A 137,649-nucleotide genomic window follows, 5' to 3' on the forward strand; every position below is an offset into this window, starting at 1 on the left:
TTCTGGCGCTTCTGCACAGGCTGTTGAAGGGGCGGGTCCCCCTCCCCGCACCCCCACCTTTCCAGGAGCTTCCGCTCAAGCACACGGGGCAGGCTGGGGCCTGGGAGGCTGGCATCTATGGGCTTGTGGTGTTTCCCTGCAGCCGGGAAAGACGCTCTCCCTCCCGCCCCCAGGCTGGACACCTCGGGGACGCCGCCCATGAGGGACGAAGGTGTAGCAGGAGAAGCCGAAAGACGACGAGGGGTCGGCTGTGCCAGAGGTCAGGGTCAGTGGTCGTCCCCGTCCCCGGGAGTCCCTCACCTGCCGACCCCTGGGGAGAAGCTCACTGGCTTCCCCGTTTTCTAGGCCGGCCCCAGGGGCCGCAGAGACCCGAGTCTGACACTCACAGACCCTGCACCCCCGTCACGAGGCCGCCTCTGTGCTCAGCCCGCGGACGAGGAAAACGGACACACGGAGGGCAGCGTGCTGGCCACACCCCCAGGTGGACCCAGGTCTCCCCGACTCCAGGCCTCGAGGCGGCCCCGTGGCTTATGGGGTCTTCTGCGCAAGCTCCTCCTGCTGCTGCTGTTCCTCGCTCTGGTGGCAGCAGGACCCGAGCTGGGGGATCCCGGCCCCCAGTGCCCCCAGCCTTTGGGAGACGCCACCAGAGCCCACGCGGTTTTGGTCAGAGGGCCCCAGTGGAGGGTTGTCCGCCGAGTCAGGAAACGCCCGGTGAACAAACGAATGAGGGGATGAACAGATGTGGGCCCACTGGCCCCTGGACATAAGAGTCCCAGCCACGGGGGCCACTGTCTCCTTTATTGAGAGGCTCGGGGGCTTTGTTCTTGCTGATTACGTCACGGGAGCGGGGGCAGGGGCAGGGGCGGGGCGGGGGGGGGCGCTTGAGCCGTCGGCGGGGTTTTGCATCACTGCTGACCGGTCACACCGGACACTGTTCTCTGAGACCGGCTTCGGGAGCTCCAGTGTGACGTGGCCAGGAGCTGACTCCACGGGGCTGGACGGCACGGGGAGGGGGGCCCGGCTGCGCGGCTGCGTCTCTACCTGCACGAAGTGCGCACACGGGAAGGCGGGGTCCTTGAGAGTCGGACAGACTTGGGGCTGCGCACGGACCCCGCCCCCGCTGAGACTCGGAGGCTGCGGGGTGGTGGGGGGGTCCCCACCTGCGTTGACTCCGCCCCCACCCCGGGGAACCGTCCCTTCTGTCCATCCTGGGCTGGGCCCGCCGAGACGGTCGCGTGAGTCCCGGCCGCGAGGGAGGAACGGCCCCACCCATTTGGCAGGCGGCTGAGCCCAGGCGCAAGGACCCGTGCCCGAGGCGCGGAGCGCCAGCGAGGGTCCAGGCCCTCGTCCCGACGCCCACCGCCAGGGCCCAGCCACCCTGCTCACCCGCCCAGAGCAGACGCTGTGTGCCAGGTCTGGGCTGGCCTTGGCCCCTGCGTGGGTGGCCCCTGGGTCACGGAGCTGGCTGTGGGCTGGCCTCCTCCCCCTGCCCCCCTGGAGCTGTCCCTGGTGAACGGAGAAGGACCCCGTGGGGTTTAAGCAGGACACGGTTCGTAGCGGGGCGCCCATCGACATCCTCCCATCCACCTTGTCATTTTTGTGGGTGGGACATCGAGCCCTGGTCACCCAGGACAGGGACCAGGCCTCCTGAGTCCCGAGTCAGGGCTGTTCCCAGCTGTCGGCCGGCCCGACGGTCTCCCTTCAGGCCAAATATGCTCTTGAGCCCAGGGAGAACCTGGGCTTTTAAAAAGCCTGTACCTCTCTTTCCAGGCCCTTCTGCCACTGTCTCCTTTGGCTCGGGGGACCTTCTAGGGCCAAGGCCGGGACCAGGCCACCCTGCCTGGAGACCGGCTCTTCCAGACCAAGGAGGCGCCTGCCCCTCTGGGTCCCCGGAGCCGGGGCTGCTGCCGGCTGGCTGTGACGGATGACGCTGGCCGGCCGGCTGGCTGTACTCACGACTCCCCGTCCTCACCTGTGGCCGAGTCCCCAGAACTGGCGTCTCTCTGGGACCCGGCCAGCTGCCCTCCACTCCAGGGAGCCGACCCCGAAGCAGCTCAGAGCTGGGCAGCGGGAGCTCACCCGCACAGCGGACAAGAGCCCGCGGGGACGTCCCTGGCCTGGCCTGGGGCGGGGGGTGTGGAGACAAGACTCCGCCGACCTGGCCTTGCCTCCGCCAAGCCAAGAGGACTTCCAGGGCAGCCCCCCAGCGGCTGGCATCCCTGTGGAGCCCGCTGCTTTGGCGAGGAGGCGGGAGAGGAGGGGGAGGCCCGGTCCGGCCGATGCCAGGCACCCCGACCCCCGGGTGGTCTGTGGGGACACAGGGAAGCTTCCCGGGAGTCGCCCTTGGAGGGGGCCGTCTGGCTGCCTGCTGTACCAGAGGAGGGTAGGGGTCCTCTCCTCGCTCCCCCGGGGCGCCAGGACCTCGGCCGGCCTCTTCCAACCCCCCCACCCCCCGCCAGAGGCACTGCCGCCCCCCACGCCCGCCTGGCCCGACCCTGCCTTTCATTTCTGTCCACCCTCAACACACAGCCGTCTGGGAACAAAGAAGTCTGCCTTTCACCCAGCACTAATTTGTCCTCATTAAAGGCCCTTTCTGGATCCGGGAGAGGAGCAATCTCTCCGTGGCGTTCAAAGCGGAGACGAGGGAGGGGTGGGGCGGGCTGGGGGAGAAGCTGAAACAAGTGGGGCCCCGGGCCTCGCCGGACCCCTCCGCCGCCCCGGGGGTGGGGGTGGGGGGGGCTGCCGAGCGGCGGGGCCCCACCCGCCTAGTACAGTGTTTCCCGGGTGACGTTGCTGGAGAACGTGTGGTTGCTGGACACACTGTTGGTCCTCCTGGAGAAGGCTGGCCTCTTCCTCCTGCGCCCCCACAGGGGACAGAGGCAGGCCAGGGTGGACAGGAAGGCCTGGCGGAAGTTGGCGGAGACCAGGTTGTACAGGATGGGGTTGATGGCGGAGCTGATGTAGAAGAGGGCGTTGGTCAGCATGTAGAAATAGTGGTAAAAGTCGTAGAGGAACCTGGAAGGGAGGGGCGAGGGCCGGGCGCTCAGACCCCGCGGCCCCCACGCGGGGGTGGGGCCTGGCAGCCCCCCGGCCGCAGGAGCGCCGGCTCGGGCGGTGGCTTGGGACAAACGTTTAGGAAACGCCTGGTAAATTTTTGACCCGGGGACATTCCGTGGTAAGTTCCAGGACTCCGGCTTGTCGTGAGAAGCCGGACGTCGTGGCCACACCCCCGCCTCGTGGCCACACCCCCGCCGAGCTGGGCTGGGGCCGCCCCCCTGCGCCTCCAGCGCTCCCCGCGACACACCTGCCCTTCCGCTGGCGGGGTCCCAGCACAGCTGGGCTGCGGGGCTCGGCCGCGCCCCGGCCTCAACCCAACAGCCAGGGCGGGAACCCCTTCCCGGGAACCCCTTCCCGGCCTCCTGGGCGGCAGTGTACCTCGCCCTCAGGGGAGGGCGTTCTGGAAGCTTCTACACGGCCTCCCGGACTCCGCCACCAGATCTTCCTTCTGCTGGTTTTGCCCTGTGTCCCGTGGGTGTGGCTCCCCCTGAGTCCCCGGGGTGCTCCTGGCAGCTCCACCAGCCCCCTCCCACATCCAGCAGGGCCGGCCCTTCCTTGTCTCTGTCTAAATCTCTCAACTTGTCTCGTGCCCGCTCGCTCAGGGTCTGCTTTCCTTCTCTGCTGCTACCTGCTCCTGGGCACCTGTCCCTCTGTGAACTTCGTCCTTCCCCCGGCCCGGTCACAGCCACACCAAGGACGTGTGGGGACGTGACCGGCACCCTTGCCCTGAGCTGCTCTGCTCAGCGCCCCCCCCATGCCCACCTGCTGTGGGAGCTTCTCCCAGCCCGAGCCCCACCCCCTCCTGGTACTCACGGGGTCCACTGCGTGTCTGAAATGTAGCAGAACATGAGACGCCGGACGTGGTAGGGCAGCCAGCAGACCACGAAGGCGATGACCACTGCCCCTGCGACACAGAGAGACGTGGGTCTCCGTGGGGTGAAGGGCCGTGTCCTGTTATGTGTGCAGGAGACCTAACACTTGTAAAAGTGCAGACTCAGGGCAAGCTCTCTCAGCATCCTGACGACATTGTGTTTCGCAGAAACAGGAAGACCCATCTTAAGATTCACGTGGAGTCTCGAGGGACCCCAGAAACGGTCTTGGGGAAGAACAAAGATGGGGGGCTTTCGCGTCCTGATTTCAAAACCTACCATGAACCCACAGTAATGAAAACAGTGTGACACTGGCTTAAAGACAGACATAGAGACCATGGGATAGAAAGAGAGCCAGAAACAAGCCTCACGGATATGGTCAAATGACTCCCTATGAGGCTGCCAGGACAGGACCATTGAGGGGATGGTCTCTTCAACAAACGGTGTCAGGGAAACGGGCAGCCACATGCAGAAGACCCCTACCTCACGCCCTATACACGATTAGCTCAAAGTGGATCAAAGACCTGAAGGTAGTGAGAACTATGAGTCCCAAATTCTTAGGAGAAGCGGAGGGCGCAAACCTGGCGATGTTTAATTTGGCAGGGATTTCTTGGATATGGGATCAAAGGACACAGTCAACAGGATGAAAAGGAACACACAGAATGGGAGAAGGTATTTACCTAGCATATCTGCTCAGGGATTAATACCCAGCATACTCAGAGAACTAAACTTCAACAGCAAAAATCAAACCACCCGATTAAACATTTAAAAATGGGCAAAGGGGGGGCGCCTGGGTGGCGCAGTCGGTTAAGCGTCCGACATCAGCCAGGTCACGATCTCGCGGTCCGTGAGTTTGAGCCCCGCGTCGGGCTCTGGGCTGATGGCTCGGAGCCTGGAGCCTGTTTCCGATTCTGTGTCTCCCTCTCTCTCTGCCCCTCCCCCGTTCATGCTCTGTCTCTCTCTGTCCCAAAAATAAATAAAAAACGTTGAAAAAAAAATTAAAAAAAAAAAAATGGGCAAAGGGCTTGAGTAGACATGTCTCCAAAGAAGACACATAGATGGTTAATCGGCACATGAAAAACTGCTCAATATCACTCATCATGAGGGAAACGCAGTCCCAAACTATAGTAAGATCCCAGCATGCCCAAGATGGCTACGAGTAAAGAAAAAAGCCCTCAGAAAATAGTGATTTTTGGTGAGGATGTGGAGCAATTAGAACCCGTCTGCGCTGTTGGCAGGAACGTAAAATGGCATGCCTACTTTGGGAAACAGCATGGCAATTCTTCAAGACATTAAAAACAGAAGTACCCCAGGACCCAGCAATTCTACTCCTGAGGGTGTTCCCCAAAGAACCGAAATCAGGGCCCCGAGCAGACGTTTGTACACCAGCAGCACCACTTACAATGGCCACAAGGTGGGGCAACCCGAGGGTCCACCAACAGATGATGGAATATTACTCAGCCTTAAGAAGAGGGAAGTCCACCTGGTGCCACAGCCTGAGCCTTAAGGACGTTGTGCTCAGGGCAGTAAGTCAGACACCAAAATACAACGATTCCACTCCCATGGGGCCCCGACAGTAGTCAAATTCAGAGACAGAGAGGAGGTGGCAGTTGTCAGGGGCTGGGGGGGGTGGGTGGGGGCAGAGTCTCGGTTTGTAAGATGAACACATTCTGGAGATGGATGGTGGTGACGGCCACACAGCGTCATGAATGTACGAAATATCACCGAACGGACACTTAGAAATGGTCGAGACGGTAAATCGTATGCTATGTGTGTTTTACTGTAATTAAAAAGGGAGCGACAGAAAAGCCAACCTCTAGGGAAAACCTGGGGCTGGCTGGCCCGGTGCAGAGAGGAGTGCGGTCCCCGAGACAGCACATCCCCATCCTGGGACTTGGGTGCAACTTCAGGAGGTGCTCAGTTTGGGGCCCCGGAGACCCGGGCCTGGCGGAGGCCCCCCGAGGGGAGGGCTGTCCTGCTGGCAGCAGTAGGAAAAGGGTTGGTGGCATGGGGCTATTCCGGGAAGCCTGACCCTGACAGGACGGAAGCAAATGCTGGGACCCTGACCACTGGACACAGCGTGCTGCTCACTGGACACGAGGTGACTGTGAGCTGAGTAACTCTCATCGATAATATTGTGATGATCAATGCTGAAAGGGCAATACTTTGGAAATACTAAACCTAATCAATTAGTAACATTAATTTCATCTATGTCTTTTTGCTTTTTAAATATGTTGCCACATCTCAGTGGTCACTAGGCCGTTTAATATTTAACCGTCATATATTATGACACTCTGGACCTCTTTCTTCTAAGAACCAGGGGCCGCTGAGGGACAGGTGGCCTGGGGCAGAGGCCCAGAGGCCTATCTGCTGGGGTGAGGGTGACAGCAATTGGGAAGGCTGCTGGGCTGGGGGGAGGCACAGGTAGGTGGTCAGGGTAGGGGGTTGGGTCGGGTGGGGCTGCCTTCAGCAGAGCAGGGCGGGGGAGGCGGGTGTTTGAAGAAAGAACTCTCCGCAAGGAGGCCACCTCTGGGCACAGGAGACACCTCATGGCGTCCCACACACGGAGCCCCACACCCACATGAGCATAAGCTCCACCCAGGGCTCTCCTGTGACGGGGGCTGGCTTGGGACCTTTGTAGGGATTGGTCTTCAGGATTCCTTATTAGAATGTGGGTCACTGTGCAGGGGGGCTGCTCTTCAGGCCTCTTTGCCCGGCACCTGACGGCACGTGATAACCCCACCTCTGCTGCTCGATGACTGTGTGAGCGAGCTGCCTGACCCGGAGACGTGCTCAGGGACTGAGTGAATTGAATTGGTGAGTGGATGAGTGATCAGACAGATGGGTGGACAGATGGAGGGATGGATGTGTGGATGGCTGGAGGGACGGGTGGGTGGGTGGGTGGATGGGTGGACAGATGGGTGGACGGCCGGGTGGACGGGTGGGTGGGTGGGTGGGTGGATGGATGGGTGGGTGGGTGGATGGATGGATGGATGTGTAGATGGATGGAGGGATGGATGGGTGGGTGGGTGGAGGGATGGATGGGTGTGTGGGTGGATGGATGGATGAATGTGTGGATGGCTGGAGGGATGGATGGGTGGATGGATAGGTGGGTGGGAGGATGGATGGGTGGGGGGATGGATGGGTGGATGGATGTGTGGATGGATGGATGGATGGATGGATGGATGGACGGATGGACAGATGGACGGATGTGTGGATGGATGGAGGGATGAATGGGTGGGTGGGTGAACGGATGGATGGATGAACGTGTGGATGGCTGGAGGGATGGGTGGGTGGGAGGATGGATGGATGGATGGATGGAAGGATGGATGGATGGGTGGGTGGATGGATGGACGGATGAACGTGTGGATGACTGGAGGGATGGATGGGTGGGTAGATGGGTGGGTGGGGGGATGGATGGGTGGGGGGATGGATAGATGGATGGATGGATGGATGGATGGAGGGATGGATGCATGGGTGGGTGAATGGATGGATGGATGAACGTGTGGATGGCTGGAGGGATGGGTGGGTGGGGGGATGGATGGATGGATGGATGGATGGATGGATGGATGTGTGGATGGGTGGATGGACGGATGTGTGGATGGATGGAGGGATGGATGGGTGGGGGGATGGATGGATGGATGGATGGATGGATGGATGGATGGATGGACGGATGTGTGGATGGATGGAGGGATGGATGGGTGGGGGGATGGATGGATGGATGGATGGATGGATGCATGGATGTGTGGATGGATGGAGGGATGGATGGGTGGGTGGGTGGACAGATGGACGGATGAACGTGTGGATGGCTGGAAGGATGGATGGGTGGATGGATGGGTGAGTGGGGGGATGGATGGGTGGGGGGATGGATGGATTGATGGATGGAAGAATGGATGGATGGATGGATGGATGGATGTGTGGATGGATGGAGGAATGGATGGGTGGACGGATGGGTAGACGGATGGAGGGATGGATGGATGTGTGGATGGATGTGTGGATGGCTGGAGGGATGGGTGGACGGACAGATGAATAGGTAGAGGAGTGAAGTTAAGAGCACCAACCCCTGGCTGGGGCTGACCCTTGAGTCTCAGCTCGGACTGCTCCGTTTCCCGGGTCTTAAACTTTGCCCTGTTTTGCAGTGTGAGGCTCACAGCTCTGCCAGCCCCTTGCCGCCACCCGGCCCACCCCCCAGAGGGCCCGGCAGTTACGTACGTAAGACCCGAACGCCGTGCCGCAGGGCCTGGACCCTGCCAGGCTCGATGGACATGTTGAATGAGCTGTGTTGGTCCCCAACTGTGCACACCTGGCCCTGCTCAGATGCCTGGCTGACCATGATGGTCAGCTTGTTGGCGATGATGGTGTTCAGGACGGAGATGACCACCATGGGGAACACGAAGGACATGAACGTGTTAACCTGCAGGGACAGAGCAGGATAGCCATCAGGCTGGTGTGCAGGGGACGCTGCCCTGGTGCCTGTCCCTCCGGCTGGGGGTCTGAGGCCCGGAGTATGGAAGGTGCTCGGTCTTTTGCGTCAGACTTGTAGACATACCCCCCACTTCCTGCCCGTTTCCCACCCACTCCTGGCTCAGAGAGCGGTCACGGAGTCTTTGCCATCTCAGGGAGCCACTCTGCATGGGGTTCAGCCTGTAGACAGTGTGGTGTGCCCCGGCCGCGGTGAAGGGCTGGGGCTGTTTCCAGCTCTGGACACGACATGTCATGGGTACATCCCTGAGCATGGCGCTGCCCCTCCAGGAAGGCTGAGCCCAGCCTGTCACCCTGGATGCAGACAGCTCACATCTGGACAGAAATGGAACGCCCTTCCCCTGCCCCACCCCACACCTCCTGCCCCCACCTCTCCACGCATGAAAAGTGCTTCTTACTGGCCCCTCTAACTTCCGTGTCCTTTGCACCTGGGGAAACTGAGCCACAGACAGGGGCTGGACCTGTACAAGCCCGAGTCTGGCCTTGCCGGGACAGGCTGAGACACATTCGCAGCCACCTCGCAGGGGTGGCCCTGGTGGGCAGCAGGGAACGGGTCTCCCATGGAGCTGGACCTAACGCGGCCACCGCCTCCCAGGGCAGCAGCATAGCAGCCTCGAGCGGTATAAATCCACGTGTGGCTTTTTATTCTTCCCGAGCGCTCCTGTTGTCTGACGCCCCTTGCTCCCCCACGTGGCCTCGCCCTCAAGATGCCACAGCGGGTCTGTCCGTGGTCGGCTGCTCCGAATGTTCGTTTTGAACTTCACGTTCAGAAAAGCTTTTGGTTGTGCCTGGCTCTGCCGGGCAGCTGCAATCCCTCTGGGGAGTTCCAGGGCGTCTGCGCCCAGGGTTCCCTGGGCCCCGGGCTGCACCCCTGCTACCTCCTAACTCGGTTTGCCCGCAGCCCTTGAGAGCAGAGCTAAGGGTCCTCCACGATACGCAGACATGGTGTCTGCACCTCTGTCCTGCTCATGCAAGCAGGGGACAGGGGGACCAGTGGCCACCAAGAAATGCCAGAGGTTCCCAGATGGGGACGTTGGCAGGTTTGCTCCGCGGCCCTCTTGGCGGTCAGGCGTCTGTCCAGAGCGGGGCAGGCTCACTCGCCTGCTCTCTCGAGGGCGCTGGCTGAGGCCTCCAGAGGCCCTGCCCACCCACACAGTGTTCCAGAACCCACCTGGGAGATGGAGAGGGCCTCCAGGAGGCGGTGGCCGGAGACCTCAGTGCCATCTGAACAAAGCTCTGCTAGACTAGGGTGAACGGGCCCTCGGGAGGGCCTCTCCCACGCGCTGGCCCCAGTGCCCATCACTCACTGCCGGCCCGGGGCTCCTGACAGCCCCTCCACCAGGCACCCTTCTCCCCCACGTCCTCAGAGCTCGGGAGGCCCGAGATGGGGCCCCATCCCAACTCCCTTGGTGAGGACGCTGCTGGCGTGCGGCGGGGCGGCTCCGGGAAGGCTTCTGAGGCTCCTGCTGGGCTGCGGGCTGGGCAGGGGTGCAGGGGGACACTGCGTCTGGGCCCAGGAGACAAACTAACTCCCTGTGAGTCATCGCAGCCCGGTATTATTTAAACAGAACAAACGTATCCAACACAGATTTTAAATGTCAAAACATTTAAGATACCATACCTCGCTGAGCACAGGCAGTAGGGACCGCTGCCTCGGAGGGCCAGGTGGGGGCCACGGGCAGGGGCCAGGGCCCTGCCTGGTGGGTTAGGAGGTCTGGTGTGAGGCCCGGTGTGGTTCCCCTTGATCCTGAGGTCTGCAGCGAGGAGAGGGGGCCTCACCCTGCAGGCCCGCCCCGGTCAGAGGCTTGGGCCAGGCCTGACTTCCAGGGGCCGGAATGCCTCTCCTCGGCATCCCCCACCCCTGCAGCCTGGAGGTGGGCATAGATCTGGATTGCGGAGGCACTGGGGGGCACGCCTGGCTCTGGGGGCTTGCCTTCCCTTGTCAAAGCTCACAGCACGGACAGGGGCCCGAGGCGGCCTACCCGCTGACAACGAGTGAACAGAAGCACCTCTCACAAGCCTGGTGCAGAGTCTCCGGGAACACTGTAAATGTCATCCCAGGAAGGCAAGGAGGCCAGGCGAGGGAAGCCAGGGCCTCCCCAGACGGGTAGGTGCAGGTGTGGACGCCATGCCTGGTCTAGGCATTTGTCCCAACAAGACACAAGACTTGGGAACAGAGGCTGATGCTAAAATGCAAATCGAAACACGTCATCTAAGAATGGCCAGGAAAGCTCTAGAAAGGAAGAGCGATGGGTCAGTACCGGGCAGGGAGGCGGCAGCCTACCACCCACTTAGCAAATACTGACCCACGAGAGAGACTTGGTGCGAACACTCTGGCACAGGGGGAAGGGTGGACGCGGAGACAGTGCAGTGGAGACGGGCCAGAAATGGCACCCAGTGAGGCAAAGCGTGGTGCTGGGTAAAGAGGGCAGCATGTCAGGGAGAGGGGGCAGGAGGGTGGCCGCCTGCAAAGCCAGGAGACTGGACCCTCAGGGCCTGCTGTCTCCGCCCCCTTCCCCGGGCCCCTCCCCCTGCCTCCCTGCAACTGCCCACCCTCCAGGTCCGTCCAGTCGGCGCATCCCTAAAGCTCTAGGTGGGCCCTCCCTGGACAAATGCAGGCCGTTTCTGCAGCCCTGCACCGTTTACACGTATCTGGTGAGAGCCGACCCCAGGCCTCTTGTTCAGGAGGGACCTGGGGCAGGGGTGGGGGAAGATGCGGGGGGGCGCCGCCCGGCCTCGCTGGAGCTCCTACAGCCGCCGTCTGCAGCCGCTGCTCCCAGCCTCTCAGTTTTTCTTCAGCAAAATAAATATTTCCTTATTCTCCTTAGGACAATCTGAATTGGTTCCCGAAACTTGTACCCTAACTCACGGAGATCCCACACCAAAAAGACAAATCCAGATGGAGCAAAGATTAAAACCTAGAAAGGAGAGCCACAAAACAGTACGAAACTGAGGGAATTTCAAAAATAAAGTTCAGGCACTGCTATTAAAAAAAAAAAAAAAGAATGATGGAAAAAATCAATTCTCTCAGCCGTCGGAGAAATTCCTGTCCCGCCTCGCCTCCAGACATTCCCGTAACCCCAGCCCCGGCCATCCTGCCTCAGTCTCCCCGTGGACTGTGGCGGCTTCGAGCTGGACCCAAGAGGCCGGCAGGAAGTAGACTGCCCAGCGGGAGCCTCCAGAGGCCCAGGTCCTGGCTTTGTCAGCCCAGCACCTCCCTCCCAGAGCCTGTCCTCCGTCCCTGACGCGGTGGTTCAGCGCCCTCCCCCGTGGCCCTGACTGACCGCTGGGCGAGGTCTGGCCACAGCGGCCAGCCTGCTTCGGGGAGGTCAGGTCTTCTGAGCTCCAGGCCACAACTTGAGCTGCCTCCCCGCCTCCCTCCGTCCCCTGCCTCCGGGTTCCACAGCCCTGGCCGGAGCTGGAAACCCCTGAGGCGGGCAGGGCCTCCAGGAAGCAAGGGTTGGGGGTGGGGAGGGGAAAAGGGAGGGAGTGGGGGGTTTGACCTTGGCCTCAGACACCCCTGGTGGTGTGCTGGCTGGCTGGCTACGGCTTTGGGCGGTTCCGGAATGGCCTCTCAGCCTTAGCTTTCTCACTTCTGAAAGGGGGACAGTAAGAGTGCTCAGCTCAGGGCTGAGAGCACGGTCCATACTCAGTGGCGCCCAGGATGTTACTGGGGGACCCGCTTGGGGATGGAGCCAGGATGCTCTGAGGCGCTGTCACTGCCAGTCCTGTCCGAGGACTCGGGGCTGGTGTCTGCCCCCCAGCACTTGTAATCTCATGAGGGGGGTGGAGCGGAACGTTAAGCAATAAAAAGGAGGTGTGCATCTAGGGACAGAGGTCTCCCTGGGAGGCAGGGCCGGCCCCCAGTCCCGGGGGGTGCACACGGCAGGCCTGCCAGCCTCTGAGGGGCACCACCGTGGATGCGGGCAGCCCGGCCCGCCTCCAGGCCCTCGGTCAGCCAGGGGGTTCTCCACTGAGACCCCTCTCCTTCCCCTTTCAAAGGGCCTCGTCTCACTCCTCCCTTCTTTTGTTCTGCACTGGGGCCCAAGCCTCTCTACTTAATCCCATGTGTTTAGAGAGAGAGATGGCCCCCGGGCTCACACTGCTTCCAGGCTCAACTAGCAGCCTGCGGTGAGCGGAAAGGCACAAAGCAGGGTCAGGTCGTTCGCAAAACCCAGAGGTTCGGCTTCTCGCCCAAACTCTCCACTGTAGAGACAGCTGGGGCCTCCTCGGTGCCTGGAAAGAGGACCCCCTCCCCAGCAGATGAGCAGCCCCCGCCCGGCCCAGGCTCACAGGGGTGCCGCCTGCCAACTTCCAGGTCAGACTCCAGTGGAAAGGAACGTCCCTCAGACCCAGCAAGTGTGGCCCACGACTCTCCACTGGGACAGCCACGGCTGCTGAGGGCGGGGACGGCCAGGTGGGTCCTCCAGAGCCCTGGTGTGCCACCGTCCCTCAGCGCAGCCTCGCTCGAAAAGCAAAAATCCAGGAACAACACCATCTGGGCTGGTTGATAAGTTACGACACGTCCGCACCACGGGCGCCCTGTTGACATCGGGAATGAGGCGGACCGGGTGCTCCAGGGTGACAGGTGAAAAAAGGGACAGCTCCATGCTGGCGTCCCCAGGAGGGAAACCCAGCAGAGGCCGACAGGGGCGGGGAGGGCCTGGGGAGCTGGGAGGCTCCTGTCATGTCCTCCTGGATCGAGGGCACAGGGATGGAACGAGGGCACACTTGGTCTGCTTCTCCTGCGTGTGTGTCCCTTGCCCCCTTGGTTACATGAAAATCACACGTGTCACCCTGCCTCCCCAGGACTGGGAAGCGCGAGGGGCCTAAGGGACTAGATCTCAGCGGCTATGTCCCCATTCCGGGGGGGGGGCAAAGGTAAGAAGAGGGGCTTTCAAGGTGACACAGCCCAGGGTTTCCCATCCCTCGTCTGACAAGCACCCCGGCGCTCTAGATGCTGCTGGGACCTGGAGTTCAAATATCTGCCACCCAGCAGGGACACGCAGACACGGACCAGTGTCTAGAAAACAACACAGGGCACCATGGAGCTGCACACCGCTCTGTGGGTCAGTGCTGGCCACAGGCCTGGGCTTTGGTGGGACAGGTGGAGGACCAGGGCAGAGGACACGGCACGTGACCTGGAGGGGCCATGCGAGTCATGGTTAGTGTTTGAAAGGCCAGCACGGGGAGGAGGGCCCCAGGCACTGGGTGCCGCCTGGGGCTTAGCTCACCTGCTTCTGGCTGCAGGTGTCGGCCTATCAGACACAGCCCATCCCGCCACGACGGCCCTAATACGCAGACTCTGGCTCAACGTAGAAAGGACATTTTGAGGGCCTCTAACTTCCCCTTTCTTGATACATAGACTTTAGCTAAGCATGAACGGGATGCTTTCCATGAGCCAGAGAGCATGCTCAGAGCCCTGCCTGCACTTCACTGAATACACATGTCAAATTAACAGGCAGAAGCTGTCAGTATTCACACCTAATCGAAGAAGCAACCCAGACCCAGCTGTGAGCCCGGACCCAGTCTGACTCACAGCTGGAGTGCCCACCTCCCATGTCACGGGACGTCTTATAGGCAGGGAGCAGATGAAAGGAAGATGAAGCATCCATTTGTATGGGCAAGAGCCACACCAGGGTGAGGGACCTCATCCTCACACGGGAAGCTTCTCTGGGCATGTGGCTTGCCCTCAACTGCCCAGAGAGGATGCTGTTTTTGGGTGAGTGCAAATTAAAGAAATTTTTTTTAAATTTTATTTTGGAGACAGAGAGTGAGCAGGGGAGGGGCAGAGAGAGAGGGAGACACAGAATCCGAAGCAGGCGCCAGGCTCTGAGCTGTCAGCACAGAGCCCCACGCGGGGCTCAAACTCACAAACTGTGAGACCGTGACCTGAGCTGAAGTCAGACGCTTAAGTGACTGAGCCCCCCAGGTGCCCCGAGTGCAAAATTTTGAGAACAACTTCTAGTTCAAAGACCGTGACTCCTTGGTGATCTCCCAGAGCTGAACCTCTGCATTTCTCTCCTTTGATCTCCCTTCGGCTCCACTCTGGTCCCCATGCTCCTCTCTGGCTTGAAACTTCTGGAAGAGGCTGGGCAAGTCACTGGGGACTCGGTGAGAGACGATGCTCCAGCCCAGGAGGCTGGGGGTTCAGCACCATGGACAGTGCCGCCAAAGCCGATGGTGCCACTGGGGGCCTGGGGTGGGGAAGACCTGCGGTGGGGGTCAAGGAGTGGGGGGGGGGCAAGGGTGAGGGGCTGGTGTGGGGGAGGTGGGCTGGAGTCGGGGAGACCTGAGGTGGGGACCCCAAGCCAGCTAGGAGCAGGGGCCATCAGGAACACTCCACTGGTCTCTAGACCTTTCCTATCTTGATGAGAAGGGGGCGAGCACCCGTAACCTGTGTAGGAGGCACTTCCCCACGGCCCCGCCCGCTGCTCCTGCTGCCGGCAGCCCTGCACTGGGGAGGGAGTCTCCCTCCTGTAGTGCGGGAGCCACAGAGGCCACAGTCTGAGAGTGAACTTGAGAAACAGGAGCCCCTCTGGAGCCACATCCTGTCTGTTCCTGGCGGTGCTGCAGGGCTGGCACCAGCTGGGCTGCTGGGAGACCCTCAATCGGATTAGGAAAATCGCCTTCCCAGGACGCCTGCCCCTTCCTGAGGACCGGGGAGGCATCCTCCAGAAGGAGCAGGATGGCCGCTCCCCTGGGTCGCAGGCTGGAGGCGCACCGGGGGCCCGGCCTTGGCTGAGAGTTGGGGGACTCACGAGCCCCCGCGGCAGCTGGGGTGGCGAGCTGCCTCGTGGTTATGCCGGCACCTCTCAAAACCACACGGAAGCCATCCGTACGGTGCGGCAAGCTGTCGGGGGGCGTGGGCCGAGGGCCTCTTTGCTGTGTTGTCAAATATCTGTTGGCTAACAAGCCCGTGAGAATGTTCAAATCAGTGGGACATCTGTTAAGTGGCAACAAACGGGCTTTAAAAATCCTTGACAAGGACCCACGGCAGAGCAGCGAGCGGGTGCGTGGCAGTCTGACTCTGGGGCATGGCCCCCACTTTTGTGCCCAGCGGAAGGAGGGCAGGAACCTTAGTGGTCACCTAACGCACAGAAACCACGGCCCATGTGGCGTATGCCCGGCTCTTGTCCCTGCCCGCCCCTCACGCTGTGATGGCGACCCTTTTCTTGCGGTGACAAAGTCCTTCTTGCAGGATGCCTCCCGGTACGTAAGAACCGGCTCCTGCCAACCCCACCACGCAGGTTCGAGCCGATCTGACCAGGTTTGCTAAGCCCTTTGTGTGCATTTTCCTAACGTGCGGGGAATTAATTCGACTCTGAGGGATTACGACCAACTCACGCAGCACAGAGCATTCTGGAGGTTTTGCGTGAGCCTTTGACAGAGTTCGAGGTGTCGGGGCTCTGCTCCGTGCCAGGAAAACCTGGGGACCCGGTCTTGATCAAGACCCCAGGGTGAGGGGGGGGCACACACGGATGTGGGGGTGGGTTTCCAGGGAGTTTAGCAGATCCCTCGGCTGTGCCTGGGGGAGGGGTTCGGAGAGGCGGGGAGCTCACACACGGAGGGGCCGAGAGCGAGAGCAGGAGCACTGACTGCCGGTCGGCAACAGGGTCAGGAGAGCGGTGCAGGACCAGGGCTCGGCCTGGGGGCTGTTCCCACCTCGGTGCCGTCGCCCGCCCTGTTCCCCGTGTTCCCGGCATCACAGGCAGATGGACGTGTGGCCCCACAATTGTGTTTCCTTGCCATGTAATTGTGTGCGCAGTTTAGCAAATATCCTGTTCCTTCCCAATTTCGAATTACTGTCCCCTTGGCCGCTGTGCTCCGGAGGACATCTGCTCTGTACTCATCATCTCCGCTCCTCCCAATAGAATTAGTGCCCTTTCCCTGCTTTAGGTGAATCTGATTATGGTGGACCCAGAGCCGAGTGGCCGGTGTGAAGGAGGAGGGCCGGGGGCGGCCACTCACACCCCAAGCCCAACTCGGCCCGAACGTGGCTCTGGTTTCTTCCCACGCTGACCAGCTCCTGGGCCCGGACGGGAGTCTGTGCCCTGGCTTAAGTCCCAGCGGTGACACCACACGCTCCCTCGGCCAGGCTTCCTCTGGGGCTCCTGTCCCCGGACGGCTGTGACCTCAGAAACGGTGGTGGGGTCCTCTGCCCCTGCTCCCGCCCAGCCCCACCCAGCGAGGGCCCTGGCTGTAGCTCTCAGCAAAGCGGGAAGGCCAGCCGGCGTGCCGCCCAGTTACCCCAAAGCGGGCCCCCGATGCCGGGAGCAGCCGAGAACTTCTTCCTTCCACCCCGAGGACACGGCGCGTGACGAGTGGGGCCCCACTCTGCTTTTCTCCTCTCCAGCCGCAGACTCTGCCACAGCAGATAGCCCTGGCCAGTGGATTCGAGACTCGCGGTTCTCCGTGCATGAGTGCGCGAGAGAGGGTCGCGGTGGGGGCGAAGGGCCGAGCTTCCTGTTTCTAGATACTGGAGCGCAGAGCAAGGCGGGCCCGGATTGGGGTCTCGCCAGACGACTTGAGTGCGTCCGTTCCCAGGCTGGGCCTGTCTCCCGCCTATAAAGAGGGAGGTGGGCCGGTCCATCTTGAAGACCCCGGTCCTCGGGAATGAGGGCGGCCCGGGCCGGGCACTGCTCGAGGACCATGCAACATACCCCTGGCCTCCGGCTCCTGTTCTCGGGCAGATGGCAGCTTGCTGGAGGGACTCCACTGCCCGCGGCCGTGGACTCCTGGCGCTGTTGGTGTTCCGAGCCCACGAGGGCAGAGGGCTGACTGGCTGTAGGGAAGCCTCGCTGTCCGGAGGGCCACGACTTCCCCAGTGTTCCACTCGTGGACCATCAGCTTTTCTTTTCTCTTGCGGGAGCTCAGTGGCAGCTGGGGCAGCTTAAGGGGACTGGGCTGTGTGACTCAGGCCTCCCCATGATTCGGGCTGTCACCTGGACACGGGCCCCGGGCGGCGGCTTCTTCCCAGCTTGGGAACCGCAGGCTTGAGCAGGGACATGTCCTGCCCTGGCGTCCCCTGTTGGAATATTCTGGCGCCTCCTGGCTGCGCCCTCCCTTCTGTCTACCCACGCCCTCCTGGGTTCACCAGCCCGTCGTCCTCTGTCCTCTGAATGCACCGGCACCTGGGCTCACCATCTGACCTTCAGAAGCATTTATTGAGCATCTGATGTACGCGGGGTCTCTGCACAGACTGAGGTGAGTGCGGAGGACAGGTAAACACACACGACTCACGGTGGGCACGAGACACAGGCTGGTGGGGGGACAAGATGGGTAGGGCCTGGGAGCTGGGGGGGCCCAGGCCCGGAGAGATGCCACGGTGGCCTGAGTTAGGGCGGTGCTCACGGGGATGGACACAGTGGGCCACCGAGGGAGGACCCAGCAGTGTCAGGCAGGAGGAGTCAGAGAGAAGCCAAGGGGGGGCTCATGAGACTCGGCCTCTCTGGTGGACCCGGGGGCTGCACCTCAGAGGCGTGTCTCCTGCTTTAACACCCCCCCCCCACGCGGACATCTTGGCTGCTAATGTCCCCCCCACACACACACACCGGTTAGAGGGTCCCCCTCGCTTTTTCCTCCAACAACCTGAGTCTCCTTCTCGTGCAAATGTCTCAGCAGAGATGCTTTCCCGTCATCATCAGCCCGTCTAGGAAGACACCTTTCCTGGGGAGCCGGGGCATCCCCCCCCCCCCGCCCACGGCGACCCCCTGAGGCGCATGCCAGGCGTTCATGACACGCGACTGGCTCCGCTTCAGTAGGATCAGAGGAAGCCGCAGTGTGGGGCTCTCGGGCTGCCCTCCCGGCCGGGCCCGGGCAGGCGGGGAGATGTGGGCAGAGGCAGGCAGAGGGCGAGAACCGTCCGTCTGCCCCTGGGAGCACGCGGGACGCCCCGACAGGCTGGGGCCACCGCGGGCCGGCGGGCCCGGTGCTGCCGACCCAGGTGAAGAGTGCAGCCTCGGGGGGTCCGGCTCCTTCAGGGCCGTCATCCGCTGCCCTGTCCACGCCGGCCCCTCCACGCCCAGCTGGGTTTTCCCCCCGACGGCTTTGCAACGGCCACTCAGAGGCGCTCGGAGGCCTCGCTCTCCTGGCGTGGACGCTTCCCGCTCCCGGTGGGCAAAGCGGCACCGGAAGGCGCCGACCTGGCCACCGTGCGGCAGTCAGCGCGTGAGGTCTCCGCTTCCCGCGGTCGGCCTGCTGTCATTCCAGTGAGCTCGGCCGCCACGAGACAAAGTCCCACCAACACAGAGGCTGCGAGGCGAAACCCGCAGCCCAGCTGGGGGCGGAGTGGACACAGAGCCTTCCTACAACCGGGTAAACAACTTCGAGGCCGCCCTCTGGGCTGGGAGACGTCCGACCGATGGGCTGCTGTCCCTCGAGCCCCACGCCTGGTTCTAGCTCTCTGCACCTGCTCTGTCTCCCGACCGGCTGCCCCACACCCCCCTCAGTGGCCCGCACCTTCGCGATCCCCAGGACCTCCCGGAGGCCTGAGAGCCCGCCTTCCTAATCGTCGCGGGCAGCCTTGGCACTGAGGTGTCACCTTGGGGCCGAGCCCTCCCCTAGACACCCTAGGCCAAGAGGCAACCGTCACGGGTCCCTCCGCTAACAGGACCGCGCCACGGACTCTCAGCTCCCTGCCCGTGGAGGAGGGTCCTCAAAGACTGCTGATGGCTTCCCGCGCCCCTGGACGCGCTCGCCTTTCGCCATGTGGCTGGCCGTTGCTCCCACAAAGACGTGGGGCCTGCGGCCCAGCCCTTGCCTGTCCTGGCTCTGACCTGTGACACGCAGCGCAGTCCTGCCTTCCAAGCCGGGCCTCGTGTTTTCTGCTCTCAGAACGTGGCTGCCACAACGCGAGTGAGAATACCCCGACTTGCCTCCTGGACAGCAAGGCCTAGGCAAGAGCCAGCGCCAACCTGCAGACGGCGAATGAGGCCGTCTCAGACTCATCCAGGCCTGTGGGGCCACCAGATGACGGAAGCCACATAAGTGGCCCCAGCTGAGACCAGCTGAGCCAGCCCAAGTCCCACCCAAAGAATCACAAGCAATGTTACTGTTTGAGACAACAAGTTTTGGACTGTTTTGTTATGCAACAGAGGCCAGCTGACAGGGGAGAGAGAGAGAGAGGGAGGGAGGGAGAGAGAGTCAGAGAGAGAGAGGGAGGGAGAGAGAGAGTCAGAGAGAGGGAGGGAGAGAGAGAGTCAGAGAGAGGAAGAGAGAGGACCTTAAGCAGGCTCCACGCTCAGTGTAGAGGCTGATGTGGGGCTCGATCTCACAACCATGAGATCATGACTCGAGCCAAAATCAAGAGTTGGACACTTCGCCGACAGAGCCTGCCAGGCGCCCCAGGGTTTTTAAATTTCTCTGCCCCTCCCCCCCCCCCACCCCCCACCCCACGACACTTTCCCTTTGGAGAGAAACACCCCTCGCGTAAGTAACATGCAACCCACCCCGGGCGCTGACAGGAAGTCCAAGAAGGCAGGGGGGTCGTGGTGCAGCTGACGGGGCTGTCCCACCCCAGAAACTGGGGGCTGGTCTTATAAAGACAGCTGAGGTGGCACCTGCTGTGTGCAGAGTCGGGGTCAGGGGTGTGAGGAGGGCGGAGGACAGTTTTCCTTCATTCGTGTTTCCTACAAAGAGAGGCTCATCAGTGTCACCTACGGGTCCCACTTCTTGGAAAAGGAATTGCAGGAGGAGAGCCGGCTCCTGGCTGGTGGGTGAAACTCAAGTGTGCAAACGGGTGTGGGCCCTGGGCAGCTGAGCCCGGGGTGGGACGGGTGGGCCTGGGTCCTTCGAGGGCTCTGCGGTGTGAAGATGTCGACGTGGGATCCTCCCTCGATCCCCACTATCAGCAAACGCCGGTTCGTGCCTCGTGCGGCTTACGGTCATGTGCATTTGTGTGCCTGTCTGTGCACGGGTATAGGAGCGTTTCTGTGTGTGTGCACGTGCTGTGAATGTGTGCACGTGCATGTGTGCTCATGTGTTTCCGGGTGTGTGTGCATGTGTGCACGTGTGTTTCTGGGCGTGAGTGTGGGTGCACTTGGCTTCCCCGTGTGCCCCTCTTTTGCTATCGGCTGGCACAGAACCCGGGAAGTCACTTTGACAAGGAAATGCCTCGTGACGGTGAGGGGCTCGGGAACCTCAGCCTCCCGCCTTCGTCCCGTTGCCCCCAGATTCTGAGCAGACCCCCCGCCCCCTGAACCGGAGGGGACACGTTTCAGGACAGGGTGTCCGCTCAGCTAACACGTGGGCCCTCATGTTCACGCTTCTGCAGACGGCGACTGCAGCTCTGGGCAGTGCGCGGCCCTGGCAACTGGGCTCAGCGGCGAGGACGGTGCCGGAACACGGGCTCTGACTCTGGCGGGCAGACCAGACCCCCAGGAAACAGGGTTCGGTTGGAACCCCAGTTCTCGGGCGACCCCTTGGCCACTTGCCCTCCTGGGGGGGCTGCCCTCCTCCCCTCACGGCCTCACAGGGACGGAGGGAACCAGCAAACCCCACAGTCAGGCTCCGCCCCCTTCCTCCCACACCTCTGATGCCAGCCCCGGGCGCGCACGCCTCACGCTGCCCAGAGGACGGAGATTCCGCCACAGACTGAAGGGCGTGTCCCCCCAAATTCATATGCAGGATTCTGGCTCCCAAGGGTTAGGAGGTGAGGCCTTTGGGGTGATGAGGTCGCGAGGGCGCCCTGATAACAGAGACCCCAGAGAGCTCCCGCCCCCCTTCCTCCGTTTGAAGACACCGCAGCCGTCGTGACCCGGGACTCGGGCTCTCGTCGGATGCGGGATCTGCCGGTGCCCTCGGCTTGGACCTGCGGCCCCCACAGTTGAGAGGCACACGTGGCCGCTGTTTGGAAGCCCCCAGTCCCCGTCGGAGCGGCCAGAGCGGACGAGACAGCTCTCCTCGGTTGTGAATCTTCCAGAAGCAATGGGGCAGGTCTCTGGGCCCGAGGCCTGGGCCACACCTGGGCCCGGGGGCCACTGGCCTCAGTGCAGGGTGGGGCCACCCCCTGGGGGCCACCCCTCCACCCGCGAAAGGAATTTCATCTCCTTCCTAGTAAGGTGCTCGTCACAGACACAGACTCGGCTCGCTTGTTACACGTGGAGTGTTTCTAGTAGGATCTGGGTCTTTGTCGGGGAGGGGGGCTCTGGCTGGACCACCAGCAGCCTCTGCGGAAAGCAAACGAGGCATTCCGTCTGTCCCCTGCGAGGGTGCCCACCTCCCCCGCCGCCACGCTTACGGCGATTTGCGTGACTGAAGGGGGCTGGCCGGGGCGCAGGGCTGTCCGGAGCTCCGGGAGGGGACAGGCCGACCTCTCTGGCACAGACGGAGGCCAGGTGTCCCTGAGCACCAGGTAAGCATGCGGCGGGCTGGAGGGACAGCTTACCTTCCGTTTGGCCGGCGCCTGGCCGTTTGTGATGGGACACGTGTTTGTGCTGTCCCCACCAGTCGGCTGCGTGGGGACACAGCCTGGCGCTCCAGCCACCGAAGCACTTCCAGGGTGAATGGCAGGCAGAAGGGCACTGTCTCAGTGCCCTCGGGCTCCTGTGACCACGGCCACGGCCCGAGTGGCCGACAGACGGCAGAAATCTGTTTCTCGCAGCCCTGGAGGCGGGGGTCCGGGACTGAGGGCGCTGGTGTGGAAAGGGGGCGAGGGGGATCTCTGGCCTCTTCATACAGGGGCGCTGACCCCGTCCTGGGGGCCCCACCTTCTGACACCATCCCCCAGGGGTCAGAGTTTCAACATATGCATTTGGGAGTGAGGGACAAAAACATTCAGTCCACGACAGCTGGCAAAGGGAGGGCCGAGCTAACCCGAAGTGGGGGTGCCCTGACCTGGGGCAGCGTGGACGGGCTCTGGAAAGGCACACGGGACAAGCTGGCTGTGCACAGACAGGCGGCCCCACCGGAGAACACCAGCCCCTGGGACTTAAAGATTCCCAGCAGCTACAGTACGAGCCGCAACGGGTGAAAGTAACTTCAGTAAAATAACTTACAACTCAGCACGTCCAAAATACTATCGTTTCAGCACGTAGCCGGCATAAAAATATCCAGAAAATATCGACTTCTTCCCTGCACACCAGCTGTCGGGATCGCGGGTGTGCGTTTCACCCTCGGGAGGCTCCTCGTGACCCACACCAGCCAGCGTGCTGGACGGGGCAGCTCTGGGTCCTTACGAGAAGCCCTGACGGCGGCGTCCACCCCCACCCCACGAGGTGGCACCAGCCACTGCCCTCCCCTGGCCCCGTCTCCGGTCAGAGGAGGAGGAGATAAGAGTGCAGCCCCCCCAACGACCCCCAGATCACCCCCAAACAGGACGAGTCAGAATCCGCACGAGGTCACTTAAAACGACGCGTGAAAAAGTTGCGCTGAGAATGGAAGCCGTCCCGTAAGAACAAAGGGGCAGGAAACCCACTTGTAAGACGTGGAAGGCACGTCAGGGGTCTCTGGACGGCCCATGTTTGCAGCCAGGCCTTCTGGAATCCGCGCCCGACTTCTCTGTGTCCCCCACGAATTACCAGCTGCACCAGATGCTGAGGGCGCCAGAGGTCTCACGGGCGGGGGGCCCCCAGGGTGCGTGTGAGCCAGGGAAGGCACCCTCCTTTCTTACTCCAAGTAGTTGAGCCCCGAGGGCAGGATGCTGGGGTGGGGACGGGGAGCACCAGGGGTCAGCGGCACAGACCTGACCTGGGACAGACCTGTTCCGGGGCCATCCTGGCTGTGTGTCTGACCAGATGGCTTCCCCATCTGCAGCCTGAGTCTCCTGATCCGTAAATGGGGACAGTCCTAGGAGCCCCCAGCCCAGAAGGTGGCCCAGAGTCAGCTCTTATTAAAAAATGCTTATTGGGGCGCCTGGGTGGCGCAGTTGGTTGAGCGTCCGACTTCAGCCAGGTCACGATCTCGCGGTCCGTGAGTTCGAGCCCCGCGTCGGGCTCTGGGCTGATGGCTCGGAGCCTGGAGCCTGTTTCCGATTCTGTGTCTCCCTCTCTCTCTGCCCCTCCCCCGCTCATGCTCTGTCTCTCTCTGTCCCAAAAATAAATAAAACGTTGAAAAAAAAATTAAAAAAAAAAATGCTTATTTATTTTTGAGGGAGAGCAAGCGCGAGTGGGGGAGGGGCAGAGAGAGGGGGCCAGAGGATCCCAAGCAGGCTCCGAGCTGTCAGCACAGAGCCCGACGCGGGGCTCGAACCCACAAACCGCGAGGTGATGACCTGAGCCGAAGTCGGACGCTCCACCGACTGAGCCACCCGGGGACCCCCGGAGTTATCTCTTAAAACTGTAATTAGTGGTGTGAACCATCACGTACGGGGCTGTCTGTCCCAGGGCTTCGCTGAGATAACACGCGAATGACACATTTCTCACTAACACCTGCTCACCCAGCTCAGAACTTCCCCACGTCGAGAGTGGCCGTCCCAGGGCAGTGTCCCCCCTCCCCGAAGCTGCCCACCCATGTCCTCGGGGAGGTGGCCCTGAGCTTCCCAACCTGGGACGCCAGAACGGACTGGGGACGGGGTCCACACCCCGGGAGGCCGCTGTCCCCGCAGACGGGGGTGGGGGTACGAGCGTCAGCCAACGCCTCCCTCGGAAACCAGCTGCTCCCCTCCCCCACCCAGCGCCAACGACGACGTCCCCCCAGAGCCGTGACTCTGAAGGAGCCTCCGGCCGCCTAAGGCCGAGGCCACTTCCCCGTTATGCCTGGTGATCGAGATTCATTTTCTCTGACACATCTTCTCCCCGGAAGATATTCACACGCTGTTTATGACATTTAAATTGCTTGGAATTTGCAAGTCCCGTGCTGGCGTGAATATTCATGGCTGTGTGTTACCCAAGCTCGTTCTCTTTTCCGTGGCTCCCAGGACGCAGCTGCCTGGGGGGCCACGCCTCTGCAGTGAAGTGACAAGTCCTACTGACGCCTGTGGTGGCCTCTCGCCAGAGAACGTTCCGGAACCTGAAAGCCACCAGAGGTCCCTTTCACCAAGCCGTCGGGGCTGTGGGCCACACACCCCCCCCCCCCGTGACCCCACCAGGCCAGACACAGAGCCAAGCAAGGGCAGGAGGGCTGGAGGGAGTGCAGGAGCTGGGTGCTCAGGCCTCCTGTTTGACCTACTTTTCTTAAACCAGAGGGGGCTGTGAGGGGCTCTGGTACAGACGCTGACCTTGGCCGTGGCCGGGCCCCCCAGGACATGCCGGCCGCCCCCCTCCCGTCCTCCACCAAACACGGAGCTGACAGCATCGGGGATGCGCCCCCAGTGGCCACGGGCACTGACAAAGGGCCACGGTGATGTCTCTGAGCCTGGACGGCCGGAGGGAGCCAGGGGTCCACGCCTTTGAGAAACACCTGACCTGCGGAGGCTGCATGACCCGGCCGCCACGTGGCTGACCGGCACGACGACGGCCCGGCCCGCTTGCAACTAAAACAGGCGTGTGTAGCCTCCGTGCAACACGGTTGGCAGGTCCTCCGAAACAAAAACAAGAAAGAATTGCTATACGGCCCAGTAATTCCACTCTGGGTCCATCCCCCAAAGAGCTGAAAACAGGGTCAGAGAGACCCTTGCACACCCACGTTCACAACAGCGACAGGTGGAAGCCGCCCAAGCGCCCACGCACGGGTGAACGCAACGTGGTCCACGCACACAGCAGAATGATTCAGCCTTACGAGGAAGGGGATTCTGACACCCGCCACCACGTGGGTGAACCCTGAGGACGTCTCGCTGAGCGAAATAAGCCAGTCACGAAAAGACAGAACTCGGGTGCGATTTATAGGAGGTCCCTGGAGGAGCCAAACTCACAGACACAGAGAGTGAGGGGCTCCCCAGGCGCTGGGGGGAGGCCGAGGGGGACAGTGTCAGTTTTGCAAAGCGGAAAGGGTCCTGGTGGTGACGGCCGCACAGGCGGGTGGGTGTGCTTGGTACTGGGGACCCGTACTCTTAGAAACGGCCAAGGTGGCGGGTTTTACGGGAACTTAACCACACACGTCGGAAGGAAACGCCAAAATGTGCAAAGAACTCAGCAAGAAAACAAACCCCTCAGAAAACGGACCTGCACAGACGACAGAAACGTCATCAGAGAAGATCCACAGACAACAAGAGGAGCCTGTGACAGGGGCCCGGCGTCAGGTGCGGAGGGGTTCCCAGGGGAGGCAAGGAGACGATCCGCACGGCCGAGTAGAAAGGGACCCGGCTGCGGGACGGCAGGTGCACACGCGGTTGGAGGCTGGCAGGAACGCAGCAGGTTTGGTGGCTCTGGGAGGCGGCGTGGTGGTTTCTTACAAAACGAACCAGACTCCTACCGTACGACCCAGCAACACCCCTCTATTCACCCAAAGGAGCCGAAAGCTTCCGTCCCCACAAAAACCCACACACGGATGTTTACGGCAGCTCTGTCCGTAATCGCCAAGACTCGAAGCCACCAAGATGCCCTGGTGGGTGGGGACCACCCAGACAGCAGCAGATCATTCAGGGCTAAAAAGAAATGAGCTCCCAGGCCCTGGAGGCACACGGAGGAAGCTTAACCGCGAATCCCTGAGTGACAGAAGCCACTCAGAAGGCTCCACACCGTGTGTGACTCCAACTCTACGACATTCTGCGAAAGGCACAACCGTGGACCCGGGGACAAAGTGAGTTGACTTCCGGGTGGAACTCCATCACACCCTTCAGATGTTTGGAAACAGTTACTGGGTCCCCTAGTTCCCACTGCTGTCCTAGGTGCCCCCACCCATGTGGTCACCTTCCTCGGGACACATCCAATTTCATTTAAAACGGGCACAACATCAGAGCATCAAAAGCTAAGCCAGGAGCTGCCAGGTGCCTCTGTGCGAACAGGTGAGCCCGCCCAGGCCCGACCAGACACCGGAGCCATTCCCCTGCAGTGGGCATGGGCGCCTCTCCCCAGCCCCGCCGTCTGGGCTCCGTCTCTCCGATGGTGCCCAACAGCCCGGCCCATCACGTCCGCCTGACTGGGGAGGGGTGCGGTCCGTCCCCCGCCCCAGGCCCCCGGCCCCGGGGCGCGGGATCAGATGTGTCTGGGCCGATGGCTCCAGAGGCCCCTGAAGGGACCAAAGGCGTCTGGCAGAGCCGAGGCAGAGCCCCCACCTGTCTCCCCCACAGCCCCTGGCCAGCTTCCTGAGCACAGGAGGGTCACTCTCCTCTCTCCCCCTTCACCATATCCGGGGCCCCGCCAACCGCATCCGGCCCGCCGCTGCCCTCTGCCCGCAAGACCCCCCCACCCCCGATCCGAGGATAGGGCCCTCCCGCAAAAACGCACATTGCTGGGGGAGAATCTGCCCCCCCAGGTCCTAGGGGGGGACAGCGCTGTGATGTGGGGATGGGACAGTGCCCTCACACCTGCACCAGCATCACCGAGAGCCCAGGGTGGGGCCTGACGTTGGGGCCAGTTCAGGGGGGGGTCTCAGCATTCGTCACCAAGCTCCACGGCCTGCCAGGGCCGTGTTCCCAAACCAGCTAAGACCTAAACCTCAAACCTTCTCTGCCCAACGAGCTCCAGCGTGGGCACCCCCTCCCTGGCCCTTGGCGGGGGCACCCTGCCCTGTTTGCCCGAGATACCGGCTTTAGCGCTGAAGCCTCACGTGCAGGAAGCCCTCAGTCCCGGGCACAGGGGACAGGGCCCCTGGGGCTCAGCTCCTGCCACCCCTTCCCCACCCATGGCCAGCTGGGCCGAGCTCAGATCCCACAGAGGGGTCGGGGATGTCCCCTGCATCGAGTCAGCTGCCCAGCCGGCCGTGGCATCGAGGCCCGGAGCCCCTGCAGGCGGGGTGAGAACTGCCCCCGGCCACTGCCGCCCACCACCCCACCCCCACCCCAGCCACTCCCCCCCACGCCCCACCCTGGCCACTGCCACCCCACCCCCACCCCAGCCACTGCCCCTGGCCTGGAGATGCGGAAGGCGAGAGCTCAACTGCCTGGCCGAGGCCGAGGGCTGATGCCTGTCTGAGCTTCTCAGGCTCAGGCCAGGGCCGGGGCCGAGGGTCCTGGGCCTTGCACAGCAGCCCGACGGAACACAGGTGCCACTCTTGCCCTCGGACCCACGGGACCAGGGCAGGGAGGCTGTACGTTTGAGGCCCACAGGCAGGGACTGAGGCTGTCCAGGCCCACCCGAGGGGTGCTCTCCCTCCCTCAGATGTCACCACAGCCCTCCCCCTGCCCCCGGGCCACACGGCCACCTGGCTGCTGGTCACCCTGAGCTCTGCCCCGGCTGCTGGCAGGCGTTACAGACCCTCTGAGCGCTGAGTGCTGCTACCCGAGGCTGGGCTTGGGCAGGGCCTGACCTCTGGGCTGGGCCTGGGCGGGGACCCGGACAGAGGTGTCCATGGGGACACGGAGGCCTCCCCATGCTGAGGGCTCAGGCCCGGCCTGCTGCAGGCACCGCCCTGTCTGACCTGAGCCACTCCTGGCCATGAGGGTCTGGCGTGAGAGTGGAACAGCCTCTGGTCCAGGCCCCCCTGGGATCGGGCTGAGGGTCCCTCCCCGCCCCACCCTGCGATCCTGAGAGCCCCTGGCCACAGCCCCCCTGCCCCAGAGCAGGAGGAGTGGGCCTCCTTCAGCTCTCCCTTCGTGTCACCTCCTTCCAAGGGGCTGGGAACCACAGAGCCTTCCCCGATGGGTCAGCCTGGGGCTCCAGGGAGTGCTGTCCCCACCCCAGCCCGGTCCCCTGCCCCCTGCAACGCCCCCTCCTGGGGCTGCACGGACAGCCGACTTGGGCTGAGGAAGGGGCATTGAGTGTACATTTGGACACGGTCGCGTCTCAGCGTTGAGCCCCAAGAGCTGTCCCCGTGTGGACGGGCCGAGGGCCGGACATCTGTCCCTTGGCTCTTGCAACTGGCTTACCTGACTGCTGTTGGGAGGGGTGGGGTGGGGTCGGTGGATGGCCCTGGGGGCCCCTCCGCCTCAGCACCACCCGGAGACCTTTTCCTGCCCCGAGGCGCCTCCGTCCTGACCCCAGGGCAGGCGACCGCTGTGTTAGCGCCCTGCAGAGGCAGTTCGGGGCCGGGTGAGCACATGGCCGGTCTGTGACCGCCGGAGGGGACTCCTTGCCATCCGCTCGGCAGAGAAAGCACGGCTCAGAGCCAGCTCGTCCTGCACGGACATTCTTTCTTCCCCTTTCTCTGAGCAAGACTCACACACAGAGACCCACGTGCACTCCACCGAGCGCCCGGCCGGCCCCGTGTGGCAGGGGGTCTGAGGGCTGGCGGGCAGCTAAAGCCACAAACGGCTTCAATTTTTACTGAAATAGAAACAGCTTTGCAGAGAGGATGCTGAGAAATGAGCTCTCTGCCATTTTTTAGAAACCTGACAGTCAGAATCCGCAAGAGCGGACTGTTGAAAACGCCAGCTTCACTCACTCCCGGGTGGGGCGTCCGGCCGTCCATCCCCGAGATGAGCTCTGGTCGCCTGCTGGCCCCACGCCCCTCAGGGCTGCGTCACTGAGGAAGCAGAACACGGGGATGCTGAGGGGGAGGGGTGGAGGGCTTCGTGGAGGTGGCAACCCCGGGCCCAGCTGAGCAGGTGGGGGGACGTGGCATCTATGGGGGGGGGGGGGACACGAGGAGCCCAAACCTGCCTTCTGCTGCATCCAACACTGGGTGTGGGGAGCACACGGGGCACGGCAATCCACCCACGTTCCCAGACGTGGAAGCCGCTCGACCCTCCTCCAGGAAGCCCTCCCCGTGCTCTAGCCCACCCTGCCCATCAGTCAACGTTGCTCTCCCTTGTCCTCGTAGGGAGCCCTGGGAGGGGGGCAAAGAGCCACACGGGTCCCGTTGGGCCCTTACGTGCTGCGGCTTTGGGAAATCCCAGGGCTGTGCTGGGCCCGGAACGTTCACTGCAGAGTGAGCACCACAGGGGGGCGGGCGCTGGCTCGGCCCTGAACTGGTCACAGAATCAGGGGCCCAGGACACAGAAAAGGCTGCTCTGTCCCCTGGCCCATTTGCTGGCCTTGCCCAGGACCCAGACCCGGCTGGTCTGGGACAACATCTCTCCTCGGACCCAGGCCCCTTTCGAATTGACTCGGGCAGCTTCTTGGACACCCGCGCCTGCCCGGCCCCACCCCCCCCCAGTTGGCCCTCCGGAGGCTCCTGTAGACGGAGGCCCCGCCCCTGCTGCCTGGGCCTGGGCCCTTCGCTGTAGAGGCTTTCGGGGTCCTCTACTTCCAGCCTGAGCCCCTCCCTCCAGCCACCCTGGACACACGTCCTTGTGGGAACCCAGGTCCCTGCTGCCTGTGACAGTCACTCCACGGCCGGCCCAGGGCTCCGAGCCACCGCCCGCTGGCCACGCACGGCGACGCTCATCGGTGTCCTTCCGCCGAGCACCGGTGGCCTCACAGAGCACCGAAGTTGGCTCCGGACCTGCCGGTGGGGAGAAGGCACGGGGAGCTGGGGGGGGGGGCTTCCCCCCCACAAGTCTGAGGGGCCGTGGGGGCCACCGCGGCCTTTGTGCACGGGTCCCCAGCGGGGAGGATGGGACTGGGCCCGGTTCCCCAACCGGACCGGAAGGTCTCTCTGGACCAGTGAACACAGGGAAGGCCTCTCGTTCCCGCCACGCGCTCCTTACGAGCACCAGAGCCCCGCCCTCCAGCCGGTTTCCCGACTGGACTCAGGACCCAGGGGACCGACTGGACTCAGGACCCAGGGGACCGACCCACACGCGGCATCTGGTTTGCAGGCCACCTGCGTGCGGATGGCCGTGCCGGCTTGAGCATCGGACAGTGTCTGTAGCTTTGCTCAGCCGTAGGGGACAAGCTGGAGTTCTGGCCGGGCTGTAGGTGGCCCTATTATCCGTAGAGATAGCACCACTGGCCCCCAACTCAGCCAAATAACGAAGAAAGCCTTCGACGCCTGTGAACACGCCTGGGCTCTACCGGCCTGCCCCGCATGGGACGGCTGGATTCTCCGGGGACCGGCGTGCAGGGGGCAGGGGGCGTCAGCTCTACCTTCTGGGGGGGACACGGGATGCAGAGGGAGGGGCGGCCGGGGGTCTGTCGCCTCCCACCCCCCAGGCCAGGCGCCTCTGCGGTTCTCTTCATAAAGAGCCCGTCCTTCTGGGCTCCCCTCTCCAACAGCGGCTGTTTCTCCAGGGCAGGAGGAATGAAAACACGTTTAATTTATTGCCGATGGAAGCGAAAATCCTCGCAAGTGGGGGCCCAAGCTGCGGGGGGGGGGGGGCTGGAGAGCCATCCGGCTCGAGTCCTGGCCTGTGCTGGGGCTCCAGCTGTGCTGCCCCCAGCTCACAAGGTCAGGGCAAGTGTGGATCCAAAGCTCCACCTACCTTGTGAATTAGTTACAAAGGTCAGGGAAGGATTCCACTGAACGTCAGCAGGAGGCCCCCCACAAAGGGCTGAAACTGGTTCTAAACGCTGTAAACGCCAACCAAAGCATCCGGCCTGGGGTCTGGGAGGAGGTGGCCAGTGGCCACATGCTGACGACCCGGCTGAGTCTTGGTGAAATGTGGCTCCTGTGTGGTCAAGCCCTGGGGGCCGGGACAGAGCAGAAGATCCCTGGGCCCCTGTGGGAACCACTGAGGCCCCGTGCCCCGGGCTGAAGGGAGCCAGGGGCCCTGACCACACCCTGGCCTCACTGCCTGGCCCCCCACGTTTCCAGCTTGCCTTTGGGCCAGAGCAACCCCCTGACCACACTCCCAGCATCCACACCTGCCCTCCGGCCCACCCGGCACGTCAGAGCCGCCCCGGTGCCGGTCCCAGAATTAAGCCCAGACCTGCTCCGCACGCACGTCCCTGTGGCCTTCACGGTGGCTGCGTGGAGGCACCTTCACGGACCCTGACCCAAACTCAGTGACCTGCACCTGTGCTAAATGTCATGGGCTTGGGGCCGGAAGGCTGGGCCCCAGAACCACAGACATAACACCCCCTCGCCGTGGCCAGCCCGACCGTCAGAGGTGCCTGTCCCCTGTGTGGCCGTGAAAGCCATCTGAGCTCGTGGCCCGGCACAGAGTCAGACAGGGACCAGTCAGCGCCCTGGGGCTGGCACGTGGGAGAGCTTCCTGCGACGGGACGACAGGACAAGGTGTGGGCAGGCAGGGCAACTGGCCGGGGCTGGCGCAGGATTCTGAGGCTTGTGCCGGGGAAGCCCGTTCCACCGCGGCCCGGAGGGTCAGGGGAACGGGCAGCGACAGCCCAGCAGGTGCACGTGGGGACAGCGCCCGAGACGCGGCAGGGGCAGACAGGCCACACGTGCCCCAGCGCACCTGCCTCCTCCCGGGTCTCCCGTGGGCCCTGCCTGGTGGGGGGGCAGAGCCAGTAGAAGGGAGAGAGGCACTCGGGGCAGGCGCGACGGAGAAGGTGGGGGTTCTGGGGTGAGGGGCACACGGATGCCACATCACGTGCCACTGCCTTGGCGGGAAGACGGATTTGTGGCGCCAGCCCCCCAGGGTCACTACCAGCATTTCGTGAGATTACGGACGAAAGGGGGTCCTTGGCATGCCCGAGCTGTGGTCCCCTCCCTCCCTATGCCCCACCCCCACCACCACCAGGGGTCGAGTCCTTGCAGGGGGGCCAGAGGCACTTCCTCAGCTGAAGACACTCAGCGCACAGCCCCGTCACGCTGGGACGATCGGGACCATCTCATCGGAGGGCCATGAGCTCTGCACCCGCTCCTCCCTGTTCCTCCCCGTGCATCTATCAGGGGGCCCCGGGCCTGGAGCTGGGGGCCGGTCAAGGGCTCAGGGGACAGAGCGCTGCGTCTGCACCCGGGAGCAAGACGGCCCTGCGGGCAGTGCGCGGGGAGCGAGCCCCCGCTGGGACCGGCAGCCCTGGCCCGGCTTCCGCCTCTGGCCACGAACTGTGGCCCAGTGGGGCTACCGGTGGCCACTGAATGTAGGTCCAGGCCCCGATGCCCAGAACCTGCGGGTGGAACCGTACTTGGAAAAAGGGTCTTTGCAGATGCAGTTAAGGACATTGAGATGAGATCACGTTGCCTTAGGGTGGCCCCGAGTCCAATGACAAGTGTCCCTGTGACAGGAGAGGAGAGCCACAGACACAGAGGAGACACCACGTGAAGACACAGGCAGAGACTGGAGGGGCGCAGCCACGGGTCAAGGGATGCCTGGGGCCACCCGAGGCTGCAAGGGGCGGGAGGGTCCTTCCTCTAGGGCCTGTCCACACCTCGGTTTCAGACTTCTGGCCTCCACAGCTGCGACAGGACAGGACAGGACAGGACAGGACGGTTTGAGCAGCACGGTCTGTGGTCCCGTGCTACCGTGGCCCCAGGGTCCGCGCACACGGCTCCCGAGACCCACGGCACTTTCCGTGGCCCTCACGACAGGCAGCAGAAGAGGTGTTTGGGGTTAGAGCCTTTTCCAAACAGGAATCTCTGCCCGCGGTGGTTTCCACTGGAGCTTTCTGAGCGTCTTCTAGCTGATCTCAGATCCGACACAAACGTAGGTATTTTTAATACGTTAGACGGCGTCTCTTAAACAAGCTGTCAGGAAAATGAATTGCAGAGGTTTTACGGGTGCTCGCTTTGCCTAAATGCCCCGCAATTATCTGCGCCTCGTCGGCGGGCGCGTGTGACGGGGAGCCTCAGAGGCGCCTCGCCGTTCCAGAAAAGCTTCTTCAGCGGGGGTGCGAGTCCCGACCCCAGGTCACCGCTCAAGCGTCTGTGTGGCAGCCTGCGTGGCCGGCTCGGACTTTTTCCCAATCTGCCGAGCCTCGGAGACCAAAAGGGCCCCCAGAAGACCACTGCCCCTCAAGCCCAGGCCCGGGCACGGCAAGTGCCCTGTCCTCCTCTAACTCCGCCCAGCACCCAGCTGGGCCCAAGTCTCCCGGGAGGACGGCTGGCCTCAGCAAAATGGGCCTCAGGGCCGGGCAGAGTCTAGGGTCCAGGCATCGTGCCAGCCCGCAGGGGGACCGAGGGGCCTGTGGGCTGGTCACGTCCCTTCCCGCCTCACGGGGGCATCGCGACAAGTGCCACACAGGACTGCCAGGGACCCAGCTGCTTGACGCCTTCCTCACAGATAATGCTCCTGTCTGCATTATCCTGCCTCCCGCCCTGGACCCTGGTGCCTGTGCTCCTGGCCCGCTGTCAGGGGAAGATGGGCGGACCGCCTGGGGGCCACCGGGGGTGAGGTTCACCAGAAGCTGGTTTCGAAGAAGTCTAAGCGCTTTTCCGGGGCTCGGCCCTGTCTCCCCGCCCCCCGGCGGTGGGGGAGTGGGGAGCAGGGAGGATTCAGTGGTGCTGTGCAGGGTTCCCCACCCTGAGGACAGTCCAGAAGGGGGTCTCCAGGCTGCAAGTCCAAACCGGCTGGAAAGCTTCCGGCCCCCACTTGGTGCTCCTTTCCTTTAAGGGTTCCCGGGGCGGGGGGGGGGTGCCGCTGGGAGCTCGGGGGAGCCCGGAGCCAGGGATCCTGGGAGTGGGGTGAGGACAGATGCGATCGCTTCTCCCTCATCCCCAGGCAATAAATAGTGACCCTCGACAGCTTCCAGCCGCGCACATCCTGTTGGGCGCAGCGCCTGACGAGCAACAAATGAGCTCATCTTTGATTTTGGCCCCATCGGCGAGTCCTGGACGTCCCGACGCTCGGGGTTCCCAAGTGACACGACCCAGACGCGCTTCCACTTGGGCCCGAGCCGCGGGGGCTACGGCTCCGCAGTCCTGACAAACCGCGGGGAAGTTACGCAGCCCCCGGCCTGCCGTGAGCGGTTACAACTTAATCACTCCCGAGCGGGGATTATTACCGCCCCAGGACTCTCTGAACTTCAGGAGATTGAAAATGGTGTGTGTTTTTTTAAATAGAGGAAGTGTTTTTTTTTTTTGAGTTATGAGAGCACAAAAGTCGCCGAAGAATGCTCTTAACCTTTAAACATGTCAAGGGAGAGTTACTGAACTTTACAATAAAATCACCTTTTAGCAGACAAGGAGCTAAAAACGTTCAAGTCCAAATCATGTCACTCTTTCATAAGCTTCTGTAGAAGAGTCACTGGAACACAGAGGCCGTCTTCAACTTCGCGTTCCTGGGATAACTATGTTTCTTTGTTAGCCATTCTTTTGCAACTTTGTTTTAGTAATTCCTTTGAACCCAAGTCTTCTATCATAAGCTGCCTGGGATATTTTTGAAAGTAGGCAGCGTTTCAACTCCAGGGACGTGTCCCACGTGGGGCGCTGGACTAAATCCGCTGTCATAAACAGCCATGAAGTTGTACACAGAGCATCGGGCTATTGTTCTCACACACTGGACAATCCGCAGTGCAAGACTGTGGTGGCTGAGGGCGGGGGAACTCCCCAGGTGAGCCCCGCGGTCACGTGTTGGTCTTCTTGGGGGTGTTTTCGCCATTGCAACGTTAGGAGTCGGTGGCGGGGGGGGGGGGTGGTGGTCTGGACAGAGCATGGCTATTCCAGTCAAGAGGCAGAACTCAAAAACTGGGGCCACAGGAGCGGTTTAAATCTGCAGAGAAGGCACTTGGGGGGTATCCTGCACGGTGGGGGTCCTCAGGAGACTGAGAGGGGCTCTCCGTGGCTTCTGGGCCGGCTGGGCTGTGTACACAGCCTTCCGGGAGATGGCTGGCACTGTGGCAGCAGCGGAGGGGAGGGGCATCCTTGGCACATGGAGTGTCGTGCTCGGGTGCCAGCAAGCCCGCACCTTAGGAGTCAGCGCCACGCCCCAGAGGGAGGGCCACGCGCGACTCATCTAAGCCTCAAAACCAACTCCAAAACCCCCAGGGGACACTGAGTCTACGGCGGGGTCCTCCCCAGTTAGAAGGGCTTGGGCTTTCTGCAGAACTGCACGGGCGAGGTGTAGACCGAGATGATCAGTCTGCAACCGAGAGCCCCACTAAAGCAAGAACCGACACTCTTCGGAAGAAGATAACACAACAGAGTCTCTTCGACGCGTCATCTGCAACGCCCAGTAGAAATAAAAAATTACGAGATGTGCAAAGAAGCAGGAAAATGTGACCCACTGCTAAGAAAAAAAAGCAATCGGCTAAAACAGACCTCCAGGTGAGCGACGGGAAGTGGGAAGTGTCAGGTGTGAACGGGTATAATGTGAATTTCTGTCAGACGCCGATAACTTAAGGATGCACGTTTATGGCCCCGGAGCAGCCGTTACAGGAATAGAGACAGGTGCGCCTAAAAAAAGTCAGTGGGGGAAATAAAGCGGAATTCTCTGGCGCCCCAGTCAGAGGACTAAGAAAGGGATCTCTGGAAACCACAGAGCGTGGGAGGAAGTGTCAGCAAGGAGACAGTGGGAAAAGGGGCCCCCCAATTCTTGCATGAATCGACAGCAGTCCTGGGGTTACCCTTGACCTGCACACGTATGGGACACACCTAGCGAGCCGGAGTAAAGGGCCTGAAAACTGCACCGTGACATAAACCACCTCCAAGAACCAGGACTACACCCTGAACGGTGGGCGCACGGGGGAGGGCACGCGGACGGGACGGACGCCACAGCCACCGCCACCAGACAGCTCTCACAGGCTCCCTGACCAAAGACGAGACTCAACCGAAAACCTCAACGTCTTCCAGAGGGTTCTAAATCACCCCAGATGCCACGGCAATATTCTAAGTGTCCAGAAAGCAATCTGAAATTACTTGATGTTGAAGGAACCGGGAAAACCCAAGTCTTCTGGAAAAGACGACACAGACCGCCCTCAGGAGGACGCAGAAGGTGTTCCCAGACAAGGGCGTTACGGCAGGTGTTGGAACCATGCTCCTTGAGGTAAGCCAACTCTCTCGAAATGGATGGAGAGAACCAGTGGGAATTTTGGAACTAAACAGTACAGCGTGGCCAGCCAAATCAGCCCTCAGAGAGTGATACGCCCCCCAGAGCGCATGCCCTGCGAGGGCGCACGCGTCGCTCGCCAGCTCAGACCGGGACTCGGGGCCGTCGGACGAACGTGAACCCCTTTGGGGAAGTGAAATCGCGCGAGCATGTTCTCCAAACATATGGCATTACAAATCAATGACAAAGTGTCGTTTGGAAAATCCCCAAACGTTTGCAAATTAAACAACACGATTCTAAACAGTCCAAAGAGCAGAGGGAATTAAATCTCAGGAGAAATGAGAAAACATGTTGGACTGAATTAGAACCCATTTTGCAAATTTTGAAATGCTACTAAGGCAGCATTTGGGAGGGAGTCTGTAGCATTAAATGTTTAAACTGCAAAAGAATAAGGCCTTGAATCATGAGTCTAAGCTTCTACCTTAAGAAGTCTAGGAGCTCAAAACAGATTAAATCCAGACCAGGCACAGAAAGGAGACGAAGACGGGAACATAAATAAATACGACTAAAGCAGAAAGACACCAGAAAAAAATCAGTGAAGCTGGTTAATCGAAAAAAGAGTAACAATACGGGTAAACCGGCCGTACTGAGCAGGGGAGAAAAGAGAATGCACAGACCACTGATATCAGGAGTGGAAAAAACAAGGGATTGTTACAGACCCCACAGGTAGGACCCAGTGACAAAGCCAAGCCACGAACTGCAAGCCGCCAAATTTGACAACTTAGAGAAAATGGACCAATTCCCTGAAAGACACAAGTTGCCCGAACTTGGGAAGGAACGCACCCCGGACCCTCTCCGTACTTAGGAAGGGCCTTGAATTCACGGCCAGAACCCGTCCCACGAAACTCCAGGCCCAGACGGGTTCACCAAAAGATTCCACCAAACCTTTGAAGAAGAAATACTACCAATTCCACACAATCTCTTTCAGAAAGTAGGAGAGGAGCAGATACTTCTCAGACCATTTTATGAAACCAGCATTATCCGGTCACCAAAACCAGACAAAGACATACAAGAAGCCAAAGCTGCAGACCAATGTGTCTCAGGAGCAAACACACAAAGATTCTCAACCAAGTATTAACAAACCAAATCCGGCAACATACCAACGGGACGATACGTGACATGACCGGGTGGAGTTTGTACCAGAAACGTGAGGCTGGGGTCGACCCACGACGCAGCGATTGCAGGACGAGGTATTTGGGCAAAGGACACAGAAATACAGACTTGAAGGGGCACACGCACCACGATGTTCACAGCAGCACCCTCGACAACAGCCAGACTATGGACACAGCCCGCCTGTCCATCGACGGATGATGGATGAGGAAGATGTGGTGTTTATATATAGCGGGGTACTACTCAGCATCACAAAGAATGAAATCCTGCCATTTGCAACGACGTGGATGGAGCTACAAGGTAGTATTATGTCAAGCAAAGTAAGTCAGAGAAAGACAAATACCATATGATTTCACTCATATATGGAATTTAAGAAATAAAACAGATGAACATATGGGAAGGGGGGGAAGAGAAGAGAGGGAAACAAACCATAAGAGACTTAGATACAGAGAACAAACTGAGGTTGATGGAGGGAGGGGGGTGGGGGACGGGCTAGATGGGGGATGGGTACGAAGGAGGGCACGTGTTGGGACGAGCACGGGGTGTCGTATGTTGAGTGATGAGTCACTGGGTTCTGCTCCTGAAACCAATATCGACTTAATGAACTAGAATTTAAATAAAAATTTGAAAAAAAAAAAAAAAAAGAAATGTGAGTCTGGTTCAACATTAAAAATCAGTCAACATTTTCCACTGATACAAGGCGCCCAGAGTAGTTGTGTCCACAGAGACAGAAGTAGAGGGCAGGGCAGGTGAGGGGGCAGTGGGTGGGGCAGGGGCAGGTCAAGGGGAGCAGGGGCGGGCAGTGTGAGGACCAAGTTCTCGAGTTCTCGTCTGGGAAGATGAAGGAGTCCTGAGGGCAGGTCATGGGGACGGTCACACTGAAATGTGGGTGTGCTCAGTGTCATTGAAACAGACACTTAAAAATGGCTAAAATGGTGAATTTTATATTATATATGCTTGACCACAACAAAACACTAATCAATGTAATTCACTGTATTAACTAAGGAAGAAAAATCATACGATCACACCAATAATGGAGAAAAAGCATTGGACAAAATTCAGCATCCGTTCATGATAAACACCCTCAGCAAACTAGGAATAGAAGGGAAATTTCTTAATCTGATAAAGATCATCTACTAAAAACTTAACAAAAAACCTCATATTAATTATAAAGCACAAACACTTTCTCTCCAAGATCAGGAACGAGGCCGGGAGATTTTCTCTTCTGCCCAGATTACGTATCAGAAGTCACAGCCGGCGCGATGAGGCAGTAAGAGGAAATTACAGGCATACAGATTGGACAGGATGAAATGAAACTTTCTCTATTCACAGACGACAGGACTGCCTGCACAGAAAACCCCAGGGAACCTACAAAATTATTTGCAGAATTCATACGTGTGCTTACCATGGTCACAAGACACACATCAACCCACAAACCCACTCACACTTCTCTATGCTGGCCGTCAACGACGGGAAAGAGAAAAAATTTTAAGAGCCCGTGTGCAATAACCCCAAACACGAATACTTAGGTGTAACCTAACCGAGCACGTCAGGATCTGTGTGCCGGCAGAGGCACAGTAACCGCGACAAAGGGGACCTAACCGAACAGAGGGCTGCGTTGTGCTTGGGGACCAGATGTCTCAGGGTTAAGATGCCAAGTCTCCCCCCACTGAGCCACACACCGTCCCAGTTTATTTTTTTTTATTTTTTTTTTTAAATTTTTTTTTTCAACGTTTATTTATTTTTGGGACAGAGAGAGACAGAGCATGAACGGGGGAGGGACAGAGAGAGAGGGAGACACAGAATCGGAAACAGGCTCCAGGCTCTGAGCCATCAGCCCAGAGCCCGACGCGGGGCTCGAACTCACGGAGCGCGAGATCGTGACCTGGCTGAAGTCGGACGCTTAACCGACTGCGCCACCCAGGCGCCCCCACACCGTCCCAGTTTAAATCAAAACCCCTGTGGGCGTTTCTGTGGACGCCCGAGAAGCGGATTCTAACATTTACATAGAAAACAAAGGAACGAGAGTAGCACAGGGCTTCTGGGAAAGAACAGGAGGACCGAGGAGCCTGCCGTCTGGAACACCCCCCACAAGGCTGCGGTGCTGGAGGCAGTCTGGAGGCAGGGACGGCGCAGACACGCAGACGGAGGAAGGTCTGGGCAGAGCCCCGCACGGGAGGTCAGGTGACTTTTGATGGCGGTGTCAAAAAACTTCAGCGCAGAGAAGATCGTCTTTTCTCGAGCGGCACTGACCGCTTGGATGTGGATATGTAAAAAGAAAAGACAAGCATCCATAGCTCACCCTGTGGAAATATCAACTCAAAACAGATCATAAACCTGCATGTGAAACATAAATGACGAAGATGATGGAAGGAACCGGGGAAGGGGATCTTCGTGAATTCCTAGACACAACACCAAGAGTGTGATTCGTTAAAACGTCTGATAAGTTGGAGTCTGTCAAAATGACAGCTGTTTGCTCTGTGACAAACAAGGTCAGGAAAATGCACAGATAAACCACAGGGGAGAAAATGCTTGCGAAGCACGTATCTGCACAGAGGACTCGTATGCAGTTTTCAAAACTCTCAAAATTCAGTAAGAAAACAAGTCAGTTTAAAACCTCTGGGGGGCTCCGTCGGTTAAGCCTCCGACTTCGGCTCAGGTCAGAATCTCGCGGTTTGTGGGTTCGAGCCCCGCGCTGGGCTCTGCGCTGACAGCTCGGAGCCTGGAGCCCGTTTCGGATCTTGTGTCTCCCTCTCTCTCTCTCTCTGCCCCTCCCCTGCTTGTGCTCTGTCTGTCTCTCTCTCTCTCTCTCTCAAAAATAAATAAACACTAAAAATGAAAAAAAAATACGTAAATAAAAACTGGGCAAGGTACCGAAACCGACATGTTGTCAGAGAAGGCGCACAGGCGCGGACAGAGCGTGGTGAGCCGCTCCACGGCACCGATCACGCAAACCAAACCTCAAGGTCCCACGGCACGCCCCTGGGGGCTAGAGGAAAACAAGGGTCGCGCCTACAACAGCAGGTGCGGGCAGCCGCAGAGCGCCCGGACGTTCCATACGGCACCTCCACCTGGGAAAGCTTGGCCGTTTCCTAAAAGGTCGAACACCCTCCCGTATGACCCGGCAACCCGGCTCCCTCCTCAGGATTCACTCCGGAGAAATGAGAACGCACGGTCACACTGAAGCCTGAACCAAGGACGAGCTGCTGCTCAAAACTGGGAACGAGCCAGTGCCCCTCACCCGGCAAACGGATACACAGACGTGGTCCAAGCTTCAACGGAATCTTCCATAGAAGGAGGAAGAGCTCTCGACTCAGACAACAGCGAGCACCGTGGTAAGTGACAGAAGCCAGACTCGGGAGGTGACGCCCCGTGAGGCTCCATTTATGTGACATTCTGGAAAAGGCGCGAGGCTGGGAGGAAAACAGATCCTGGGACGGGGCATGCCTGCCCCAAAGCAACAGGACAAGACAAAGCTTTGGGGCGACAAGACTGGCCGCGATGCTCTGAGCTGCGGTTACGGGGCTGTGTGCGTTTGCCAGAACTCGGAAGGAAGCAAAAGGAAAGTGATTTTTACTAGGTGTAGATCTTAAATTTTTTTTTAAGTTTATTTATTTGAGAGAGCGGGCGTGTGTGCACGCGGGAGAGGGGCAGAGAGAGAGAAGGAGAGAGAATCCCAAGCAGGCTCCAGGCCCTGAGCTGTCAGCACAGAGGCTGATGTGGGGCTCGAACTCACAAACCGCGAGATCATGACCTGAGCTGAAATCAAGAGTTGGACGCTTAACCGACTGAGCCCCCAGGAGCCCCTCTAGGGGTAAACTTTAAAATAAAAGGTTTCTGGAAGGACCCGGGGGGTGCACGAGGACCCCCAGAGCGTGGACGCACACGGATGACAGAAACAGCTCCCAGCCCCGGGACGAGGACCCTCCCGGGAGGAGAGCAGCTCTTGTTGCCTTAAAACCACAGATCGGGGGTCCTGGTCTCCCCACGAACGCCGCTGTTCCGTGGTGTGTGCGTCGCGGAGCCCTCGCGCGGTGCCCGGGGCCGTCCCAAGCACCCCAAGTGTCCTGACCCACTGGGCCGCGAGCCGCCACCCGCAGCTGGTGGACAAAGAAATGAGGTGCAGGTCGTGTCGCTTGGCCAGGGTCCTACGGCTGGCCAGCGGTGAGGCCTCCGTGCTGCGTGCCCCCGAGGGGCCTACTGCCCCCCTGCCCCTGCCCCCCCCCCCACACCAGCCCAGGGTGATGACGCAGGGGTGCGGTCCCGCAGGCTGCAGGGGGGCAGCCTCCTGGCTGGACCCGAGGAGCCCGGCCCTCACCGGATGGCACCAGGCCGGGCCGGCCACACGGCCCCTAGTGGCTGCACCTTCGCCGGTGGCTGCTGGGGACGGCAGGGGTCTCAGGGGCCCAGGCGGAGCCCAGGGCCGTGAGCTCGGCAACACTGTGCTCCTCTGGGTGTGGGAGTCAGGCCCTCGTCCCCTGTGCCTCCTGGGCCCCCAGCACCTGCCTGGCTCTCGGTGCGAGCGGAGGGGAGACGGGGCTGCCGGGCTTTGAGCTCCCCGCGAATGTTCCCAGGACCCCTCGGGTCCTTCCGGGCCATTAGGCCTTTAGGAGGACCATGAGAAGGGACCTGGTGCCCCCCAGGGCCTTCACGGGGTGAGGTCTCCGAGCGCCCTCAGCTTGGTTCCTGACGCGCTCACTGACACGTAATTCAGTCATGAAATTACCCCTCAGTCCACAGCTCCACGAGCTCTGATAAAAGCCCTGTCACGTAAGGGACACCAGTCAGGAGGCAGGACACCGATGGCCCAAAGTCGACCCCGCCCCCAGCCCGTCAGCCACTAATCTGTCCCCAGTGCTGTCCCTTTTCCGGAACGTCGGTGGTTTTCTGACGGTGCTGCTTTCGCTCAGCATGTTCCTTCGGGGACCCCGACGCTTCACGGGCGAGGAAAGGCCCGAGACCCCGCAGACGAGGGCGGACAGCAGTCAAACCTGGACCCAGGAAGTGGGAGTGGGCGAGGCTTCATGGGGACGCAGAGCCCTTCCCGACTGACGGCCGAGTGCTGGCGGTGGGGACGGCTGAACCGGTAATCTGCTGTGTGTGCGTCACCACAATGGAAAACAAGAAAGGCTTCAGATGCCTTTTCTCCTCGTAACACAAGCCGCTGGGAGACCAGATGGGGTGTGTGGCTGTTCCTTCTGTGCTGGAGGGAAACAAAGCCCCACCCCACCCCCAGCCCCTACATCATGAGCAGGTGGGATACCCTCCCCCCGCTGCCAGGCACACACCCCCCCCAGGACCGCCCGTCCTGCAAGCCTGTCCTCCCTCCGTGGACACTCTGCCCTTGGGCAGTGCCCGGCTTTGACAGCCGGCTCGCAGCCTTCACGGCGATTGCCCTTTCCGGCCCAGCGTCTAACTGGAAACCCCGCATTGGGCTTACCGGCCCCGTGTCTTTAATCCCCAGGGCACTGGCGCTGATTTCAGGAGGTCCCTCACTTAGGAGGCGGAGGGGGACCCATGCTCTGGGGGGGGCCGCTGCGCCCTCAGTGCCCAGGGTGGGGGGATGTGATGGTACCAGCTGGGAGCTGGGCACTCTGGCATCCGCCGCGTCCCCCACTGCCCTGTCACGTTGGTGGGGACCCTGCAGCTCGCTACCCTTTACCCACGAGAGTGCCAGCATCACTGAGGCCGGCCGGCCGCGACCACCGGGCCTGCGGCTCACAGGCAGGGGCAGGAACGGAGAATCGAGGTGCCACAGGGCAGAGGCCCTGAGAAAATGCCTCCTGGTCTAATTTTATTGGATCCAATTTTCTCCCACTTTGTGGAGGCAGGTCCTGGCTGCCTCTGCCCCCGCGGAGCCACGTCAGCCCTTGAGGGCCCGTGATGGAGCTGCCTCGGCTCTGGGCAGGGGGGTGCGGGGCGCCAGCTCCTCCCCCACGCCCCTGCTCCTCCGGAAAGACGGTGTGTCCCTGCCGGGGACACGCCTGTCTAGGAAGGTGAACAAAGGAGCAGGGAGCCCCCAGGAGCAGGATCCTTCGTCCACACAGCTGCTGCGAGGCCCGCAGGGGCTGGAAACAGCAACAGTGAAGTGACAGCTCCAGAGCCCTCGCTGGCGCCCACCAGGCTCCCCGGCTCCCGCCCTGCGCTCGGAGGGGGGGCTGTCCCCGACTCAGCTCCCCCGCCCCTGCCCTTGCCCGGGCACCGTGGTGCGCGCGGGGTCGCTCTGCCCCGGGAGGCTTCCGGGCTCCCTCCGGCCCTGCCCACGGAGCAGATTTCTCCGAGGGCGGACACACTTTGCCGCTGGTTTGAGCATCACAGAGACCATACGCTTACCAAAAAACAGCAGAACCAGGTCTCCCCGGAGGCAAGGCCCTACCGCCCCCAGGACATTCGCCAGGGACAGGGCAAGACCGCCTCGGGGCACCACGTGAGCGCTCGCTTGGGTCCCTGGGATTCTGCCCAGTCATGCCCCTCAGCACCGAGGGCTGGGGTGACCCTGATCCTGGGGGCCGATGCGCACGGACCTGTTAGAGAAGGATGGGTCCTGAGCTTCCCTCACCAGCCTGCTGCACACGCCGGTCCCCCAGATCCTGTGCCCCGAGCAGCACAGAGGCCTCCCTACTTTTGACGGAAAAGATGGGGCCTCCCAGACCACCTGCTGTCAACTGAGCTGCACAGACAGCCTGCCGTGTGGACAGGATGCTGCACGGGCACACGGTCAAGTACAGCTGCGTGTGCTCGTGTATGTGTGCAGGCGTCTGTGCACGTGTGTCTGTGTGCAAGCACACACGTGAGTTTATGTGTAATACGAGCACATGTGTGTCTGCGTGTGCCTCTTTGCATGTCGACGTGCACGCGTGTGCACGTCCGTGTGTCTCTGGGTATCTCCATGTTCGTGCGTGTGTGTCTGTGCATGTGTCTCTGTGTGTGCACCTGTATGTGTTTGCATACGCGTGGCCACAGTCCCCAGGCTTGAGAACACTGGTCCGGAGGTCAGCGCCTCCCCTCCCCCCTTCTCTAACTGGGAGAACACATGGGGACAACATGAGTCTAGGGAGCTGGGGCTGGCACCAGGCAGAGCTGGTGACCAGGTGAGCGACCGCCTTGGGGCAGGCGGCATATTTGCTGCTGAGTCCTGGGTCAGGCTGGGGGCCGCCGGGATTATGAGGCTGGACAAGCCCCCGGCCAGGTCAGATCTGAACCAGATGCACCACCCCCCCAGGCGTCTGCCACCCCGGTCACCGGTCCCCTCGGCTCACTGCCTTTGGAACTCGCCGCACTCAGTAAGAGCTCAGGTCGCATTCGCCGGAGGGATGGGCATCCCACCCGAGCAGCAACAGAGAGCGTGGCTGAGGTCAGAGCAGGGACCCGGCAGGGCTGCGTGGGACCAAACACGACCCAGCCCGGGGCAGACACCTGCATGAACGGTGGAGGCGAAGGTTCTCAGAGGAACTTTCTAAGGGGAGGGCCCCTCGGTGGCTGGTGCGCGCACGTCTTTCACTCAGGACGGCTGCGCTGGAACCAACAGTGCGTTGGAAAGCCTGAGTCCAGTTCCCTCCTAGGGCCAGAGGAGGGACCGGATTAGGGAACGCGGCAGGCTCCGTGGGCTCCTCCTGCCAGACGCCCTTGTCAACTCGGGGCCCAGGGCCCGGGGTCTCCGCTGGCCCGGGCGTGGCCCTGCCCTCTGTACAAGCTCCCCTCGGCCCAGCTCCAGGCTACCTGCTCAGATAATGAGATACCTGCTCAAGATGTGTTCGGCAATGACCATTCTAAGCTGCTCAGATATCTGACTGAACCACCTCATTTCTAAGCACTAGTTTGCATGTAAGTGCCCAGCATGGGCTCGTGCGGATGGTGGGGAGGGGCGGCGGGGGGGGGGACGCTGGTGGCCTCCTGGGGGACACAACAGGCTGGGAGAGGCCCCCGTTTTGGAAGGAGGGGCCATTCGATCGGCCAACGGCTGCACACTTCCACCATGGCCGGTGAGAGGGCGACGCACGGATGGACACAAGCACCCAGCCCCTGCCGGGCAGACGTCGCTGCTTAAAAGACAGCGGACGTTCGCCCCCCCCCCGTCCTGCCAAGCGGCCCAGAGGCCCGAGGGGGGAACGTCAACCGGGGGCACCTCTCCTGAGATGGAGGGGTCGTGTAGAAGGGCCCGGCCACGCTCCTGCCGTCCGCCCTCGGCCGTCAGCACAGAGGGAAGGGCGCCTGGAGGGAGCCCTATCAGTCCTTCCCAGCACAAGGCTGCGGCCGATCTGGGGGGCGTCAGGAAGCCAGCGAGCGTTTGGTAAATGCTGGGGCAGCACTATGTCCGTGGGTGCAGAAGTGGGGCCTGTCCGTAGTCAGTGCTCAGCAGACATCCTGGACGAATGACACGCCCTGGGCAGTGTGGGTGTGGCACCCTCTGAGCACAGGGACTGGGAGAGACGGCCCTTTGAGAGGTGAAGCGGTGTCACTGAGGCGTCTGATCGCGTGGGGCCAATGGAGAGGACGCTTTGGGGGGGGGCGTGCCCAGTCTGCTCTGCTGTGGTTTGTTTTTGATGATCCAAACCCGACCGCTCCCGGCCAAGGCCCCCGAGAGCCGAAGGGGCGGGGGTCCGAGTGGAGGCGTCTCCTCGGGTGGGGGCAGCGAGTGCTACTGACTCGACTTGCTGACCTGAACGGCCCTGCATGCCCTTGCCTCCTGTGCAGATAGGCGGCCGGGCTCTACTCACTTCCCTGCTACGTGTGGCTGGGGTGGGGGTGCCTCTCCACGCAGGGGACCCCGTGGCCACAAGTTCTCAGTGCAGGTGTGGGGGGGCCACTCGTGGTGGATCAGCCAGGGCCCAGGGAGTGACGTACAGATGACAGTTCCTACCCCACTCCCAGCATGAGTCCTGCCGGGCCGTGTGGAAGGACAGCCCCATGGGGACAGTGGCCCCCCGGCCCCGCCCACCGTCCCCGCCCCACCTGCACCTCCGTCCCTGCACCACCTGCACCCCACCTGCACTACCCGGTCCTGGGGCCATGACGCCGTCCACGGTGGCATTTCTGTCCTGGCCTGAGAAACCTTGTCTCCAGGGCCAGAACCCCCCCACCGGCCAGGAGGCCTTGTCGGAGCCGATTCCCGGGGAGGGCTCCCGCCTGGGCTCTCGCGACACCTTCCTCGGACCCTCGGGCTCCGGCGTTACCCGCCTCACGCGGGCCCCCCACCCGCCACCACGCCCAAACGCCGGAAGCCCTTCCCAGCAGAAGCAACTTTTCACCAGCACCACCAAGACAGTGCTCCTGAACGTGCCGCGTGCAAGCCCTTCCCACACGCTTCCTCCTCCACGCTCTGCCACTTGAGGCCACGGCTGTGATCACCCTGGTTCACAGACGGGAAAACCGAGGCTTACCTAAGGAACCGGCCCCACAGGGCATCAGGCTCGGCTCCACCTCCCAAGTTGTGAGCAGGGGGCAGAGCAGCCAGGAGGCCCGGGGTTGGGGGGGGGGAGCAGTGCTGACCCCCGGGGGCTCTGCTGCAGAGGAGAGGGACCCGGCCTCTTGGGGTCACACAGCCTTTTGAGAAGCCGATGAAAGGAATGGCCCCCGGCATGCACACCGGGGCCTGGAGACGGCTGAGGCCCATCCGTGGACCCTCAGAGACCTCGCTGATCTGAGGGCCCAGCCCCCTTGGATAGAAGGAGGGGATGAGATGGGGGGGCAAGGTCTGGCCGCGCTGGAGTGCAAGGTGGGAAGAGGGGGGCAGGCTGATCCTGAGGACCCCCTGCCCCCCATCTCCTTCCCAGCTTCCGAGTAAAACTTCCCGGTGACGTTCTCTAGCGCGCTGTCCCAGAGGGGGACACAGACTGGAAACTACTTTTGGGGTGGGGGAAAGAGAAGCCCGCAGCTTCCCTGAGGGAGAGCCTGCCGACCCTGGCCCCCCCGCGAGACCCCTGTTTCTTCCCAGCCCTCCTCCCGCGCGAAGCAGCCCCTCACCTGGATGACGACCTTGATCGTGGCGGTGCCCACTATGGGGGTGCACACCAGGCCGCCGGGGTGATGGCCGTCGGCGCTGCGGTTCTGCTGGCCCATGGTGAAGGGCATGGGCAGGGCCAGCAGGCCCGAGGCCAGCCAGATGGCACTGATGAACTTCTTGGTGCGGCTGCGAGACATGAGGGTCTTGGCCTTGAAGGGGTGGCAGATGGCCAGGTAGCGCTCCACGCTGAGGCTGGCCACGTTGAGGGCTGTGGCGTAGGTGCAGGCATCGCGCACGAAGTAGTAGCCGCGGCAGCCGGCGTCGCCGAAGGCCCAGGGGTGGTGCACCCAGATGAAGTTGTACAGCTCCACGGGCATGGCCAGCATCAGAATGAGCAGGTCGGAGAGCGCCAGGCTGCCCAGGTGGTAATGCACCGTGCTCTGCAGGCTCTGGAGCGACTTCTTGCGCGCCAGCGTGAACGCCGTCACCGAGTTGCCCACGGTGCCCACCGCGAAGAGCGCCAGGTACACGGCGGTCACCAGCACCTTGGAGTAGATGTCCGTGTTCACATCCAGGTCGCTGCTGGGCGCCGCTCGGAGGCGCTCGGACTCGTTGCCTGAGCCGTTACCGAAGCCGGGGACCAGGAGCGCCGCCTCCAGCCCCGAGGGTGGCAGCGGGAAGGGCTTGGCGCCCGGCGCGCCCCGCGGACCCGGCGCCGAGCCGTTGAGGCGCATGGTGGGCGCGGCGCCGGCGGGGACCGAGCGGAGGAAGCCGGCGGGGTGGGCGCGAGACCGAGAGCGGGCGCGCCGTCCAGCCGGAAGCGCCACCCGGAGCGCCCGAGGGGCGCCGGCCGCAGGGGGCGGGGGGCCGGGCCGCCCTCCCGCTCCCCGCCGGCCCGGGCTTCCTCCCCCGACCTCCGGACCCCGCGGGTCCGGGCGCGCGGAGAGCCTGTGGCGCCGAGCGGAGCGCACGCACGGCCGCCCCGGCGCGCTCACTCCCTCGCCTGCGCTCGCCTCCCGCGCGCTCTCCGCGCACACCGCCCGCCGCGCCCGCGCCCTCCCGGGCTCCGCGCCTCGGCTCCGCGGGCGACTGCGCGGCGCGCCCGGCGGCGGGGGGCGGGGCGGGGTGGGGGCGGGGGCGGCCCCGGCCTCGGCCCCGCCCCGCCCCGCCCGAGTGCCGCTCCCGCCCGGCTCCCGGGGGCCGGGGAGGGGACAGCGGTTCTCTCCAGGCACCTCTCCCGGGGCACGCCCCTCCTTCCCCGCCTTCCCAACTTCTCGGGCCCCCCACCCGCCCCAGGGAGGGAACTGCCCCCTGGTCCTTCGAGGCTGGTTCAGGGAGGGGTGAGGGAGGTAAGCCCCGTTGGCGCGGCTGGGGCGCTGCCCTTCCCTCGTGGGCGCCCAGGCGGCCTCCAGCACAGCTGGGTGGGAGTGGTGAGCGAGGGGGGCAGAGAGCACCCTCCCCCTGCCGGCCGGGTTCCTGCACCTGGCGCCCGGGGGCGGGTGGGCACACACACACCCCCCCTTATGGCCGCCTGGATTTGATCATCACAGGTCATGGTCCCAGCCCAGGCCCAGGCCCAGGGGCGTGGGGAAGGGTGGCCCTGGGGGTCACAGTCAAGGCCTGGCCTTGTCCGTGTGTGGACCCCGCTGTGCTAATAGGAACCCTCCGTAGGCCTAGGGGGTTGAAGGAAGGGAGCGAGACCTAAGAAGCTCTCCCAGACCCCAGACCCTGGCCCACACCTGCCCACGGCGAGCGCATTGGGTCTGTGTTTGTTCCTCTGTGAACTGGCCGTGGGCCCGCCTGGTCCGCGGAACCTGATGGTCTCGTCCGGGGTCCAGCACAGAAAAAAACGCGCTTCAAAATGTAGCGTTCAAAGACACCACAAGCGCATAGGAGGCTTAATCGTGGCCCCGCCACGTGGTGCCCGGGCATCGGCTTTAGCTTCTCTGTGCCTCAATTTGTCATCTGTAACATGGGAATGGCGGTTGCACAGATGCTCCCTGGGGCGTCTGGGGCGGGGGCTGTCACGCACGCGGGCTGCGCTGGCCCGCCGTGGACACTCAGCAAACGCCTGCGTGGTGGGAGTTGCTGAGGGTGGTGCGGTGGCTTCGGAGGGTGTGAGGGGCCCAGGCCAACAAAGGTTGCAGGAAAACCCCACCGGGTTAGCTGAGCTTATTCTCTGGAAGGCAAGCCCACCAACGAAGTAAACGGGTCTGGGGGTTGGGGCACAAAAGGAGGTGATCCCGCCAGACCACGCTGCCGTGCCAGGGGCTCGCTGCCATCTCGGCACACAGGTAACACGGGGCCCTACCACGGCCCGTGCGGTGTGGCCGCCTCTCCCAGGAGCCTCCCAAGGGGAAGGGACCAGCCAGCGACCGCGGGGGCCTGTCCCTTTGCAGGCCAGGAGCCAAAGCTGCTCAGGACGTTGCTGGTGGAGATGCGCCCTGGCCCAGCTGCTTAAGCTCACTGTTTGGTTTTTAAACCCCTGACCTTTCCGTTAAGCTGGCCTTCTTTTCAAAGATTTCTTTCCGAGCCAGCCTAGGAGCTTAAAAAATCATAAAAGTCAACTTAGCACAAATATTAGGACAAGGGATTTGCTTAAAACCGTGGAGGAAATGTCACTTGGAAGGCCTCGTTCTACAAAGAGGGCGGCAGGCCCTCCTGGGGGGGCTCCCTGGCGGCCGGCTTGGAACCACTCTTCTGCGTACTGACAGCCCGGACGGCACGGAGGCCGGAACCTTCCAACTGGTTCGGCCCCTTCTCTCTGACTTCCCCTGACGCGAACACTTCCTAAACAGCTGGGACCCTTTAAAGAAAGTGTTGGCAAGGTGCGGGGAGGGCCGATCCTGGGTCCGGCTGTGTCTGTGGGTGACCCGGCCGTGCCCTTGGCGGGTGCCCTGCCCCCATGCCCCAGATGCTGAGTGTCGGGGGGGGGGAATCGGCTGTCCCCTGTGCACTGAGGCCCCCGAGCCACCCGCCCCACAGCTGTGGGGGCAGTGGGGGGTACTCACCCATCTCAGGAGTGAAGGTCCTGGTTGGGGAATAGGAGTGTTTTTCTGGCTATAGGAATTTGGTCCCTGGGTCACCGGCGCTGTGGGGCCCCTTCTGCTTTGCAGGTGTGCCTCTCTCTCCCCTGGGCCCCGTCCGCCGTCGGACAGCTCTTGGTGGCAAGAGCTGGGGCTAAATTAAAAATAAAAAAGTTGGGGCGCCTGGGTGGCTCAGTCGGTTAAGCGTCCTACTTCAGCTCGGGTCACGATCTCGCGGCCCGTGAGTTCGAGCCCCGCGTCGGGCTCTGGGCTGATGGCTCAGAGCCTGGAGCCTGTTTCCGACTCTGTGTCTCCCTCTCTCTCTGCCCCTCCCCCGTTCATGCTCTGTCTCTCTCTGTCTCAAAAATAAAATAAACGTTAAAAAAAAATTTTTTTTTAAAAAGTTAACGGCAGTACCTTGTCAGTATATCATGATGTTTCCTGCGGGGGGCGGAGGGAGAACGTTCCTTTGGAGACACCGAGGAAACGTAATGTGCGCGTGTGAGTGTTCACTGTAGATCTTCTCATCCGCGGCGTGGAAATTGCATATGTTCCAGAACGTACAGCATTCCAAGGAAAATTGTAAAAATAGGGCAACACACGTGCCAACGTGAGCGAGGTGTGAGCGCGATCCGGCGGAGGGGCCGGGGAGCCTCCCTCCCCCCGGGCGCCCGTGTGCTCACGGCACATCCCGGCTGCGGGCGCGTCCCGGCCGTCCGGCCCCCGGCCCCTGGAGCTTCGCCGCCTGGCCCTCGCCCCTCCCGTCCTCCTGGTGACTCACTCGCCCCTCATGGGGTCTGTGTGCACGTGTGTGCATGCCCACGTGTGTCGGGCACCCGGGCACGGGGGCTCAGAGGGTCTCCACCGGCCAGCCCACCTGCTGTCCCTGACCTGAGGCCCCCTGGGCTGGGCGTGTGGCCGCAGAGACAGCGGAGCCCAGAGCGAGAGCCAGGAGGGCCCCGGAGGGGGCTGCGTGCGTCCAGCGTGACCCCTTCCCGGAAGCCGCTGCTCGGGCTCGTGACTGGGCTGCACCTTTCTGGTGAACGTGCATTAGAGCCACTGAGGACGCCTTCACAAAAGGGTGCTGCATGGGCCCTGGCCGCCCCCCCACCCCCGCTCCTGGGCTCCCTGGGGACAAATGCTGCAAAGAGACTTCGTTTCCACCGACCGGAGGCCCTCTCCGTAGGGCTTCCCCTGCATTCACCGTCCAGTTTGCCGCCTGTCCAGCACTTACTGAGTGTGGTCAGCGCCCGACGACAGGAGGCCACTTCCCCAGAGCTCACGGCACACTGTGTGCACAGCGCCAAGTGCACAAGTGTTTTCCGGTGGAGGGTGATGGGAGTGACGGGAGGAGGGCCGGGGGGGCCTGGCTGGCGGGGGGACACGGGTGGTCTGGAAAGAGCTCCGCGGCCAGAGGTGAGGAAGGAGAGGCGAGGCCGCAGGGGCGCAGCGGGTGTAGGTGTGGGGGTTTATTCCCCGTGCGCTGCAGGCTCCGTGCAGGGATATGCACGGACGGCTGAGCTCGTGGCTGCAGGTCAGGGGTTGGTTCCCTCAGGACTGTCGCCCCACATCTTCACAGGCGTCAGTCACCCTGCACAGCAGCCAGCCTAACCGGAGATTCATCAAGCAGAGCCACCGCCGAGAAGGGCGGGTGGGGAGCCCCGGAGGCCCTGCGCCAGCCAGCGGGAGCCCCGTTTGGGACACTGAAGGCTTCTCCAAGGAGACGCGCAGGGAAGCTGGTGATTTGCAGGAAGGGGCCCGTTGGCTCACCTCCTAGGAGATGAGAAAGTCTGACTTCCAAGGCCTGTCAGTGCCGCGCGGTTCTCTACGAGTGTCCCGGGGGGCTCCCCATGGCTTCACCGCGGGTCCCAGAGGGTGCTGGTTACACTTGCCTTGGAAGCTGCAGTCCAGCGTCTCTGGCCCAGGTTTGGAGCTGATGGGGTGACACTCCCACCGGAGGTCGCTGCCGCCCTCCCCTCCCCCCTCCAGGTCATGCTGGAAGGAGGGTCCCTAATTTGCTCTGGGCAAAGACACCCACACACACATGCGCACGCACACGCACGTGCACACACACACACAGCACGTCTGACACAGAAGGACCAACTTCCACTTGCTCAGTGTGCAGAGAGGCGGGGTGCCGTCCCCTCATCCCAGGAGCCTGGGTTTTTATGCCTCTTATAAATTTGCTGATTTGCGGTTGAATTTCCCAGGCACGCTTGTGAACGTAGCAGGCAATTTAAAGCCGAAAGGATCCCTTTCGGCTAATGTGAGGCTTCCATTTATTGTCGGGAGGAAGGGGGACGGGGATTCGCGGGTTCCACAGTGCGCTGGCTCTCTGACGGCGGGGTGCGGGGACCCCTCCCCGTGCCCCCCCACCCCGGCCCCAGGCACCTCCCCCGGCTTCACCAGGCAGGCGGCACCAGGCCGGGCTGGGCAGCTAGGTTCCCACCTCTCTTTCCTCCGCCTTCCCGTCTTCTCTCCTCCTTGGCGGCGAGGATGGAGTTTTGCATAAACATGATGCTCCGGCTTCCAGCTTTCTCTGCGGATCCGAAGCACACGCTCCCTTTGTCTGTAATCAGGAATTCTAGTTGCCTAGAAATATTTAAATAGAACACTCTCTCATCTTCCAGTGACTTCATACAAGTTCCAGAAATAAAACCTGAACGGGAGCCTTCTTTGTCATTCCTGCCTCGAAGCTCCGATGGCCCGTTCAAGGCAACACCCTTTCCAAATGCAGCCAGGTGCCCCGGGGGGGGGGGGGGGGCGCGGGCAAGTGAACTCCAGAGCCTAGGGTGGAGGAGGGGTCCCACAGAAGCGCACAGCAGGCCGGGCAGCCCGTGGGTTCCGGTGCGGCCCCCACGGCACGTTGGGGACCCCAGACAGCCGCGGCCACCGGGTCATCGGCAGGTATCCCTGCGTCCCTCTGCCCTCCACCCCGAGTCTCCCGGCTCTGCAGGCAGACATGCCGTGGGCATGCGCTCTGGCCGCGGGCGTGCAGAGAAAGGCGCCCACTCCACGTAAGGCCTCTTCGGGCTTCTACGTCCTGGCACGCGCTCGTGGCTGTGGGACCCCAGGTTGGAAGCTGTCGGGGAGATGCCCAGCAGCAAGAGAGAGGGTGCTGGAACCCCTCTTCCTTGCGACCTCCCCTCCCTGGGGTCCCCCCGCCCCCCTCCGTCCATGAGACCCCCTCCCACCTCGCTGGGGGAGGGGAGCATTAGCACGCGGGAGGAAACGCGTTCCCGGGGAAATGATCAACGAAAACACGCTCCGATTACGCGTGCCTCACAGACGGACAGGATCTGCTGAGATCGTAAGTACACGCTCACACTCCTACGAACCGCACGCTCACGCAGCCCCGCACGCACACGTGTGCATACGCGCTCACACACACTCGGACGTGTGCGCACACGCACGGCGCTGCTTTCGTCACCACAGCACGACTCTGCGGGATTCTCTGTGCCTGCTCTGTTCCCAGTGCTTTTCCCGCCTGAACCTGCTCGCTCCCGGCACACACGGCCGCGTCGCACGCGGGCTCCCACGCACAGTGAGCGTGACGACTGCGAGGCGCGGTGGCTTACTCGCCTTCCAAGGCCGCTCGATGGTGCTGAGCAAATCGTCTGGCCGACGACATCCTTCGCGGCCCAGAAGCTCCGAGTCTGGCTTCTGTCATCTTGTTCCAAACAGCGCTCCTGCGTGGCAGCCTGGGCCTCTGGATGGGAAATCTGTTGCTCCTTTGTTAGCCCTCACAACGGGCCAAACAGCGCTGCTCTGCCGTGGACAGCTGGCGCCGACCCCGCGGGGGACATGTGCTGGCCTGGCTCCCCCAGGCTGGCCCTGCCCTCTCCCGCCCCCAGGAAACCAGAGACCCCATTCCCACGGCCCCGGGGGCGCAAGGTGGACCCTCAGACCCCTCCCCACTTGCTGGGAAGGGCAGACACTCTTGGTTGCGGTCGCCGAACTGCTTCCGGGGACGCTGCTCTGAGCCCTGAGTCCCGGGGCGCCTGGAGCCTGCCCACCCCCCAACCCCCCCACCCCCCGCCCCCCCAGTCTGCTCTCAGTCTGGTTCCACTGGGCTTCCCGGCACCTGCAGTCGAGCACTTCAGATGTCACTTGCGGGTTCTGGTGCCCCTCGATCCCCCAGCCCTTTCTGCGTGAAGCGGGGGGAGGGCAGGGCGGCCGCCAGGCAGGCCCGCGGTCTCACGCACCCGGTCGGGAAATGAGGACAGAGGCACGCACCAACGGACTCCCGCCTTCTCTGGAAATTTCAAGGCTTGATGATGAAGACATTAGCTCCCGAGACACTTCGGTCTGCCGGGAGCGGAGTGGGGATAATTTGCTTCTTCCTGTGACAGCTGACGATTAGCTTCATAGCAGCACGTCACCGTCTCCGACTGACTTGCCTGCACAGCCGGGTCACTCGAGAAAAACACGCTTCTGAGAAGATACAGTTGGAGGCTCCCCGTGCTATGTCCTCCCCAGTTCACCAGCAGCTCTGCCCTCGGCGTCCACCTGAGCCCCCGAGCAGCCCGGTCCCGGTCTCTCCCGGGGCCACAGGGAGCCGTCCTCCCCGCGGGGCCCTGTCCTCCCCAGGCCTGCGGGGCGCCGTCCTCCCGGGGCCCGTCCTCTGCGACCTGGTGGCACCGGGCGGCCAGCCCCCCCCACCCCCCGCGGTCTCCCCTCAGTAAGCTAAGGGGAGTCACCCCGAGGCCAACAGCCCACCCCCTTCCTGACCCGCCCGCACACTGACAAGGAGTGTCTGACTTTGTCGGAAAATGCTAATAAAGGAATTTGGGGGAAGAAGCCAAGCCAGGGCACGAAGCGCGTTGCAGGTCAGGGAGGCCGGCGAGGGGCACCGTCCTCGCGTTTCTACACACTTAGCAGAACCACGTCTGGGGTAGGATAAAACTGTCCATTGAAGGGCAGTCCTCTCTGCCCGCTGTTGAGTCGCCGAGCCGGGAGCCGGGCGGGGCGCCTCCTTTCCGCTCAGGAGTCCACGGAGGCGTCTCCTGCCTGAACGAAGGCCGTGGAAGGAGAGGTGAGCCCCGAGTAATGACGCGGAGTCACAGGGGCAGGGAGGCAGCGCAGGGGCCTCTGGGCCGCGAGCCGGGGCGCGTTTGCAGCGGACCCGCTGCCCCTGCTCCCTTCTCGTCGGGGTTCCTGCCGCTCCTGCAAAGCCTTCCCCAGGCAGAGGAGGGGACAGGGTCAGGCGGCCTGGGGGCCATTCCTGCCTTGCCCGCAGGTCGCAGCCTCTCCTGAGCTCTGTGTCACCCTGTGGGAAAACAGAGCGGGACGTGGGGGGAACTGATGAGATCTGAGGGCGCCGGGGAGACGCCTGGGTCCCCCCCCCCCGAGACAGACGTGGGGCGGGAGCACACGCAGGGAGTATGGGGGGCAGGACACCAGGAAGCAGGGCTGGGGGCAGACGGGGCAGGTGAGGCACACGTGACACCTGCTTTGCCCAGGGCGCCCGTGGAAACGTCCCCTGAGCCCCACACCGGTGAGGCGTCGGCTCCACGGTCACCAGGCGGCCTTCCTTCAGCTCCACCCCTCCCTTGGCCACAGGGTCCCCCCGCCTGGCATGCACGGTGCCGTCACCTGAGCAGCGAGGGCCCGCGCGGTGGACACAGGTGTGGGGGCATCGATGTGCGGGCCACCTCTGTTTGGAACACAATAGGGGTTCCCGAGCCGGGCCAGCGTCCACTCCCCTTCATCAGCCTGAGACTTTCCAAGGTTTTCTAGGACTTTCTGGAAAGTCCTGGGGGGTCTAAGACCAGCAGGAAGTCTTTGGAAAGGACTGGGCCCCCTAGGAGGGGAAGGTGTGGGATGGAGACACTTCTCGAGAGTGACCGCTGAGCTCGGGTGGGGGCGGGGTCCCCTCTGCCACGTCCCCCCCTGACCGTCTGCTGTCCACCTCAGGAGGCCCTGAGCGTCTGCCTGTCTGTCCGCGTGGCTGGTGTCCTCTGTGCCCGGGATGGCGTCTGCCCTGTTCCGGCTTCTCCACGAACCCTCCTGTGACGACGTGACAACGAAAGGAAAAGGAAGACGCCGTGTGTGCGTCCCGCCCGTCCCCACACGTCCCTTCGGCAGGCGCGAGTCAAGGCCAGTCCACGGTTCCGGGAGGGAGAGGTGACGGTTGGTTCTTTGATGACCAGGCCCTGTCCCTGCGGGAAGGGCGGGGCCTCCAGCCTGCCCGGACTGGACCTCGAGGACCGTCTTGCAAGAGGGAAGGACAGCGGGGTCTTAATGGGAAACAAACTTCGGTGACTCTGATTTTCCAAACTTCTGGACAGATGGGTTTCAGGCTGAGATGTGTGCTCACGGGGCTTTCTCAGGAAACGATAACCCGCCTGCCCCGCCTGCCCGGCACCCCGAGACGGGGCACTTTGGCTTGCAGGTCCTCCGGGGGCATGTGGCTGAGGCCCGGCCCTGCCCCTGGGGCGTGGAGTCTGCCTCGAGAGGTTGCCCCTACCCGGGGTCCCGACGGAGGGTCTGCCCGTGGGCCCGGGGCCGCCCCCCGCCCGCCCGCGCCTGGCTCACAGTGTGGGTGGTGGAGGGCCGCCGTCTCCAGCCGTCTGGGCCCTGGGCCGTCTCCACACACCCCCCTCCGCCCCCGCCTGCCGCCTCCTCCCCAGGTGTCGGCTCAAACTCACGTTCTGCGCGGGCCCCCCGACGCCCACGGTGTCCCCCTCCGCAGCCCCCCCCCCCCCCGTAGGCGTCAGCACGTACCCGGTGTGGCGGGGGCCTCGCTGCGTTGCCCGCGGCTCTGTGCTCAGCGGCGGCTCCGGGCCCGGGGGCGTCTGCTCACGGCACCGAGGCTCGCCGCCCCACGAGGCAGCCTGGCCCTCAGCCATCCTCACGGACCTTCGGAGCACTGGGAGGCTGAGCCCGAGGCCGGCCCCAATTGGGGGGACAATGAAGACTTTTGTCTTCAGAGGTTCCTAGCTCGCTTTGGGGGCTTTTCTTACAGCTGGCACCCTTTCCACCTGCCCCTCCTCTGTGGCCGCATGTACCCTGCCACCCTCTGCCCTCCCCCACGTCATCCAAATCTGCTGGTGAAATAGCCGATACTAATTCAGACTGAAAGGTAAATGACTGCTAAGTCTTTCGGTGGCCCTTTCCTTTATATCTTAGAACAGGATTTTCAGGTTTATTTTTTATAATAATATTATTTTTTAATTTGGGGGGGAGGGGGAGAGAGAACCTTAAACAGGCTCAGCGTGCGGCCCAGCTTGGGGCTCAACACCATGATCGTTGCCGCGATCGTGACCTGAGCCAAAATCAAGAGTCAGACGCTCAGGGGGCCTGGGGGGGCTCCGTCGGTGGAGCGTCCGGCTTCGGCTCAGGTCATGATGTTGCGGTTTGTGGGTTCGAGCCCCGCGTCGGGCTCTGTGCTGACAGTTCGGGGCCTGGAGCCTGCTTCGGATTCTGCGTCTCCCTCTCTCTCTGCCCCTCCCCTGCTTGTGCTCTTCCTCTGTCTGTCAAAAATAAATAAAACGTTAAAAACAAAATTAAAAACGAGAAGAGCCAGACGCTCAACCGACTGAGCCACCCGTGGACTTTACGCCAAGAAATCCCGGGTCTGTGGCCGGTCCTGCCTGGGTGTTGGGAGGTGGGCCCGGGTCAGAGCTGCCTGGGGCTCAGCAGTGGGAGCCGCTCCCCAGGTGGTGGACACATCTTCCACCTCCCTCCCCACCTCCAGCCGAGATCCTCATTCTGAAGCCGTGGAACAGGACGTTCAGTCACAACTGGGGACATCAGAAGACTGACAAACCGTGCGTCTCTCAGTCTCTCAGTCGACTGTTGTCCTTGGTAAACAGGGAGGCGTCTGCCGCATTTCTCAGCTGCGAGGAGAGAAAAGGCTTGTTTAATCTGGTGCTTGGAGATAACGAGTCGAGAGCTATTTAGACGTCACCTGTCGTCCTGAGCCCGGGAGGCTCCTCTTTGGGGCTGGATTCACACGGAGACGCTCGGCATTTTCCAGAAGTAGCCCCTGTCCCCAAACACAAAGGGGGCTCTGCCAGATGCGTGTGGCCAAGACACCTGGGCATATGGCCCCGGGGGGCTCTCCGAACCGAGGCGCCCAGCCCACCCTGAAGGGGCCCATCCCCTACGCAGCTCTGGTCTTAATTCAGTGGTTGTTGCTCATGGCGTGTGTACTGTTGTCAGAGATCAGAGGTGGCCAGGAAGGGGACAAGTCAGCTGCCCGCTTAAGAGCCCTGCAACTGCAGCCTGGGGCAGAGGAAAGGAGCTGGGACAAGTGGGGCAGGGGAAGGAGCGGGGGAAGAAGGGAGAAGAGGAGGAGGGGAGGGGGGAGGGAGGAGGAGAGGAGGGGGAGGGGTGGGGAGGAGGGGGAGGGGTGGGGAGAAGGGGGAGGAGGGAGGAGGAGGAAGAGGGGAAGGGGAGGGTGGGGGAGGGGTGGAGGAGAGGAAGGAGGAGGAGGAGGGGTGGAGGGGAGGGGCATCTTGGAGGAAGAAGCCCGGAGGACCCTCCTCGCCAAGATTTACACTCCATGCGGTATTTCCTTGTGATCAGACAGGCGTCCCCCAAGCTTCATTATACAACCCTAATTTTATATACATATTTATTTAAATGTTTATTTGGGGGGAGAGAGAGAGAGAGAGACAGCGCAAGCAGGGGAGGGGCAGAGAGAGAGGAAGGGAGAGAATCCCCAGCGGGCCCCCCACTGCCCCGTGCAGAGCCCAACACGGGGCTCAAATTCACAAACTGAGCCCGAGACCTGAGCTGAGATCGGGAGTCAGACGTTTAACCGACTGAGTCCCCCCCAGCGCCCCCAACCTTCATTTTAAACGACGCCCCTGGTGCTTCTCAGGACAAGGACTCCGCCTCCCGCGGCCATGACCGTCCTTATCTGGCCCTTCTGGGCCCGGGGCGCTGCAAGAACGCGTTTATTTCCTGAGGGGCGGACCGTCCGGCCGGGCCGGGTGCTGGATGGTCAGCGAGCCGGCCGCTCGCCCTGGTGGGCCGGGTGCAGGCCCAGGCAGCGGGAACCCACGGTCTGCCCTTGAACACGTCCTGGCCGGGGCGCCCGCCCGCCCGCCGCTCCAAGTGCAGCTTTGACCCCCACCCCCCAACAGCCGCTGGCCTCCGCTGGCGGGAGCGCGTGCACAGCAGCCGCGACCCTGGACTCACGCTGGGCGTGCCGTGTGTGTTGTCGGACTCTCCCCACCAAGTGAGCTAGACGGAGGGATGCGCTAAGAAAAGAAAGAAGACAGTTCGCCCACAGGGCCGCCCTGTAAGGTCCCGCGTGCCGTGGACCCACGCGGTTCACACCCGTGTTGCTCGAGGGCGGACGGCGCCCGCAAGGTGCTCCCAGGTCCGCGGCCCCTGAGTTCACGCTCTCTCCCCTTCAGACCAAACGAGAGACGCCCCACGGGTGAGGCCACCGCGGGCAGCGCAAAGGGACAGTGTGCGGAGGTGCCCCCACGAGCCGCCTCTGGGGAGCCAGGGTAGCTGGGGGGGGGGGGAGGGGCAGAGCGGCCGGGTCCTCCCCCCTTCCGGCCCCACCGGCTCCACCCGCCCCTCCCGTCCCTCCATCACCACCATCCGTGTTCCTAGGACAGAAGAGGGGGGCCACCGGCCCGTGTGCCCTAGCCTGACCGCCCGCTGGCTCCGGACGGGGCTGCGGGGCCCGCAGTGGCTCACATGTGCTGCTCTGAGCCTCCCCGGGAAGGTGGCAAATACAGACACAGACACAGACCAGTCTTCATTACCGTGGGTGTTGTGACGATGCCAGGGCCCAGACGGGGCCAGCAGAGGACGGGACTGGGGACCTCCAGGCTCCGGATGAGTGACTTCCGGGGGCGGGCGATGGCCCCCGCGTTGCTCCCGTGCACGTGAGTGACTCCTGGGGGGGAGGTCCTGGGGGGGTCCCTGGGGACGGCCCTGCACGACGTGCATTACCGATCACGCTGTGAATTAAACACAGAACATAATTACCGCGGAGCAGCCCTTAGAGGACAGCGGATCATACACAGAACAGGCGTCACACGGTCATCCGATGCGCGTTTCTAACGTGCTGCCGATTAAGATAAATCTGAGCGTAAATGACCAGAGTAATTGCTCTCTACACCTCGTCTCTGTGCCCCAGGGGAGCGGCCAGCACGGCCACTGGCCTCCGACCAGATCAGAAAGGGGCCACCTGGGGTCCTGGAGCCACCAGGGGTGACCGGGCATCTTTGGAGCTCCACCCAGACGGATCAGCTCTTCCCCTCCTTGCCCTGGGAGGCGGGTCCCCATCCGGGCCCCATTTGCAGATGGGAACACTGAGGCAGAGGGGCCAACATTCCTCGCTCAAGGTCAAACCACCTGTGAGTGCCAGAGCAGGGATCGGAACCCCGCCCCAGGGTCAGCACTTTAGAAGTGAACGTGTGTATGTGCGTGCAGGGGCACGGCCACGCGTGCACACAGACATGTGAGCACACGTATGCCCCCGATTTGAGTCCACACCCTCGGTTGCTTCCCACCCTCCCCCAAGGGGTGGCCCTCCCCAGGCTGCACGTCGGGAATTTGGGGAGGGCTGGGCGGGGCGTGGTGCTCAGGACCCAGCAGCCCCCCCCCCCCCGCCACTTCGGAGGGAGGTGTCCCGTGGGAGGTCCTCGCACCGGTGCTGCGGGCGGCCTGTCCCCGGCCCAGGCCTCTGGCCAATGCGGCTGACGGTGGGGCGTCCCCCGGGGATCCAGCCAGGAGGGCTGCGCTCCCCGGCCACGGTGGCCCCGTTCCCCTGGGGCCTCTGTCCTGCCTTTTCTCCCTCATCCTGTGTCCACACACTTACCTCGTGTTAACCGTAGAGGTTTCCATCGGGACTCGGACGGCCCGCGTGGCAGGACACCAGGAGGCTTCCGCATTCCCAGTGCTGCGTGTGGCCGCTTCCTACGGGGGCGTCTCGGAACCGACACCTGAGAATTGTGCCCGGCCCTCCCTGCACGGGGACGGGGGCGTGCCCTGGACCAGGACCCCCCTCAGGGCCCAGGGCTGAAATCCTGTCAGAGTGACAGACATCGCCCCCAGCTCTGGGGGCCCTGTGGCCGTCCCAGTAAGGACCCGCCTCGTTAGCAGACCTCGCTCTTGTCACGCCCTCACGTGCTGGGCAGGGTGGGGGCTCCGGGGTCCCCTCTCATGAGGACATTAATCCCGTGACGAGCCCCCCGCCACTCCACGGGGGCCAGGCCCTCAGCATGAGAACGTTCGATTCGTGACACTTGTCTCTGCCAGTGTGCCGCCGTGGGGCCGGTCGGATCCTCAGTCTTCCCATCGGTAAAATGGGCAATTCCAAACCCCGGCAGAAGGGGACACGCGGCTCTGGGCACAGGGGCCACCCTCCCCACCGTCCCCCCATCTTCCCTCGCCCCGTTCTTCCTCCTGCCCTTCCAGGCCTGGGTCCCAGGACTCATCTCTGCCGCACAGGACATGTCCACTGGGAGCTTTGAGGCCACACGGCTCCGGCAGGATGCAGTGGGGCCAGGGGACACGGTTCATGCTGTGGGGTGTGAGCGTGTGGACTCAACTGACCCCCTGACACACTCTGCCCCAACTCCTTCTTTGGGTTCTTGGTCCAGATGCCGAAGCCAGGCTGCCATCTTGGAACGCTGGGGTGGGAAGGGGTGGAAAGGGGTGGGAGGGGGTGGGAGGGGGTGAGAAGTGGTGGGAAGGGGTGGGGAGGGGGTGGGAGGGGGTGGGAGGGGGTGGGAGGGGATGGAAAAGGGTGGGAAGGGATGTGAAGGGGTGGGAAGGGGTGGGAAGGAGAAGTGGTGGGAAGGGGTGGGAAGGGATGGGGAGGGGTGGGAAGGGGTGGGAGGGGATGGGAGGGGGTGGGAAGGGGTGGGAAGGGGTGGGAGGGGGTGGGAAGGAGAAGTGGTGGGAAGGGGTGGGAAGGGATGGGGAGGGGTGGGAAGGGGTGGGAGGGGATGGGAGGGGGTGGGAAGGGGTGGGAAAGGGTGAGAGGGGGTGGGAGGGGGTGGGAGGGGTGGGAAGGGGTAGGAAAGGGTGGGAAGGGATGGGGAGGGGTGGGGGGGGGTGGGAGGGGGTGAGAAGGGTTGGAAGGGGTGGGAAGGGGTGAGAGGGGGTGGGAGGGGGTGGGAGGAGGTGGGAGGGGGGTGAGAGGGTGTGAGAAGGGATGGAAGGGGTGGGAAGGGGGTGAGAGGGGGTGGGAGGGGGTGAGAAGTGGTGGGAAGGGGTGGGGAGGGGGTGGGAGGGGGTGGGAGGGGATGGAAAAGGGTGGGAAGGGGTGTGAAGGGGTGGGAAGGGGTGGGAAGGAGAAGTGGTGGGAAGGGGTGGGAAGGGATGGGGAGGGGTGGGAAGGCGTGGGAGTGGGTGGGAAGGGGTGAGAAGTAGTGGGAAGGGGTGGGAAGGGGTGGGGAGGGGATGGGAGGGGGTGGGAAGGGGTGGGAAAGGGTGAGAGGGGGTGGGAGGGGGTGGGAGGGGTGGGAAGGGGTAGGAAAGGGTGGGAAGGGATGGGGAGGGGTGGGGGGGGTGGGAGGGGGTGAGAAGGGTTGGAAGGGGTGGGAAGGGGTGAGAGGGGGGTGGGAGGGGGTGGGAGGAGGTGGGAAGGGGTAGGAAAGGGTGGGAAGGGATGGGGAGGGGTGGGGGGGGGTGGGAGGGGGTGAGAAGGGTTGGAAGGGGTAGGAAGGGGTGAGAGGGGGTGGGAGGGGGTGGGAGGAGGTGGGAGGGGGTGAGAGGGTGTGAGAAGGGATGGAAGGGGTGGGAAGGGGTGAGAGGGGGGTGGGAGGGGGGTGGGAGGAGGTGGGAGGGGGTGAGAGGGTGTGAGAAGGGATGGAAGGGGTGGGAAGGGGTGAGAGGGGGTGGGAGGGGGTGGGTGGGGGGTGGGAGGGGCGGGAGGGGGTTGGAGGGGGTGGGAGGGGGTGGAAGGGGAGGGAGGGGGTGGGAGGGGTGAAAAAGGATGGAAAGGGTGGGAAGGGGTGAGAGGGGGTGGGAGGGGGTGGGTGGGGGTGGGAGGGGGTGGGAGGGGTGGGAGGGGGTCGGAGGGGGTGGGAGGGGGTGAGAAGGGATGGGGAGGGCGTGGGAGGGGGTGGGAGAGGGTGGGAGGGGGTCGGAGGGGGTGGGAGGGGGTGAGAAGGGATGGAAGGGGTGGGAGGGGGTGGGAGGGGGTGAGAGGGGGTGAGAAGGGATGGGGAGGGCGTGGGAGGGGGTGGGAGAGGGTGGGAGGGGGTGAGAAGGGATGGAAGGGGTGGGAGGGGGTGGGAAGAGGTAGGAGGGGGTGGGAGGGGGTGAGAGGGGGTGAGAAGGGATGGGGAGGGCGTGGGAGGGGGTGGGAGGGGGTGGGAGGGGGTGAGAAGGGATGGAAGGGGTGGGAGGGGGTGGGAAGAGGTAGGAGGGGGTGGGAGGGGGTGAGAGGGGGTGAGAAGGGATGGGGAGGGGTGGGAAGGGGTGGGAGGGGGTGGGAGGGGGTAGGAGGGGGTGGGAAGGGGTGGAAGGGGAGGGAGGGGGTGGGAGGGGTGAAAAAGGATGGAAAGGGTGGGAAGGGGTGAGAGGGGGTGGGAGGGGGTGGGTGGGGGTGGGAGGGGGTGGGAGGGGTGGGAGGGGGTCGGAGGGGGTGGGAGGGGGTGAGAAGGGATGGGGAGGGCGTGGGAGGGGGTGGGAGAGGGTGGGAGGGGGTCGGAGGGGGTGAGAGGGGGTGAGAAGGGATGGGGAGGGGTGGGAAGGGGTGGGAGGGGGTGGGAGGGGGTGGGAGGGGGTGAGAGGGGGTGAGAAGGGATGGGGAGGGCGTGGGAGGGGGTGGGAGAGGGTGGGAGGGGGTGAGAAGGGATGGAAGGGGTGGGAGGGGGTGGGAAGAGGTAGGAGGGGGTGGGAGGGGGTGAGAGGGGGTGAGAAGGGATGGGGAGGGCGTGGGAGGGGGTGGGAGGGGGTGGGAGGGGGTGAGAAGGGATGGAAGGGGTGGGAGGGGGTGGGAAGAGGTAGGAGGGGGTGGGAGGGGGTGAGAGGGGGTGAGAAGGGATGGGGAGGGGTGGGAAGGGGTGGGAGGGGGTGGGAGGTGGTAGGAGGGGGTGGGAAGGGGTGGAAGGGGAGGGAGGGGGTGGGAGGGGTGAAAAAGGATGGAAAGGGTGGGAAGGGGTGAGAGGGGGTGGGAGGGGGTGGGTGGGGGTGGGAGGGGGTGGGAGGGGTGGGAGGGGGTCGGAGGGGGGTGGGAGGGGGTGAGAAGGGATGGGGAGGGCGTGGGAGGGGGTGGGAGAGGTAGGAGGGGGTGGGAGGGGGTGAGAGGGGGTGAGAAGGGATGGGGAGGGGTGGGAAGGGGTGGGAGGGGTGGGAGGGGGTCGGAGGGGGTGGGAGGGGGTGAGAAGGGATGGGGAGGGCGTGGGAGGGGGTGGGAGAGGGTGGGAGGGGGTCGGAGGGGGGTGGGAGGGGGTGAGAAGGGATGGAAGGGGTGGGAGGGGGTGGGAGGGGGTGAGAGGGGGTGAGAAGGGATGGGGAGGGCGTGGGAGGGGGTGGGAGAGGGTGGGAGGGGGTGAGAAGGGATGGAAGGGGTGGGAGGGGGTGGGAAGAGGTAGGAGGGGGTGGGAGGGGGTGAGAGGGGGTGAGAAGGGATGGGGAGGGCGTGGGAGGGGGTGGGAGGGGGTGGGAGGGGGTGAGAAGGGATGGAAGGGGTGGGAGGGGGTGGGAAGAGGTAGGAGGGGGTGGGAGGGGGTGAGAGGGGGTGAGAAGGGATGGGGAGGGGTGGGAAGGGGTGGGAGGGGGTGGGAGGGGGTAGGAGGGGGTGGGAAGGGGTGGAAGGGGAGGGAGGGGGTGGGAGGGGTGAAAAAGGATGGAAAGGGTGGGAAGGGGTGAGAGGGGGTGGGAGGGGGTGGGTGGGGGGTGGGAGGGGGTGGGAGGGGTGGGAGGGGGTCGGAGGGGGTGGGAGGGGGTGAGAAGGGATGGGGAGGGCGTGGGAGGGGGTGGGAGAGGGTGGGAGGGGGTCGGAGGGGGTGAGAGGGGGTGAGAAGGGATGGGGAGGGGTGGGAAGGGGTGGGAGGGGGTGGGAGGGGGGTGGGAGGGGGTGAGAGGGGGTGAGAAGGGATGGGGAGGGCGTGGGAGGGGGTGGGAGAGGGTGGGAGGGGGTGAGAAGGGATGGAAGGGGTGGGAGGGGGTGGGAAGAGGTAGGAGGGGGTGGGAGGGGGTGAGAGGGGGTGAGAAGGGATGGGGGAGGGCGTGGGAGGGGGTGGGAGGGGGTGGGAGGGGGTGAGAAGGGATGGAAGGGGTGGGAGGGGGTGGGAAGAGGTAGGAGGGGGGTGGGAGGGGGGTGAGAGGGGGTGAGAAGGGATGGGGAGGGGTGGGAAGGGGTGGGAGGGGGTGGGAGGTGGTAGGAGGGGGTGGGAAGGGGTGGAAGGGGAGGGAGGGGGTGGGAGGGGTGAAAAAGGATGGAAAGGGTGGGAAGGGGTGAGAGGGGGTGGGAGGGGGTGGGTGGGGGTGGGAGGGGGTGGGAGGGGTGGGAGGGGGTCGGAGGGGGTGGGAGGGGGTGAGAAGGGATGGGGAGGGCGTGGGAGGGGGTGGGAGAGGTAGGAGGGGGTGGGAGGGGGTGAGAGGGGGTGAGAAGGGATGGGGAGGGGTGGGAAGGGGTGGGAGGGGTGGGAGGGGGTCGGAGGGGGGTGGGAGGGGGTGAGAAGGGATGGGGAGGGCGTGGGAGGGGGTGGGAGAGGGTGGGAGGGGGTCGGAGGGGGTGGGAGGGGGTGAGAAGGGATGGAAGGGGTGGGAGGGGGTGGGTGGGGGTGGGAGGGGGTGGGAGGGGTGGGAGGGGGTCGGAGGGGGTGGGAGGGGGTGAGAAGGGATGGGGAGGGCGTGGGAGGGGGTGGGAGAGGGTGGGAGGGGGTGAGAAGGGATGGAAGGGGTGGGAGGGGGTGGGAAGAGGTGGGAGGGGGTGGGAGGGGTGAGAGGGGGTGAGAAGGGATGGGGAGGGGTGGGAAGGGGTGGGAGGGGGTGGGAGGGGGTGGGAGAGGGTGGGAGGGGGTGAGAAGGGATGGAAGGGGTGGGAGGGGGTGGGAAGAGGTGGGAGGGGGTGGGAGGGGGTGAGAGGGGGTGAGAAGGGATGGGGAGGGGTGGGAAGGGGTGGGAGGGGGTGGGAGGGGGTGGGCCACAAGATCAGGTGTCGGCAGCCCCACGCCAGGAGTCTGCACATTGGAACCTTGCTCCTCTCTGATGGAAGCTGCTGTCCCTCGCGGGCAGTGAGACCTCTTCCTGGGGCTGACCCGGGACCTGCCCCTCCAGCCTCTCGTCACCACCTGGCCCGCAGCCGGACGACCGCGGGATCTCCAGGATCTCCAGTGTGACTCCGCCAGCCTCACCTCCAGCCCAAAGGCCCGTCTCCTGTTTGGTGGAGGGGCCTGCTCGGCCCCGGGCACTCTGCCCCCCAGACCTGCCCCTGCTAGTTGACTGCTTGACACTCCGTGTCCCCGGATGCCCTTCCCCGGCCGGCCTGGGCCAGAGGTCACCCGGGTGAGCCTGGCGGACCCCATCCTGGGGACCCCACGGGCCGGGGGCGCAGCAGGGCAGACCGGTGTGGACGCGGCTGTCAGGACGTCCTTATGGGGTGCGCGTGTGCGCGGGGGATGCTGTGTCCCCGCGACGGCCACAGCGCGGCTCGCGGTCAGAGCCCTGCTGGAGGACATTACCCCGATCCCAGCATCGAAGTGAGCAAAACTGTATTTCAGCCTGGAAAGGGCGGGGAGAAGCCGGGGACCTTTGTTTCTTCTGTAAGGAATGTGACCGACGCCCCGGGGCCCGTCCACACGGCAGACTGTCATTCGACCTTAGACAGGATTCGGGAAACGTCCTGGACGGCACCTGGTGAGCACAGCAGGCGTGGAAGACGCCATCGGTGCGGTCCCGCCCACAGCAAATGCTCCGAGGAGGCAAACAGGGAGGAGAGTGGATTCGTGGCTGCAGGGGTGGGGGGGGGGAGCTGGGGGGCACAGGCCAAGGGGGGTCACCGTGAGGAGAACGTTCCAGCCGGCCTTGGCGATGCTGGTCCAATCCTGTGAACAGACCAAGACCCACTGAGTTTTCCTTTATTTTTTTACGTTTATTTATTTATTTTCAGAGAGAGGAAGAGAGGGAGGGTCAGAGAGACAGAGAGAGAGAACCCCCAGCAGACTCCGTGCTCAGCGCAGAGCCCGACAAGGGGCTCGATCCCATGACCCTGGGATCGTGACCTGAGCCGAAATCAAGAGTTGGACGCTTAACCTACTGAGCCACCCGGGCGCCCCTAGTTTACTTTAAGTGGGTGATTCGCATTTCAATAAAGCTGCTTAGAAAAAGACATGAGCTTCAGTGAGCACCACCCCAGCTTGGACCCTCTTCAAGGGCAAAGACAGGGTGGAGGGAATCCAGAGGTACCAGCGTCCGCCAGGATGAAGGGGGTTTGAGGGCCCCCTCCTCCGGGGAGAGGGCATTGGCGCACCTAAGGGTCCCAGCGCCCCTGCCAGGCTGTGTGTCCCCGGGCCCGCTGCCCTCCCGCCCGGCCTGGGTTTGCCGTGGGGAGCTCTCAGGCAGTGTCTCCCCCGTTCCCCGCCACTCAGCACAGGGCCTGGCATACAGTAGGTGCCCCGTCAATTCTCGAACGTGGTCCAGAAGGCCAGGGAGGCCGTTTCCTGCTCACCACGTGAACCTTGGCCAACGGAAGCAGCCGGGTCAGGATTCAAGCGTGGGGAGTGGAAGGAAAGGCCCATCCGGGACGTGGGCCCACGTGGGCCGGCTGGTGAGACTGGTGTCCAGGACACCTGTGAGCTGCCCCCAGGGCCCCCCCGGGCCGTAGTTGTGGACTCTCTGGGCTCCACCTGGGAGGGACTGCGTCAGATCTGGATACCCAGGGAGAAAGCCCAGTGGGGGGGGGTGGGGGGTGTCTCCCTTTATGTCCCCTCACACACACGCACACTCTTCCCGAGCTACCTGCTGAATCCGGCCGTCCCCATCTGAATCCTGGTGCTGCGGGTCACTCAGGAAAGTGGGACCCCGGGTGGAGGACTCAGGCCCACCCAGCTGGCGCTGGGCCCCCGAGGGAGGGGACTCTTGGGGCACAACGGGGGTCACTGGCGAGGCGGGTGGCGAGAGGCCAACCGGGAGGGCGCAGGGCCAACGGAGCGCTTGTCCCCGGGGCAGCCCGACACTGGCTTTGGGGCGGAAACTCACAAAAACCCACACGAAGGGGGTGTACAAACATCAAACTCTGCACCTTCGTAGAAAGAAAACACATTGGACAGAGAGGTTCGCTTTAAATATCAAAATATATTTATTTACACATAATTTTAACTGAGGACATCCGCGAACATTCCATGGGAGTCCCAGTGTCCTCCAGGCAGAGTTCACGAATGTCTGCTGAGCCGGCCGCTATGCCCACCACACGAGCAGGTAAAAGACAAATTCTATAAATAAGGTTCTGCAAAATATTGGTCCATAAATATCTGCTTTTGCGACGCGTCCCGTCCCGCTGCAGCTCTGAGGACGGGAGGGGGCAGCAGGGACCGTGCCCCTGGGGACGGCCGCCCGCCCAGCTGCCCCGCATCAGAAGAGACACAGGAAGTCGGGGCCAGGCTGGTCCCAGATGCGCCGAATGAGGCCCGTTCGGGAGCACAGCCGGTGACACGCCCCGGCGGGGGTCAGGGCTTTGTAATTCCCACCCCGCGGTGTCGACGGTGTCACGATGAACAGGAGCGGCACGAGCCCCGTGTGCGCGCCACAGGCAGCGACGGGCGCTTCTCCAGTCTCCAGGACAGAACGGTGACTCCCGAACCCCCGGCGGGTGCCAGCTTCACACCGGCCGGCAGCTGGTTCTGGACTTTCTGTAACAGTGCAGCTCAGATCGCATAGAGAGGCTGAAAATCACAGCTGTCGACGCGTCCGGGGTTCTCGAGGCCCCCGGGCAAAATCCAGTGCCTCGCGGCTCTGTCCGTTCACGGACTGTGACAAGGGCTGGGCTGCGGGGCCTCGGTCTTCCTGAGCCAGAGGGACCGTCACACTCTCCCCCGGGGCCAGGGGGGGAGGCGCGCCGCGTCCCCCCATGCCTTGCGTTCTTCCTCTTCGGCGTCTCTGAGACTCGGACGTGCGGCCCCCACCAGCTTAGTACCCTCAGGATCCTAGGAGAGATTTTTGGAGGGTCCTCAGCCCTGGGGTATCAATCGGCGAGGGGTCAGCCCTTCTGGGGAGAAATCAGACAGTGCTCGCAGGAAGTGCCAGGCAGCTGGCTCGTGTCCCTGGGCGGACGGGTGGGCGGTCAGACGTCACTCTGGAGCTGGAGGGCCGAGGGGGCGTCCTGGAGGTCCATGGGGGTGTCGGAGGCCGAGGACTGGCTGGGCAGAGAAGCTTCTAGGCCATTGGGAGCCTCCAACGGATGCTTGTACAGGAGGCAGGCGGCGGCAAAGAACAGCAAGCCCAGCACCTGGGAGAGAGGAAGAGGCCAGGCGGCCCGGTTGCTCCCGAGGTCCCGAGGACCCCGCTTCCGGAGAGAAGACCCATCTTGCCTGCATAACCGCCCCTGCGTGGACACCCATACTGTCAGTGAGGGAATGAAAAGCAGCATTTGACGACATACTGGCCCTGGATGGGGTGGGGGGGCTCGTCCTGGGCTGAACAGTGCCCCCCCCCAGAGCTGTCCCCGTGTCGACCCCCAGAGCCTATCGTGGGAGCGGCGTCTTGGCAGGTGTAATTAAGTTCAGAAGGTTGAGATGAAATCATCCTGGGTGTCGGGTGGGCCTGCCTGCAGTGACAGGTGTCCTCGTGGGAGCAAGGAGACAGTGGCTTTACAGAGACACCCAGGGGAAGGCCACGCGACACAGGGGCAGAGACGGGGCTGGAGCAGACCCTCCGTCAGAGCCCCCAGAAGGAACTGACGTGCGGATTTCGGACCTCTGGCCCCCAGAACTGAGGAATAAAGATCTTCAGGGTTTTTTGTAATTAAAAAAAAAGTTTGTTTATTTGGGGGGCGGGAAGGGCAGAGAGAGAGGGAGACCCAGGATCCGAAGCAGCTCCGGGGTCCGAGCTGTCAGCACAGAGCCCGATGCAGGGCTCGAACCCACGAACCGCGAGATCATGACCTGACCCCGAGTTGGACACGTAACTGACTGAGCCCCCCAGGCGCCCCGGTACACGTGTGTGTTTTAACGTGCAGATGCTGGGTTTTAGCTTTTCTGGGAGCATCACCAGCCTGATAAGCCTGGCACCCGTGTCCACTCTGGCGCAGGGATCGGAGGGGGTGCGTTGGGCACCCGTCTGCTACTCCTGCTGAAACTAACACTGACCTGAGAAGCCACCGTAACCGCTGTGCTGACGCAGAGGGCTCATCGTCTGGCTGGACAGACGGCCCGGGTACCGGCCTGTTGCTCCGGGCACAGGGGCACAGAGGAAAACCCGGGGGCAGCTCCCAGGAAGCCATGTCCCCCTCCGACTGACCCCTTGCCTTCCGCTGGGGTCACGCAAATCCTTTCTCACACGTGGCTATTATTATGCTAATCCGTGTGGAGATAAGCCCAGGGGGCTGAGGATTCACCATCCCCGAGATGCTTCCAGACCAACGTGAGGCAAGGGGGGGGACCCCTGAGCATCCCCCCCCCCCACCCAGAGAAGAAAATCGAGACACTCCTACAGGCTGGCCCCAGGATTTCACTTTATTGTGAAGGTTCCGTGTCCCTTCCTCCCATCGGGGAAAATTCAAACTATAAATACCGTGCTTCTCCCCACACGACACGAAACACGTGATAAAGCAGGCAGTTTCTCTTCCCAGGGTCGGGCGGAGGGTGGGCCAGCGCCCCAGGCACCTCAAGGTTAGGAAGCGGGAATTGCTCAGGGGTCCATAAGCCCCGCCCCCACAGCCCCCAGACGCCGCCGACAGGCCCGCCAGAATCTGCCCTCTGCCCTCGCAGGACGGAGCGGGGTCTTATCCCTGCAAAGCCCTAGGGGACCAGACTCCGGGGCCAGCGGCAGGGGGGAGGCCCCGGCAGGCAGGGGCTTCGTGGGGCTGGGGCCCCACAACGGGCTCTCACTTGGGAAGGAGGCCGCTTCTGGGAACCGGGACCCCGGGTTCGAGCGGCTGGAAGGCCCCGGTGGAGAGCCTGGGCCCCTGGGCCAGCAGGAGGAGACCCCGGGCCTCTGGAGCCGACCCGGGACCGCCCCCCTCCAGCGCGCCCCCGCACTCACCTTGTACACCAGCCCCGCGATGAGCATGTAGCGGCTCATGGCCGAGTTCTGGTACACGAAGCAGGAGCCCTGCTGGCCACACTGGTCCTGCCAAAGCAGGCACGCCTTGTCGATCACCCAGCCGAAGGCGATGGGCCCCGGGATGCCCCCTGCAGAAAGAGGCTCGCTCAGGACCCAACCCGCGCGGGGGGCCAGAGGGGGCGGCTGGGCAGCGACGAGACCCAGAAGGGTGACGTCAGTCAGCCACTGGTGTTCGCGGGGGTGGGGGGTGCGGACTGGACATAAATGTTCCTTTCTGGGGACTTGGCACGGGGGGGGGGGGGGAGGCGCCGAATCACCCGCGACTCCCCTGGAGCCTTTGTGCTAATGAGGAAAAGGCAAATAAATGACCATGGGTCCCCCTAGTGGACGGCGAGGGGATGGCGTCCTTCTCCAAAGCGGGTACTAGCTGTCGCCGAACGCACACCCGCCGCGTGAGGGGACACAGGCCGGGTGCCCTTGTGCAGCGAACGCGCTACACAACTGTACGTGGCTTGCTCACGGGGCACAGTACCTAGAGTTCTAACCACAATCCACTGGATTCCCAGCGCAAACGATCTCTGCCGGTCACAGACACACCTGAAACGTGAGACAGCCGCGTCAGCGCCCGGGGAGGCGGGGCCGTCTGCCAAGTCACACCCCCCACGCCAGCAGCCAAGTCCTGGCCACGCCCCAGGCTGCAGTGGCCACCTCCCCGGGTGGCAAGCGCCTCACAGAGGCAGTTGGCCCTCTCCTGCCGCGGTGTTTGGGGGGCCCGGCACGTACCCCGCGGGATCTGCAGAGCTCTGCCGCAGCGTGCTGCAAGGGAAGGTTCTGGGCCTGAGCGAAACCCGGGCCCGGGCTTACCGTAACGTTGCCGTGAGCGCAGGAATGCTGCTGAGGAATGTAAATATGATTACAACGAATATGAAACCCAGAAGGAGGGGCTTTCTCTGACAAGTTGAGGTGCATTTCCCTGCAGTGGCATGGCCAAAACCAGAGGAAAAATTCTGAGGGACACAGCTACAGTCTCGGTACACCTGAGGGGCGCAAACAGCGCGGATTACCGGAGGAAGGGGCAGGGGCCCTCCCGGGGCGCGGACGGCACGGGGCGCGGCGGCCACGCTCACCTTCTGGCCGCCGGGGCCGGGTTCGGCCGCCTCCGGGCAGCCCGCGTAGCAGGGCGAGAAGTACGTGAGGCCGTCGGAGCCGCACACGGGGCTGTAGAGCTCGGGCCGGCAGCCGCAGGCCGCGTTGCAGGCGGCGGTCAGCTCCAGGCGGCCCTGGGGCAGGAGGCTGCGGGCGGGAGAGGAGGGGGCGGTGGGGCCTGGCCGGGTGGGGAGCCCAGCCTGGGGCCTCGCGCCCCCCAACCCCCAGCCGCGGCCTCCGGTTCCCGAGGTTCCCGGCGCTCCCCTCCCTGCCTCCTGCCCGTAGACCCGCTGGGCGTTCTCACGCCACGCAAACCGCGCTCCGCTCTGCTCTCCGTGTGCGCGGCGCACTTCCCCCGACTTGGTGGTTGGACGGGCAGGTGGTTCAGAGCGCCCGGGGACGAAGCCCCCCCCCCCCAGAGGCGCCAGCCCCTCAGGTGACAGCTGTGCACCTGCACGGCTCAGGGGCGCGTGCACACGGTGGCCGTCACGGACGCGCGGGCTTCCTTCTCTTTCCACTCAGATGGAAGACCCCATGCCCATCCGGACCCTTCCCGCCTCCCTCAGCACCCTCCCTGGGAGCTGGCCCGGGACCCGCCTGCCTCCCTCCCGTGGCAGCACGGTCCTCGTGGGGGGACCGTGGAGGTCCTGTCGGGGGAAAGTGCTCCCACGGCCACTTTGAGGTCTGCGGTCCTGACCCGCCAGCGGCACCAGGAGTCCCTGAGAGGGGCCGCCCGTCCCAGCGGCCACCGTCGCAGCCTGCTTCAGATATTAGCCTGACCGGCTGTCGCTCTCACGTTCCCGTGACTCGGTCACACACGGGAGCCGACCCTGGGCCACCTTCCACGTCCACACGTGGAGAGAGCGGCCGGGTGAGCGGAGTCTCGTTTTCCAGATGGGAACCCCGGGCTTGGGGCTGGGACGGAGCCCGGGGCTTCCAAAGGGCCGATGCCGGGCTTTCAGGGACCGTTAGCCCTGACCCTCTCCAAACAGTGACCGAGTCCCCACCCCACCGCCGCCATCCCCCGGGGCCACCGGTGCCTCCGACAGGTGCGCTGGGCTCTCCCCTTCTCCCGGGCACCTCTCGGTCCTTACCCGCCGTGGTAGCTGGCGGTCACACCCGCCACGGGCACGTTGGGACAGTGCATGAAGAACACGAAGATGGCCAGCAGGCTGGTCAGGGCACAGAAAAGGCACAGCTTGATGATGCCTGCACCACGGAGCTTGAACTTGTTCACGAAGAAGCCACCCAGGAAGGTGCCGCCACCCCCGGCCGGCACCACCAGGTACCCTGCGGCAGAGGGGACGTGCTCGGTGAGGGCCTGCGGGGCCGCAGGGGCGGGGCAGGACTGGGAGGGGGAGAGGCCAATAGCCCGCTGCCCGCCTGACCGGGAGGCCGCCCAGGGACTGTGCTCCCCAGAAAACCACAGCTTCTGCGAGTCCAGCCGTGGGCCACCTTCGAGAAATCCGTGGCCCGCGCCATTTCACGGGAAGCTGGGACTGGTTGGCGCGCGGCTCCCAGGCCGTCCCAGGGACGGGGTGCGGACGGGTGTGGGGCTCGGTGGGCCTGCCTCTCCAGCAAGGACCAAAGCCGGCTCTGACATGGACCCCTTCCAGCTCTGGGCTGCAGCCCGGGGGACCCCAGAGCAGGTGGCCGTTCTGGGACAATGTGAGCACAGGGAGGGGCCGCTTTGGGGAAGGGGAGGCGCTTGTGGATGGGGCCGAGAGGCCAGGCAAGGAGGGGTGTCTGGGGGCATTAGATAGGGGGACGGGGTCCCTAACTGAATGCCCAAGCCCCGTGCCGGAACAGGACCCCGAGGGCTGGGGGGCGGCCTGCACTGGCCCATGTGCTGCCCAGAAGTCCCCACATTCCACACGGGGTGTTGACCCCCCCGGCCAGGATCCACGCCACGTCTCGCACGGCCCGGCATCGACCCCTTGTCTGGTAACGCGTCCCGCCTGGTGTGTTCTCCGTGAGGCTGCAGGTGCCCTCTGGGCAGCAGCAGGAGGGGGTCTAAGCAGGGCCCTCGTTCTCCTGGGGGGGGCCAGCCTGGCTCTGGCCACAGAATGTCTCTGGCCGGGCGGGTCCCGGGGCTCCGACCTCACGGTCCCGTGAAATCCTGGGACGCCGGCCGCCTGGCTCCCGGGTGCGACCGGGCCTGAGGGTCTGGGTGCCTCTAGCCAAACCCTTTCTGCAACAAGCCAGGGACGCTGGAGGCGGTGAGCGGGCGTCACAGGCGACGAGCTCGCCCCGGACCCTCCCAGCCAGAGCGGACCCCCCAGGAGGTCAGCACGCTGTGGTCCGTGCTCCCCACCTCCCGGGAAGGACCATCGGACCCACGAAGCAACACTGCGCACAGCCCAGCACCCGCTCCGGGGGCCTCCCCTGCAGGACCACACGCCCGCGTGTCCTCGCGCGTACAGGAGCCGCGAGCGCTTGTAAAAGAGACTCGGGAGACCCCTCACTCGTCCGAGAACTCACGAAAAGTCAGAGGACCCCGAGGATTCAGCGAGCTTTCTCACCGAACAAGGTGGCAGCTTCCGAGGCGCTCAGGCTGAACTGGGACTCCAGGAACTTGGGGCCAAACGTGGACATGCCTGCGATGAGTGTGGCCTCGGTGGCTCCCGCCAGGCACAGCAGGATGAACGTGGGGTTTTTCAGTAGGAGCCAGATGGAGCTGGATGGGGGGACGAGAGAGAAGAGACAGAGGGTCAGGGCAGGCCAGAGCAGGGAGGAGGTACCCTTCCGGAGGGGAGCGCAGGGGGCTGGGGAGTGGGGGGCCCTCCACGTCTCCCCCAGAGCGGTCAGGACGGGGTGCGAGGCTGGCGGAGAACCAGCTCCAGGAAGGCAAGCCGCTAAATCAACCTCCTCACCGCCTCCTCCACAGTTCAGCTCTGGCGTGGGGAGAGACCCCGAGCAACCACAACACCGTGGAATCACTCGGCGGTGGGGGGAGTCAGGAGCCGGGGGCCGGGGGAGGCGGCTGTCCCCAAGTCCAGGACTGGCCAGGTCCCCACGGATGGGGACCGGCACTGAAGGCTGGGGTCCCTTCTCAGCCACCAGCCCTCGAGAAGGGGGCACGGGGGGCCCTCCAAGGAGCCTCTGGGTGGGCCGGGCTGGTGTGTACTTTGGGGGTGGTGTCGTAGGGGTCCTGAGGAAGGACCTCGGCCCTGGCCCCTCGGACCTGACCTGCCCGTTCCCTAGTGAGGCCGGCCTTGCTTCCCTCTGGGGATCAGGGCGGGGAGCCCGGCACGACCGCGGGGCGCTCTCGGCCTCAGGTCTCACCGAGAAAAGGGGAGACCTCTGTGAGCGCCCGACTCGGGCTCTGACTGCTGCCCGCCTGCGTCCCTGCCCCGAGCGACGGGCTGGGCACCGGGCCCTGCCCCACACCGCCTGCCCTCGCGTGAGCACGTTTCTCCGAGGGCCGCTGGCTCTGGCCGGACTGCTCTGCACCTCGTTGGGGATTCGGGCCGAGCAGGGCCGGCGCCCGGGTGTGCCGACCACACACGCAGCATAGAACACAGCACGCCGTCCTTACGGGGCAGTGCAGGCACGACGCTTGGAGTGGGAACGAAATTACAGCCGCGGGGGGTCCGCAAGTTCGGAAGCTCGGCCTCGGGGGGCGGCCATCCGCCCGCACTTGAGGCTCTAATGCCTGCTTTCCCGATTCCCGGAGCCGCCGGGCGGCAGGTGCCTGGACCTGGGCACCGAGGTGCCGACCGGTACGCTTCTGTCCCTGGCACCCGGGGAGTGATGTGGGCTGGGGGCAGGGTTTTCTCTGGAGCCCCGGGTCACCGCGGGGCAGCGCCTCCCTCTCCCGCACCTACGAGAAAGCAAACCCTGGAACTAACTGACTACCCTCAGCCCGCCGTGGGGGCCGGCTCTGAAGTGGCCCTCGGGGCTTACGCTCTCCGGGTCTGCAGCTCAGGGCTGTGCCACACGTGAAGCCCGTCCTCGTGAGCCCCGGCCCCGGAGACCCCGCTGCCGGTCGTGCTCACACCGGGAGGGAGCCCAGAGTCCCTGCTCACATCTCGGGGCACCTGCCACAGGCCGGCAATTGGATCTTGGAAAGCAGGGACGTGCGGTGCAGCCGTGACTAGGCTTTGCACCGGGACACGCGAGCAGGCGGCCGGGAGGAGGCGAAGGAAAGACGTTCCACGCGGCTCGTGGCACCCGCCCCGCCCCAGAGCGACACACGTGCAAAACTGACTTTCGAGCCAGAAGACTGAAAACAATGCTTTTTGGTTAATTATTTGGGTCCCATGTCCATGAAGGGAAGAAGAGGGGTGCTGGCGGGTGGGGGCTCGGGGGGGGGGGCCCGGGGCACCGGCCCCTCCCCGGGACCTCCTCTGTTGGGGCTCACAGGTCCTGCCTTGTGTGGGGGACGCCCTGTGTCCGGCTGGTCCCTTCCCTGGGTCTTGTTCAGATCGGCCCAGGCTTCGGGGTGCTCGGCTAGGCTTGGGGGGGGGGGGCAGGCGACCCTCCCCAGGGTGTGCAGACTTCGTCCCAGGCTCTAGGTGGCTCTGCTAAAAATCTGGTGTTGAATTTGCTCGGAGAACTAGTCGTGATGTTAACAGAGGGCACACGTTCCAGGATTTATTTTATCACCGGCAACTGGCTAGGGAACTAAGCCTGGACACAGACCTCTTCTCGGCCCTCTGTCCCCAGCGCTGCTGACGTGCTGGGTCCCTAGCGCTGCGTGTGGGGCACTGGTGGCCCTGCTCCAGCTCAGAGCGCCTCCCCGTGGCTGCTGGGAGACGGGGCGACCGGCCTTCACACAGACGCTCCTGCGCCCCTGCCCAGTGCGGCCCCTGGCGGCTTACCTGCCTTGGGGCACCCTGCTGAGCGGGCAGCTCTTGGGTGGCCCCGCAGGAAGCAGGAAGCAGGAGAACAAAGCCCGAAGCGAGGCAGGCCCGTCCACCTTCCACCCCTAGCACGCCGGCCCTGCCTCCTCTCCACGCGGACAGCAGACAGCCCCCGGGCTTCCCCGGAGGCCACCTTCGGCCCCGACGCCCCTCCACCCTTCCCACGGCGAAGGTAGGCAACGAGGGCTCATTCCTGCCACCAACAGCCCCCGGCCCCACGAGGCCAGTTAGACATGGCCATTCCTGGGCTCTAGCTCCAGACTACCGGGGGGCATGGGAGTACTCAGCGAGGCCGAGGAATCAGGCCGGAGGCCGTCCGGGGTCTCCTTCCCCATTCCCTCGAGAGCCCCCTGTGCAATGCCTGGTCCCGTGAAGAGGGTGTGGGTGGCCAGGAGCCCCCCCAGGGCCCCGAGTCTCCCTGAGACCAGAGCAGGCCAGGGGTCCATGAAGCCCACAGAACAAGACCAGGTCTCACACAAGGGAGGGGAGCACACAAGGAGTGGGGGCTGGTGCAGGGCAGTGAGGGCAGGGGGCCGGAGACAGTCCCGTCCCTTCCTGGGTCGTCAGAGGCCTCAAGGCAGAGAGAGGGCGTGAGCCTGGAACCCTGGCACGTGCAGGTGACCTTAATGAAAAGGTCAGAGGACAGAGGACACAGCAGAGTGAGGGCCCTCTGTCGGGACTGTCCCTCACCGGCTCTGTGTGCAGCTCTGAATCTCCCAGCCCGGATTTCAGGGCTGAGACCTCGAGTCCGTGGGGCCACAAAGGAGATTCAGAAGCTGTGTGCTCACCACGGCCCTGGAGGGGCCACGCGGACTCTCCTAGCTTGGGGTCAAGGTCCGGCACGTGTGGGCCCCCCAAGGGTCTGCAGGACACATGGGCACGGGCAGGAGCGCCCCCCCCCCCACCGCCCACAAGGTCCTCACAGAGGCAGGTCTCTGATGGTTTTCCCGAAGTCGGGGTTGCTGGCCGCCTCGTGGCCTCTGTCCTTCAGCCGGCATGTCTCCGACGCTCTCATGACCACGTAGTGTCGGGAGCCTGGAATGACACAGACGTCGGCGAGTGGCAGGGAATAAGGTCTCTGCCTGAGGCTCCCCCCTCCCAGGCCTGGGGGCGCCTGAGGGTCAGCTGCACATGGCCGGGCTGGCCCTGCAGGACGGTGGCCTCGCCCCGAAGGCGACGGGCCCGGACTCCCCAGGGGCGCCCCCCGCAGGAGGACAGAGGAGCGACGCACCCACCTGGCAGCTGCCGGGGGTAGCCGAGGATGGGGATGGCGATGAGGAAGGCGGCGGCTCCCGCGCCCAGGAAGCCCACCCACCAGGCGCCGACCCACAGGGGGCTCTCGGTGGTCAGCTCCGTCCTGTGGGGGGAGACACTTGGGGTCAGCGTCCTGCCCACGTGCACTCAGGGCGCCCACGCCGGGCATCCGCACGCTGCTCCGGAAAGACCTTAGCCCAGGGGATCGGAGGGCTCCGGGGGGGGGGGATGCTGGGGTGGCGCACTGCACATCACGGAAGCCCGCACCCCCTCCCACACCTGGCCTCTCCACCTCCTCCGTCTGGCAGCTCCTGGGTCGTAATCTGCTTAATAAACCGGTAATCTGGTGCGTAAAGCACATTCCTGAGGTCTGGGAGCTGTCCTAGCCGCTCACGAAACCCAAGGATGGGGCCGTGGGAACCCCGATTTGTAGCCAGGCGGGACGGAAGTCGTGGGGACCCAGTGCCTGAGGCTGGCGTCTGCAGGGGGTGGTCTCCTAAGGCTGAGCCTTCACCTGTGGGGTCTGTGCTGACCCTGGGAAGTCTGTCAGACCTGAGCTGAATTTAGGATCCCCAATGGGTGTCAGAAGAGACCTGCCTGGTGTGGAAAACCCCACACAGAAGCTCACATTGGCAGCAGGAAATCTGCTCTCAGTTCCGCAAAGGGTATCAGAGAACTGGTGACCTGGTCTCGCCTGGTTCCAGGTCTCTGTCCTCAGGGCCTGCACTCAGGGACCCCCAGACCCCCAGGGCAACCAGAGCAGGGCCAGCCCCCCCAAGACACTGGGGACCACCCCCCCCAGACCCCGGGGCCGCCAGAGCAGGGCCAGCCCCCCAAGACCCTGGGGACCACACCCCCCAGACCCCGGGGTCGCCAGAGCAGGGCCAGCCCCCCAAGACCCTGGGACCACCCCCCCAGACCCCAGGGCCATCAGAGCAGGGCCAGCCCCCCCCAAGACCCTGGGGACCACCCCCCCCAGACCCCGGGGCCGCCAGAGCAGGGCCAGCCCAGCTTCTTCCTGCTGTGTGTCCTGCTCTGAGGGAGCCACCGCCCAGGCGAGGTGCCGTCCGCGTGGGGCAGATTCAGCTGGGGCCACTCACTGTCGGCCTACTTCTGTGTAAATGTTGAGCAGGGTGCCTCCGATCAGGTAGCCAGCGGCGGGGCCGAGGATGGCCGCCGTGTAGAAGATGGCTGGGGAGAAGCAGAGAGGTTGAGGCCGGCCACGTCCACTGCCCCAGGGCTCGCGAGCCACTGACACTCAGAAGCCCACCTGCGAGGAGCCCCCCACTCCGTGTGTCCGCACCTATCTGCCCCCGTCACACGGACCCTTTGGGCCAGGGCTTACGTCGGGGAGGCCTTCACGGAGTGTGAAATCTGGCTGCTTTTAAGACTTTTCTGGGGGCGCCTGGGGGCTCAGTCGGGTGGGCATCTGAGTTTGGCTCAGGTCACGATCTCATGACTCGTGAGTTCGAGCTCTGCGTCTGGCTCTCTGCTGATGGCATGGAGCCTGCTTGGGATTCTCTGTCCCTCTTTCTCTCTCTGTCCCTCCCCTGCTTGCGCGCTCTCTCTCTCTCTCTCTCTCTCTCTCTCTCTCTCAAATAAGTAAACATTTAAAAAAATTTTACAGCTTCCCTGGCCGAGCCGACCGCAGACGTTATTTGGACCCTTTCTCCTGGAAGAGCAAAGACCCCCAGAGCCTGTGTTCCAGGCCACGGCTGTCTCCACGCAGCGTCACAGGCCCACCAGGGCGTCGCTGGACTAAGGAGACCCCAACGTCCCTGGGTCGGCACCGCTAGGTGACTAGGGGGACAGAGTCCGAGGTGGGAACAAGCAGGCTGCAGCCAGCTGACGGGGTCAGGGCAGGCCTTGGAGCGCCGGCCGGTCCCTCGCGCGCGTCCCCGAGCACCTCTCCCTGGGAAAGCCTGGCCTGGCAGGAGGGACGCGGGGACGCGGTGCCACGAGGTTGAAAACCCCGAATTCTGACGCCCCCCCCCCCCCCCACAAACGAGGGTGTCTCAGCGGGAGCGTGAGGCTCGAGCCCAGTCCCGGGGGCAGCAGGGCAGCGCCTGGCTGACCCGGGGCACGAGCCAGCCCCGGGCCCACTTACTCTGCGCGCGCCCCCCGGACCCCCAAGACGTGCTGGGGGCCAGGCTGAGGTCGGCCAGGACCACCGCCAGCCCCTGCGCTCGCCCGCTGCCTCGCCTGCGACCCCACTCACCGATGTAGACGGGCGAGTGGCTGGACTTGACGTTCTCGTCCAGGTAGGTGACGCCCAGCGTGTAGAGCGGCGTGGCGCCCGCACCGTGCAGGAACTGGCCCAGCATGAAGACCAGGCGGTAGGCGGACAGGCCGGAGGCGCGGTCCCCGCAGGCCAGGCTGCGGTTGGCCCGGCACGCGCCCAGGCCCTCGGCGCCCTCCGCCTCGTAGGCGCCCGCGGCGAAGTGGGGCAGCGCGAACACCAGCGAGCCGGCGCCCATGACCAGCACGCCCCGGCCCAGCCAGCGTGGCTTGTGGCCGGTGCCCCCAAAGTAGCTGACGAAGGTGAGGCACAGGCAGGCGGCCACGTCGTAGGAGCTGGCGATGAGGCCGCTCTGGTAGCTGCGCAGGTCGTAGCGGCGCTCGATGGAGGTGATGACCGTGTTGATGAAGCCGTTCACGGTCATGCCCTGCAGGAAGGCGGCCGCACACAGGAAGAGCAGGAAGGCCCTGGGCGTGTTGAAGGCCCGCAGGCACTCGGGCGCGAAGGCCCGCCAGCCACACACCGTGCTCTGCGGCCCCGCAGCCACGCGGCGCGTCTCGGGGGCCGCCCGGGGGTCACGCTTCCCGGCCGGCGGCTGGCACAGCGGCTGGCTGCAGGAGCCCAGGGCGTCGTGGCTGGGGGGCGAGCCGAGGGACGCCCGCCTGCTGGGGGGGCTGTGGCCGCTCCCGCCGTCCGCGGCCGAGGGCGGGCTCGGGAGGACCAGCTGTGGCACGGACGTCGGGGGCTTGTCCCCCGTCGAGCGCTGAGGCATCTCCGCCCGGGGGGGGTCCCGGGGGCGGCCACGGAAGCCGCCGAACGGTATTCCGGGGGCCGGTTCGTCCTGTGAGAAGAGTTTCCGGGTCAGAAAGCTTACATCTGCCCTCGGAGCACGGATATCGCCGGGAGCGTGTCCCCCTCCCCACGCCCCACCCCGTGCCCGGTCCCTCGGGGCAGCCGATGGCTCTGCTGTCCGCTACCCAGTCTGATGGGGTTTGACCTTCCCTGGCCAGCCCCCTTCTGAATCCGGGGCCGGACCTCCCAGACCCACACACGTGAGCAAGCCACAGTCGGGGAGCGGGGCTGAGGCACAGCGGGACCGAGCCGGATGGCCCGCACCATCCCCCCCGCCGGCCTGTGCCCGGCCGGCGTGAGCCGTGCGCTTTGCCGCTGGGAGGGCCGCCCCGTGTGGACGCGGTCTCCACACTGACCGTCCTGCCTCACTTCCGCAGGAGACTCACACCCCGCTCGCTTTCCGTGCCCTCAGCACGAAGGGGACATCATTGCAGCCCAGCACTTGGAGGGCGCGGGCCACGCGGGAGGGAAAAAGGGCGCCACAGCTGGCCTGGCTTGTTCTGCGGCCGCTGTGCTCGCTGCCCACGGCACGTTTCTCGGGATGTCGCCGCAAAGCACGTGTGCGGCCACGCGGACGGGTTAGGAGAAAGACAGACACTCCTCTCCGCCGAGGCCCCAGCCCAGCCCCGTTCCCTCCCGGCCCCCACGCCCCCACCCCGCCCCCTGTTAGAAAGGGCAGCACATCCTGCCGGGTACACGGTGGCTTCTGGGCGTCCACCCGGCTCGGCCGGCGCTCCCGCCAGAACTAAACCGTCGGCCCGCTCGCGCTCCCTGCGGGAGAAGACGCCGGACCCTCCCCGTAGCCCAGCTGCTTCTGGCAAACCCCACACAGTCTCTGCTTCTCGGGGCTGACGGTGTCCTCCCCAAGGAAGGCGTGCTGGAGCCCCGACCGCCGGCCCCTCCGAACAGGGGCGTGTTTGGGCCAGGGCCTTCGAAGAGGTGACTGAGGTCAGATTCGGGGGTCAGCGCGGGCCCCAGTTCACTGTGACTGGCGTTCGGACTCGGGCACACGCACAGCGAACACCGCGTGCGCACAGAACACTGTCCCCCGGGCAGGTGCTCCCTCGCGGCCGCACCTCCGTCCCAGGCATCCTGCTCCCAGAACTAAGACCCTCAACACCTGCTGTGTCAGCGTCCGGTCTGCGGTCTGCCGTCCGGCAGCCCCAGGACACCGCCACGCCCTTCACCTTTGGGGCCGGGCCACTTTGTATGCAGAGTGTTTCTGAAGCCCAGCCATCCTGGGGAGCCTCACGCCGTGGGAGGCACGGGAAACATCACGGGGTTGTGCTCGGAGGCCCGGAGCCGCCTGCTGGCCTCCCCCAGGGCTGGGGCCCCGTGGCTGGTGACTCAGGACCCCGACGTGTCCTCAGACCCAGAGCATCAGGCCACAGGGGTTCACTCCCCCCCCACGCCCCCCCCCCCCCACCAGGCACAGAGACGAGGGTGTCCAGAGCTGCCTCCCGTCCACTTTCGCCGGCTGAGACTCCGTCAGGGACCCGGTTACGGGGCGCTGCCTCGTCGGGCCCTGCGCTGGGCGAACGGGGGTCTCCCCAAAACAGCCAGTGTCCACCCAGACACTGAGTGCGACCTTATTTGGAAAAAGTCTTTGCAGACGTGGTTAATGGTTTGAGATGAGGTCATCTGGATTGGATGGGCCCCAATCCAGTGACAAGGGTCCTTAGAAGAGAAGACACAGAGAAGTCACGTGACAACGGGAGCCAAGAGCGGAGAGACGCAGTCACCAGGAGGCCAGGGGCCCCCAGGGCACGAAGACCCTCTCCTGGAGCCTCCAGACGGCGCGAGGCCCGCTGACCTCAGGCTCTGGCCCGCAGAGCCGGGAGAGGCTGAAGTCCTGCGGCTTTAAGCCCCCGGTTTGGGAAGCTTGGCGAAGGCAGCCGCCGAGGACGCCACAAGCTGTCGCGTGTGGCCCGGCATCGAGGAGGCCGCAGGCCTGAGGGGGTGGGGCGGCCGCCAAAACAGACACACGGAGAGATACCACGAAGGCTGGACGTTCCCCCAAATGCCACGGCCCAGAGGCCAGCCTGTGCTGTCACCGTGGCGTGGTTTCCTCTAGATGCACCAACACACACGTGCGTGCGGGTCCACGCGTGCACACAGAGCCATCTGCACTTTGCACGCACAATGCACACATCGTCTGGGGCAGGCCCGGAAGCAGAGGAACCTCAACCAGGTGAAGGCCAGCAGGGGCCACGGGGAGCTCAGGGAGGCCACCGGCAGCCTGCGTGGATGACAGGCCGGGATGGGGCCTCGGGAATTATTCGCGGGTCGGCGTTTCCAGTAAGTGGCGGAGACACCAGCCGCGGGCAGACGCCTGCTGCCCCAGCTCTGGGCTCGCCTCGCACGCCCCGCCCCTGCAGGAGAGACGCAGGGCAGGTGACCCGGAAAGATCAGGCCCACAGCAGGGCTCAGGGGGCGGCGGGACAGCCAGCTGTTGTGACTGGGGCCGGGCACAAGAAGATCTGAAATCAAAAGCCACAAGCGAGCGCCCACGAGCAGCCCCAAGTCAGTGGGAAAATCCCACCTGCACCAACACTGTGGACGGACCTCGGACGTGAGTGTATAAGGCTCAGGCCAAATCCTATGCGTCCCATTATTTAAATTAGCAAATTGAACCGCCAGTCGGGGTGCTGGCCGGCGACCCACTTGTGGCTGCCACCCGCACACGGCAAGAATTATCAGCAGCGTTCAGGGCCGCCGGCCCTGGCGCCTCCTCCAGGGGGGGGTCCCGCCAGGAGGCCGACTGCGGCGGGCACGGCCGCCTCTCCTTGCTGTCCGCGGCCAGGTCAGCGCGCTGTGGAAAAGCCTTTGCAACCTTACGCCTGCAGCTCCGCCCCAGGTTTCCTGTGCCTCCTGGAGGCTGGAGTTCTCTGTCTGTCCGGCTCTCACCCTTTCGGACGGACGCTCTGGATGGGGAATGAGGAGGCCGGCCCTCCCGGTGGCCCCGGCGCTCCCGGCACTGCGGCGTGAGCGAGGAGCGGGTGCTGCCTGGAACCGTCCCTCCACCGGCAGGCAGGCGGCGGGGTCCTGAGCGAGTCTAGGCTCCATGACACCTGGAATCTCACAGCCACAAGGACGGTCTGAGCATCGTGGGGCTTCCAAAGGACGTTTCCGAGTTCGTGCCAGGATCTCACACGGCCCTGCCTGGACGCTGTCGTGTGCCAAAGCCTGGGGGTGGATGCACAGACGGCTATGCCAAAGCTTGCTGTGCGTGCCCGAGGCCCGACACGTCACCGCGGAGGCCTGCTAGAGAACGGGGTCCTGCATGACAGCAGTAGGCTGCACTGGCCGAGCCCGGTGGTGCGGGCGTGGAGGCGAGGGCCGGACATCACGGCTGCGCTCGGGGAAGCCTTGCTCCCGAGGCCCTGTGAGCATGTGACAGGTGCCTAGTTTCTGTCCGCTGGGAACCGTTTGTACAGAACGTGTTTCGGCTTCCCACCTGCCGATCGGGCCTCACTGCATTGCTGAGCCGGGTCCAGCCGGTGCCAAGGTGCTCACTGGCGCTGGTGCAGAGGGGCCGGGCAAGGTAGCCGGACGGCGGAGGAGGGAGCGTGTGGACGCAGGAGGCCGGCCGCGGGGAGCCGAGGGGCAGACAGACCCCACAGCGGGAGGGACGGGCCGCGAGGCCGCCCTCACCCCCCGGGGGCTCCAGGCACAGCCCGCAGGTACCCCCACCCAAAAGGACCCCGGGGCATCTCACTCCTGATGACTCCTCCCCCTCCTCCACCCAGACCACCGCTCAGAGTCTGGCCCAGAGCCACGGCCGCGGCCTCAGAGCCAAGGGCAGCATGATGGTGGATTCCACCTGTCAACCTGGTGGGCCACGAGGTGTGTGGACAGGGGTGTCTCTGGGAGAGGTTAGCGTCTGAACTGGTGGACCCAATGCAGGTGTGTGGGCCTCGTCCAGCCAGTCGAATGGCGGGATAGGGCGGCAGGGCTCACCCTTCTCTGAATTTCTCTGCCTGGCTACCTTTGAACTGGGAATTGGCTTTTTCCTGACTTTAGACTCGAACTAGCACGTTGTTCTTCTCAGGTCTCGAGCCCACCCTGCCGGCCCTCAGGCCAGAAGCGCACCTTTATGTGTCCCGGGTCTCCAGCTTGCCGACTGCACATTTAGAGAATTGCCAACCTCCACAGTTGTGCAGCCCAAGTTTCTAATAATAAATCTCTTTATATATAAATATCTCCTATCGACTGTGTTTCTCTGGAGAATTCGGGCCGCCGCGGCGGGTGGTTCTACACCGACACCTGCTGTACGGGAGGCTCTGCTGGACAGCGGGGCTTGGGGACCCCCGGGGCACTGTCCCATCCACCAGGAGCTCACAGCCCCCCTACACCCGGGAGCCATTTAAGAGCCAGCCGCAAACTGCCCGCTACCAATCACAACAGCACAGGCTGCGAGAGCCAGCAGAGGCCCCGGGAGGAGGGCTTCAGGGCAGTGGGATCTGGCGGGACGCCCGCCACTGTCGCAGGTCATGAGCATTCTGCGGCCTGGTGCCGGCTGAGGCCTCTCCCACGCACACATAACCTCTGAGATCCCCGGTCTCAGGAGGGGGGTCCTTTTACCACGGAGCCGTGCGCGTTGCCCAGGACGAGGGAAGAGGCCTCCACGGGAGCCCCAGCCACGTGACCCCCAAACAGTGGCGGCAGCAGGAAGGAGCCCCCGCGACTGGAGCGGACTGGGGGGCTCCGTCTGGTGCCCTCCACCCCCTGCAGCACCTGCTCACACGCTGGGCCGTCCCTCCCTGCTGCTCTGCTGCCTTCAGCCCTGTGGAGGCGCATCTGGGGCCTCCAGATGTTCCGCAGGACGCTGGGAGGGCTTCCCAAGACCCGAGAGGAGGGACAAAGCATCCCCGTCCTCCAGCTGCGCAGGGAGGAGGCAGCTCCTTCACAGGGAGCCACCGTCCGGGGCCTTACCCCGTCCTCCAGGCCTGTGCCGGGTCCCTGGGAGCCTCCCCCTACTGCCAGAGGCCCTCCGCCTGCTCCCATAGGAGACGCGCCCTGTGGGATTAGGTGCCTGGGATTAGCGGCGAGGACAACGGGGTCCCCGGAGCCTCCAGCCAGAGGCTCTGCACCTGGGGCTCCGGTGGGAGGGGCAAGGGCGTGGCTGCGCACGCACACGTGTGTGTGTGTGTGTGTGTGTGTGTGTGTGTGTGTGTGTGTCGGGGGGGGGGGGTGAGCTCGCTCAGGAGGACGACGCAGATCTCTTCCACCGGCCCAGCCAACAGCCACAGCTCTCCGAGTCCGAGCCACTCGGCTCCAAGAACTCCAGGTGCGTCTCCTCCCCGCCCCGCCGGCCCCAGCGGCCGCAGCGTGAGCACCGGGGGCCCCTGTGTGGGAGGCTCGGGGTCCTGGTCTCAACCCAGGGCTGCAGCAGCCCTAGTACCCACAAGCCCCTCTGCCGGCTCAGGCCTTGTCGCTCACCCACGCCCCGCGCGGAGGCTGCCCGCAAACCCGGCGGGCGGGAAGGACGCAGGTCGCCCCCGGCGCTACTGGTCCTCGCCTGCCGGCTCAGTCTGGCTCTGGCCCAGCCAGCGCCCCAGGGGGGGCCTTTCCTGTTAGGGGCCGGGGCGCTCCCAGGCTCCATCCTGAACCCCGTTCGCCGGGGACGTGGCAGCCGGGGACACACACACGCTGGTGTCACTTCTGCTTCCTCTCTGCGCTCCAGCCGGTAGGTCCCCTTCTCTGCACCGATGGCTCTGAGGTTGACAGCCACAGCCCACGCCACTGTGACATGGGCCACACCACATGGTGGCCTCTGCCTGAGCTCCTGCACGTGGGTCCCCTCCCTATCCCCTCCCCTTCTCCCTCCTAACCCCCTGCATCCTGGGTCCTTGCCCTGTGACCCTGGACCCTCGCCCCTAGGGCCCTGGGCCTTGTCCCCATGACCCTGGACCCTTGCCCCCGGGACCCTGGGCCCTTGCCCCTGTGACCCTGGGTCCTTGCCCCTAGGGCCCTGGGGCTTGTCCCTATGACCCTTGCCCCTGTGGCCCTTGCCCCTGTGACCCTGGACCCTTGCCCTGTGGCCCTGGGCCCTTGCCCCTGTGACCCTGGGTCCTTGCCCCTAGGGCCCTGGGGCTTGTCTGTATGACCCTGGTCCCTTGCCCCTGTGACCCTGGACCCTGCCCTGTGGCCCTGGGCCCTTGTCCCCACGACCCTGGACCCTTGCCCCTAGGGCCCTGGGCCTTTTCCCTATGAGCTTGGGCCCTCGCCCCCATGACCCTGGACCCTCGCCCCTGTGACCCCAGACCCTCACCCCTAGGGCCCTGGGCCTTGTCCCCATGACCCTGGACCCTCGCCCCTGTGACCCCAGACCCTCACCCCTAGGGCCCTGGGCCTTGTCCCCATGACCCTGGACCCTTGCCCCCGGGACCCTGGGTCCTTGCCCCTAGGGCCCTGAGGCTTGTCCCTATGACCCTGGACCCTTGCCCCTGTGGCCCTTGCCCCTGTGACCCTGGGCCCTTGCCCCTAGGGCCCTGGGCCTTGTCCCTATGACCCTGGGCCCTCACCCCTTGACTTGGGGAGGTCTTCAGGCAGCTCTCTTTTCTGGTCTCCTACATCCATCTTGGTGTCTTATCCTCTGACTGAGGGAGAGGAGGGGACTTTCACTTGTTGAAAACGAGGCCAAAGCTATTCAGAGGGCAGACTGCGGGTGGCAGACAGATCTGGGCTGGTCATCCCAATTTGCATACCAGCGTGAGCAGGAAGCCGGCCACTTTGCATGAGGTCAACAACGAAGGCTGGGAGAGAGCCAAGGACCTGTCCCTTGGGGCTGTCCTGCACGGACGTCCCTGCACCCACCTTGTCCCCACCAGCGGGCAGGAGTGTGGGGAGGGCCGGATGAGCCAGAGAGAGGGGAGTCCAAGTTTACTGGTCTTTCCAGTTCCCCACGTTTGATCCCTGGAGGGATGAAGATAGGATGTGTTGCAGCCACGCAAGCGTTCCCACCTTGGGCAGTGGTGGATTTCTCTGCACTCTCTGTGCCTCAGTTTCTCCACTTAAACATAAGCGTGGCCTCACGGGGAGGAGGGAGTGAGCCTCTTCTCAGGTGGGTCTGGGCACCACTTGGGGCTCGTGAGAAACGGAGACTGACAGAAGGGCCCTCCTAGGGTTTGGAGGTGCTGGGTGGGGCACAGGTTGGGCTCGGCCGTGTCCGGGTGGCCTCTGAGGCCTGGGGCTCCAAGTACCAGGCTGAGAGCACCTGCTGAGAGGCAGACCGCCAGGACCAAATGCACGGACTCCACACCAGCCCAATGGGCACCACCCTCGGCTACCCCCAAGCCTTCCTGGATAAAAAGCCAATGAGGAAAGGGGACCCCCGTGGGAGGAGAGGACGTGTTCGAAGTTCCCCAGCCCAGGAACCTATGACTCTCCGGGCGGCCATAAGCGGAGTGGCCAGGCCCTGGCGAGCAAGCCCCGCCCTGTGCCTGGTCCTCCGTGGGCCACACCTGGCCACGCTGTGAGTGCCGTCTGCAAAAGGCATGATGTTGTGCAAAATGTCCACCAGCCCCAACAAATGTGGTTCAAGAGGCTAATTCTGTGTAATGCTGGTGGGAGGGGGTGCACCGTGGCCACAAAGGGGAAATGAGGGGTATCTGAGAACAGCAGGCTGAGGGCCTACAGCAGGAAGAGTCCCCATGACCAGCCGAGGAGGGGATGCAACCCGGGGCCCAGAAGGCCGGTTTCCTCCCCTGCTAGCAGGCCCCGGGCTCCACGGACACACACGAGCTCTGGTCCCCAGAGACCTGAGCTGGTGCCTCCTTCCCACCCACGGGCAGGGGCCTGGTGGGCCTGTCGATTACCTGCCGTGGTGGAGCCCCGGGCCTGCCCTGAAGTGGGCTCACCACGACCAGGCCCAGGCCAGACAAGCAGCTCAATGTTCCAGAACAAAAGCAGCTGGGTTTCTGAGGATTATTGTCTATCCCCTTCCAAAAGCAGACAATGGGCTCTTTGCCATGCCTGAGAACAGGAGGCCACGTGGCTCAGGAGGGAATATTTTCGTGGTTTCTGTCCACAACAGAGGAAGCAGAAATGGGGCCGGGCGGGTCTTCTGGGTTCGCGCCGGGCCAGCTGTCGAGCCCCCTCCTGACCGCGAGCACCGGGCGCCGCTCTGCTACCCGCCGGAAACCCGGGGAGGCCTCCCAGACCAAAACCACCCCAGCGAGCTTCAGCACTGACACCGGCTCAGCAGTGCCGGCCCAGGAAATGGATCACCGCTCGCGGAGACTTCTACATCGTTTAGAAGCCAGACGTGGACCCAGAGCCCGGACTGCAGCAGCGGTTTGTCAAGGCGAGGGTCCACTGCAGACCGGGGAGAGCCAGACTCTCTGAGCCGAATCCCTCAGAACAGGTGTTCAGCAGACAGAAAACATCAGCCCCGAGACTTCCATTCACTCGGCCACCATCAAGCCCCGCCTCCAGGCCCCGGCCACCTCACCATGGTGTCGGGAGGGACTCGGTCGGGACCTGCCCAGGCACCTGCCTGAGGGGCCACACCCAGGGCGGACTAGGTCACAGCCACCCAGGAGGTAAGCAGCCCCATAAAAACTTTCCAGGTAGTGTCCACCAGGCCCGTCCAGCAGGAAGGCAGTACTGAGGCAGGGCAGCCCGGAGTACGGGGGTCCAGCCAGAGGGGCCCTTCCCTCCTCTCCCTGCATCCGTGGGCATTGGCCATCCCTGCCAGATGCTCCAGTCCCCTTAGCCACGGGCCCACCTTTTGGGACACCGCTCTGCGTCAGGCCGGGTCACCCGGGTTGCCTTCTCCCCACCAGCATGAGAGCTGTGAGAGCTCCGGAGGCACCCAAGTCTGGATGAAAACCTCTCCATCACATGCTAGCGGTGTGACCGTGCTCGAGTCACCTAACTCCTCAGTGCCTTGGTTTATTCATCTGTGAAATGGGAGTGGTAGTAGCCCACTCCACAGGGTTGCTGTGGGGCTTACATGAGATAACGCTCAAAGCACTTAGCACCGGGACTGGCACGTTCGACTGCTCAGCAAACAGCTTCTCCCCCGTGAGCATTACTGATATCGTCAGATTCGAACACACAGCGGCTCAAACCAGACACTTTCCCTCCTCTGAAGGCCACCTCCCGTGCCACACAGGGAGTGAGATCTTCCCGGGTCGCGGGGTCCCAGCCCCGCTCCCCAGAGCCAGGGTCTGGTCTGACGGCAGGAACCCAGGTTCCAAACAGCACAGCGGGAAGCGGCGACTGAGAAGCTGGTTCCTTCAGGTGGAAAACTACTGCGCTCCCCCACGGCTGCGAGAGGAACAGGCCCCTCCACCCAGCCCGCCGCCCACGAGGGAGCGCACGCACGCGGCCGGTCTCTACCCTCGTGGCGCTGACCCCGCGGAGCCCCGCTCGGGTCCGCACGGCCGGCCGGCTCGTCCTGCCTCGGGTCTCCAGGTCCGGGGCCAAGGGTGCCCCGCGGCGCCTCAGGCGGGCCCGCACCCTCGTTTCCGTCCCCCCACCCCGCCCTCTGCTGGCACCCGGGCGCCCGGGCGCTCCCCGCCGCGCCCCGCGCCTCGCGCCGGGGTACCCGCGCCTGGCGTGGTGGGGCGGGAGAGGGGCCGGCCGGCGACGCCCGGGCTGGGGACCAGCCCCGCGTGCCCGCCCCAAAGCCCAGCGCTCCGCCCGCGCCCCCGCCGCGGGGTGTCTTTAGCGCAGCCGGCGCGCGAACAAAGCCCGGCCGCCCGCGAGAAACTTCTGCGCCTGGCGATTTCCTCCCGGACCCGGCCCGCCGCCACTCTGCACCCCGGGGAGGCGCGTCCGTCCCTGAGCTGACCCGCGGGGCCTGCGCCTGCGAGCGCGCCCAGCCACCTGCCCGGCCACCAGCCCGGCCGCTCCCGCCCTGCCCTCCCCTGCCCGTCGCCCTCCCCCCCCCCCCCAAGGCTTCCCGCCCGGGCTGCCGGCGGCGACCGGGGTGCATTTGCCTCGGATTTCCCAGAGGCGGCCGGGCCGCCGGGCGCACCGCCCGTGCCCTGCGTCCCGCCCCGCCCGCGCCGGCGCCACCTCGAGCCCGCTGGCCCCAGCCCGGCGTCAGCGGGCACCTGCCGCGCTCCTGACGTCAGCAGGCCGGGGCCGGCGCGCCCGGGCGGCGCCCCACGAAGGCGCCCCGAGCCCCGCGCCCGCGCCCGCCGGAGCGCTCACCGTCCCGAGGTCCGGCCGCCGCGCCGCGCTCCGCGCTCTGGCGGCCGCTCGCGGCCGCCTCCCGCTCCATTCATCCGCGTCCGCGCCCCCGCCCGGCCGCCCGGCGCTGGCCCCACCTACCCGGGCCAATGGCCGCGCCGCGCCCCGGGCCCGCCCCCAGCGGTGGGGAGCGGCGGGGCGGGGCGTGCCTCTCCGGCCCCCGGGTCTCCGTCGCCCCCGGCCGCTCACCGACCCCTCCCCAACCGCGACAGCCCAGCCTCCGCCGCCGCGGGTCGGAAACCTGGAGCCCAGCGGTGAAGTCCCCGGGCCGGGCGTGACTCAGACCTGAACCCGCGCGTGTGGGACCCGGGCGGTGGTGGAGGAAGTGAAGTTTCCCGCCCAACCCTTCGGAAAGGCCGCCGGGGGCCGAGGGAGTTGGGGGGGTGCCGCTCGGGGGGCTCGCCCCGGCGGCGCATGGTGAGGCCAGCACCCTTGCCCGGCGAATCCAGCGTTCCCTGCCTGCAGCCTTCTCGGTAAAATGATCCTTCCTTAGATGGCAGCCCTTGGGGGGGGGGTGACGGGCACCAGACACATCCCCGTGGAAAGGAGGTTCCGTCTGAATCCCTGCCCCAGCTCTCCTCGGCCTGACCTTGAACACGAGGCTTAATCTCTCCGAGCCTCCGTCGGGGGGGGGGTGGGCGGGGGGGATGACAACGGCTCCTCAAAGGTCCCTGAAAACCCTGAGCGGGATGAAAGGGAAGCGCCCTGGGGGTTGCCAAACTCCTAGAGTAACAGCACATCACGACCACAAGACTTTTTGCTTTCTGGTTGCCACAGAATGAATGTATTTTAACAGAAATCTACAAAAGTCAACGGTGTGTGTTTAAATCCTGAGGTAGGTTGGGGTAAGGGAGAAATGACCAAAGCATGACCTTAGGCCGATGAGGGGGCGCACCCAGAGCTCGGGGTGGTTGGAGGTGGGTGCAACCACCCCGGAGGGAGGGAGGCTGGCCTCTTCCTGTGTGTGCAGGGGGAGGGGAGGAGAGCCGCAGCGGAGCGGGGGTGGTTGCTGGGCCTTACGGTCATGTCCACATTTGCTCGTTATTTATGAAATGCTCTGCCTTCAGAGGGCCGCCCCCAGGGTCCCCGGTTTTGCCTTTGTCCCCACGCCTGCAAGCTGGGGCAAAGTCTCGCTGCTCCGGGAGCATTAGCCTCCGCTGCCCGCACTGCCCTTTAAGAGGAAACCCCAGCACCTGTGCTCCCAGCCGGAGACCGTCTCTCTGAGAGTGTGAGGCAACCTCGCTGGCCTGCCTGGAAGAGGAGGCTGTTCGGAGAAAGTGGGAGCACGGTCTCTGCCAAGATCCCCGCCCGAGGAAAGGACGGTGAGCTGGTCTGCAGAGCCTGCCTCCGTGCGGAGCCTGCTGGGAGCTGACCGGAGATGCCTTTGGGAGATCGTGAGCTCCCCATCCTGGGAGTGTGTGAACAGGGCTGGCCGATGCTGTGAGAGTGATGCCGTGAACGCACCTCAGATGGCAGAAGCAGCATGGGACTCACTGTTTCCAAGTTCATTTTGGATTCTACGCCTTGAAACTGTTACATACACATGATCTTCCTTTGGACGACTCGTGTATTTCACTGAAAGAGTGAGTTTCCTTTTAAAAAGGCGAATCCGTATCTTTATCGTGGAGCACGGACGCAGATAAGAGAACACGGAAAGTGGGGTTACGTTCTAGACAGATGCTACTGTCTGCCGAGCGCTGCGGCCACAGACCCTCTTGCCTGAAAAAGGGCTGGTGTCAGACAGGTGTCCAGAAGGGCTGTCGCTGACGAGGGGAGCCCGTCTCCTGGACGTGTGGGACGTGTGGGACGATCGGCAGGTGGGACAAGGAAGGGGAGAGAAGCCGGCTCCCGCTGTGACTCACTGTTGTCCCCGTGCTTGTTCAGGCACTGTCTCCGTCACCCGCCCCAGGGAAACACTGTCCCCGAGGCCCCCCGGGGAGCCTGGGCTCCTGGCCCTCCGCGTGGGCCCCACCAAACCCAGGGTCACATTGGACAGTCTCCTCACTGGGGACCCTCCTCCAGGACTCGTCCACAGGTGCAATTTGAAAGGTAAATCAGGAAGGAACGTTTCAGGCACATTAATGCAAAACTCGGGCCTTTGGTTCTCCAATGTTAAGCCGGTGCCTTGGTACCTCGGGAGGCCCCTGGGAGCACCTGTGTGCCCAAGACCACGCCCTATGTGGCCTGCCCAAGGGGGCAGCCAGGTGCCTCCGGGCAGGTGTCACGGGGCCGAAAGTGCTGGCCCACGCTCCGGGCCACTGGTGCCGTGGGACTGGGCGGCGGCCTGCTCTCCAGAAGCCACCCCTGTCCTTCAGCGTGTGGGGGACGGATTAGGAGAGCAGGGACGAGGCCTTCGAGAGGTCACTCACAGAGCACAGCAGCCTTTGAGAATAAGCCAACCTGATAAAGTGCCCTGGAACATTCTGAACTCAGTTCTATTCTGGGTGGGGCGGGGGGTGGCAGGGAGGTTTGTCTGGAGAGGAAGTAATTAGAAGGAAAAGAAAAAAAGTGCCCAAGTTGCACCGGCCCCCCTGTGGTCCCATGGAGGCCGTGCCACCGCCTGTCAGAGCCTCTCTAGGAGACTCACAACAGGCATGTTACATTTTTACGGTCGATCACCACCGTCTGGTGTCACCTCCGGAGGCACCCCAGGAAACCGAGGTGTGTAAGCTCCTGCCGACCGGCACACCCTCTCTCCGTGTTCGCCCGCTGGATTTACGCACATCTCACATCTCCTCGTACGATCAGAAGCAAAGAGAGAGGGAGAAGCATTCCCCGCGTCTCAAGACAAGTTAATGGTCAAACCAGAAGTGCCCCTGACGCTCCACAGGCAGCAGATGGGGCGTCGTGTTCTTTTTAGGAGCCGCTCCTAACTGAACAGGTCACTGCTCAGAGAAGCTGCTGTGACACTTTAGTTTCTGCTGGAGAAAGGAGTCCAGGCTTTCCTGCCCGACTAGACGGCCGTGTGATCTGAGGACGTCACTTGAGGACACCCAGGGCACCAAAGTCCCAGGAAAGTCCGACTCAGCAGAGACGGGGGAAGGCCCCTCTCTCTGCAGCTCCACGGCACAGGTACTCCGGGACCCGCCGAATGGCAGGTGCCAGGCTCCCGCGACCCGCGGGGTCCAGCCCTTGTCGAGACCCAGGGCCTCGGCCGCCCGGCACTTCCCTGGAAGGATCACTTGACTTTCATTGGGATCCACTTGTGCGGTCCTTCTCCGTTCGCTTCCGCAGAGGCAAATGTCTGCCAGCGGGAGGGCTTCTGGAACTGCCCAGGCCTGCCCAGGGCCTGCCCTGTCGGACTGGGGTGGAGGTGGGGTCAGAAGGTCTGTTTGGCAGAGACCTCACATTCCAGAATGACCTCATGGTAGGTGAGTTGTTATTTCAGCCTCACCGATCCGCACGCGGGGCCTCCCGACGAGGCCTTGGGGAGTCCAGCCTTCCCGCTCGCTGTCGTGCCCACCCAGGTAACGCGCGTCATTTGTGAATCCTGTTAATTGGCCCGACTAGGAAGACGGTATTGCATCGAGGGTGTTTTTGTGTCGGAAACACTTAAAGCAAACATTCAAATTATCAACAATTATTTGTAGGCCTGCTTGGGCATTTCTTCATGTTTGATTTTGTTGGAAACCTCAGCAAATGGAGTGGGCGGGACCTTTCCCGCCACCGAGGCACTGCCCGGGGCATCTCTGCCCCTACGGCCACAGGAAGGGACGACACAGGATGCAGGGGGCCGGGGCCTCTGCTTCTCCGTGGGGCTGGGTGGTCTGCCCCGTGCCCTTCCGGCCCCAGCCCTCCCTTGTCCAGTGTCCTTGTCCTGTCTCCCGCCCCCCTGGGCCGCAGCTCACACCCCACAGCCCAGGCCGACCTGCCGCCTGCCCTCTCACTCCAGCCAGGACCCTCCTGCACCACAAACACCTCATGGGTCGTCCCGTCTCCGTGCCTTACACTTGCGGCGTTCTTGTTTCTGGAAGTCTCCTTCCTCGCTGACTGTGGACACCTCTATCCCACCCCCTCCAGGTCCTCAAGGACCATGTCTCTCTCCGCACTCCTGGAAGCCAGATCTCCAGGCTCTGTAGGTCTTTGTTCATGGGTGTAGGCCTCACCCTGGTACCTGCCAGGCTGCATGCTCCCTGCAGAACCTTCCAGAAATCTGGCCATCCGGCATCGACACTCAGGCTGCCAGTGAGGCACTGATAGTGTGAGGAAGGGGGGACACATGTTCATGAGACATGATCGCAAGGGGGCTGCCTCAGTTTCCCCAGCTGTGGGAGGCATCCTGGACATCCACAGCCTAGTGCCGGCCCCAGGGTCCCCTCTGCTTGGCGTGGCTTCATCATGGTCCCAGAACTGCTACCTGCGCTGACCCCTTCAAGCCCAGTGGTTTTGGCCTTCTCAACCTCCATCCAGGACGACATGGCTCCTACCCAGCACACAAGCTGCAGGGCCTGAGAGCCCCCTTCCCCGGAGTCAGCTGCCAGACCTCCCCCCCACCAACCCCTGTCCTGGAAGTAAGGGACAAATTCCCAACCGAGAAACAGACCTCCAGGGGCTTCTGGCTTAGTGATGGGACAGCAACAAGGTGGAGACCAGCTGCACGGCAGTTCTCAGTAAGTGCTGGGGGGCTGCTAGGAGGGAGAGGCCACGTCGGGAGGCCTACCGGCCGGTGTGAAACGGCTCTGGAGCGGCTGGGGAGGGCAAAGCTGGCAGGTGCAGCGGGAGAGCCAGGCTGTCCGCAGGCAGCTGACCTCGGGCACCGTGCACTGGCGTCGGGTGGGCCTGGTGCGGGAAGGACAGACGGCTGTAGTCACAGAGGAGGGGCCGAGATTTGCAAGGAGACAGGACGCTGAGATTGGAGCCTGCCGGGCACGAGTCAGGTGGAGCCGTCACTGCAGGCAGGGAGACCGCCCTGAGGGGGGTCCTGGGGCCCAGGGAGACCCTCGTGGGAGGACTGAGACTTTGGGACTTCGCCCGAGGGGGGTATGTCCCTGCAGAGCCTGGCTTGGGGGGCCAAGGGACCAGGCCCTCTCCAGGCTCCCCGGCTGTGAGCAGAGAGCTGCCCGCAGAGGCCCCTGGAAGGACCACCGGGGGGAGGCCAGGAGCGAGCCCTCTGGTCCCCCCGCTTCCTTCTCCGGAGCCCCGGTGGCCACCAGGACCCCGACAGCTTGCCGACCCACGCTGCCCCGGGAGGGGGGACCGGGGGGCTGGGTGAGCTCGGGTGAGTTCTCCCAACACCCGAGCCTGCTCAACGGTGAGATCTTTCCCAAAGTCTCCACGGTTCGGTGGCCTGCGGCCAGCATCCTGCAGGACTGGTGGGCACCTTCCCCATCCCGGGTTGAAATGCGATTCTCCCGCCCGCCCAGAGGCCTGAATGTTCTCTCAACCTCAGGAACACGGAGACCCAGAGGGGATTTGGAGAGCTGGCTTAATTTCCGGATCCCAGATGGCTTGCCCCGTCACGGGAAGTGGGTGGCTCGGCAAGGCCCTCCGAGGCCCCCTGCCTCCCTCACCCCGCCCCTCCCCTGGTGGTGCCTCCCCCCTCCTGCCTCCAGGCCTGCGGGACCCCTCCCTGCAGTTACACCTGAGGCTTCCCGAAAACCCTCCCACAGACTCCTGGCTGGGCCGGGGGACCCGCGGAGGTCACCTCCGAACCCGGCCCCACATCCTCCCGTGCAGACCCCGCCCCCGCCTCCTAAGACCACCTCAGCGCCCCCTCCTCACTTCCCCCTCCCGGGAACGCATCCCCCCTGCCCGCCAAGGCCTTACACGCCGGCCGTCCTTCTCTGCTCCCTCTGTCCCCTCACTCGTGAGGCAGGCTCGCCGTGGCCCAGGCCCCAAACCTGTGCCCGCAGCCGGCGTCCTCTGAGCTCTGCCTTCCAAGACCCATGGCTGGCCTCCCCCGTGTCCCCCCCCGGGAGGGGTCCGTGTGGGTCTCTCCGGCTGACCCCCGACCACAGGCACGGCCCAGGGCCTCCTCCTTGGGCCTCGACTGGCTCCCTCCCGGTGTCCTCGTCTTGCCCAGGGACCTGTCCAGACCGTTCGGGTTCTCCAGTCTCCCGTCACCGCTGCTTGCCACTGTCCCTGCCAGGGATCATGTGTATTCGCAAAACGCCAGCCTCCCTGCCGTCATTCCAGGGGCCGCGCTGGGCTCCAGTGCAGACAGCCCCCTGCACACCTCGGCGGTTCAGCCACCTCGTCCCCACCTTGTTCACGGTCACGTCCGTGCCCCTCCCCAGGGCCCCACCTCCAGGGCTCCCGGAGACCCCAGAGCCCTCGGCCAGGACGTCCCACATCCTCCGTTCGGCCCCGTTTATCCCACCCGGGTCTTGCCTCCCTTCCTCCCTGCCAGGCTTTCTTCTCCCCACCCTCCATGACTCGCGCTCCGTCTCTGCCTCTGCGTCTCTGTCTCTCTCTGTCTCTCTGTCTCCATCTCTGTGTCTCTGCATCTCTCCATCTCTGTCTCTCTGTCTCCATCTCTGTCTCTCTCTGTCTCTGTCTCTGCGTCTCTGTCTCTCTCTGTCTCTCTGTCTCCATCTCTGTGTCTCTGTCTCCATCTCTGTCTCTCTCTGTCTCTGCCTCTGCGTCTCTGTCTCTCTCTGTCTCTCTGTCTCCATCTCTGTGTCTCTCCATCTCTCCATCTCTCTCTGTCTCCATCTCTGTGTCTCTGCATCTCTCCATCTCTGTCTCTCTGTCTCCATCTCTGTCTCTGTCTCCATCTCTGTCTCTCTCTGTCTCTGCATCTCTCCATCTCTGTCTCTCTGTCTCCATCTCTGTCTCTCTGTGTCTCTGTCTCTATCTCTCCATCTCTGTGTCACTGTCTCTCTCCGTGTCTCTGTCTTTCTGTCTCTGCCTCTGTCTCCATCTATGCGTCTCTCCGTCTCTGTCTCTGTCACTGCCTCTCTCTGTCTCTCTGTCTCTGTCCCTGTGTCTCTGTCTCATTTGTGTCTATCTCTCTGCCTCCTCCTTTGTCTCAGGAATTTATTTATTGCCAAAGCGACGTTGCAACAGTGTCACAGGGAACGTTTAGAGGACAGAAGTTTGCTCCCGGCCCCGGGACGAGAGCACAGTGGCTGGTCTTCCCTATTTTTCTTGTTTTCTCTTGGCCTCGGCCAGCGACATGGTGGGTGAGGTACAGCTCCAGAGGCAGCCTCTCCTCAACACCGCGTCCACGCGGACACGTCCCCTGACCGGTGTCGGCACCGTCCTCCTGCCGATGGCCACGTGCCTGTGTGGACATGTGGCCCGGGGGACGTCGGCACGGAAGGTGGGTCCCCGCCACGGCCTTCGGGGAACAGCCCGGCAGAGCCTCCTTGCTGGGGCCTGGAAGGCACGGAACCCACATCCAGAGATGCCGGGGACCTCCCCCTGCAGCCACCACGCGGGAGCCAGGCTGGTGTCGCCGGAGGCGGGTCCGCACTACGCCCGTGCGTTGTGGGTCCCTCCAGCGCGCACCTGTTTTAGCGGAAGGTGGGGAAGGGTGACCACTGTCAGCACTGGGGCCGCAGGCGGAGGGAGGGGGGCAGCGTGACTTCTCCTGGACGCCCCCGGCTGGGTCCGTGGAGCTCACGTTCCCTTGTCTTAAGAAACCCACGAGGGCCCAGACACCGCAGAGGCCAGATGTCCCCGGTGTGGCCCCCTGGGAGCAGCCGGGGGAAGGGGACTCGGTGAACGGCCGGGGCCAGGACGCCGTGCTCCTGAGGATGGGCTCCGTCCTCCACCTTGGCGCCAGCTCCCTGGGTGGCCTCCCGCACTGGGCAATTACCACCTCAGTCACCTCCCACGCGTCTCCGTCCAGAGCCAGGCCAGCCACGGTCCTCGGGCAAGACGCCACCCACGCGGGCGGGGGGCCGGCTCCCTCCTCCTGGCCCCCTCCTCGAACCCTCCCCCCTCCCTTCTCCCTCCCCCTCCCTCGGGTCTCCTCCACCCCTCCCCCTCCCCCTCCCCCCCCCTCCTCCCTCCCTCGTCCTCCCTCCTCTCTCCCTCCTCCCTCCCCTCTCCCTCCCTCCACCTGGCTCCTCACCCAGGTCACCTGGGCTCTGCCCCTCCCACCCCACCTTCGTGTCTTAGCGCTGTCCTCCTCATCTGTGAGCACAGCCTCCAACACGGTCCTGCCATCTCCACTCCGACACGGGCCGCCCTCTGTCCCCGTCCGCACCCTCAGGAGGGTGCTCCCTCCTCCCCGGACCCCAGGCCGAGGACCCCCAGAGAAGGTGCCCTCTCTACCCCACGCTCCACGGGGGGGCCCCGGCAGCTTCTGGTTGGGTAGAGGCCCCAGTCCCGGGAGAGGGGCCACCCCAGGTGGGCAAGCGAACCCACTTGGCACAGAGCGCGCCTTCAGGTAGGAGATCGGCTGATGTGCCGGGAGCCACAGCTTTCGTGCGGAGACGGCGGAGGCGCAGGTGCCCGCCCACCAGACGCCCCGGGCCCGGCTCTCGGCTCTCGGCGGGCAGGCCCCCTTCTCCCCGCTGCTCCCCGTGGGCCCGAAGTCAGCCCCTGGCCGGAAGCCCCTCCCCCACCACGGTGGACTCCCGGTTTACGCCTCGGCTCGGCGCGCGTGGGACGCTCTCTCCATGTCGGCAGGTGACGCGGAGCCTGGCGCCCGCAGGGGCCAGAGCTGCCTCTGGGCTGCCTTGGCCCAGACGTGGTTTCTCAGGCCATGTGGCGGCATCTCTCAGGAGCACGCCCACCGCTCCTCTCCTTCCGGGGGCTTCTGAAAAACACACGGGCCAAGCACCGTTGGTGAGGATGGGACGTGGTGTAGCTGCCGGGGAAAATGGCGCAGCGGTTCCTCGGAAAATTCGGAACGGAATTGCCGTGCGAGCCGGCAACCCCACCTCTCGGCGTATCCCCCCGAAAGCAGGGACTCGGGGGGATCTGTGCGCACCCACGTTCACAGCAGCCTTATTCGCGACAGCCGACAGGTGGAAGCGACCCGAGTGTCCGTCAACGGAGGAGCAGGCGAACAAGCTGTGTGTGTCCATACAGTGGGGTATTCGGGCTTAAAGGGGCCAACGTGGGGCGGTTGCACGGGGTGGGGTTCCAGATGGCAGGCTTCACAGTTGGCTGAGCGAGGTTGGGGCTGCCAGGCCTGCTTAACTCACAGCCAGTTCCCTTGGATCAGGGAGGTGGAAAAACCCCAAGAATGTGAATAAGTATTTTCCTTACAACCTTCGTTAACTATGTCTCTACATGGCCCGGGAGATGTTAATTTCCTTGTGTCCAGGTCTCACTCGTAGTGACAGAAACACTGTCTGGGGGTGTCTCTGCCTCCTGGGTCCCCCGTGTAGGGAGAGGCTCCCTCCCTTTCTAGGCAAACTAGGAAAATGATGATGGTGATGGTGAGAGTGGAGATAACGGTGATGGTGGTGATGGTGGGTCAGCAGCTGGGCATACAGCTCTGGGTTTTGAGAACAGTCAGGCAGGAGGGCAAAAATGGGATGTTGTCTGTGACGCTTACGTGGTATTTATCTCAGACCAGGGCCAGGGCCCTCTGTGTGGGGTTTGCAGGGAGGAGACTGGGAAGGACAGGTGTCTGGGACACGGAGAGCGGAGGGACCTGCCTTTCTAGTCTCTCCTGACATCCACCTCACGATCACGTGTCTCGAGCCCGGGTGGCCCTTGGCCGCACGCATGCCTGGGGACGGCAGGGTGGCCGTCCTCCTCCCTCGGCACTGCTCCCCGTCCCGACCACACCCTCGGCAGGACCAGCCCCACGAGGAAGTGCATTCCAGCAGCTTTCGTCCTGGGCGCTGCGGCTGGGTGGGCGGGAAGGTGGCCCGCCCAGGACTGTGTGCTGTTCCGTCTTCGTTTAGGGCAACATGAAGCCACATGGAGCTCTAAACCAGAGACTCAGAAGCGCAGGATTCCGTCGCGCCCGGTGGAGCAGAGAATGCTCGCTGGGCCCAGACAGTGACCGGCCCGCCGTCCCTCGCTGGGCCCAGACGGTGGCCTGGCTGCGCTCCGCACGTGGACCCTGCTGCGCGCGGCTAACGCACCCGCTCTGTGTTTCCGTTCTGCACCACGGGCGGCGACCTGGAAATGGGAGGATGGTTCATGACGAAAACCGAGCTCGTAAGGTGGGGATTTGCATGAAGCGTTCTTTGACCTCGTTTCTGGGGAGGAAGTAAGAGCTGGGGCGTCTACGTGGGTGACTCCAAACTGCTGGCCCGTGTGTGCCCCGTGCAATGCTGTGTCACTCTCGGTGGCTGGGAGGGACGCAGGGACGAGGGGCTGTGGGGCCAGAGTCTGACCTGTCCCGGCAGGCGGGGCGGGGGGGGGGGCGGGGGGGGGGGGGCGGGGGTGGGGGCGGGGTGGGGGCGGGGGGGGGCCGGGGGGGGGGGCTCGCCATGCCCTTGGGGACACCGGCTGCAGCACAGTCTGCTCTTTCTGGAGAGACCGGAAGGAGTGTGGTGTGGACGGCGTTTCCCTTTTGTGATAGTCACACACTTGGATAATAATAAAGAACTGCCCTTAAAAATATCCAAATGCAGAGTTGCCGGGAAGTTTTGTAGAAGACGAGGCTCGCTCAGGGGCGCGTAGGAGGGGCAGCATCCGCTTCTGAGGGGGGCGGTCGGCACGGGCCCACACGAACAGGTCCCCGGGCCCGGGCTTCGGCCCCGGGAGCCCCTCCGGGTGCCGTGCAGCCAGGGCAGGGGAGGAGGAGCTGGGGAGCCGCACACGAGGCCTGAGGTCTCCCGTCCAAACTGCAGACTGCCACATCCTGTCGCTCTCCACGTGGGCCCCTGGCGGGCGGAGGTGACCTCCTGCCTTGTGCCTGAAGCTGGAGGAGGGCCCCTCGCTTGGTGCGGCGTGGTTTGGGTCCGGTTCAAGGTTCATTCTGGGGGAACGGGGGCAGAGCTCGGCCGCGGAGCCCCTGCCGCCTGCCCGCGGTGGGTGGGAGTCCCGAGCCCTCGGGGCTGAGAAGGGTGGCAGCATCTGATACCCGTTTCCTTGCACTCTCCCGCCAGCGGGAGCTGGGAAGGAGTCACGTCTTGCTGGCCTCTCTCCCGCCTGCGGCCAGGGTCCTGAGTCCTTGGCCACCTGGGCCTGCCCTCTGGAATGTTCTGTACCTGGGAAGTGATGCTCACGTGTGGCCAGAGATGCACGTGGTCTGAAGGGGGCGGGGGGGACAGTCAGACCTCCCAGCGCCCCACCTGCCATGGCTCTGGATGCGTCCTGGGACGGCACCCCGCCCCCACAGCCGGCGGCCCCCGCCTCCCATCACGAGCTGCCTCTGCCCCTGCTCTGCCGGCTTCCCTTATGCTGCTGAGTCACGTCCCGGATCCCACTCTGGGCAGTTGCGACTTCTGGCCGGGTTGTCAGCAGCCGCATGTCCTTCCTGCCCCTTGACAGGAAAGTTGCAGCTCTGGAAAATTACCAGGCCAGGAAGCAAGGGAAGTTTCTGCCCTGGGGAGGCTGACAGAGGAATTTCCCAGGTTGGTCCCAGCCTGCGAGGAGAAATACTGACTCCTGGCAACCTTTACAATTTTTTTTTTCTTTAATTTAAGTAGGCTCAACGCCCAGCGTGGGGCTCGAACTCACGACCTCGATATCAAAAGGGGCATGCTCCACCGACTGAGCCAGCCAGGAGCCCCACCCGGTAGCCTTTATTAGAACCAATTTCCTGATTCTGGGGCAGCCGGGAAGGCTGTGTCCCAGACTGCGCTCGTGGACCCAAGCCAGTCTGTTCAAGAGAAACTCGGTCCTTTGTGAGAGGGGGAGACTCTAAGCGGACTCCTTCCAGAAAGCACGGGAACCCCCGGTGACAGCCTGAAGTGACTAAAACACGGCCAGGAGGCACATCCCTGCCCCAGCCCTCCCTAGGCAAACTTTGTGTTCAACGCACCTGAGAGTCAGGTAAATACCGATAGCAGGTTAAATACGAGTCGAACCATTAGAACAGAAAATACAGCTGCCAAGCAGCCCAGAGAGGCTGCGGGTTCCGGGAGGGGCAGGCCCAGCACTGACTGAGCTCGCCGCCCGGCACAGGTCGTTCGCTTCTGTAGGAACCACTGATCTGGACACCCGCCTCCCCGCCTCTGTCTCCCTGCCGCTGGCCCACGTGCTTGTCGCACCCACGTGGGTGTCGCATGGCGCACGGTTCCGGGGAAGGCTCCCGAACGCTCCTGAGGAGCTCCACTGAGGAGTTATGCACAGCTCAGCCCTGGACGCAGCACGCGAACCTGATGAGCGGAGCTGTGGACAACCCCAGCAACCTGACGGGGGCCCCCGAGCAAGGGGCTTCGAGGCCAAGTTTGATACTGAAAGAGAAAGCCGGCTGACAGAGGCACACGTGGCACCCGAGGATGCCTGCAGGGTGACATCCACCCGTCTGAGCTGCTCTGCCGTCCAGCACCCACGGGGAGGGCCAGTACGCAGGCAGGCCTCAGCCTGCCCATCTGTAAGATGGGGACCCAGCCGCACCGCAGGGAGAGCAAAGGAGGCTGTGCCACCAGGGGCAGGGGCCGCGTGAGCCGTCCGCAAGGGTCCTGGGGCCACCCTCCCAGCAGGTGCTCACAGTTAAGAAACACAGACTTGGACTGTATCTCTTCCTGCTTCAAACCCTCCACGCTCCCGGGAACCTCCCCGCGCTCAGCACCCACGCTCCTTCCCTCAAAGGCCACGTGAGCCTCCTGTTGCTGCTGTGACAAATCACCGCGAGCCCAGGGCTGAAAAAGACACACGGTCCCAGGGCCGAAGTCCAACCCGGCCTCACCGGGCTGCAGGTGTCCACAGGACGGAACTCCTTCCGGAGGCTCCAGGAGAGAATCCGGGTCCTTGTCTGTTCCGGCTCCTGGGGGCAGAGGCCTGGGGTGGGGGGCATGGAGTCTCCACAGAAGCACGGTGAATAGAGAAGAGTCGAGCTCTGGGCTCCTGGGGCCCTCGCTGGAGGACTTGTCGCGTCCTCCGCTCCCCATCAGAGTGGGTCTCCGAGAGCGGCCGGGTCGGCCTGGTGCGCCAGCTCACGCGGCCTTGGAGTCCTTGCTCATCCCTCAGAACGCCGAGTGTCACCTTATGGCCGTTAACCCAGGTGGGCTGCCTGCAGGCGGGGGGCTGGCAACATGGGTTTTGAAACCCCAGTCCCATTCGGCAACCACAGAGTGCTTTAATCTGACTTTAATTAGGTCAGATTTAAAAATTTTAATGACAGGGGGTGCCTGGGGGGCTCAGTCGGTTAAGCATCGACTTTGGCTCAGGTCATGATCTCACGGTTCGGGGGGCTCGAGCCCCGCGTCGGGCTCTGTGCTGACAGCTCGGAGCCTGGAGCCTGGTTCGGATTCTGGGTCTCCCTCTCTCTCTGCCCCTCCCCTGCTCCTGCTCTGTCTCTGCCTCTCTCTCAAAAGTGAATAAACATTAATAAAAAAAAATTTTTTTTTAGGTTTTAATGACAGTTCAGTTACTGAAAACTTTTATGTATGTTTGGAACAACTTAGGTAAATGAATGTCCCTTTTGGACTATAAATCTTATGAAATGTAAGTACAATCAATCATATCTGATAACAAGTTTAGCGAGTGAATTGAAAAGTGCTGTGAGTGTAACAAAGACACTGGACTTTGAGGACTTACAGAAAAAAAGGAAAGTATCCCACCAATAATTCCTTATATTGATCACATGTGTAAGTGGTAAGTTTGGGCTCTATTGGATTAAATAAGATATTCTTTCTCTTTTCCCTTAAGACAGATCTTGCTCAGCCCAGGTAAATAAAACGTATTATTACAGTTAACTTCGCCCATTTCATGTAAAATTACCCACGTGGCTCCATTATATTTTTATTGGACTGTTTCATTCCGGGTGCGCCAAGTGTAAAAAACCGAAGCAAACCCCGGCGGTTTTGCGGCGCCACCTAGTGGAACCGCGGAGAGAGTGCGTTCTCTGGAGAGCGGGCGCGTGGGTGCCGGAGTGCGACCCCCGGGGGCGGCGGGGGGGGGGGGGGCGGGGGGGGTGAGCAGGGCTCCGTCCCCGCGCCCGAGCGGGAGTCCGGCCACCGTCGCCGCAGGGGCTGGAGGCCTTTCCTCCAAACCCCGAAGACAACTGCAAACAGCAAGGCTGGCGCAGCGGGGACCAGCCGCGTGCAGTGGCCTGGGCCTCAGCGCGCCCGGGACGCGGGCACCAGGTCCGGCACCAGAACCTTCCAGCGGCCCCGCTGCCCTCCGCGTCCTGTTGCAGCCTGTGGGCTCGGAGCCCGTTCCGAGCCGGGGACCGCGGGCACCACGCCTCAGTCTCCCCACCCGCCCCCGGCCACCCGGAGCCGCACGCGAACGGGGCACCTCGTGCCAGCCGACCCCACCTGTGCCGCCCCAGGGCCCCCCCCCCCAGCCCACCGAGCGGGAGGCCAGTGCCTGCGTGGGGCTTGGGCAGGAGGCCATCCCCCTGCGGGGCTCGCAGCCCTGCGTCGGGGGGGGGGTGCGGTTCCCCCCCCTCGGGGAAGGTCCAGGCTCGGCTTCGGTCACCCTCCCTCCCATCAAGGCCACTTCCGGGCGCACCGTGACCCCGCATGACTCAGCCCAGGCCTCCGCGCTCAGGAAACGGCAGGTGACGCAGGGTCACAGTGAAACCACCGTGACTGTGACCCGGAGCTGGAGTGGAAACGTTTGAGGAGCCGTAAATCCTTCCTGGGAAACTCCCCGGGCTTCGCGGGGGGCCGAGCCGCCGGACTCCGGCCTGCGCCGCGTTCGCGTGCGGCCCCGGGTGGCCGGGGGCGGGCGGGGAAACCGAGGTGCCGCGCCCGCGGTCCGGAAACGGGCTCCGAGCCCGCGGGCTGCAACGGGACGGGCGTCCAGCGGGGCCGAGGAGCCCCTGGAAAGTTCCGGCGTCCCGGGTGCGCCGGGGCGCCGCGCCCTCCTCTGCCCCCTGGAGGCCGGCGAGCCTGGGGACGCCCCCGGGGAGGCACCGGCAGCCTCTCCACGCCGCGGATTCCAGGAGGCCGGCTTTCCCCGCGCCTCCCTCCCGGATCGCGGGCAGGGACCCCGGGGGACGGCAGCCTGGCTGCACGCTGGCGGGGGTTTCGGTCACCGGTGGTTCCCTACGCGCGGCTTCCACCGCCCACACCGCAAGATCGCTGCGCGCAGGAGGCGGGGCGGGCCCTTCTGGAATCCCGCGCCCGCCCTTCTCTGGGGAGAACACACAGCAAAGCGGGGGTGGGGGGAAAGCAGGTGCTCCAGCTGGCCCCACCCACCCCAGGCGCAGACACTCCCGGACCCCACAGTCCCTACAGGAAAGGCAGCACAAATGCCTCAGGCTTGCCTTAAAAACCAAACAAAACCAAACATTTTTCAGAAAGAAAGCCTGGGCTGTGCTGCTGTTTTCATCACCGTCTCGAAGGTGTGCGTCTCGACGCAGCGGCCGGACGGGTGTGGACAATGGCTGCCGTCACCCTTCCCGGTGCCCAGTCGGGCCTTTCCGAGGGCTTGCCACCACCCGGCCCTGCGGAGCTGCCATCCTGGCTCGGGGAGGCGTGGCATCGAGGTCTGGCCCAGGGCCCCGTGGGGCCTGCGGGCCCTTCTTCTGGCACCTTCCCTCCCCTCCCGGGGCCGGACCCCCTCTCTGCTGGCTCTCACAGGCTGTGCGTGCAACTTGGGCATGGTTAGGGGTCTTCTCTACATATAAACGCTGCCTTTCTGACAGTTTGAGAAAGAGTAGAAGGGGAGGCAAATGCTCAGCCGGGTCCCCCCAGCGCCGGGCTCTCTCCAGGCATATGATGCACACGCCTGCCGCCCAGAGGGAGAGGCCCGGCTCATTCGCTTTGCTGTAGGCCATTGTCCAAACACGCACAGTTTACCCATTGAGTTGTTCGCGGGCACTTGGGCTCCTACCACTTTGGGGCTGTTCCGAACGGCACCGCCATGCCTGCGGGAGCGACCACACTGGTGCGCCCGCGTGTGCACTTCTGATGGAAGCGGGTGCCGCGGCGTTGTGGCTCCAGGATACGCACGTGCCTCGCCTGGATCTGTGTGATCCGTGCCAAGCAACGTTCCCTTGGAAAGAGGCTGTGTTCTTCTCGAATAAATACAGCAGCAATACCCAGGTTAGCCGTAGCATGGGTATTTATCAAGTCCTTCCAAAGCGGATCCCAACTCTGTGAGGTGCATCGAGGGGGCAGACACGATCACTTCTGTGGTGTCACAGATGAGGATAAAGTGAGAAGTCGGGTGGCTCGCCCTGAGTCCATCGCTAGAGAGCGCGGAGCCTGAATCCCACCCGCTGGGCGCTGGTGCTGAGGTGAACAGTCTTCGTTCCCATCATTTACCTCTCCATCACTCGCATTGCCTTGTAAAAAATCGGTTTTAATTGCAAGGGGAATATGGTAACGGTTGTTCCACCACGCCCCGGCTCTTTCCTCCTCTGTTATGACAATAACCCGCTTGCTAAGCGGATGCCCGTCTTCCCTGTGTTTGCAGCCCCATTCGGGTGCGTGCCTCCTTGCACTACGATCCTGAATAACTCCGTTGGAAGTGATTTATAGAACAAAGTCAGTGGGAACAGATAGAGGAGTCATCAGCAGGACACTGACCGGCCTGTCTTGTAATTTCTTCTGATTTGCCGCAAGTAAGTTTAGGAAGGCCCGCTGCTCACCCCGGGCACGGGTGGGGACGGCCCTGGGCCCTTGGCCGCCCGCCTGTCCGACTCTTACAGAACTGCGTGCGCATCTGCCCACTGTTTCTGGAACTCTCTTCACCCCACTCGGCCGTGCTCGGGGTTACATGCTTCGTCAGTGAGCGTTCTTTTACAGCATTTCAGTGGCTGCGTACGATTCTCCCGCAACCTGCTTACGCTCAGAGACCGTTTCCAGCTTCAGGTGCTATGTGGAGTGACGGTGCTGGATGCAAATCTTCCCGTGGGAATGCATTTTTTACGGACATATTTCTATGAATTTTATTAGGATTTCGGTTCATTGTATCTAAATGCGCCCCGTTGCCTTGCCCCCACCCCAGCCTCCGTGCCGCAGGGCATAAGGGGTCTTTTCTCTGTTCTTTGGCCAGAATTGGCTTTATGATTTAAAACACTGTTTGCCAGAAGATAAATTGAACGCCATCGATGCTTTTGTGGCGTTTCTCTGACTCCAGCGAAGTGAAGCATTGGTCATGAGCTCAACCGGCCGCGGTGCAGTTTGTGAAATGCCTGTTCAAGTCTTTTGCCCATTTCTTGTGGGTGCACTTGTCCTTTAAAAATGTAGTGCTTTAAGGGCGCCTGGGTGGCTCGGTCGGTTAGGCGTCTGACTTCCACTCAGGTCATGATCTCGCAGTTCGTGAGTTGAAGTCCCTCGTCTGGCTCTGGTCTGATAGCTCAGAGCCTGGAGCCTGCTTCGGAGTCTGTGTCTCCCTCTCTCTCTGCTCCTCCTCTGCTCACGCTCTGTCTCTCTCTCTCTCTCTCAAAAAGAAACATTTAAAAAAATTTTTTAAAAATGTATTGCTTTATAAGATCATTACTAACCATTTGTGACATATATTGAAACACTCTCTCCTGGTTTGCCATTTGCTTCTAATTTTGGTTTATGGTAACTTTAACCATTCAGATGTTTTACGTTTTTATGTGGTCAAATATATGAGTCTTTCCTTTTGTGGTGCTTGGAAAGGACTCACCATCCCAGAGCAATAAAATAACTCACTGTGTCCCTGTTATTTTATCTGTCTGGTGGATTTGGGTATACGGTGACGTGAGGCTTCTAAACTTTGGTTCCAACTGCACATTTAAATAATTAGCTGAGGGTCTGGCACTGGTGACCCACGGTCGCAGATCGTGTGTAATTATACGGTTTGAAAGGGATAGAGGCTAATGTTTTCTAGAGATCTTCATCGACAGCCCTGAATAAACTCATTTGTCCGTGTCCGTGGGGTTGGAGACAATGATTTTCCCCCAACCGGAGATCTTTCAGCTACTGGGCAGTGACCCCTGAGGTTGGGGTCTGTCTCAGGGCCACTGCCGCCCCCCACATACACACACAAGGTCGCAGACGGAAGGGAAGAACCCGAAGCGGCGTCCTTGCACACACGCCGGGTGTGAGGGTGGCCTGGGCTGCGTGGCTGCGTCTGGAGATCAGTCCCCAGGGGCCAGGCGGGCACCCAGGAGGGTGTGGGCCGGAGTGAAGGCCGCCTCGCACCGGGCGGAGCCTCCTGGGAGGACGCCCCCGCTCGCGACGCCGGGCTGCCTGGAAAAGACCTGACTTGTGGGATTTCATAAATCAAGATGATTTTCGTGTCGAGGGTTGAAAATTGATTAAAATCTGAGCTGTCACGTGTCGTATGGATCTGGGAGGCCGGTCTCCCTCAAGCTGTCTCTGCCAGAGTCCTGGGTATCAGCAGTTTTCCCGGAAGGCAATCGTTCCACGTTTAGCGTCGGTGCAATTACTGTGATGCCGTGGTGGCCGCGGGCCTGGCAGGCGGGGGCTCGGTGACGGGTTCGCACAGCTCCCGGCACTGCTCCGCTCCTGAGAACCTTGGCCGGGGGGGACCCGTGGGGCAAACGCTGAGGCGTGTTGGCCAGATGCCTCAGGACCTCCCTGCCACGGGGGCGGGGGCTCCCACTGACGTCAGATCGCCGGGCCGGGTTTGCGCTGGGGCGGGGGCCTCGAAACAGCTGACCAGTCGCTCTACCCTTGTGCCAGGCTCCCTTCTGCCCCCGATAGAGGTCGTGCGGCGTCATCACCCGCTTCCGTGAGCAGGGGCCTCGAGGGGGGCCCCCGCGTCCACCAGCCCGCGGAGTTTTGGTGACCGTGAAGCCACGGCCCGGACCGAGTGTGGGCGTCTGGCCCGTGTGCTCGTGCTTGGCCGTCACCTGACGAGGACGGGCCCTGGGCTCCCGCCGGTCCCAGAAGACTAAGGGGGGCGGGAACGGGAAGGAGATGCTCCTTCCCACCCGCCACGGGGACGCTTGTTACCCGGCACCGGGTGACTGACACGCTGCCCGGCTTGGCCGGCAGGTTCCTGGTGCCCGCCTGTTGATTCGGCTCCTAAAGGCTTCGGTGTCCGTGGACTCCTCTCGTTCCCCACCCCCTTCCTTTCTCTGAGACGCGAACCGAGTAGCAGGGAGCCCCTCCGGGTCCGAGGAGCAGACCCCACAGCGACTGGCGAGCTGCCCTCTGCACTCCGGCACCGGGCCGCCCCCTGCCCTCGACCCGCATCCCGCCTGCCCTCCGCTCCCAGCCGAAGGGCTGCGGGGGAACGGCTGGGCCGTGGTCCCCGGTCGCGGGGCCGGGGCTCGGGCGCCTGCACGTGTGCAGCGGAAGCCAGAGGGGCTGCCGAGGTCTTCCTTCAGGCGGGGCCCCCGACGGAGGCCACGGTCCTCACGGCCCCTCATGCCGCACTCCTGCCGACCCCGCGGGTCCTCCGGTGTCCTGAGCGAGGCGGGCAGTCCACACCGGCCAGCTGCCACCCGGTCCTCACCCACACGGGTCCATCCCCACAGCCGCTCGGGGACACCGAGCCAGGACCCGCATGCCGGCCCGGAGAGGCCACCGGAAGCCTGCCGGCCCCAGGCGGGGAGGGGGTGCCTTCTCGGGTGGCTTCTCCTGCCCCAGCCCGGCGTCGGTGGGGGTCCCGACCTCACCCACCTCCTGTCCCTGGCTGTTCTCCGTACAACAGCCGTTAAGGTAAACCGTCATCCTTTTCGTGGCCGAGGGCTCTCAAGCCCGACTGCGTGTCTGCCCACACAACCCCTGCCCGTTCATCCTCGGGCGGCCCGGGAACCTGTATTTTTCTCGCTGTGGGATTTTGTGGCTGCGTGGACTGCTTGCACACGTAACAAAGTTCCAGACCCACGCGGGGCGGCCGCACGCCTCCCAGCCCCTCCCTTCTTCTAGAGCTGAAACGTGTAACATCAAACCGAAGGCTCGCTGGTGTCTGCGAAACCGTATCTCCTCAGTAAATTTTCAAGTTGTGATTTATTTTTCTCCTTCCTGTTTTAAACACACATGGAAAATTTTAGAAGGGTTTCAATTTACAGAAATGCTGCAAAGAGAGGGTGGCGAGTCCCCACGTGCCCCCAGCCAGATGCCCTGCCGCTCCCGTCTTGGGTCACGATGGTACGTTTGTCACAGGGAAGGAGCGTGTGAACCCGTGATGGGAAATGGGCTTTGCTGACGTCCCACTGTCCTCCTTCTGTGCCAGGACCACATGACACTTGGTCACCATGTCTCCTCGGGCCCCTCTCGGCTGGGACGCTCTTGGACTTTCCTTGTTTTTGGTGACTTTGGCAGCTGTAAGGAGGATTGGAACGGTGTTTTGTAGAATGTCCCTCAAGTTGGATTTGTCAGAGGCTTTTCTCACGATGGGGTCACGGCATCTTCTCCGCTGCCTGGCGTGGGCCCAGCGAGCCCACGCCGCCCCATCCTGCCCCTTCAGCTCGAACACAGGCTGGCCGGCCTCCCTCGGTTGCAGGTGGCGGAAAACAACCCGGAAGGTCAGGGCAGGCTGATTTCAGGTACGGCTTGATCAAGGGTCTAGAAGGTGCGGTGCCTGGGTGGCTCAGTCGGTTGAGCGTCCGACTTACTCGCTCCACGTCACTCGCCTGGAGAATTATCGTGGGGGCGCGAACGCTGCGTCTCACGCTGTGGAACGATCTGGGTCGGGGCTGAGGGCACATGTCCTACCCCTGCCTCCTCGTGGCCTCCTCAGCAGAGTTCTGGGCTGCAGGCCCAGAGGGGCCGGGGGCTGCTGGGAGTCCCTTCCCCGCTGCAGAAGACCTTAGCGGAGGGGCCCCCCCTTACGGCGGTGGACTGGTTTTGCCTTGGGGATCCACCGCTGCTCCTCCAGCCCACGTATTCAGGCTCGGCTGCCTGGCTGCCATCCAGGGTGGGCACGTGACCCTGGGGGGAGGGGGTGCATCCATGTCAGTGAAGTGGGTTCTTGAGGACAGAGCCGATGTGGGTGGGACAGAGAGGGCAGAAATCTCACCTTGGCAATACATTTTATAGCCTTTTTAAATAAAATGTTTATTTTTGAGAGAGAGACAGAGCATGAGCGGGGGAGGGGCCCAGAGAGAGGGAGACACAGAATCCGAACAGGCTCCGGGCTCCGAGCTGTCGGCACAGAGCCCGACGCGGGGCTCGAACCCACAAGCTGGGAGATCATGACCTGAGACGGGATGTTCACACGCGGCCGTGGCTGGCCCTGCATTTGGGGCCGAGTGACACGGGGCACGGGCAGGATGGACGAGGCCCGTGTAACCCATCAGGAACCCTTCGGGGAGGTGACTGTTGCTAGGTCCCTTGAATGGTATTTAAGGAGGAAATGAATTTGTGAAATTACCTAAACGTGCGGCCCAATGGACACACGGCGGCCCTCCCGGTCTTCAGCGGGAAATGACCTGGGACTTGGCCGGAGCAGGGCTCAGAGAGTCTGCCCCAGTGGCGGGATGGCAGACGGTGTCTCGCGCTTGCATTAAGGCCAAACAATGAGCGGTCACGTTTAGAAAAGGGTGTCACCCGAAAGTGCTCTGTTCCTCACTCACGAAATCATGGCAGCGAGGCTCGAGCCTCCACGAGTGTCTTAGGAGGCTGCTACCACAGGTGTGGAGAAGAACCTTCTGGAAGAGGGCGCTTTCGCTGCACTTCCCCAAAGTGGAAAAGCGTGAACTTCCCTGGGACGCCGGCCTGACTATTAGGAGGCCACAGCGTGACGTCAGAGAAGTGCGGGTGGTAAGTACGAGAAATGTCATTCAGAAGGGCCACTGTGGGCTCCCCCCGCCGCCCGCTGGGCTCCCTGACCATTCACCCCTGCGGCCCGCCGGACATGGAGCTGGGCCTGTATGTCCCTGCCCCGCGAGGACAAGGACCGGCCTGCGGGGCAACCTGGCCCAGCGCCTGGGCGAGTGCCAACCCCAGGAGTGGACGACAGGCCATCTCCGAGAGATGCTGAAGTGCAGGGGTGGCTGGGGAGGGACATCGGACCCCAACAGGGTCCCAGGTGGGGGCGTGACAGGAGCTGGTGGGTGTCCGGGGCCGAAGGGTCCGTCAGTTCCATCTTCCCTCTCCACCCGCCCACTCCACCTCTGTCCGTCCCACCCTGCCTCTCCCCTGCCCGCCCCTGAGCCTCTCCCGGAACTTACCCTCTGCAGACAGGGTTGTGAGTCGGTGCCTGGAGCTGGCTACACTGGGGTTGCTCTGGACACTGAGCACTGTCGGTGCAGGAGACTGGCCCTGGGGACCGTCCAGGACAGGAGGGGGCGCTGAGCATAGAGCCTGCTGCTGGGGGGGAGGAGTGAGGGGCTCGGAGCATCGCCCGGCACTGAAAGGAAACCAGGGGGCGCGGCTGGTGGGGCAGGAGCGCCCTGGAGGCCCCGCCACCCTGCAGTCCCGAGTCCTAAACCGCTTCAGGGCCTGTGCCTCCAGGATCAAGGCCAGCAGGGCTTTCCCCCTAGCCCCCCCACCCCGCCCCGCCTTCCCCCTCCCCCGCGCTCTCCACTGCCCTGCCCTCCGACTCCAACCTGGGCTGAGACCCTGCCCTCCTTCCGCCTCCCTCACTGCTGGGCCAGGATGGGCAGCGTGTGACCTGCTGTGACCTACAGGTCTGCCCGGGCTGGTGGGGCAGGGGCGCTTACCTGGGACACCTGGGGGGGGGGCTGCGGGAGAGTCTGACCTGTGTTGGCTCAGCCTACTGTGCGCACACTTCCCGCGTCCAGGCTCTGAGCCGGGGGTCCCCGGTCCCAATCTGGTCCTGGGCCAACCTCGGGGGGGGGCACATGTTCCTACAGGTGTCCCTTGGGTGTCCCCCCAACCCCCAGGGTACATGGTTGAAGAATCACGCTTCTGCTGAGCACAGACCTTGGAAATGGAAGGAACAGAGAGCCCAGCCAGTTGGTGGGACCGTGGCGGAACTTGGGCCCTTTTAGTGGCTCAGCGCCCACCCCCACCCAGGAAGGACGTCCCTGTGTGGCTTGTCCGAGCCCTGGCCCACAGACTCTGAGAGCAACACACGAGGTCACCTTACAACCTGAGTCTCGGTGCTTGTGATGTGGTAGTCATGGGAACAACGTTTGAGGTCTGGGGGCAGGCCCTGGGACATCTGGGGGCTGATCCCGGTGGGCTGTCGGGGGAGGCCCTGGGGGTCTTACAGTGGCATTTGCTAGACAAGCATCTCCTGCAGCAGCCTAGCTGACATCCTTTGGTTGAAGCAAATATCGGCCTTGGGGGCTCACCTCCCTCCAACCTCGCCCACACGTGCTCTGGGTACATGGTGCGTCTCCTGCCACAGGGCCTTTGCACATGCAGGTCTGGCCTTGGGGAAGGCTCCCCTGACCCCCCATGGGTGAGGGCCTCCATTACCCACTGCCCCTGTACCCCAAAACTCTTCCTGTTCCCATCAGGTCTGTGCCTACTGTTTCCTGCTGGGGACATTATCTGGCACATAATAGGACCTTACTTTGTATTTGTGAATAAAAAGTGAATGGGGTGACATTCATGCGGCCCGAGCGCCCAGTCCCTCCGTGTCTGTGGTTGAACGTGGGCCCCGCCCTCCCACCTGGCCTCCGGAGCTCACGGCCCAGAGGAGCTGGGCCCCCCAGGCTCTCTGCTGCCAGGATGTGACCTCCCCCCACCATGCTGTGAGTCCTCAGTCCGCGGCTGACCTCTTCGTTGAGATCCTGAACCTGAGAATTCTCAAGACACTGCCTTCTCCCCTCTCCCCTAAGACAGTTAACCCCTGGGACGAGAGCTTCCTGCCGAAATCCCAAAGAGCCCGTTTTATAGGCTTCTTTTATTTGGAAGCTGACCTTTAGGACACACTTCCCCCTCTACCGTTCAAAGTTTGAAGTCTGCACACATGGGTCGCTGAAGGGAATGTGGTTTGTCACACTGGATCAGGACAGGGGCCCCCTCGGGCTGTGTGACCCCAGCAGGTGTGTCGAGGGCTCTGTGGGGGGCGGGGGAGTTCCCTGGTCACCGGTCACCGCAAAGGTGAGAACGTAACTACCCGTGAGCAGACCCACACCGTGCAGCCGGCCCGGCCCAGGGTCCCCAGAGAGGAGACGGGGGGCCCGAGGCACGGGATTCTCGGGGGCTGCAGAGGGGAGCTCGGGGGTGGCGTGGGGAGGGGGCCCAGACGCACTGGCGGGGCCCCGGGGCAGCCAGTGATCTCATCAGAGCAGATCAGAGGGTTCCACCCAGATGCGGGGTGGGGTGCTGTGTGTCCGTGACAAGCGGGGAGGGAAGGGGGGCAGGGCTGCCTGGGGGTGCTCTCGCCCGCAGGAGACCCAGGCGGGGGAGCCCCGACGGGGGGTGCGGGAGCTGGCAGAGTGGGCTGGGACACGGGTTGAGGGGCGCCCCTGAGATCGCTAGCGGACGGGCCAGCGGGAGCCGGACGCTCAGGCCTTGAGTTCGGAGGCAAGAGCAAGGGTGACGACAACTGGGGGACAGATGCCGGCTGGTGCTGATGGGGGCTGACGGGGCTGCAGCCGTGGAGAAGGACGCGGACGGCCCTGGCCCCAAGGGAACGCTGCCCGGGGGACGTGGCCTTATTCTAGACTCGGGGGGGGGGGATGCCCAGGTCCTTCCTGACCTCACTATTGTCCCCAAAAAGGGACAGCAGATCTGGGGGACTGTAGTGTGTGGGTGGCCCAGGCTGCAGCCTCCAGATGGCCAGTGTGTGGTTTGGGGCCGCGGGCCCTCGCTGTCCCCTCTTCCCGGCTCCTGCTGGTGGGGGGCAGGGAGGGGCCCGCAGGGGAGGTGGGCGTCGTAGTGAACAGGCAGGGAGGGGCCAGGTTCACCCCCATCCGGATGCGCCCTCCGTGCCGGCCTGCCCACCGTCCCTCGGAGGCTGGGCAGGTCCTACGGGGGGGCACGGCCCGCACGTGTGTGCGCACTGTGGCTGCCACACCGTCCCCGCCCGGCCGCCGCGTGACGGGGATTGTCGTCCGCGTCCGCACAGAGCCTCGCCCGCGCTGGCACACTCAGGGGACGCTTTAGCCAAAGGCCATTAAGCTGTCACGCTCCATACGTCTCACGTCCTTCTTCCTGCCCCGTGTGCGTGCGACGCCTCTGCCTCCCGTCTCCTCCTCTGCACCGAGTCACCGCCGTCCGGCCAGACCGCCCCCCAGCTCTGAGCTCACCGGCCCCGCCATCAGCGAGCCGCCCCGGAGCGGCGGCGTGGGGCCGAAGAGACCGGGTCCTTCCTGCAAGGACTCAGCCGGCCCAAGCGGCTGGAGGAGCTCAGAGAACGCGGGGCCAGGGCAGTGCCTCCGTGTGACGACGGAGCGGGGACGAGGTCCGGAGGCCCCAGCTCGGGTTCCGAGTCCGGCCCTGCGCCTCCCGTCCCCACGGCCGTGGGTGTGTCGCTCCGGGCTGCCCGCGTCTGAGGATGCCGGCCCGACGTGTCGACACGAGGGGGCCGATCCCCACTCCACCTGCCCCGGCCTCTGGCCGCAGCCTCCCCGCCAGTTGCGGGTCAGCTCCGGCCAAGTGCCAGGAAAAGAGTCCTCACCACCTGGCTGCCAGCACCACCCGGGGGGGTGGGGGGGTTGGGGGGGGGGAGGGGGCCCGCACCCAGCGGGGGCCCACGCTCACTCGCTCTCAGGCCTCAGAAAGATCCTCCTGCAACGTCACGGGCAGGAAACCCTCGAAGGAGCACAGAGGTGGCGTCTCCCACGCGGCCAAGGTGCCGAATGGGCTACAGCCCATCCCTCCACTAATCACAACGGAAATCCACGCAAAATGCAAACGAAAACTTCTGCCGAGGACGCGGTGAAGTGCGCAGAACTTCTGGGTTTTCCCGGCGGCTCCGTCCAGGAGGCGAGGCCCGGCCTCGGGTCAGCGTGAGAGGCTCTGATTGTGATAGAAACCCCCCCTTTCCAGGGAGAGAAACAGGGAGAGGGGCTCCTGCGGGCCGGGGGGGGGGCGAGGATCCGGGGAGGGAGGGAGCTGACAAGAGGGTCCCCTAGTTCCTTGTCTGGCCCCGCACCCACCTCAGAACAGCCCCGGAGGGTGCATGTGTGAGGCCCACAGAAGGCGAGGTGAACCCGCCTCCACGCCACCAATGCCAGCATCTCCAGAGGATTAAAACAGGACCCGGCATGTATGCGGCACGGCATTCCAGTGCTCACAATGTGAAACAAAATCGCTCGACAGAAACCAGGAAAATGGGGGCCCCCGGGCGACTGGGTCGGTTAAGCGTCTGACTCTTGATTTCGGCTCAGGTCGTGATCTCACGGTTCTTAAGATCGAGCCCCGTGTCGGGCTCTGTGCTGACAGCATGCAGGCTGCTTGGGATTCTCTGTCTCTCCCTCTCTCTCTGCCCCTCCGCTCTCCTCTCTCTCAAAATAAATAAATAAACGTAAAAAAAAAAAAACAAACAGGAAAAAGATCAATCCTCAGGAGGAGGGACGATGGATGGCCAGATGCCAGCCCTGGGTATGACCAGGTACTTACAGCTGGCGTCCTGACTGTGTTTTGTGATACCTCTGTCCCTCTCTCTCTCTCTCTCTCTCTCACACACACACACACACACTGTATGATAAGAAATTAATAAGAATTCTCAGCAGAGAGGTAGGAAACATAAAAAACGAATGAGTATTTTCGAATCCAAAAATGCAAGGTCTGAAACCCCCTGATGGAGTTGAGAGCGGAACGGGGATGAAAGAGGAAGCCAGTGAACTTGAAGATAAACAGAAAAGACCCAATCCGAAGAAGAGAGACAGGAGGTGACAGCTGAGTGGAGGCTCAGGGGCCAGCGGGCACGACCTCAGAAAGTCCAGGCGGAGGGAAGAAAGGTGGGGAAGGGATTCAAAGGAATAGTGGCGGGAAACATCCCCAATCTGGTGAGAGAAACGCGTCAAAGCGTTGAAGAAGCTCAGAGAATCCCAAAGAGGATGAACGTAAAGAAAACCACACTGAAAAACACAATAATCCCTGAAAACCGAAGAAAACGTCCTGGAGGCAGCTAGAGAGAAACGACACGTTGCAGTCACCGTCCGGCGATTCAGACGCCGCACGTCGCGAGGACGAGGCGCAGGGAAGCCGCACCTGGAATGCGGAAAGAAAAGCGCTTTGGCCGAGTTTCATCTCCGGTGACTACCTCCTTCAGGAATGAAGGTGAAGATCATCCCAGGTGAAAGAAGCCCGAGAGAATCCCCCACCGCAGACCGTCTGCTCCCGAAATGGCGCGGGGGCCCCCCAGGCTGGGGGGGAGCAGCGCCGGGGAGGGGTGGGGTGGGGGGAGCCGCCTTCACAACAGAAATGCGGTTCCCTGAGTAAACACAGGAGTCCGCTTCCCTCCCCCTTTGAAAAAATGGTCGCACTGCGGTGAGATGGTCGGCCCTCGTCGAGGACACACGGGCGGCAACCGCGAAGGCCAGCGGGGCCGGGGCGGGGGGTGGGGGGACGCGCCGGGATCCGCAAGCCCGCTCTATTTTACGGGAGGGGGTAAAGACGCAGGGTACTGACAGTGAAAATGACAGAAGAGACAGCCGAAACGCCGGCGAATGCCTGACCACGCCATGCTAGGTAAAATATTCGTTACAACAAATAAACAAACCCAGAGGAGAGAGGCAGAAAACAAAAGACGACAGACCTAAACCCAGCCACGTGGATAATTACATCAAGGGTTAATGGGTTAAACATTCCCATTAAAAGGCAGAGACTGGGGCACCTGGTGGCTCAGCCGGTTAAGGGTCCGACTCGTGGTTTCGGCTCAGGTCGTGATCTCATGGTTGGTGAGTCTGAGCCCCGGGTTGGGGGCTCAAATCCCTGCTTGGGATTCTCTCTCTCTCCCTCTCTCACTCATTGCCCCTTCCGCGCATTCTCTCTCTCTCTCTCTCTCTCTCTCTCTCTCTCTCTCTCTCTCTCTCAAAATAAATAAATAAACTTAAAAAAACTAAAAACTAAAATAAAACGAACACGAAGTTAGCCTTCCCACGTGTGCTGGCATCTCCACTACGGCGTTAACGTGCGTTTGTCTGATAATTAAGGATCCTGAACATATTTTCAGGTGCTCACTTGCCGCCCATATACCTTCTTGGAGGAAGCGTCTGCTCAAATCTGTTGCTCATTTTAAAAGCTGGGCTGTTTATGACCGAGTTTTGAGACCCCTTTATACATTCGGAATTCCAGTTCCTTATCAGGTAACGGGAAGGGCAAATGTGTTCTCCCCGTCAGCTCCTCTGTTCCTTGTCTCAACAGCCACAGAAAAAGCTGAAGTTCTTAATTTTTATTAAGTTCAATTTACAAATTTGCTTTTTTATGGATCACTGCTCTTAAGTGTCATATCTAAAATCTTTGCCTAACCCAAGGTCACAAGAATTTCCTTTTCTGTCTTCCAGGAGTTTTATGGTTGCAGACTTTCTGTTTAGGTCAATGAACCAATTTGAATTAATTTTTGTATGCACTGCAGTGTGTCGGTCAAGATTCTTTTCTTTTCTTTCTTTCTTTTTTTTTTTTTCCGTATGAATATCTGATCGTTCCAGCCCCATTTGTTAAAAAGACTCTCTTTTCTCTGCTGTATTGTCTTCGAATCTTCACTGAAATCAATTGACCACGTGTCTGTGGGTCCACGTGTCTATCGTGTCATAAATACCACAGGCTCGGGGCGCCTGGGTGGCGCAGTCGGTCGGGCGTCCGACTTCAGCCAGGTCACGATCTCGCGGTCCGGGAGTTCGAGCCCCGCGTCAGGCTCTGGGCTGATGGCTCGGAGCCTGGAGCCTGTTTCCGATTCTGTGTCTCCCTCTCTCTGCCCCTCCCCCGTTCATGCTCTGTCTCTCTCTGTCCCAAAAATAAATAAACGTTGAAAATAAATAAATAAATAAATAAATAAATAAATACCACAGGCTCGTAATGACTGTAGCCTGACAGTAAGACTTGAAATCGGGTTAGAATCTCCCAGCTTTGTTCTTCCTTTTCAAACCCTTCTTTCGGTGATTGTAGCTCCTTTCCCTTTCCCTGTAAGTTTTAAGATTGGGTTTCCAACTTCCACACAAAAACATTCTATGCTTTCGCTTTTATTTTTAGTTTTCGGCCTTCCATTGGATCTATAGGCCAGTTTGGGGGAAACGAACCTGGTAGCGATCCATGAACATGGTCCATCTCTCCGTTTATGGGCATTTTAGCTGACCTTGATAATAGTGTTTTGTGGTCAACTTACAAAATTTACACTCATTTCATTAGACTTATTAAGTCTAAGTATTTCATATGTGTTTGGTGCCGTTGTAAATGGTACTGTTTTTGTTAAAAAATTTTTTTCATGTTTGTTTTTGAGAGATAGAGCATGAACAGGGGAGGGGCAGAGAAAGAGGGAGACACGGAATCTGAAGCAGGCTCCAGGCTCTGAGCTGTCAGCACAGAGCCTGACGGGGGGGGGGGGGGCTCGAACCCACAAACCATGAGATCGTGACCTGAGCCGAAGTCGGACGCTTAACCGACTGAGCCACCCAGACGTCCCTGTTTTTAAGATTCAGTTTGCAATTGCTCGTTGCTGGTATACAGACATAGGACTGATTTTTGTACAGAGACTTTGTATCTGGGGACCTTGCAAAGCTCACCTATTAGCTCTCCTAGCTTTTTGTCGGTTCTTGGGGACTTTCGATACGGATTCACGTCACCCGTGGGAAGAGTCAGGTGTGTGTCTTTTCTCCGGCCAATGTGGCGTCCCCCCGGCTCGTCATTGCCTCATTACACTGTCTAAACCTTCCACCATTAAAAGCGATGTTAGCTACCGGGGTGCCCGGGGGGCTCAGTCGGTTAAATCCTGACTCCTGGTTTCAGCTCAGGTCGTGACCTCATGGTTCAGGGGATTGAGCCGTGTCGGGCTCCACGCCGACAGTACGGAGCCTGCTCGGGATTCTGTCCCTCTCCCTCTCTCTCAAAATAAATAAATAAGCATTTAATAAAATGACATTGGATACATACGGTTTCTTGTCTACCATTATTAATTTTTGTAGATGCCTTTAATCAGGTTGGGGGCTTCCTTCCTTTCCGAGTGCGCTGAGGGTTTTCATCGTGAAGAGAAGTTAAATATTCTTACGGCATCTACTGAGATGTTCTCATGGGTTTTCTTCTTTGGTCTGTTGGTAGCGTGACTGCAGTATTGAGTATGGAACCAGCCACACGCCATAGGGACAACTCCACTTGGTTAGGTTGGTTTATTTTTATTTTTGCTGGATTCATGGCCTAGTATTTGTTGAAGATTTTTGAATCTATTATGGGCCGAATGTCTATCTCCCCACCCTCCTGCCCCCGGCCAAGTTCCCTCAAAGCGCCTATGTTGAAACCCCAACTCCACTGTGATGGTATTTGGAGGTGGGGCTTTCAGGAGGTGTTTAGGGGAGGACAAGGTCATGAGGACAGGCCCTCCCAGTGGGATTTGTGCCCTGTAGGATGGGTCACTCTATCTGCATGCACACCAAGGAGGGGCCATCTGAGGACACAGGGAGCGGAATGCAGTCTCAAGCCAGGAAGAGGCGTCACCAAGAACCAGATGGCACGGGCACCGTGGTCTCAGACTTCCAGCCTCTGGAAGCGTGAGGGGAGGGGTTTCTGTCGTTTAAGCTGCCAGTTATGGCCTTCTGAGCTGGCCGAGAGAGCCCTGACGTGCATGCGGCCTGGCCTTCCCGTCAGCACACCACAGCTGAACGCAACTCTTTCTCCGGGACCCACGCCCAACCAGAGCAAGGATGTGGGGGCGGGCCGGCAGGGGGGCCCCACCAGCCCCGTTTCCCCTCCTGGCTGTTGAAGGGCCACTGTCACTGCTCGTCTGCACCAGATGTGAGTGCTGGGAGCGGGCCCCGGGCAGGGCTCCTGTCCTGATGTGCGCTGCACCCGGAGGACAACGGGCGAGACCGCTGTCCTCATGCTACGTGTCCTTGCCTCCACCTGGCTGGGGCCGTCCGGCCTGCGGGAGCCCCCGTCTCCTCGTGTGACGACGGGCCCGCCCCGTGGTCACAGTGAGGGCGGCACAGGGCAGACGCCCACGGGAGGCCCTCTCTTGCCCCACCACCGGCATTGGCAGGGACCTGGCACCTACCTGCCCCGAGGGACCTCTCCGTGGGTGACCTGGTGGCCGTGGGCAGGTGAGGGCAGGGTGAGAGGAGCCCGGTGCCCCCCCGGGTTCTTGTCTCTCTGCGGCCCACTGGCCACCCCTCACTTCTGCCGTCTGTCTCAGTGTCTCCACGGGGTGAGGAGGAGAGGCGGGGGCCCCCGCTAATGCCCACCCCAGCCCCGCCCTGCACGGCGCCCCTCGGAGGCCGGGACTGGCTCCCCCGCGCTGCTGAGAGCTGGCGCAGGAAAGGCTCGTTCGGGGTGAGAGCATGTTGTGCCCGTCACCCGGGCTCCGGTCATTTGCCAAGCCTCTGCCTTGCTTGGCACCAACAACAGCTTTGTGTCCAAGGCCCGGGGTGCTGGCGGCTTTCAAGCACTCGCTGTCTGCCGGACGTCAGGTGATGGATGGGTCGGGTCACGGTCCCGGCATGAGCAGGGCCCGAAGGGGCTGCCGGCCGCTTTGACTCGGGACCCGAGCCTCTCGCCCAAGGGGGCCCCAGGAGCTGCCTGGGACACGGATGTCCCCAGCCTCTCCTCTTCTCCTGCTGGGCTTTTAATTGATCGTTAATATCAGGGCCGAGGGGAGGCGGGTACGGTCACCCCAGCACAGGCAACATTGTCTTTGGGGCTTCAACAAACATTAATAAACCCAAGTGAAAGTCAGAGAGGTGATTCTAAAGAAAGGGGCGAGGAATCACCCCCCTCTGCCCAGTGGTGCCCCTGCCCTTGGCACACTGCCAATCACACAGGCCGCAGACTGCCTCTCCTGGGCCCAGCGGCCTCCCTGAGCCTCCTCACCTGCGCACAGGTAGGTGGGTGACGCTTGAAACAAGCAGTGTGTGGGAGGTATTTCTGTGTGTGTGTGCATGTGTGTGTCCGTGTGTGCGCGTGCAATGCTGGCAGGCGAAGGCACCGCCCGGCCACCTGTGTTTCCCACCGGGTCTCAGTTTATCCCACGGATACCCCAATAATCGGTCCACAGCCCCACCCCCGGTGCTCCCCGGGGACTCTGGGCGGCTGGCCGGGGCATCCGTTCTCACCAAGCCCTCTTGCTGGGTCCACCCGACTCGGGAAGCCCTGACCGGCTCCCCCGTCGTAGAGGCTGCGTGGGACCAGACGGGCACGCAGGACCACATGGCTTGCACCTGTGCTCCTCCCCTCCCCCCACGCTGGGCCCATGGTGGGGGCGAACCTCACAGATTCCTCAATACCCGCCCCCTTCTCTCCTCCCTTCCCCAAACTCTGGGTGTGAGGTGGGGCCGGGCTCTGTTTTAAAAGCTCAGCGGGTGATTTAGTATGCAGGCAGGGCAGGAACCCCCAAGTCACCGGTCCTCAAAGCGGGGTCCCAGACCAGCGGCATCATGGAAAGGCACATCCTCAACGCCCCAGACCTGCCGAGCTCAGTCCTCCGGCTGCGCCTCGCGGGAGTTTGAGAACCACTGCCCCCCGGGGAACCGCGTCCCTCTCCAGGGCAGTGCGGCCGCCAAGCCCAGCGCCTCCACAGGCCAAGGGCCCCTTCTGTCCCTGGTCAACGGTCACAGCATCTACTCCGGGGGGAAGCGCTCTGCGGGCAGGAGGGCACCCTGTGGTCCTGCCTCCCTGATTCACTCGAACCCCACTGGGGCCTTTGTGGGGTTGAGGGCACCGGCCCGGAAGAAAGATGTGCCGAACGGACTGGCTGGGAAGGGGGTGCGGGGTGTGCAGGGGGCTTCGGGCGTCAGCACACGGGTAGCCCGGCCGTGCGCCTCCCACCTCCTCGTCACGGAGACCCTCCGTGTGCTCTGCTAACCGCACGCTGGGTGCCCCACGTGGCGGGCGGAGCCTGGAAATCTCAGGAATCCAGGCTGCTCATTTGTGGACCAGGAACTGAGATGCTGGACCCCCCCCCCCCCCCGTCAGGTTAACCAGCCGGGTCGCCCCCCGGGCCTCACGGGAAGAGAACACCAGAGGTGACCAAAGGTCCGCTTGGGTGCTGACCCAGCCACAAAATCGCCCAGTGTGTTCACGCGAGCCCCGGCTGCCCTTTGCAGACGACCGGCGGGGGGGGTGGGTCTCCACAGGTGACCCCGGAACAAATCCGCTGCTGCTTTGGACGGAGGCAGGTGACTACCGTCTCTTGACCAGCAAACTCTGAGCCAAGTAACGATACCTTACTGACATCACGTGCACCCCTCCGGGCCCTCCCCCCACACCCGCCCCCCTCTCGGGTCACGGGTGTGGAGGCCACAGGGCTCGGCCTCTCCTCCCAGCCGTCCGCACCCCATGGCCTCAGACAGTCCTGACGCTTCAGAGATCACCCGTGCACTATGACCCCCGTCCACACCCACGTGCCAGCTCGTCTGGGTCCTCGGTCACCGGCTCACCCATGTGAAGGCCCGGCGGGCGGCCCAGGTTGGGTGAGGCCAGGTGGCCCTGTCCACCAGCCCTCCGGGCCCGGCTGCCCCAGGCTCTGCCGTCGGTGCCTCGGTGTCCCCCAACTCAGCGTCACCGCACACCCGTCCGTCTGCAGCTCGCGGCTTCGCCCCCAAGATACATCTGAAATTCCCCTCCCGTCCCACCATGTCTCCTGAGAGATGGTCTTGAAGCCCGGCCTCCTCACTGCCCTCTGGCTCCGCACACCCGCCCCTCCCCACAGCAGCCAGAGGGTCTTATGAACACGGGGGCCAGGCCCTGTCGCCTGGGCGCCCCACAGCACCCGGAGGACCCAGCGCCACACCGGGACCCACGAGGGCCCCGAGACCTGTCACCGGCCGTGAGGGCCTCCCTCCTGGGCGAGGACTACCATCCCGTCCCACGCACCCCAGGTCCTTTGCACCTGCTGCCCCTGCCTCTGCAGTGCCCCCCCCCCCGCCATGAGGCCCTGTAGCTGCTCCTTCCGGGGCTCAGGCACCATTTCAGACATTTCTTCCCCAGGAGGGGTCTTCCTTGACCCGCCCCTCAGTCCCTTCTGACATTATCTCAGCTGCTCCCTGGCCCCTCCCACTAGGACGTGACACCTGGGAGCAGTGACCTCCTCTGTCTGTCTTGTTCACTGAGTCCTGCCGCCCGTTGTGCTGAGGAAGAAACTGAGGCACCAGGAGGAGGGGGAGCGCGCCCAGCAGGCAGCACTGGGGCCGGAGCAGGACCTGAGGCCCGTCGCGGGGAGGCCGTGGCCAAATCCTGTCTAGGCCAGAGAGGGGCTGTGCTGGTGGCTGCCTGAGGACGTGCTCACGCTGCCTCCACAACACAGCTAGGACAGCGGCGCTGGCAGGGGAGGCCGCTGCCGTGGGGCCCGGGCCCAGAGGAGCCTCCAGGCGGCTGCTGGGTCTGGCGAGGCTCCCAGGCTCCCAATGGGCCGGGCAAGGCACCCCGCCCCCGGGAAAGGGGTTGGAGCCGGGCTGAGTGGTGGCCCAGATGCACCCAAGCCCCGCCCCCAGGGCCAGGCCCCAGAGGCCGCCCTCCGCGGGCCCGCCCACTCTGAGCAGGGGGCGGAGCCTCTGGCCCGGGGACCCCAGTGCCTGCGGGTGTGGCGTGTCCCGCAGGGGCTCAGCCCGGGGCCAGTGGCAGAGACGGAGGAGGAAGCGACGGTCTGTACCGAAATGTGAGAGCTGTGTTGCACGCCCCCCCGTTGTGTCCTGGCCGGGGCTCTGCCGTTCTCCGGAGAGAGGTGCATCCTGGCCTCAGCCCAGGAGCTATGCAGGGGCCCCCTAGGCCTCAGTTTCCCCAGCTCTAAAGTAATCCCTGGACCCACGGAGCAGGTGCGCCCCTCCCACCTGCGTCCTGCCTGCCCTTGGCCGGCAGCCTGGAGCCCGCCGTGCCTGCTTCCTGTCTGGGTCAGCTTGCTGAATAATTCACTCGGCACGGGGCAGGCCCTGGCGGGACGGGCAGGGGTGGGGGGTGCGTCCTCCTGGACCGCGGCCCCCCCCTCCAGGGCTGTCTGACTCATCTGGCTCCAGCTCGAGCTTCCGTCCTGTTAATGGAACCACAGCCCCGGCGGCTCCCCCCGCAGCCAGGCCGGCCCCTCCTCCCGCGGCTGCCTGGCTCTGGGGCCGGGCCGGTCACCCGTCCAGCACGTCGACACCGCGTTTGCAAACAAGGCTCCAGCCAGTCGCCGCGTTCACCCGCGCACCTCACCGTCCACCAGGCAAGGAATCCGGCCGAACTGGGGCTCCAGAACCCCCAGGGCCGCGGCGGCCTTGTTTTCCCAAAAAGTGTCTCCCGGGAGCGTGGAAAGGGCGACTGTAGGTTCGCTTTGAGGGGGGAAGTGTGTGCGTGCACATCCAACGCACCCAACACGGCTTGCATCGCCTCGGCCTCCCCTGAGCGCACACCGGAGTGCACGTGTGCGAGGACGCTGACCCAGCAGGTCCGGTGCGTTGCAGGCCTGGTCGGCCGCGGTGCTCCCACGTTTGGTGTTCGGCCGGCTCATCCTCGCTTGCCACTTCCTGCCGGTTTATCCAGGATCCCCGTTGGATACGGGGACCAAATCCCGGTCCCTGTAAACCTTTGGCACCAGGTCTGCTGGGCCCCCGTGAAGCTCCAGGCCCAGCCCTGTCCTTCAGCAAGGAGAGAGTCTGTCTGCCAAGAGGGCCTCGGATTCCCTGCTCGAGGCCCTCAGGGCAGAGCCGGCCCCCCACCCCGGGACAGGCAGCATTCCTGGGGGTGCTGGGAAGGACGGCCCCTTCCAGGTATGTCTTGGGCCGCCAGGAGCCCGGCGGAGGGGATTCTGGACAGATGTGTAAAAGCCCCTGAAGGCCCAGTCCATGGGGTCGGAACCACAGCACCCCCAGAGGGAGAGTCCAGCTTCAGGGTCAGCAGCCCTGGGCCCTCCTCACCCCCAGCCTCGGGCCGTCTCCCTCCGGGGAACATGCACAGCTCAGCCTGGTATCCTGACCCTGGTTCGATGCCCTCAGGGAGCTAAAAGTTCTGCAGGGAAATCTCCCTCCTGGCCTACCGGTCAGGGTCCCTGGTGGGGTCCCTGGTGGGGTCCCGGATGGGGTCCCCGGTGGGGTCTGGATGGGGTCCCTGGTGGGGTCCCGGATGAGCTCCCTGGTGGGGTCCCAGAAGGGGTCCCGGATGGGGTCCGGAGCCCCCACGGCTCCTGCACGGGTGGAGTCAGGTGCCGCCACAGGGCCTGAGTTCTGGCCGTGTCCACACCCCAGCAGCCCCCACCCCCACCCCTGGATGATGGTGTAGCAGAGCCCCTCAGAAGGCCCCCAGCCGCTGGCCCTTTTGCGCCTGGCTGCCCCGCCCCCCAGCTCTGATCCCGGCGGTCTGAGGTGGGCGTCCAGGGAGGCAGCGCCCTGCAATCCGGCCATCTGCACTGCGGTCCCCTTTCCCGGTGTGGATGGGGGACGCCGGCCGTAAAAACCCAGACAGTCACCCAGGAGGCAGGTCGCCGGCCGGCAAAGCCCTTTGAGCCCCGGGTGCTGACAGAGGTGGCTGACTTGAACCACACGAATCCCCCCCCCCTTCGCTCGCTGTGTGACCCAACCCGGGTCCCCCCGCCCCCCCGCCTCCCATCTCGCTCCCCTCAGCTGTGAGATGGGGCCTGTCCAGAGGCCTGTGCTGGGCTAATGTGAGGGGCGTGGGGAGCTGAGAACAGGGCCAGGCAATGCCCAGCAGATTCCTCGGACGGAAGCATGCGACCTCTGGTCCCCTAAGTCCCCCAGATGCTTCCTCCGAGCTCGGCAGGCCCAGGGCCCCCACCTGGGGCTCCTGATATCACAAACCCCAGTTCAAACCTCAGCCCCCCACACCCCCGCCCCCCAGGCGCTGTGTGGCTTTGGGAAGCTGCCTGGTCTCTCTGAGGCTTCAGTTCCATCTGTGGTTTGGGGAAGCGAACCCCACACGCTTGGGGCCATAGTGAGGATGAAGCGGGGTGACCATTGGCACCTGCTACGTTTGGGGTCACCTCTCCAGCAGCAGAGCCAGAGTCCCCAGCCACCGAGAGCCAGGCTGAGCTGCCCGCCAAACTAGCGGCATAAAGAAAGGGCTTTTGGAGACCAAGGGCTGCCGTTCAGCACGGAGGGCTTCGCAGAGAAGGTGCCCTTGAGCTTGACCTTGAAAAAGAAGTCAATTTTGATGCTGGGGGCAGGAAGGGCGTTGCAGGAGGTAGGGGGACCCCCAGCCCCCAAAACACAGGTGCCAGGTGGAGCCCAAGCCCCCACCGCCTGCACGGCAGAGACTATCCTCCCCCGGTCCCTCCACCACCCGCAGCACGCCGACCTCCAGGGACCCGTTTCCCTCCTGTTTGTGGCGACGGGGACTCGGGCCCACCGGGACACGGAGACATGCCAGGGAGCGCTTGTGTCGGAGCTGCCTGCGCGGGGCCCGGGGAGCAGCCTGGTGGCCGCACGGTGGGCTCCCGGCTGTGGCGGCCTCCGTCCCCCAGCTCCTTGGGCGCCTGCTGCCTATAAACCCCGCATCGCGGACGGGAGCCGAGCGTCCCCCTTCAAAGGCCTCAGAAGATAGATTCGATTTGGTCATTCTGACTGGCAAACCCAGCTCGAAAGCCCCGGCAGATTTGTAGGAAATTGGTTACTCGTGCCCAAAATGAGAGAGTAAATCTTGGCCCCACACGAGTCACTGCCTGAGAGGCCATCACCCTCAGTGTCCGCAGCACTTTCTGCCTTGGCAAGCCAGCGGCATAAACCTCCGTCTTCGGAGTGATTTACAAACCGGAGCTGCGCCAGCCTGCGGCCCGCCCGGGCATCGGGCTTCGGGGACGAAGACAGACCCCAGAACGGGTGGCACCCGGGCTCTCCCAGGTGCTGGAAGCCGGCGGGGGCCGGACGGCCGTGGTGGACATCTGCACGCCCCCCCGTCGCCGCCCGAGGCCACCCCAGTCCTGGAACCACCAGCCTGAGAGCATCTGTGGCCAAGAGCGGACGGCGCGGGGGGGGGCAGGCTGAGAGCGCCGGCGATCCGTGCCTGCGGGGGAGGCCCCCACCGAGACGGCCGGGAGCTGTGGACAGACGCCCGCCCGGTGTCCCCACGGGGGGCCGGCTCCCAGTGCGCTCACCAGCGTGCCAGAGAGTACTCAGCACCACCTGTCAGGAACGCGCCTCCTCGTCTCTCCTCCCCGCCCGGCCTCCCGGCCGCCGGCTCCCCACCTCTGAGCCAGGCTCTGCCCCGGGGACCCCGGGCCGGGACACCAGTGCTCCCACTTAGGCGGCACCCTCGATGCTCGGACCTGGGCCGTCGTGTCGTGTCACACGGAGCTTCTCTGGAAGGAGACCCCCTTCATCTGCCCTCTGGTTTCACAGCCCCCACTCTACTGGAGCTGCCAGCGGGGCCCTACCCTGGGGGGAAGGCGGGTGGAACCAGCTGTTTCTGGACTGTGTCCCCGGCAGGCTCAGTCCCAGCAGGCAGCCCAGGAGCTATGCGGTCAGAGCCTCGGCACAGGCTTCCCAGAGACACCGCTGCGCGGGCCGCGTGCACAAGCCTGCGGGGCCGGCACAGGGGGCTTGTGTGACCTGGGTGCCGGGCCCTCCGGACGAGGTCACCAGGAAGCCCTTCCGTCGACTCGCCCGCCAGCCTGCATTTCCTAGGAGCGCTTGGCCCACCGGGCCGTTGATCGCACCCGCTCCCGAACGTGGATCTCTTCGGTGCGTGTAAGCAGTGTGAAGTCACCACATTGCGTCTCCACACTCGGCCTCAGGAGCACGTAGTTCGCGTGTCTGTGAAATCCCGGGAGCAGGAGGCATGCGTCATCTCTGTTCGTGTTTCCAGAGCCCGCGGCGCGGGGCCCCCGGCCGCCCTCCGAGCGCCGGCCGCGAGGGTGAACCGTGCGCGTCGCTGGGTCCTGCCGACCTCACCGGGCACGGGAGGGGCCGGCCATCTGTCACCCCAGGTCTGTTGCCACAGAGCTCACCGTTGCTGAGCAGCGCTCTGTGCTCTGAGGTGCCACCCCGGTTCTCTGTCACCCCCATTTTACAGACAGAAGACCGAGGCCCAGACAGAGGCGGCCACTTGTCCGGGTCACACAGGACAAGCGGTGTCTGCGTCCCTACACCCTCAGTCCCAGACCGGCCTCCTGTCCTGCATCTGAGGGTCTGGCTTAGCTGCCCTGGCGAGTGTGGCCAGCTGGGAGACACGGCGCCGGGCAGGGGCCAGGAACGTTCCGGACGCCTGCAGGCTTGCCTGCGTCTACACTGCCCCAGACCCGCCCACAGCCGATCCTGACCGGACAGCCGGACACCTCGCCACGGGGCTGACCCGTCGTCACCTACAGCGGACGTGTGTGAGTGGAGCTTGTGTGGTATACATTTGTAGTCGTGTGTGTGTGTTGGTGAGGCCGCGTGGGGCGACAGTGTGTGCGGCGTGTGGGGTCTCCACGGAAAGGCCTAACTCCCGTGGATGCACCGGCCCCCCGTGTGTGCGCCGCGGGGTTTGCGAGGTCGTGGCGGCCGTGGGCGTGTGACTTCGCATCGACCGGCCGGGCCTCGGTGCCTGCCTGTCAGATCACCCAACACCAGTGTCGAGGCCGCTGTGAAGGTGTTTTCAGACGTGATTCACACTTAGGCCGGCCGACTTTGAGCAAAGTGGAGGAAGGACCCTCTGCAAAGGGGCTGAGCCTCCCGCAAGCAGCTGAGGCCGTAGGAGCAAAGACTGAGGTTTCTGGAAGGACTTCTGGGCCCAGAGACCCTGCCTGAGTGTCCAGCCTGCGGGGCTGCCCCAAAGTCGCCTGAGCCGATTCCTTAAAATAAATCTCTCCCTCTCTCATTCCGGACGGGTAAACAGCCAGGCAGGTAGGTGGACGGATGATGGGTGCATACATTGACTGATCCCGCTACAGGTGCCCATACCGCGTCTGTCCGTCCCGCGAAGCTTGACTGACACAGGGAGGCTCCAGCTTTCCAAGCCCGACCCACCTGTCCTCGGAGACGGGTCCGGAAGCCCGACGGACACGGTCTTGTTCAAGGTCCGAGCAGCTTAGACAACGAACAGTCCCCCAAGTCCATGCCTCCCCTTTCTCCAGGACCCAGAGCCCCCACTGCACTTCCTTTCCCCACCACCTGTGCTCTCCCAGCCTAGATCCTGTCTGCCCGTCGTGGGACAGCTGTCCTTCCAGCCCAGCGGAGGGTCCAGGCATCAGCAGGGAAGGCAGGAAAGTGGGGGGGGGGGTGCGGAGTGTGGCTCCCACGACGGCCTCTTCTGTGTTCACCCACGTGCCGGGGCTCCTGGCTCCCGGACAAATATTTTACGGGCAGCCTGGGTCCGTGGGTGCGAATCACAGGACACTCCCTTGTCGCACCTACGCTGTCCTGCGAAGTCTGGGCAAAGTACTAAGTGCTTTCCGTCCACCAGCCCCGACAAGCGGATCAAATGAAAGTCAAGTGAGAGGTCTGTAGCGTCCTTGTGAAGTCGTCTCCAGGGAGGGGGCCACTGGCAGTGCGGACACGGGCTGGGGCTCCTGTCCCTCGGGAAGGCCTGGCAAAGGAAGGGGGCCCTGGGGCGGGCATGGGGGGGCGGCGCTCGAAGCCTGATTTCTCGTGACCTGGGACCTGTGCCTCCCATCCGCACCCGAGTTTTGCTTTTTAAATAAGCAGCCCTCGCTGCTGGTTTAACATTGAGACTCGGGAAGGGTACCAGTCACCCCCCACCCCACCCCTCCCCGCCCCGTACAGCCTTGCCCTCCTCCAACCGCCTCAGCCCGAGGTTTCTGCAAAGCCTGTGGAGCACACGGTGTTCCAACCCTGTGCAAGTGTAGACGCGTTAAAGCAAATGACCCCAATGCAGCCAGCAGTGGTACATACCCTCCCGTGACCCCGCGCCCTCCCGCGACCGCACAGACTCCCCACGCACTTTCGTCCCTGAGCGCAAACCCACCGCGATGCGTGGCCGCCGAGGGCCTGCTGCTGCTGTGATGCGTTCACCAGCCCGGCTGTCCTCACTTGTGCCCAAGGGTCCTCGCCCGGGAGCTCCCCCGCCCGGTCTGACCACAGGTGGACACCCACAGGCCGCTGGCTCCAGGGGCCACTGTGGGCCGGGCTTCCGGCCACAGGCGCGATGGGCCCTCGGACCCCTCGACAACCTCCCCCCGCCCCCACCCCGCCCCAGGCGCAGGGCTGGCCTGTGGAAGAGGAGGGCGCCGTCACTTGCTCAAGTGGCCTCGGGCTCAGGGCCAGGCTGCACTCAGTCCCCTCACAGGCCTCTGCGACTGTGCTTTTCCTGGAAGGCCTCCTGCCCCCAAGCCCCCCTCCCCGGGCCGTTCAGGACCCTGCGTGTCTCCCCACCTCCCTCCCCCAGCAAACCCCTCCTGACGTCCCCACCTGCCGGCTTGGCCGTCGGGGTCGGGCCCCAAGGGGAAATGCCGCCCTAGAGGGGCCCCACCTGTCCTGTGGCCCCCAGGTGCCATCTGCCCAGGGCACAGGCAGAAGGCAGGCACTTCCCGGGACCGCTGTGGGCTCCTGGGCGTCAAGCCCCTGCCAGCTTCCCGGCTGAGATGAGAGCCGGCCTCCAGGGACAAATCATTCTTCTCCAAATGAGCCAAGCCCCACACCCTCCTGCCCAGGGGACCCTTTGCTCGGGGGTGAGCGGCCTGTTCAGAGATAAGTTGCCCAAAGGGAATAGAGCAAGTTGTGTGACTTCTGTCTTGGTGCTAAGCTCTGGCCCAAGTCCTGCTGCTCCAGAGGAACCAGTCCCTGAAGGTCAAGGACACAAGCACACGTGGACGGGAGCATGGGAGGGGGCCGCCGGGCGTCTCTGTGGATGCTGGGGGTGCAGCCTGCAGAGCTCCAGTGAGGGACCCTTCCAGCAACCCTCCAGGAGCCACCAATTCACAAGGAAGAGACGGAGACAGGGAGAGAGACAGAGAGAGGAGGAGGGAGAGAGACAGGGAGGGAGGGAAGGAAGGAGAGACAGGGAGGGCAGAAGGGAGGGGCACAGAGAGAAGGGAGAGACAGAGGAGGGAGAGACAGGGAAGGAAGAAGGGAGGGGGACAGAGAGAAGGAGGGAGAGACAGCGAGAAGGAGGGAGAGACAGGGAGGGAAGGAGGGAGGGGGACAGAGAGAGAAGGCGGGAGAGACAGAGAGAGAAGCAGGGAGAGAGACAGGGAGGGAGGGAAGGAAGGAGAGACAGGGAGGGCAGAAGGGAGGGGCACAGAGAGAAGGGAGAGACAGAGGAGGGAGAGACAGGGAAGGAAGGAGGGAGGGGGACAGAGAGAAGGAGGGAGAGACAGCGAGAAGGAGGGAGAGACAGGGAGGGAAGGAGGGAGGGGGACAGAGAGAGAAGGCGGGAGAGACAGAGAGAGAAGCAGGGAGAGAGACAGGGAGGGAGGGAAGGAAGGAGAGACAGGGAGGGCAGAAGGGAGGGGCACAGAGAGAAGGGAGAGACAGAGGAGGGAGAGACAGGGAAGGAAGGAGGGAGGGGGACAGAGAGAAGGAGGGAGAGACAGCGAGAAGGAGGGAGAGACAGGGAGGGAAGGAGGGAGGGGGACAGAGAGAGAAGGCGGGAGAGACAGAGAGAGAAGCAGGGAGAGAGACAGGGAGGGAGGGAAGGAAGGAGAGACAGGGAGGGCAGAAGGGAGGGGCACAGAGAGAAGGGAGAGACAGAGGAGGGAGAGACAGGGAAGGAAGGAGGGAGGGGGACAGAGAGAAGGAGGGAGAGACAGCGAGAAGGAGGGAGAGACAGGGAGGGAAGGAGGGAGGGGGACAGAGAGAGAAGGGGGGAGAGACAGAGAAGGAGGGAGACACAGGGAAGGAAGGAGGGAGAGAGACAGGGAGGGAAGGAGGGAGGGGGACAGAGACACACAGAGGCAGAAGAGGAGGGGGTGGGGCAGGGGAGGGGAGGGAGGGGAGCTGGGGCCGCACCAACCCCCGCCCCGGTCTGGAAACTCGTGCCCGTGCTTGGAGCCCAGCTGGGTTCCTCCAGGGGACGCTTAACTTGCCAGGGTCTCATTTCCGAGCCCGAGCCCGTGAAACAGGGCCGAGGAGGGCGATCGGGGCAGACGCGTCACCTCGGAGGTGGACGGAGACCGCACGCGTGTCACACGCCCCGGGAGGGCTCCGCGCCCTAGGACCCCTGCCTCCGTCGTTCCCCTGGATGTTTCCAGCCGGGCCGTCGCTCCGAACACCAGCCCTCCAGATCCGCGCTTCTAGACCAAGCCTAGGCCTCCACCCCGGACCCCTTTCCGGGCGGGCCCGGCGGGGAAGTGGGGCCGCGGTTTCCAGAATTTACCTAGAGTTCTCCAAGGAGGGAGACTGGGCAAAACCCTCAGGGGGGAGTAACGGCTGCTCCGAGTGCCTGCTCTCGCGGCTCCGAGCCTCCCGCGGGGCGGCACGGCCGCTGTGCCCATTGTGCAGAAGGTACCACGGGGCCTCGGGGCGGCCTGGCGCTCCCGCCCCCCACGCGCCCCCTTCTCTGCACTCCTCCCGCAGGGCGGCGGCCCCTGTTCCGTGACTCCCTCGTCCCAGGGCGGGACCTCCCGGGGAGGCCGCGAGCGCGCGGCCACAGACCGGTCACGGCGGTGGCTCTTCGCGTTGTCGTTGTTAATTATTAATATATCGACGCAATTAATACCGGCCGCATGAATCATTCACGAGCTTGCTGGGCGGCGGAGGGCGTGTTAGGCCGGTTCTCGGATCAGGGAGTCCCCGGTCCACGAGCCTCCGCGTTAACACCCTCCTTCCAGTTGTGCCCGGGAACCCTTAGCAGGCAAGCATTTTAATTAACTCGCACAGACTCAGATGAAGGGTCCCCACCTTCCAGCTCGAGGGCTCCTATCTACCTCCGGCGGGAGGCTCAGCGCCTGGCCTGGGGACACGGGGCGGGGAGCAGTCCCTGCACTCCGCGCCCACCTGCCACCACCAGCCCGGGGCGCTGGCAGGGCGCTGGCCGGGAGCTGTCCTCAATCGGGTCCTGAAAACGCACTCGCTGTGGCCGCATTGTCACCGTTCTGTTTAAGCAAACGCCGTGCTTACACTCCCACACCTGACCTGAGGGGGGCAGTCTTTCCTGGGGGGGACAGTCCTTCCTGGGGGAACCAGTCCTTCCTGGGGGGGTGGAGTCCTTCCTGGGGGGCCAGTCCTTCCCGGAGGGGGACCAGTTCTTCTGGGGGTGGAGCCCTTCCTGGGAGGGGCAGTCCTTCCTGGGGAGGTCCAGTCCTTGCTGGGGGGCCAGTCCTTCCTGAGGGGGGGACCAGTCCTTCCTGGGGGGCCAGTCCTTCCCGGAGGGGGACCAGTTCTTCTGGGGGGGGAGTCCTTCCTGGGAGGGGCAGTCCTTCCTGGGAGGGCAGTCTTTCCTGGGGGGGGCTCAGTCCTTACTGGGGGGAGTCCTTCCTGGGGGGATGTCCTTCCTGGGGGGACCAGTCCTTCCTGGGGGGCTGTCTTTCCTGGGGGGGTCAGTCCTTCCCGGAGGGGAGTCCTTCTTGGGGGGGGCCAGTCCTTCCTGGGGGGGCAGTCTTTCCTGGAGGGGTCCAGTCCTTCCTGGGGGGCCAGTCCTTCCTGGGGGGCAGTCTTTCCTGGGGGGACAGTCCTTCTTGGGGGGGGCAGTCCTTCCTGGGGGGCAGTCTTTCCTGGGGGGGGTCAGTCCTTCCTGCGGAGGAGGAGTCCTTCCTGGGAGGGCCAGTCCTTCCTGGGGGGGCCAGTCCTTCCTGGGGGGGCAGTCTTTCTTGGGGGGGGCAGTCCTTCCTTGGGGGGGAGTCCATATGGGGGGGAGTCCTTCCTGGGGAGGGCCAATCCTTCCTTGGGGGGGCAACAGTCTTTCTTGGGGGGGCAGTCCTTCCTGGGGGGGAGTCCTTCTTGGGGAGGGCCAGTCCTTCCTTGGGGGGGCAACAGTCTTTCCTCGGGGGGCAGTCCTTCCTGGGCAGGTTTGGAACACGTGCAGAAGGCAAGTCACATACCCAGGGTCTCCAGTGGACTGGCCAGTCCTGAAACAGGTCGCCAGCCTTCCCGTCCCCAAGAGCCTTCCTTGGTGTCCTGTCCTGTCCCCCTGCTCTCCTGGTCAGGTGCAGGGACTTTCCATTCGGGGCTGACAGCACACGAGATGTACAAATGGAGCTATTCTTATTATTGTGTCATTACGTTATTATTGTCACAGACGGGATTGATTAGAAACTACCAAAGCAAGAGTGGCCGGAAGGTCAGTGCCATGGGCGGGGAAGGGCCCGCTGGGGATGGCCGAATTACTAGGAAGGGTCTCTCGGAGCGTCTCTGCTGGCCCGGAAGGAGGCGCAGCCGTGGGCACTTAGAGCATGGGCGGCCGGCAGAGAGGAGCGCGTCAAACTCAGGAGACCGTGGTCACCGTCCCGGGAGTGAGAGAACCATCCCCCAAGGACTTCCGTCCTGAGGGGAAATTTAAATGTGTAAGCGAGCACGTCCTGAACCCCAAGGGGGTCCCCAAATCCTTCTGCCTCCGGACAGGCTGCGGGAAATGGGGGAGGCACGGGATGGAGGTGCCCACGGGGCCCGCACACCCCGGACGGAGCCCGCACACCCCGGGCACAGCGCCTCGGGCCCCTCGAGCCTCCCGTGAGGAGACGTGCAGGGCAGTCCCGAGTTACAGGGGAGAACAGGTCTGGGGACACCTTCCCAGGGTCCCCGGCCAGCACTTCTCCGGAGGCCTGTGCAGGGCCCAGGGCCGCTTCAGGGCAGCACACGCCTCCCCCGAGGGCTGTGGCCAGGTGGGCCGGCTCTGCCTTGAGACTCACGGAAGAGGCCTCTTCGGGTGGCCCGGCAGGCACAGCCCCAGCCCCGTGCGTCTCGGGGGACAGTGGCCCCAAGGACAGGGGATCCGCCACGGCCACCGAGGTGGGCAAGGTGGGCGG

General features: G+C 63.5%; 3 protein-coding genes across 3 annotated transcripts; 1 reads left to right on the forward strand and 2 right to left on the reverse strand.

The window, feature by feature from the left end:
- Positions 1-779: 779 nt before the first annotated feature.
- Positions 780-47,940, reverse strand: NTSR1 (neurotensin receptor 1). Its single transcript, XM_047069780.1, has 4 exons — positions 47,227-47,940; positions 8,139-8,340; positions 3,871-3,961; positions 780-3,015 (listed from the first exon to the last, which is right to left on the reverse strand). Exons 1-4 carry the CDS (start codon positions 47,938-47,940, stop codon positions 2,766-2,768), a joined length of 1,257 nt encoding a protein of 418 aa, XP_046925736.1. The 3' UTR covers positions 780-2,765.
- A 20,505-nt stretch (positions 47,941-68,445) lies between these two features.
- Positions 68,446-91,922, reverse strand: SLCO4A1 (solute carrier organic anion transporter family member 4A1). The gene is made up of 12 exons (XM_047069362.1): positions 91,909-91,922; positions 80,869-81,730; positions 79,751-79,841; positions 78,632-78,753; positions 78,320-78,431; positions 75,054-75,208; positions 73,626-73,821; positions 72,513-72,678; positions 72,250-72,422; positions 71,918-71,982; positions 71,365-71,513; positions 68,446-69,610 (listed from the first exon to the last, which is right to left on the reverse strand). Exons 2-12 carry the CDS (start codon positions 81,659-81,661, stop codon positions 69,446-69,448), a joined length of 2,187 nt encoding a protein of 728 aa, XP_046925318.1. The 5' UTR covers positions 81,662-81,730; positions 91,909-91,922; the 3' UTR covers positions 68,446-69,445.
- Positions 91,923-92,140: 218 nt separating this feature from the next.
- LOC124503247 (SH3 domain-containing protein C23A1.17-like) lies at positions 92,141-100,661 on the forward strand. Its single transcript, XM_047068140.1, has 5 exons — positions 92,141-92,420; positions 92,725-92,782; positions 93,015-98,345; positions 99,061-99,414; positions 100,319-100,661. The coding sequence occupies exons 3-5, from the start codon at positions 97,288-97,290 to the stop codon at positions 100,659-100,661; spliced, it is 1,755 nt and encodes a 584-aa protein (XP_046924096.1). The 5' UTR covers positions 92,141-92,420; positions 92,725-92,782; positions 93,015-97,287.
- The last annotated feature ends 36,988 nt before the right edge of the window (positions 100,662-137,649 follow it).

This window comes from Lynx rufus, unplaced genomic scaffold (genome assembly GCF_022079265.1).
Source record: "Lynx rufus isolate CCGP_SWC_20201006 ecotype Redwood Valley unplaced genomic scaffold, mLynRuf1.p SCAF_8, whole genome shotgun sequence".
In the NCBI taxonomy this organism is placed as follows: domain Eukaryota; kingdom Metazoa; phylum Chordata; class Mammalia; order Carnivora; family Felidae; genus Lynx; species Lynx rufus.

Coding starts and splice junctions, on each gene's coding strand:
- NTSR1 (XM_047069780.1), bottom strand. CDS start 47,940: ATGCGCCTCAACGGCTCGGCGCCGGGTCCGCGGGGCGCGCCGGGCGCC. Junction 3,962..8,138: donor GCACGGCGTTCGGGTCTTAC/GTACGTAACTGC, acceptor TCTGTGTCGCAG/GGGCAGTGGTCATCGCCTTC. Junction 3,016..3,870: donor TCAGACACGCAGTGGACCCC/GTGAGTACCAGG, acceptor CCTCCCTTCCAG/GTTCCTCTACGACTTTTACC.
- SLCO4A1 (XM_047069362.1), bottom strand. CDS start 81,661: ATGCCTCAGCGCTCGACGGGGGACAAGCCCCCGACGTCCGTGCCACAG. Junction 72,423..72,512: donor CCGGCCCCGGCGGCCAGAAG/GTGAGCGTGGCC, acceptor TGCGCCCCTCAG/GTGTACCGAGACTGTAGCTG. Junction 71,983..72,249: donor GCGCTCACGGCAACGTTACG/GTAAGCCCGGGC, acceptor CTCACGTTTCAG/GTGTGTCTGTGACCGGCAGA.
- LOC124503247 (XM_047068140.1), top strand. CDS start 97,288: ATGCGATTCTCCCGCCCGCCCAGAGGCCTGAATGTTCTCTCAACCTCA. Junction 98,346..99,060: donor CGCTCCGTCTCTGCCTCTGC/GTCTCTGTCTCT, acceptor GGCCTCGGCCAG/CGACATGGTGGGTGAGGTAC. Junction 99,415..100,318: donor CGCACCTGTTTTAGCGGAAG/GTGGGGAAGGGT, acceptor CGGGAGCCACAG/CTTTCGTGCGGAGACGGCGG.